The sequence below is a fragment of the Chlorocebus sabaeus genome, chromosome 23 (assembly GCF_047675955.1).
Source record: "Chlorocebus sabaeus isolate Y175 chromosome 23, mChlSab1.0.hap1, whole genome shotgun sequence".
Lineage (NCBI taxonomy): Eukaryota > Metazoa > Chordata > Mammalia > Primates > Cercopithecidae > Chlorocebus > Chlorocebus sabaeus.
The window spans coordinates 49080904-49210997 of record NC_132926.1 but is presented as its reverse complement, the minus strand read 5'-3'; the positions used below and the strand labels follow the sequence as shown (position 1 = coordinate 49210997).

The following is a 130094-nucleotide window of genomic DNA, read 5'->3' as shown; positions in this document are numbered from 1 at the left end:
GTGGCTCACGCCTGTAATCCCAGCGCTTTGGGAGGCCGAGGCGGGCGGATCACGATGAGATCGAGATCATCCTGGCTAACTCGGTGAAACCCCATCTCTACTGAAAATACAAAAAATTAGCCGGGCATGGTGGCGGGCGCCTGCAGTCCGAGCTACTCGGGAGGCTGAGACAGGAGAATGGTGTGAACCCGGGAGGCGGAGCTTGCAGTGAGCGGAGATCGCGCCACTGCACTCCAGCCTGGACTACAGAGCTAGACTCCGTCTCAGAAAAAAATAAAAAATAAATTTAAATCTTGTGACTATACTAAAGATAACTGAATTTTTATATATATATATTTTTTGTTTGTTTGTTTGAGACAGAGTCTCACCCTGTTGCCCAGGCTGGAGTGCAGTGGCACGTTCTCGGCTTACTGCAACCTCTGCCTCCCGAGTTCAAGCGATTTTCCTCCCTCAGTCTCCTGAGTAGCTGGGATTACAGGTGCCTGCTACCACGCCCAGTTAATTTTTTTGTATTTTTAGTAGAGATGGGGTTTCACCATGTTGGTCAGGATGGTCTTGAGCTCCAGACCTCATGATCTGCCCACCCCAGTCTCCCAAAGCGCTGGGATTACAGGGGTGAGCCACTGTGCCAGGCCTACACTTTTTTTTTTTAGATGGAGTTTCACTATTGTTGCCCAGGCTGGAGTGCAGTGGTGCGATCTCAGCTCGCTGAAACCGCCTCTCAGGTTCAAGCAATTCTCCTGCCTCATCCTCCCAAGTAGCTGGGATTATAGGTGCCTACCACATCTGGCTAACTTTTGTATTTTTAGTAGAGATGAGGTTTCACCATATTGGCCAGGCTGGTCTCAAACTCCTGACTTCAGGTGATCTGCCCGCCTCAGCCTCCCAAAGTGCTGGGATTACAGGTATGAACTACCATGCCCGGCCTGAATTTACACTTTAAAACAGTGAACTTTATGGTATGTTTTCCTCTGTGTGTGTGTGTGTGTATATATATGTATTCATGCATATATATACACACACACTTAAGAGTTGTCATTGACACTGACCTATTCTTTATTTTCTTATATATTTTTTTGGTGACAGAGTCTGCCCCCAGGCTGGAGTGCAGTGGCACGATCTCAGCTCACTACAACCTCTGCCTCCTGGGTTCAAGTGATTCTCGTGCCTCAGCCTCCCAAGAAGCCAAGATTACAGGCATGTGCTACCACACCTGGCTAATTTTTATATTTTTAGCAGAGACGGGATTTTGCCATATTGACCAGGCTGGTCTCGAACTCCTGGCCTCCAGCAATCCACCCAACTCCAAGCAGTGGAATTACAGGTGTGAGCCACCACACCTGGCCTGACATTGGCCCATTATTGCTCAAGGTCTTTACATACAAAGCAAGACATGGCTTCTAAGGGTTCTAACCACTCTGATGTTTTAAGCATGTGTCTACAAATGCAGAAAGCAAGCTCAAGTGCTCTTGTACTAAATTACTAATTCAGAGCACCTTCTGCTCATAGACCTAAAGATATCTTGCAAGCCACGTGATCTCAGGTTTATTTGTGGGCCACATGTTCAGATGTTCATGTGCCTGAAGATCACATGACTTTTAAAAAATTACCATTGTATGTAAATTAGTCTACTAATCATTAAAATTAAGAATCTTGGCCGGGCGCTGTGGCTCACATCTGTAATCCCAGCACTTTAGGAGGCCAAGGCGAGAGGGTCACCTGAGGTCAGGAGTCCAAGACCAGCCAGGCCAACATGGTGAAAACCCATTTCTACTAAAAATTCAAAAATTAGGCGAGTGTGGTGGTGGACTCTTGTAATCTCAGCTACTCAGGAGGGGGAGGCAGGAGAATAGCTTGAACTAAGGTGGCGGAGGTTGCAGTGAGCTGAGATTGCACTATTGCACTCCAGCCTGGATGCCCAAGGGTGAAACTCCATCTCAAAAAAAAAAAAAAAAAGAATGTTTGGCAGCAATACAAAAGGAGTCTGTTCAAAACTATATAGCCTAGTGATACCTGTTAACCAATTCTAATCTGATTTGATCATATAGTAATGAAAGTATTTACATTATCCTCAGAACCTATCAGGTCAAGGCATGTCCCAATCCTGACACCACATTTGAATTTATATGGTAGTTCTCAGCTTCATGTCAGCAGTTTCATGAAACAATAAGAACTTTGGCAGAACTAGGTCGAGGTCCTCTTGGTGGGCAGAGTATCATCTCCCTGTATTCTATCAGTTCCTTTGACTTGGATAGGACAGATATTAGGCAGCTCTCGAGGACTGCATTCCAAAGGTAGTTGCAGAAAATCAACACATTTCACAGGTGTCTGACTGTGCCTCTCTCTCAAATTGTGCCCATTTTCACCAGGGAGAGCTGCAGTTTATCTTATACCATTCATGATTCCACCATGCTTAGGCAGTTCAGTAATGGGAAAGAAGTACATTTGGGTATTGTTATTCAGATCAGAAAGCTAGTTGGGTGTGGTGGCATGCGCCTGTCAGGCCCAGCTACTAAGGAGTCCAAGGCAGAAGGATCACTTGAGCCCAGGGTTTTAAGACCAGGCTGGACAACACAGGAAGATTCTGTCTCTCTTTAAAAAGAAAGAGAGAGACACAGAAAGACACTGCATTGGAGGGGGAAATATATTAATAGGCTGGGCACAGTGGCTCATGCCTATAATTGCAGCACTTTGGGAGGCCTAGGTGGGTGAATTACTTGAGCTCTGAAGTTTGAGACCCGCCTGGGCAACATAGCAAGACCTCGTCTCAACTTGAAAAAAAAAAAAAATCAGCTGGGCATGGTGGTGCATGCCTATAGTCCCAGCTACTCAGGAAGCTGAGGCGGGAGGATTGCTTGAGCTCAAGAGATTGAGGCTGCAGTGAGTTGTGATTGTGCCACTTCACTTCAGCTTGGGAGACAGAATGAGACTCTGTCTCAAAAAAAAAAGAAAAGGTAATATATAATGTATATACGTTAGAAGCATCATGAGCCCTAGCTTGGGGCAGTATCAGGTGGAGTTTAGAATAAAATCATATGAGGGAGGGACTGTTGCACTGTTCAATAGAAATATGAGCCATATATGTAGTTTTAAGTCAGCTAATAGACATATTTAAAAAGTAGGCCGGGTACAGTGGCTCACACCTGTAATCCCAGCACTTTGGGAGGCCGAAGCAGGTGGGTCACCTGAGGTTAGGAGTTTGAGACCAACCTGGCCAACATGGCAAAACCCTGTCTTTACTAAGAATACAAAACAAATTAGCTGGGCATGATGGCATATGCTTGTAACCCCAGCTACTCAGGGGGCTGAGGCAGGAGAATTGCTTGAACCCAGGAGGCAGAAGTTGCAGTGAGATCACGCCACTGCACTCCAGCCTGGGCAACAGAGCTAGACCCCATCTTAAAAAAAAATAGTAAAAAGGGCTGGGCATGGTGGCTCATGCCTGTAATCCCAGCACTTTGGGAGGCTGAGGGCGGTGGATCACTGGAAGCCAGGAGTTCAAGACCAGCTTGGCCAGCATGGTGAAACCCTGTCTCTACTAAAAATACAAAAAAATTAGTGGGGCATGGTGGCTCATGCCTATAATACCAACTACTTAGGAGGCTGAGGTGGGAGAATCGCTTGAACCCAGCAGGCAAAGGTTGCAGTGAGCCAAGATTGTGCCACTGCACTCCAGCCTGAGCAACAGAGAGACATCCTGTCTCCAAATAAATAAATAAATACATAAGTGAATAAGTAAATAAAGTAGGCCAGGCACAGTGGCTCACACCTATAATCCTAGCACTTTGGGAGGCCAAGGTGAGCAGATCATCTGAGGTCAGGAGTTCAAGACCAGCCTGGTCAACATGGTGAAACCCCATCTCTACTAAAAATAGAAAAAATTAGTAGGACGTGGTGGTGGATGTTTGTGATCCCAGCTACTCAGGAGGCTGAGGCAAGAGGATCGCTTGAGCCCAGGAGGCAGAGGTTGCAGTGAGCCAAGATTATGCCACTGCACTGCAGCCTGGGCAACAGAGTAAGACTTTGTCTCAAATCTAAATAGTAAAAAGAAACAGGGGAAACTAATTTATATATTAAATATATGAAACTATTTAATATATCCAAATAGGCCCAATATATCAAAATATTATTTCACCATGTAATCAATAGAGATATTTTACTTTTTTTTTTTTTTTTTTGAGATAGAGTCTCGCTATGTCACCTAGGCTAGAGTTCCGTGGTGCAAACGCAGCTCACTACAGGCTCACGCCACCACACCTGGTTAATTTTTTTATTTTTATTTTTTTAGAGACAGGGTCTGACTATATTGCCCAGGCTGGTCTTGAACTCTTGGGCTCCAGTGATCCTCCTGCCTCAGCTTCCCAAAGTGCTGGGATTACAGGTGTAAGCCACCATACCCACCTACGTTATTTTCTTCATATTTCATCAGTCTTTTTCCACAAAGTAATTTTTATTATGCCACTGTGCAGGTAAGAAAACTAGAGAGGTCAAGTTTGGCATCTCAGAACTAACACATGGTAGAGCCTGGACTCAGATCCAGATCTCTCTGACTGTCTGACTGCAAAATCCTCGCTTGCTCGTAAACTCCCATTATACCTTTTTTGTTTTGTTTTGTTTTGTTTTTGGAGACAGGGTCTTGCTCTGTCACCCAGCTTGGAGTACAGTGGGGGCAATTATGGCTCATTGCAGTCCCAGCCTTCTGGGTTCAAGCAATCCTCCCGCCTCAGACACCCAAGTAGCTGGGACTACAGGCACATGCCATCATGCCCAGCTAATTTTTGTATTTTTCATAGAGACAGGGTTTCACCATATTGCCCAGGCTGGTCTCCAACTCCTGGGCTCAAGCAATCCATCTACCTTGGTGACCCAAAATGTATCAAGACAAAAACCCATATGAATCTCTTGTCAAGAATTTAAAACACTCTTCCTCGGCAGGGCACGGTGGCTCACGCCTGTAATCCCAACACTTTGGGAGGCTGAGGTGGGTGGATCACAAGGTCAGGAGTTTGAGACCAGCCTGACCAATATGGTGAAACTGTCTCTACTAAAAGAAAAAAAATATATACAAAAATTAGCCAGGTGTGGTAGCACGCACCTGTAATCCCAGCTACTCAGGAGGCTGAGGCAGGAAAATCGCTTGAACCTGGGAGGCAGAGGTTGCAGTGAGCCGAGATCATGCCACTGCACTCCAGCCTGGATGACAGAGACTCAGTCTCAAAAAAATTAAAATTAAAATTAAAATTAAAATTAAAAAAACAAAACAAAACAAAACAAAAAAACGTTCCTCATTACAAAACCAGCATAGTTTATTGTGGGCTTACTTTGGTATGGGATTTCTCACAACAGTTGGACACACTGCCAGGGCTGATGTCTCTGTTGTGACAATTTCACTCCAACACAGCATTTGTGGGGCATCCTTTGCAAAGAGATGGGGCTGCCAAGGCTTTTACAAAAAAACCCTGTCTTCCATGAAAATTCTCAAATGTGGCAGCGAGCAGATATGTTCGCAGAGCCTCTGAATTCACGCACAGACAGATGCTCTGCATAGAAATTGTGACTTAGTCTACAGCCATACCACCCTGAATGTGCCCAATCTCATCTGATCTCGGAAACTAAGCAGGGTCGGGTCTGGTTAGTACTTAGATGGGAGAAATTGTGAATAAACTTCACAATTGGAGAACATAAAGATCTTTTATTTGCAGAGGTCGGAGATTAAAATTTGAATGTGCGAAACTGCCAATAGTTTGGTAAATACATCAGGCCACCAGCAGCCTTCAAAGGGAATTGAAATCATCTGTAAAATACAGTGAGGTGGGCAATGTGTGGGCATGTGGGTTTTCCATGAAGGGAATAGATTTATGCTAGATGCAAAATGCATACTTCATAAGTCTTTAAAAGTCTTAAGTCTTTGATAAAAGACTTGATACATCATACATCTTTGAAAACTGGTAATATTTTATAGTTACAGCTCATCTCAATTTTGACTACCCACATTTTAAATGTCAGTAGCTACACATGACTAGTGACAACTGTATTGGACAGCACAGCTTCAGAGCGTCTCAGCTGTGGGAATAATACAAGCAGCACTTAGTGAAAATCAATTTTGGTAGGCATTGTTCTGAGCTCTTTACAGGTTTTAACTTGTTAATCCTCACAACTCTATGAAGTAGGTATTATCATCCTCTTTTACAGAGAAGGAAACTGAGTTTCAGAGAGGTGAGCTTATTTGCCCAAAGTCATAGCCAAGGTAGTTTCAGAGCTTCTGCTTTTAACTATTCTACTAAACTCCCTGGGGCCTGCCTACTATTTCTATCTCTAGTATGGTCTTAATAAGTGGTAATAAACCAAGTGCTGCTCTGTTGGGAATATTTTTTATTTTGTTGGAGAAGGATCTGATAAGATGGAGTCATGAACTCTTCAGGTCCAGGAAACGCTAAATGTGGGGCATCAACTCAGTAAATCTCCAAGATTCCTTAATCTCTACAACCCCGCTTTAGCCCTTTACAAGTATTTCACAAACTGGCAAGGGTCAAGGGCACGAACACAATGAAAACTTGTGATGCTAATCACTTTCTTCTCTAATCATGCAATGATTTGCAAAGTTCACAGCACAAATTTTCCTGGAGAATGATGCAATAGAAGCTGAGCATACTAGCCTTTTGACTTCAATAAACTGATAAACCTGTTTGTCCATTTTCTAAAGGTACAATTCAAATCCATTTTCCTACATTTAGACAAAACTTCAGATTACTTATTGGCAAGTGGTTTAGCCCTGCTAATTAATATTATCTAATGAGGTAGTTTTTAATGTCAAATATGATATACAGTCCAAATGTTGGATGTTCTCCTGCCTTAGGAACACTCCTACTTTCCTTACCCAAAACCGGTAGAAGGATGAGATGGAGAAATTTAAGGATGCTATCAAAGAACATGTAGTAAATTATTTGTACGTCACAAAGGGATAGCAAACTGCTATAGACTTTTCTTATTCATTTTCTCTAAGCAGAGGTTTGGACAAGGACTTTACATGGTACTTTAGGAACACCTCTTTTTGACTTGGAGAACTGAGCACACGCATTAATCTCTACTTCTTCCCACTAACATTAGAGTAAGTGAACATCAAATATATCCATAAGCACAAAGAATAAGGGAGGAGAGAACAGCAGATGAATGTGAACAGAGTTTCAGAAGTTAGAAACTGGCTAGAAGAGTGAGCAGTTAGGAAAAAGTGAAACCTAAACCTGCTGGGGATGGGAATGTCAATGAGAAGCAAACGAGTCAGGCCTCAGACCCTGGGGAAGCTCAGGATCCATGTACCGTGTATCACGCCATGTACCATGGAAAGCAGGGGGCCAGCTGTAACTGTCAGCTGAATCTCTACATGGAACAATTGGGCCCCTATGTACACTCTCATCCCAAGCAGCTAGATGACTACCCCTCTCCCAATTAACAAGAGACTGGGAGTTGATTCTGTGGGAGAGTTTCAGTCAAAGAGGTTCCAGGCAAATAAACTTTAGGCATGGTGGACGTTGGGGGAAACAATACACTATTGGGGGAAAAAAGGTGAAATGTTCACTGTGAATGATGAGATCTTAGCTTGCATTGCTGGGCTCTAAAGCCACCAGTAGCTAAATGTGTATCTTTGCCCCATCTTTTTCCCACCAGAAGATTGGATAATTCTTCTGTGGAGAAACCTACAGAAATTGATAGGAGCTTCAAACCACAATGCACTAACACATCTCATCTTCTGACACAGAGTTTCCAATGGCTTTTCTAGGGTCTTATAGACAACAAAAGACTTTTGAAAAAAAGGCTTCCAACATGAAAGGTAAAAGCCAAAATAAATAAAAACTCAAATGAATAAATGCAAGAAGAAAATTTCAAAAAAGTTGTAATTAAGAAACACTTCATTTGGATGGAACTATAAAGTAAAAGAATGGGATAAATTGTATCCTTTCATTTCACTCTATGAACTTATGTTTCTTTTCTTATTAGAATATTGCCACCCTTTCACTTCAGAGATAAGCCAAATAAGAAAAAGTCATGAAAATAAATTCCAAGTTTTTTCACTTCTCTGCATGCACCCCCATCTCCACTGCCGTAGTCCAAAGCAGCAGCATCTTTCACCTGAACCATGACAACAGCCCCTTCAATAGATCTCCCTGCTTCAGACTAGTCCCTGCCAAACAATACTACACAGAACATTTAGAATTTTTTTTTTTTTTTTTTTTTTTTTTTGAGACCCTGTTGCCCAGACTGGAGTGCATTGATGCGATCACAGCTCACTGCAGCCTGACTGCCTGGGCTCAAGCAATTCTCCTACATCAGCCTCCCAGGTCTTTGGGACCACAGATGTGTACCACCCCATCTGGCAATTTTTTTTTTGTAGAGATGAGGTCTCCCTGTGTTGCCCAAGTTGGTCTTCAACTCCTGGGCTCAAGCAATCCACCCACCTCAGCCTCCCAAAGTGTTGGGATGACAGGCATGAGCCACCGCACCAGGCCAGGATGATTTAAAAAAAAGAAAAAAAAAAAAAAAAAAGCTGGGCACGGTGGCTCACACCTGTCATCCCAGCACTTTGGGAAGCTGAGGCAGGCCTTGATCTGGGAGGTCAAGGGTGCAGTGAGTCAAAATCATACCACTGCACTCCAGCCTGGGTGACAAAGTGAGACCCTGCCTCAATAAATAAACACATAAATAAATCTAATGCCCTTGTGCTGGCCAACAAGGTCTGGTATCATCGGGTCTGTATGCTCCTTCAGCCTCTCCCACTCCACTTGCCATTCCACCTATTCCTTCTCCCCCCCGACATGCTAACCCCATCCAGCTCTTTCTGTTCCTAGAACACAAGTTCGTTCTCCCCTCAGGCCTTAGCCTAGAGGTTCCTGAATATGACTGCCTTTTTTTTTTTTTTTTTTTTTGTCTGTGTCCCCACACTCTAACAAAAGCTCCATGAGAGCAAGTATCATGTCTATCTTATTTTCCATCAGACCATCTACAAGGGTACCTGACACGTAGTATGTGCCCAATAAATATTGAATAAATGAAGTCGTAGTACAGAAGCCACAGAGTTTTAAGAGAGAGGTGAAACAATGTAAAATGAAAAAATATTGAACCGTTAAACAAATTCCATCAGGGAATATAAAAACTCTATTGATGTTCGAATCAATATTTTCCTTGGACCAAGTAGGTTTCAATGTCAAAAATTCTATTTTATCAATGTCAATATCCTGGCTGTGATATTATGCTATAGTTTTGCAAGACTGAAGGAACTGGATAAAAGATACACAGGATCTCTCTTATTTCATGTAAATCTATAGTTATCTCTTTTAGCAGTATTGGGTATCTAAATTTACTAAATTATTTATATTACTTAGTATGTTATTTTAGTATCTCTGCTAAAATAAAAAGTTTAAATACTTCTAATCAAAGGTAAGATCATTTAGTATTCACCCAGCCTGCTTTTGCAGTGCCACCCCAAAATGTATTCCTCTATAGAAAGTTCCACAGAAACAAATGCTCACTGATGGAACTTAGGGTCATAGAGGAAGCCTCCATAGCTGGTAGCTGATATCCTTCTCTGGGAGCTGAGAACATCAGACTATTCTTAACCACACACAGCGCCTCACCCATAGTCAGTGTTCAATAAATATTTATTCAATGAGCTAATTATTTGAGAAAGCCAAAATGACATCCTGGCACAGGTTGTGAACTCTTGTAACATTGGCTGTTATTCCAGCATGGGAAGACACCAGCATCAAAGACAGGCCTATAAATGACTGTGTACTATTCACAAAGCCCCTATTACTCTTAAAGGAGTAAGATTCCCAAAATGTACAGTTGACACTTATCCAACATGTCTAGTTACTCAATTCTTTGATACACAAAAATTTTAAAAAATAAAATTCTTCGATACAAATTGCTTTACATATTAAGGTAGGACAAGGAAATACTCTGGTAGGCCATGTATAAAATCCTACTCTTTAAATAGATACTGAAATAGTCCTGGTCTTATTAACAAGTTAAGGCCCTTTCTAAAACTCAACTAGTAGATGTGTGGTTTGAGAAGGACAACTGTGTCAGGAAGTAGCTACCCACATGAAGAGGCCCTATTTGACTTCTCAATTACGGTAAAGGATGAAGTGCCTGCATCTCCTGGTTGTGTTTATATTTTGTTTCTATTTAGAGAACAGTTAATGAGTTAAGCAGCATAGTTGTCTATTGTATCCATTGAGTTAATCTACATACCTAAAATATGTTTGGGTCTTACATCCTCTAAAAGAACATTTAAAAAATTTTAATTTCACTTCATTTATTACTTTATAAGTTACAATCATTACAAAGTTAAACATTAAAATTGACTACATAAAATTTAATTATTCGTTTTTTTAAATTTTTATTTTTCATTAAAATTGACTACATAAAATTTTATATAAACCAAGTTCTTCTGTCTGAGCATTTTTCTTTCTCCTCTACCCCATGAAAGAGCAATTTTTTTTTTCCCACAAGCTATCTAAACTGCACTCTAAACCAAGTCCAGTAGCTGCTGCCCTTGAAGTTGATTAGCAAAACACAAAGTATTCAACATAATACAGGAGCTGATTTAAACTGATAAAAGGCAGGAAATTCAGAGCTGAAGGTAATACCAGCTCCTGACGTACCCCATTGTTCCTTGGCATACTAAGGCACTCATCACATTTAGTGACCTCATATCTCATCTGGACTAAATACCAAAGCTGAATGCATCTATTTAAGGCAGATGTAGCTTCATCCTTAAATTTCCAGATTTAAATCACTGTTGTCCTTTCTCATTTGTTTTCTAGAGTGGCAGCTTTTATAAAAGTAACTAAGAAAATAGGTTTCATATGGAAGAGAGAGTTGAGCGATTAGTATACCCTTGTCAATTGTGTATAAGAGAAACTTTGAAGTTTATATTTAGAAGGTCTATCAGCCCTGACACATTACAGGAATATTAACACTGTCCTGTGAATGAAACTAGATTTACAAATAAAGTCTCAGAAAAAAAAAATTTTTAATGTCAAGCTATCACTACTAACCTGTAGCATCAAAACACTATGCAAAAATAGTTTAGGTAAGAACATTTTAGAACTTACCTGTAAGAATGCCCAACGATTTTTCTGCTCCTGAATTTTGGCATTGACCCTAATACTTAACTTCCATCAAAATTATCCCTTCATTTTCTTTTCCAACTCCCCTTCTTCCTTCTTTTTGAAATCTTCAGATTTCAGACCACATTCATACTCAACCATAGAAATAGGTCATGCAAAAAATAAACGGAGTTTCACTCTTGTTGCCCCAGCTGGAGTACAATGACACAATCTCGTCATTGCACTCTACATGCAACCTCTACTTCCCAGGTTCAAGCGATTCTCCTGCCTCAGACTCCCAAGTAGCTGAGATTATGGGCACAGGCCACCATGTCCGCTCATTTTTTGAATTTTTTTTTTTTTTCTTGAGATGGAGTCTCACTTTGTTGCCCAGGCTGGAGTGCAGTGGCACTATCTCGGCTCACTGCAAGCTCCGCCTCCTGGATTCACACCATTCTCCTGCCTCAGCCTCCCCAGTAGCTGGGACTACAGGCGCCTGCCACCATGCCCGGCTAATTTTTTGTATTTTTAGTAGAGACGGGGTTTCACCGTGTTAGCCAGGATGGTCTTGATCTCCTGACCTCATGATCCGCCCACCTCGGCCTCCCAAAGTGCTGGGATTACAGGCATGAGCCACCGTGCCTGGCCAATTTTTTGAATTTTTGGTAGAGATGGGGTTTCGCCATGTTGGTCAGGTAGTCTCAAACTCTTAACCTCAAATGATCCGCCAGCCTTGGCCTCCCAAAAGTGCTGGGATTACAGGCATGAGCCACTGTGCCCAGCCCATTCCAGATACTTTTTTACTTGTTTTATTTTTAGAGATCGGATCTCGCTCCATCCATCGCCCAGGCTAGAGCACAACAGCACAATCATGGCTCACTGCAGCTTCCATCCCCCAGGCTCGTGTAATTCTCCCACAAGAGCCTCCAGAAGAGCTGGGACTACAGGTTTGAGCCATCACGCCCAGCTGATTTTTTTGTTAAAGACAGGGGTCTCACTATATCGCTCAGACTGGTCTCAAACTCCTGAACTCAAGGGATCCTCTCACCTAGGCCTCCCAAAGTGGTAGGATTAGGCATGAGCCACCGCGCCCGGCCCTTTTTTAACTCTTAAGAATGACATAGGCCGGGCGCGGTGGCTCAAGCCTGTAATCCCAGTACTTTGGGAGGCCGAGACAGGCGGATCACGAAGTCAGGAGATTGAGACCATCCTGGCTAACCCGGTGAAACCCCGTCTCTACTAAAACGTACAAAAAAACTAGCCGGGCGAGGTGGCGGGCACCTGTAGTCCCAGCTACTTGGGAGGCTGAGGCAGGAGAATGGCTAAACCTGGGAGGCGGAGCTTGCAGTGAGCTGAGATCCAGCCACTACACTCCAGCCTGGGTGACAGAGCAATACTCAGTCTCAAAAAAAAAAAAAAAAAAAAAAACAGAATGACATAATTGGCTGTGAATGGTGGCTTATGCCTGTAACTCTACCATTTTTTTTTTCCTTCTTCTAGATGGAGTCTCACTCCTGTTGCCCAGGCTGGAGTGCAGTGGTGCAATATCTCGGCTCACTGCAGCCTGCGTCTCCCAGGTTCAAGCAGTTCTCCTGCCTCAGCCTCCTGAGTAGCTGGGATTACAGGCATGTGCCACCATGCCCAACTAATTTTTATTAGAGTCGGGGTTTTACCATGTTGACCAGGCTGGTCTTGAACTCCTGATCTCAAGTGATCCGCCTACCTCAGCCTCCCAAAGTGCTAGGATTACCGGTATGAGCCACTGCACCTGGCCAGTAACCCTACTACTTTGGGAGGGAGGCGGGAGAATCACTTTAGCCCAGGAGTTTGTGACCAACCTGGGCAACATGGCAAGACCCCATCTCTACTAAAAGTACACAAAATTTGCCAGGAGTGGTGGTACATGCTGACAGTTCCAGCTCCCTGGGAGGCTGAAGTGGGAAGATCACCTGAGCCTGGGAGATGGAGGCTGCAGAAGCCGAGATCACACAACTGTACTCCAGCCTGGGCAACAGAGTGAGACCCTGTCTCAAAAAAAGAAAAAAGATTATCTAAACAAATGGAAAACATCTCATGTTCATGAACTGGAAGACAACATTGTTAAGATGGCAATTCTTCCGAAACTGATCTACAGATTCGGTATAATCCCTATCAAAATCCTAGCTTTTTTGCAGAAATCAATGAACTGATTCTAAAATTCATATGGTTTTGGGCGGGCGCGGTGGCTCATACGTGTAATCCCAGCATTACGGGAGGCCGAGGCGGATGGATCACTTGAGGCCAGGAGTTGAAGACCAGCCTGGCCAACATGGCAAAATCCCGTCTCTACAAAAAATACAAAAATTAGCCAGGCATGATGGCGCCTGCCTGTAATGCCAGCTACTCTGGAGGCTGAGGTTCAAGAATCACTTGAACCTGGGAAGTGGAGCTGAGATCATGCCACTGCACTCCAGCCTGGGTGACAGAGTGACAGAGTGAGAGAGACTTTGTCTCTTAAAAAAAAAAAAGTATGTGTGTATATACATATATATACTTATATATAAGTATATATACACACATATATATACTTATATATAAGTATATATAAAAGTATATATAAATGTGTGTGTGTGTGTGTATGAGTGTGCATATATATCTCTTGACAGGGTCTTGCACTCTGTCACCCTGGAGTACAGGCACATAATTATAGTTCATCGCAGCCTCAACCTCCTGAGCGCAAGCAATTCTCCTGCCTCAGCCTCCTGAATAGCTGTAACTACAGGTGTGCACCACCACACCCAGCTAATTTTTATTTTTTTATTTTTTGTAGAGATGATGTCTCACTTTGTTGCCCAGATTGGTCTCAAACTCCTGGATTCAAGCAATCCTCCTGCCTCAGGCTCCTGAAGTGCTGGGATTACAGCTGTGAGCCACTACTCCCAGCCTGGTCAACTGTTTTTTTGACAAGAGGACCAAAATAATTCAATGGGAGAAAAAGTCATCTCAACAAATGGTACTGAAACAACTAGATAATCACGTGCAAGAGTAACAGTTGGACTTCTACTTCATACCATATACAAAAATTAACTCAAAATGGATTCGAGACTTAAGTAAAAGCTAAAACTGGAAAACTCTTAGAAGAAAACATAGGGGGAAAATCTTCATGATATTGATTTTACAACCCAAAATTGGATCTGGCAATGATTCCTTGGATATGACACCAAAAACAGGCAAAAAATTGAAAAATAGATGTTTTAGATTTAATCAAAATTGACAACTTTTGTGCAAAGGACTATTGAGTGAAAAGGGGCTGGGTGCAGTGACTCACGCTTGTAATCTCAACACTTTGGAAGGCTGAGGAGGGCAGATTGCTTGAGCTGAGGAATTCAAGACCAGCCTGTCAACAGGGTAAAACCCATCTCTACACACACACACACACACACACACACACACACACACACACAGTGAAAAGGTAACCCAAAGAATGGACAGGGCTGGATGTGGTGTCTCACACCTGTAATCGTAGCACTATGGGAGGCTGAGGCAGGCAGATCACTTGAGGTGAGGAGTTTGAGACCAGCCTGGCCAATGTGGCGAAATCCCATCTCTACCAAAAATACAAAAATTAGCCGGGCATGGTGGCATGCACCTGTAATCCCAGCTACTCAGGGGGCTGAGACACGAGAATTGCTTGAACCCGGGAGGTGGGGGTTGCAGTGAGCTGAGATCGTGCCACTGCATTCCAGCCTGGGCGACAGAGACTCCAACTCAAAAAAAAAAAAAAAAAAAAAAAAAGCTCTGAATAACATTTCTCCAAAGAAAATATACAAATGGTCGGTAAACACATGAAGAAATACCCATCATCATCAATTATTAGGGAAATCCAAATCAAAACCACAATGAAGCTACTCCGCCTATAGAGTAACTATTCTTTTACTTTCTAAAACTAACAAAATAAAAAAAACCACCACCACACAATGAGATGCCATTTCACGGCCATTAGGATGGCTAATATATATATTTAAAAAGCAAATAAGATTACAAGTGCTGGCTATGAGGTAGAGTAATTAGGATACTTGTAATTTACTGGTAGAATTGTAAAATGCCACAGCCACAAAGAATTACCATGTGATCCCGCAGTTCCATTTCCAAGAATAGATCTAAATGAACTGAAAGAGATTCTAACCTATATTTGTAAACCAATGTTCACAGCAGCATTATTCACAATAGCTAAAAGGTAGAAACAATTCAAGTGTCCATTGATAGATGAATAACAAAGTGTGGTATGAATACAACAGATTATTCAGACTTAATGAAGAATGAAATTCTGATATATGCTACAGTATGAATGAGCCTTGAAAACATTATGCTAAGTGAAGTCAGACACAAAAGGACAAATACTGAATGATTCACTTATAGGAAGTACCTAGAACAAGCAAATTTGTAGAGATAGAATAGTGGTTACTAGGAGAAAGAAATGAGGATTTTAAAATTTATTTATTTATTTATTTTGAGACGGAGTCTAGCTCTGTCGCCCAAGGCTGGAGTGCAGTGGCGTGATCTTGGCTCATCGCAAGCTCTGCCTCCCGGGTTCATGCCATTCTCCTGCCTCAGCCTCCTGAGTAGCTGGGACTACAGGCTCATGCCACCATACCCAGCTAATCTTTGTATTTTTTGTGGAGACAGAGTTTTGCAATGTTGTCCAGGCTGAGATTTTTTTTTTTTGTTTTGTTTTGTTTTGTTTTTTATGGGTAACATTGCAAAACCCTTTCTGTTGCTCAGGTTGGGAATTTTTTTTTTTTTTTTTTTAAACTCTACACGTGTAGAGTTTCAGACTGGAATGATGAAAAAGTTTGAGATAGTAATGATGGTTGGAAATCAATGTGAATGTACTTAATGCCGCTGATTTGTATACTCAAAACTAGTTAAGGCAGTGGCTCACGCCTGTAATCCCAGCACTTTGGGAGACTGAGGCGGGCAGACCACTAGGTCAGGAGATTGAGACCATTGTGGCTAACACGGTGAAACCCTGTCTCTACTAAAAATACAAAAAATAAGCTGGGTGTAGTGGCGGGCGCCTGTAGTCCCAGCTACTCGGGAGGCTGAGGCAGGAGGATGGCATGAACCCAGGAGGCAGAGCTTGCAGAGAGCCAAGATCGTGCCATGTACTCCAGCCTGGGCAACAGAGAGAGACTCTGTCTCAAAAAAAAAAAAAAAAAAAAAGTTAAGATACTAAAATGTTGTTATATATATTTTACAATAAAATAACAAAAGGGCAACCCACAGAATCAGAAAATATTTGAAAATGTGTAAGAAACTTATATCTAGAATATATAACTCTTACAACTCAATAAACATAGAAATTAGAAAATGGGCAAAGGATCTTAATAGACTTTTTTTCTTTTTATGAGACAGAGTCTCGCTCTATTGCCAGGCTGGAGTGCAATGGCACAATCTGGGCTCACTGCAACCTCTGCCTCCCGGGTTCAAGTGATTCACCTGCCTCAGCCACCCAAGTAGCTGGGCCTACAGGCATGTGCCACCATGCCCAGATCATTTTTTGTATTTTTAGTAGAGATGGTGTTTCACCATGTTGGCCAGAATGGTCTCGAACTCCAGACCTCGTGATCTGCCCACCTCGGCCTCCCAAACTGCTAGGATTACAGGCATGAGCCACCACACCCAGCCTTAATAGACATTCTTTAAAAAAGATATACAAATGGCTAATAAGCAAATGAAGAGATGCTCAACATCATTAGTTATCAAGAGAATGCAAATCAAAACCACAATGAGATACCATTTCACACTCACTTGGATAGCTAGAATAAAAAAGTTCATTACACAGTGTATGCTTATACTAAAATACCACACGTACCCTATAAATATGTACAACTATTACATACCCATAGAAAATAAAATAAAAACATCCCCCAAAAGTCAGATGAGTGTTGAAAGGATGCTGAGAAATCAGAACCCTCATGCACTGCTGGTGGGAATGTAAAATGGTACAGTTGGTTTGCAAAACAGTCTAGCAGTTCCTCAAATGACTAAATGTAGAGTTACCATATGACCTAGCAATTCCACTCTTAGGTATGTACCCCAAAGAAATAAAACTTCTACATGAATTTTACCAGCATTATTTGTGAGAGCTAAAAAATGGAAACAGCCCAAATGTCCACCGACAAATGGATAAACAAAATTTGGTATAGCCATATAATGAAATACAGTCACTAGAAAAAAGTACTGATATATGCCACAACACAGATGAACCTTGAAAACATGCTAAGTGAAAGGAGCCAGTCTATTGTATGATTCCATTCATATGAAAGTCCTAAATCAGAAACCTATGAACAAGTTCGTAGTTGCTGAGGGCTGGGAAAGGGGCAGGATGGGAAACAGGGGAGTAATAGCTGAAGTGTATAGTTTCTTTTTGAGGTGATGAACATGTTCTAAAATTGACGATGGTGATGGTGTCCCATGTTTATAAATATACTATAAACCAATGTACACCTTAAATGGGTAAATCATATGGTATGTGCATATTTAATGAAGCTAAAAATAGCACCCAAAAAAGATCATTGACAAGAATGAAAAGTACTTATTACACCTAGGAGTTACTTTTCGTTTATACATCAAGGTTTTAGAAACTCAAAACACAAAATCACAATATCAACCCTACCTCTGTGCCTCCAGGGCTCTCTCAAAATAGATATATTGAAAACCTACATAAAAACGCTAGCATCCACACAAGTCCCAGTCAGTAACATAACCAGGCAAGCTTAGTAGGAACAGTTCTAAATTGAGCTGGAAAAAAAACCTGTGGGGGTGGAGTAGAGGGAGCTAAGCAAATCAGCAAAAACCAAACCGAAACAAAAAACCTTCCCTGGCTTCCTTTCATAAGGTCAGAGGTTTTAAATATATAAAGAAAAAAATATACTTACAAAGTCTTTTACACAGATTTTCTTGGAAAAACATGCAAGGCAATTTCCATGAGTGGGGCAAATGTTATATTGTTCTGTGTGACTCGATTGATTTATATATGCTAGTTAACAAGGAGAATTAGTATACTGTTCACCAATCACACTAAAGCAACAGAAATGGGTTATACTGCCTACTCTCTAGTCCTAGTGAGTCTCAACTTCATGAGAATTTCGGTGACATTAGCCTCCCTTTCACCCTGAAAAAGAATCAAAAGTCGAGCTCTGGCCAGCTTTTAGACACTTCCTGTCTCCCCCAAATGATCACTTAAAAGCAATCTTTAATGAAACACACACAAAATTTATGCCATTGACAGAAATTTATTCTTCCATTAAGACTACAGCAATCTGAATTGCCAATTTATAGCTGCAAGTCCATCCAGGATGTATGCTAATTAAGGATGTTTCTCTATCAAGAATAAGACTCCTATGAAAAGAAAGAAATGGTTCAAGGAAAAAAATGTACAGTTCTCCACAATAATTATATTTCATTTAAATTTGGAAATAAAAAAAAAGGCTCTGTAGCAACAATTGATGTTATCCCTTTATCCTGATAGATGCCATAGAAGGTACTAATCTACACAGGTTCTGCTTTACACAACACATGCTGCATTTAGACACTTAATATACGAAGCTTTCTCTTGAAGGCACACATAGGCACACACTAGTTACTTTACCAAATAGGCTCAAGGTTTTAAGAGGACCATTTGTTAACGACAGGTGCACTTTGTAGCTATCATATCTTCATACTCTTTATAGGCAATTGAGCCATCGGGCTCAATGGTCAAAACACTCAAGGGGCTGTATTTGGCAGGTACACATGACGGTCTTGGCACTGAGGAGTCCAGCTTCTCGTAGATGATGTTCTGTACCATGGTGTGAACTGGAGAGCCATACCGATGTCCAACTGCCCTTGGACAGTCCCCTTTACAGTATCGAGGGTTGTACCTGCGTGGAGCCACAATCCAATTGTCCCACTTCAGCTGACTAAAGCTAAGTCTAAAGTCATGGAGCTCACACTCATTTTGGGGAAAAAGAAACTGTTTGAAGTATTCACTCAGATTGAAGGAAGCTGGGACCAAGGGCTTCTTCAATTCAGAACTGACAGTTTCCTGACCTCTGCGGTGACGATGATGGGAAGATCTCCCATCCTCAGCAGCATCTTCTCCCACAGGATAGGCAGACAGACTTCTCTCCTGGTCAGGACCCTGGGAAGGCCTCCTTTTATAGTAAAGGGAATACCACCTGTGATGAGCCTGAGCACTTGTGTCATTCAAATATAAGATCAGTGAGGGGGGCACCAGAAGAGTCATGTTAAACAAACCATTCTGTGCTGAAGGATGCTCCAGCTGGTCTTTCATGCATGTAAAATTTATAGACATATGAATACTTCTCTTGTTGGAGGCCACTAAAGGTTGAAGGAGGCTGGTCACATCAATCTCAATCCATTTGTGTTTCTTTCCAAATTCAAACTGTGAGTTAAAGGTAAATGAGTATGGAGCTCTGTGGAGAGTCTTGCTAGAAAACTTTGGCTCCTTTATCATTAGGTTGCACACACATTTCACAGCAGAGGAAAAAGAAACTGAGTTGTTGATAGTGTACAACAAGACTGACTTGAGTAAGTGTTCAACGGTAGTAATGCGATCCAGGTTAAATAACAGGTCCACTGATGGAAGGATTCCTAAGAAGAAAAATAATCTACCAGTAGTCCTTGAATATGAGTCAACATAACAGGTAGTCAAGTCAAAGAAATAGTACTTCGTAATATGCTTTCTCCCTTCTCTTTTCCCCTACTTTCTCAAGCCTCAAAAAAAAAAAAGTGGGGGTTAATACAGAAAAGGCAGGCAATTGGTACCATTACTAATTCCCACCAACCATACTGGACATTTTATCTCCAGAAAGTCAGATTTGATGGTGAATTAAAGTAACAGGGAAGCACTACATTCTGAACTTTTTTTTTTTTTTTTTTTTTTTGAGATAGGGTCTCACTGTTACCCAGGCTGGAATGCAGTGGCACCATCATGGCTCACTGCAGCCTCAATCTCCCAGGACCAACTGATCCTCTCACCTTAGCCTCCCAGGTAGCTGGGACTATAGGCATGAGCCACCACGCCCGGCTAATTTTTTGTTTTTGTAGAGAAAAGGTCTCACTATATTGCCCAAGCTAGTCTCGAACTTCTGGGCTCAGGCAATCCTCTCACCTCAACCTCCTAAAGTGCTGGGATCACAGGCATGAGCCACTGTGCTCAGCCTGAAGCTTCATTCTGAGCAATTTGCTCCAAACATAGAAGCAGCTGATAAGAAAAGTAGTATTTTTCTCTTGGATAGTCCCTAGAGGGAAAACCATAATAAAAACACTTATCAGACTTATTAAGATGACATTCTAAGCCCTAGTGAAGAAAGTCAATTTAAAACAATGTAATTGTCCTAGTTAATTTAGAACATTTGAGAAGAAAAACGGATGCTCTAAAATCACTGCATTAAAATATGATATTAAGGAAGGAGAAAGGGTTTTAAGCAGATACAACTACCCTGTTGAGTTAGAATGGTTTTAAATCAAGAGCTAGTAGATAGAATTATTTAATTTATTTATTTATTTATTTATTTATTTATTTAAGATGAAGCCTCACTCTGTCACCAGGCTGGAGTGCAGTGGTGCAATCTCGGCTAACTGCAACTTCCGCCTCCCTGGTTCAAGCGATTCTCCTGCCTCAGCCTCCCGAGTAGCTGGGACTACAGGCACGAGCCACCACGCCCAGCCAATTTTTGTATTTTTAGTAGAGACGGGGTTTCACTACGTTATAATTTTTTAAAGCACCACACCCAACTGCTGAGTGAAACTGTGGACTGATACTTTGTTCTTGTAAGGACTGACTCTTCCAAATGGGAACTTTAAGCTTTTCTCTCACAGAAACTAACGAGAAAAATACCCTATTTAACATGTCACACCAATAGCTGTAAGAGAAGTTTAAGGCCCATTCCTGGGCCAAAAGCTTGGTGGACTAGAAAGAGATGCTAACATTCTCTAGCAGCACTTCCCCTCAGCCCTGAAAGCCATTAAGTCTCTGGTGTTGCTTTAAAATTCCATCATATTAGCCCACCTTAACCAATGAGAGCGTTAGGAAGAAACAATAAGCTCAAGTCCCAAATTTGTTTCAATTGGATATTGAGTTTTATGCAAAATAAAATGCAATTCAAGGAACTAGGCTCAGCTCTTTTCTGTAATTGAAATGCAGAAGTGTCTATCATCTTCCCTCCACCCAGTTAACCAATCTGCTCTTACATACCTGTTACCTGGTCTCCAGGAACCTGCTTGTGCTGGGTACAGGGGGTGAAGAGCCGAACAGTGTTGTAGAGGTGACTTCTTTTGGATTTAGGAATCCCTTCCTTGGTAGCGTATGTCTTATAGAGATTCTTCATGTAGTGCAAAGCTCTGGAGTCTGGTTGCAGCCTAGGTGCCCCACCTCGCCCAACAGATAGAACTTTGAAAAGCGGGGGAAGGAGGCCAGCTCTGTCTCTCTCATCTATAGGCTGCAGCAAGGACCAAGGTGTAGCCCCAGATTCCAACTCAGCACTAGCAGCAATCTGAGCATCTCCCCCAGAAGCCTGAGAACCAAGGCTAACAGGAAAACACAGCCAGGCAAAGCAGTAAAACCAAAGGAGAAATTTGTTGGGAAGCGCCATGGCCTGGGAGAACTAGTGAGGAACACATTTCTCCATGCCAGTCCTCTTCCTAAAAGCCAGGAAGAGCCTAGCTTGGTCTCTTAAATAAATTTCAGGTGTGTGGGTGGACTAGGGTCGCTTCTGTAATCAGGCCTCAAGTATGCCTAGCTGAAGATGATTTTTATCAGCTGTATATCGAGCAGCTGATAACACCTTATTTAGCCAATTAGTTCATTAGATACAGATTTATTTGGTTATTTAGCTTTCCTCTCTGTTCCCCTGGCATTTCTTAAAACCTGTTATTGTTATACTACCGGACTAGCTATGTAGCTGAAAGTCTAAGATAAATTGAGGAATGATCTTAAATAAAATCTCTCATTTTTTAAGAAATTTGGATTAAGATGTTTGCAAGGTGCCTGCTGAAACTTCTGAGGCATGTGGAAAAGCTAACCAATTATTCATGATGATACTCAGATCTGTTGGTATGCAACTTATGGTACTAGGTTTACTCTTCCTCTCAATTTATCCTCACGGCCTCTTCCACTTCCAGGTGTTTACAATATGTAATTATTCGCTGCATGTTAATTTGAGGGGTGAGAAAGTCACAACTGGCATAGAAGTTCCAGAGAGCAGAAAACCATTAGGTTTCTCAGTCCTCCCAGGTGGCTGGGTACAGAATATGTACTTGGGGTACTGGAATTTTATTTGCAATGTTCTTAAAAGAGGACATTGCTTTTAACCTTGACTTAATTTTAAATATAACAACTTGATGTCCTTACTGTGGTCTGCACACTCATCTATACATACTTTGATTGAAAGGTTTTCGGATGTTTGCAGATGCTGTAAAATAAATGAATGTTTTTTATTATTATTATTCACCCAAATGGTCAGAATTCGCTACAATATTTCTGTCCTTACCTGTAATTCTGTTCTTGCCTTGGAGCTGAGACCAGGCTAGGCATTATGGTTTTCAAAAATGAGGCAAAGGAGCACCATGAAAAGCTGAAATGAGGGGATATCCAGCGCCACCCCGAAGAAGACTATGCTGGAAGAAAGTCAACCCACATAGTACAAGATACAAAGCCAGTTTGTCAGTACCTATATGAGAAAACTAAGGTATGTCTGCAAAATACAAGTTGACTGCCTGCCGAGCCTCCGTGGGCCATAAGCAGTGTTATAAAACACACCCAACTGCTGAATGAGAGCTTAGTCCTCGATTAAATATGGCCAGCAATTCCATTAACAACACTGACAGACGCCTCATGGCAAGCTGTACAGGACAACAGCATCGTCAAGCAGAATGCACTTCAGGGAAAACACAGTAAGGCCTCTCACCCGACGTTCCTTGCTTCTCACGTGGGGAGAGGAAAGAACTGGGGCATCGTGATACCCCCCAGCCCACGCAAACCATCTGGGGAGGACGCTGGCTGCTGTCGAGGCGGCCTCAGCATTCATCAGTTGACGATTATTTGATTATTTTTTGTGGCTGAATTTGAGGAAACGTTTGTATTATCTCTTGGGAACGTTTACAGCCTGCCAGTGGACTCTAAAACAGAGGTTACCAAGAGAAGCCTTAGATGTGTGTCCCTGATTGTGGTGCTGGGGTCGCTGATGGCTTGAAAATAACAGAGCCCCCTTTGAGTTACTGGCCAAGGCTAAATAAAACCTCGTGCTCCTTTGCTGTGGGGCGGTCCGGTCTCCGGGCTCAGAGGCGCTCTGTCCACAACGGGGAGAACTCGCAGGCCCCAAGCTCCTGGCCAGCGCGGGCCCCGAGGTCGGCAGGCCCCTTGCTCGTCACCTCGTTGTTCCCTCACCCGCCTCCCGCATTCGGCCGCTTCCTGACTGGGATTCCACAGAAAGGCCGAGGGCTGAGGAGAAGTGTGAGCGCCTCCGCCTGTCCACTGTCCCCCAAAGTCAGTTCAATCCCCGACGTCCTCCGCTAGGCTCCACCCCACCGGCCCCGGCGGGGCCTCCAAGGCACCGCCCACCTACGGGTCACCCAGTCAGGCCACTTCTTTCTGGGACAAAGGCATCATCCCTTAGAGACAGCAGGAAAATGGTATCTCCCGGAAGTTACCTCACGACCTCCAAGCGCCGCTTCCAATCTTGCCGGAAGTGACGAAAGAGTCAACGGGCTCGGTGACTGCGGAGGGCGAGCTAGCACCTGTGCGTGAGTGGGAGGCTGGTTGTGCAGTGTTGGTGGACCCTGGGAGGCCACGGGCGCCCCGCTGGGCTAGGGTAGGATAAGGAGTCCAGGGGCAGGAGTCTGGGGTTGGGGACGGACCGCCGCGGGGACTGCGGCGCTTTGTGAAAGCGAGCCGAGCGCCTGTCCGCTCTCGGTCCTGCAGGGCCGTTGCCACGATGGGCCGCGAGTTTGGGAATCTGACGCGGATTCGGCATGTGATCAGCTACAGCTTGTCACCTTTGGAGCAGCGCGCCTTGCCGCACGTTTTAAGTAAAGGAGTCCCCAACATGCTGCGCCGCGTTCGGGAGTCTTTCTTTCGCGTGGTGCCGCGTGAGTGCCCTGGGCCTGTGGGAGCGGGAGGCTGAACCCCAGCAGCAGCAGCAGTCCCTGCGTCTCCCCTCTGAGCGCTGGCGGCCGGGCAGGCGCTCTGTAACTTGCCGTACACACCTTTCTCGTTGAATATTCCTAACCGCCCTTGAGCTGGTCATATTATCCTCCCCATCTTACACGGGGAAAACTGAGTTACAGAACTGAAATGACTGGCCCAAGGTCACTCGGGTGATTCCAGCGTGTTGCTCTGAGGTCATCTTTATCGAGTTCTTACCAGTGGTGAAATGCTTTGAATTAAACGTGCAGCAGATAGTGATGATAGTTGCACGGCCTTGGATATGCTAAGAACTACTTAAGTGTATACTTTAAAGAATACAACAGGACTGAGACCTTTTTTTTCTTCTATATGTCTTATATATGTGCTCTGTTTACTCTCTTAATTTTTAAAGAGTTTGTAGTGTTTTATCTTCTCTACACATGGGGGACTGAAGAGTTCGAGAAATCCAAGAGGAAGAATCCAGCTGCCTATGAAAATGACAAATGAGCAACGCATCCGGATGACGGTTCCCTGTCTCTGAAAGACCTTTTTCTGGAAGAGGAGTCTGCATTGTAGTGTCTCAAAGACACAATAAACTTCCTATGGTCTGCACTGTTGTGATTTTACATTTTTGTGAGTAGAATCCTGTGTGACCACTAAATATTCAAGTTAATGAAGCGCCCCTCCTCAGCATGAGTCTTTTAAGTTTTGCCTGGTCTTGGGTTTTGGTGAAAGAGCAGAGCTCGCCCTTTGTTCCATAATCTACAAGAAAGTAGCTGCAGCTACTCCTGCAGCTAACCATTTGTGGGTGACATGGGCTATGGGGAGTGCTGGTTCTTGGCCCTCTGCTCCCATAACAACAATAAAGTCTAGTAACTATATGGTAATTAGTATGTGTCAGGTACACTTTTATTTTTTATTTTTTGAGATGGAGTCTTGCTGTGTCACCCAGGCTGGAGTGCAGTGGTGTGATGTCGGCTCACTGCCATCTGCCCCCTGGGTTCAAACGATTCTCCTGCCCCACCCTCAGAGTAGCTGGGATTACAGGTGCAAGACACCACACCCGGCTAATTTTTTGTATTTTTTGTAGAGACAGGGTTTCACCATATTGGCCAGGCTGGTCTAGAACTCCTGACCCCAGGTGATCTGCCCACCTCCGCCTCCCAAAGTGCTGGGATTACAGGCATGAGCCATGGCACTCCAGGCCTCAAATACTCTTCTTAGCTACACAAATGAACTGTTAAACCTCACAAGCACCTTTAATGTATCCTCATCTGGCAGATGAGGAAACAGGCACAGAGAGATTAAGTAATTTGCCAGAAATTATACAGCAGTGAATGGTGGAGTCTTGCACTCAAGTGATGCTCTTAAAGCTATGCTGTACTGCAGGGGTGTCCAATCTTTTGGCTTCCCTGGGCCACATGCAAAATACACTAACACTACAATAGCTGATAAACTAAAAAAATTTGCAAAAAAACCCTCAACGTTTAAAGAAAGTTTACAAATTTTTGTTGGGTGGGATTCAAAGCCATCCTGGGCTGCTTGCTGCCAGGACTGCGGTTGGACAAGCTTGCTCTACTGCCTTTCCTCCTAAGGCGGGCCTTAGCCTGAAGGGATATCAGCTATAAAACGGATGAGGTGATCTCTTGGCCTCCACAGCAGTTTTCTGTTTCTGTGCCAGGAAGCCAACAATGTTTTCAACCATATGTGGTTCATAAAGCCTCAAATATATACTCTGGCCCTTTATGAAAAAAGGTTTACCCCTGATCTAAAGCCTTTAAATTATCTTTTTGGTATTAAAGGTACCATTTTCCCTTCGCCCACCGGCAGATGGTGGGGGTAGGTGTGGTTGGCAGTTTTATGCTTCTACTTTCTTAGAGAGGCTTCTCTCTAAGCTTCAGGGCATGGATCTCACTTGTGGTAGCGGGTATGTGGAATATGATGAGTTGTCATAGCTCAGTCAGTACCATACATGACATGGGATCTGAGATCTGAGATCTGTTTTTAGAAACTCTTCCTGCTAGCAGCAACTTTGATTCTGACTCAGACTGGTTTTTTTTTTTTTTTTTTTGAGATGGAGTCTTGCTCTGTCGCCAGGCTGGAGTGCAGTGGTGCGATCTCAGCTCACTGCAACCTCCGCCTCCCGGGCTCAAGTGATTGTCCTGCCTTAGCCTCCCAAGTAGCTGGCACTACAGGCGTACACCAACATGCCCAGCTAATTTTTGTATTTTTTTTTTTTTTTTAGTAGAGATGACATTTCACCATGTTGGCCAGGATGGTCTTGATCTCTTGACCTCGTGATCCACCTGCCTCGGCCTCCCAAAGTGTTGGGATTACAGGCGTGAGCCACCGTGCCCGGCCAGACTGTATCTTTATTATCCTAAATACTGCTATTGCCTGTTAAGAATCAAAAGTTAAGATACTTCAAAACATGGCTGGATGCGGTGGCTCATGCCTATAATCCCAGCACTTTGGGAGGCTGAAGTGGGTGGATCACTTGTCAGGAGTTTGAAACCAGCCTGGCCAACATGGTGAAACCCCGTCTCTACTAAAAATATAAAAATTAACTCAGCATGGTGGCACACACCTATAATCCCAGCTACTCAGGAGGCTGAGGCAGAATCACTTGAATCTGGGAGGTGGAGGTTGCGGTGAGCAGATTGTGCCACTGCACTCCAGCCTGGGTGACAGAGCGAGACTTCAAAACAAAACCTAAAAAATGAACTACATTGTGAGGCAGGATATGGGGAGAAGGCTGAGTCTTAAAATCTTGGGCTTGTCCTCTTAGCCCGTCACTTCCTCATTATGTGATACAGGGAAGAAACCTACCTTCATGAGCCTTAAGCTTCGCACCCGTAACATGGAAATATTATAAAGTTCTTGGGCTGTGATGATGGTGAAATGAGTGACAAGTGTCTGTCAAGATGGTATGGGCTTAACAGGGCAACTGAGGAACTCTTCTACCCCACCCCCAAAAGACAGGCCAGTTTTCCCATTTTTCTCTGTCCAGATTTATTCCCAGGTCTTGCAACGTATTTGGGTCATAGACTTCTTTGAGAATGATGAAAGCTGTGGACCTATCCTTACAGTGCATAGCTTCAAAAAGTTCACAGCCCAGGGGAGGACCACTGCTTTGAGAGGCTGTTAATGTCTTTCTGCCTCTGGTGTTTGCCCCAAGCTGCCGGGTAGATGGCCACCCTCTCCCATCTTGCTCGCCTTGTTCTACACTTAGACTATTTCTCCCTGGTTCTTTGACTTCTTTGGAGAGACCAGCTCAAAAGATCGAAACCCATTTTCTCAGCCCAAACCAGGCATTGAGCCTATTCTTTTTATTCCAGGAGTGCTCTACTGAGATGACTGTGCCGTAAGCCCTGTGATGTGCAGAGTTTCTGCTTTGGATGAAATTAGTCTGCTTTAAGCCTGTGTCTCGTCAAAGGGCTTCCCTCTCTAAGCTTGGAGGAATGGATCTCACCTGTGTGGCAGGAGTGCTGAGGTGGTGGGTGTGTGGAATGTGGTGAGTTTTAGTCGCTCAGTGCTCCTATACATGATCTGGGATCATTTTAGGGGACATTCTATTTGCGTAAGTCCTCAGAGGAGGACCTGAGTAAAGCCTTTTAATGATGGACAACTGCTGTGGGCTTCAGTGCTGGTAACCCATCTGGAGCCTCCAATCCTGGGTATGGATCCCTTACCTGCTACTCTGGCACAACCACTTGCTCCATTTAACCTTTCTTTCTCCAAATGCTCCTGCCCCCACAAGCGTTTTTAATCTATGGGCTGCAGAGTCTGGTGAAAGGAATGCCCTCGCTCTTTTAGTTTGCAAACAGTCCTCAAAATGCAGGCCTAGGGTAGGCCCAAAAGTCTATGCCAGTTCCAGCTAGCAAAAAAGCAAATACACTTTGACCTTTTGTTGAAATTTTACCTGGTAAAGTTTTTCCATTTCAGAGTCTTTCATCTTTTATTAGGCACCTTCTGCTTAGGGACAGCAAAAAGTTTCCAATTACTGCCAACTCCCAGTGATCAACCTGGAATGTGTTTCAAACAGCTGCTCATGTAGTTATACCCTCTGTCTCCCATTTCATCCTAAGCATTTGTCTCAGAAGCATAAACTCTCTGAGAGTTGTATCCAGAGTTACCAAGCTCTCGGCTATCAAATCTGCTTCAGTCTCATTTTCTTCTTGTAAATTAATCATTTGAACCCCCAAAGTGACAGAATAGGAGACTAAAGCCCAAAGAGGAGAAGGGCTGGCCTGTGGGCAGTTGCACTCTGTAGACCCCAGGCTACTGCTTACCAGTCAAGCATTCTATCTTCTTATAGCTGAAACTGTTAAAGGCTACTTAGGCCTTTCTATTGGATAAGGAGCATGTAGTTCACTGAGCAAAATACTTGATTGTAGAGTCCGTGAATTTTTTTTTTTTTAATTTCAAGAAGAGGCCTTCCCAGTCTCTCAAGTATGGGATATCTGTGGACAAATGCTGTCAATTCAGCTAAGTGCTGCCTGGATGTTGCTTTGAGTTTGATTTTTGTGCCATACTTAGCTAAAACAACTAGAGTTCACGTAGACATATGTTAAAATACTTTCCCCTTTCCCAACAGTGGTTCCTTCAACAGTGACTAATGCATTTTTTCTTTTGGGGAGAGGGTGGCATAAAACATAGAAGCTTGAACCAAAGTCCTCTGAGTGTTGTCACACTCATGAAGATGAATGGTCCTTTCCCCCTACACACAGAGGGGCAAGGGCTTCAAGCTTTCTTTCCCTGACTGTGTTATCGGCTTTACAAATTAACACAACAGGCTAGTTTGATCCTGCTAGAAGTACAGGAAGGCAGAAATGGAGAAGTGGAGAAGTATTCATCTTTTGGATGAACAGTTTCCAAATCCCATTTGGCACGTCACTCTAGACTGGTAAAGGGGAGGCTGGCACTGAGGCCACAGACCCAACTGGCTGTAGGACATCACGTTGTTCAGTCCTTTGCTTATCTAATCACATTTGTGTTCTTACCCAATGCTCACTAGGTCACCACATAGCCACTTCCCCTCCCAACAAAAGTTCCCAGTTAGGCCCCATCTGGGATCATCCAGTATCCAAGCTCAGGGGTGAAGGGAGGGAGCAGGTAACTAGTCTCAACTGGTTAGTTGGTATATAGGTCTCTTCTCAATGTTCCTAAAGTGCATGCAGTGGCATCCCCCTCAAGGCCTGGCTCCATGATTCTGAGAGGACTAGAACCAGGACAGTCAGATCTGTGGTCACATCCTGCCCAATTCCAGTTCTGAGGTCCATCAAACCATCTGCTTCTCCCTTGGCAAGAAGCCGGTCAGTGGCCATCCTTTTCTACCTTCAGCTGTTGTGCATCTCCTCTTTTTCCTGGGGTAAAGGATCAAGCAGGTTCTTATCCAAATACGTAACGTGTGAAGATGAGACGGCCCTTGGGAAGAGGTATTAGTCACGTTTTCAGTGTGATGCCTGGCAGAAAGAATTTGTTGTATTTGTCTTAAGCTTATCCTCCCAGGTCATAGGAAGATCTAAAGTTCAATGAATCTCCTTACTCTGAATTCACACCTTTCCCCTCAAACTTAAAATTCCCATGTCATTTCACTAATACCCATAACTACTCATGGTTTAGATACATGTCCTCCCTGGGTCTAGAAATCTGCAGCAGTGGGCTGGGTGCGGTGGCTCACGCCTGTAATCCCAGCACTTTGGGAGGCTGAGGCAGGCGGATCATGAGGTCAGGAGATCAGGGCCATCCTGGCTAACACGGTGAAAGCCCGTCTCTACTAAAAATACAAAAAATCAGCCAGGCGTCACGGCGGGCGCCAGTAGTCCCAGCTACTCGGGAGGCTGAGGCAGGAGAATGGGGTGAATCCTGGAGGCAGAGCTTGCAGTGAGCCCAGATCGCATCACTGCACTCTAGCCTGGGCGACAGTGCAAGAGTCCATCTAAAAAAAAAAAAAAAAAAAAAAAAGAAGAAATCTGCAGCAGTTCCTACTTAAACTGATGGATGCTTTGGGCTTTGGAGATATCTCATCCCTATGCCTCCTGCCCTGAATCTGCCGGAAGGAAAGGCCCCACTCAACTACTGGGAAGAAAGGCCATAATTCAAGGCGCTTAATACAGTCACTACACAAGCTCTCCCTCTGATTTAGGAGATCTTGTTACCTCCTCATCTGCATGTGCTTAAAGACAAAAAGAAACCTATAATTATTCATCACCTGTGGTCCAAGTAAGTCTCACATCCAGCCATTCCCCTGAGAGGGCAGGAGGCCAGACTTCTAACTTTCCACAGCTGGGGTCTTCATTTTACTAGTGAGATGAACTGGTGCAGATTAGGGTGATAGTCCATCTAAGCAAGTGGAGGATCTGGGGAACTGTAGACCTTGCTGAAGCATCCTTCCACAGAAAGGGGATAAGGGCCTTATCCAATTGCCTGTACACAATAGATCAGTGCTTCTTTCCTAGACAAGGCCCAACGGGGTCAACATTATTTCTGAAGACTTCATTATTGGAATTCTATGGGAGTGATCTCACTGAGCTATTTTGGAATAGCAATGTGGCTAGTTGCTTGACCTCCCTCAATGGTTTCACGTGGCTTTTGAAGGGAAGGACGGGCAGTGCTGACTTTTGGTAAAATGGGCAAAAGGGTCCATGCCAGCAACACAATCACTCAAAGTCCAGATGAGGGATCAGTAAATACAGCGTGCCTGAAAGGCGGCCCTTGAGCACATTCCTCTGGTAGATATTAACTTATTAAATTGATTCTGATTACAAATACAAACTTTGCCCCCATCTCACCTGGTAACAATGCAAGAGTCGATGTCAGTCTATAAAAGGAAGTAGGCACTGTCCCTGGCTTTCAGGCTCCAACATCCTCCCTCTGTCAAGATGTGGCACCTCAAACTTTGTGCAGTCCTCATGATCTTCCTCTTGCTGTTGGGCCAGGTAAGGAGGGAAGGATACATATGTGTATGTGTGGAGTGTGGAGATGATAGTGGTGGTGGAACTTGAAAGCTAGACTCAGTCCTGAGGAATGGTTCCTCTGTTCTGAGTCTACAGCATCTGGGGAATGATCATTCTTCCAAGGTGTGCAGCAGGGTGTCAACACTTCCATATCTGAATGTCTTTGCCCTACAGATAGATGGCTCCCCAATACCAGAAGTGAGTTCAGCAAAGAGAAGGCCACGGAGAATGACCCCATTTTGGAGAGGGGTTTCCCTCAGGCCCATTGGAGCCTCCTGCCGGGATGATTCTGAGTGTATCACAAGGCTATGCAGGTACTCCACGAACCTGGGAGTAAGGTTGGGCCAGAGAGCCCTGTAAAGCTGGGCAGAGGAGTGACGAGGGGACACATGAACCTAAGAATAAAGCTGGGATGGAGGAGTTCTAGGCTGAGACTGGGAGCTCCATGGAAAATCCCTTAGGCATTAGGAGCCACGAACAGCTCCATGTGGGTACCATGAAAGAGTGGTGCCTTTCCATTCTTCAGTCTTTCCTGAACTAGATAGATCAAGTGAAGAGGAAGGAAATGCAGCATAGGTGGCCCTGGTCATTCCTAGACCCAATCTTAAACTATCCTTTCTTTTCCCCTAGAAAAAGACGCTGTTCCTTAAGTGTGGTCCAGGAATGATGTACATACCAGGGGAAGAAAGGACAGCAGTCACCTCTGACAATGCTCCGTTCTATGGAATATTGATTAGCTGCATTTTGGCTGGAGACACACAAGTGAAGCAATCTTGTATTTTTAATATTTAAAGGCAGATGTATGCTTTAAATTGGTCTCCATTTCTTCTTAGAATGTTGATATATGGATAAGTATAACTAAACTTGTCAATTTAGAGTTTATTTTTCTATGGATACTATTAAATGTCTCAAATTGAAATTTTAGCAGTTTGGAATTCAAGTTTTTGAGGGAAAGAAGGATTCACTTTGTATACTAAAGAAAAAAACAGCATTGCCCAATAATGTGTTAACTTCTCAATCTGGAAAGTGTGGTGAGAGCTACATAATCAACAGCTCCGTAATCAACTTCAGCAAGTTCTTAAGTTGTGGATCCCTTCATTCCATAACTCTTCAGGGAGGTGTCAAAGGTGGTCAAGCTTGGGAGGCTGAGGCAGGAGAATCACTTGAACCTGGGAGGCGGAGGCTGCAGTGAGCCGAGATCATGCCACTGCACTCCAGCCTGGGTGAGAGAGAGAGACTCTGTCTCAAAAAAAAAAAAAAAAAAAAAAAAAGGTCAGGCTTGGCACTTGCCATCTAATGAAGCACCCAGGTTTGTCTATGACTGCCTGAACATAAGGTAGAACAGAAAGAAAGATCTAGTTTAATAAAGCAATAAAAGCCCAAGCCACCAAAAGCACCAAAAGAGATTTATGTTGGGACAAGGTGAATTTTGACATATGCACAAGGACCCATGGCAGCAAGTTCAGAATTTCTGTAATCAGAAAATGAAACCTCAGCTGGCGGGAACAGACTTTTAAAGAGTAGTAATGGACGTTAAGACACAAAACAGGAATTGCATGAAAAGGGCTCAGTTGAAGAAATATAAAGAGCACAGTGTTCATTAACTTTAATACAGAAAATCTATTTGATATTTATTAAACTTAGTTTCTCCAGCTATGGTTTGGCATTGTACAAAGCATCTTAATGACACAGTAAAGTTAAAAAGATCTTTACAAATTGAAATGTGATACCCTTGTCTCCAAATATTTTAATTGCCATAAATTTGTTTAAAAATACACATTAAACGCATGTTTGACACTCTAAACTTTCTATACTCTCAATACCACAAAATACATATAATATACTATACAGATGTGGAAAAATCTAGTTAGTATATAATACTTTGCTCACCATTAACAGCTTTATCATGTGAAATGCACATACTGACTTAGAAATCCTAGCTTTTGAGCCCCTAAGTACCTCTGATATTTTAATGTATTGCAACAAATAAAAATCACAGTATATAATTGAAATTCTGGTTGAAAATGTCAGATGCCTAAATATTTTGGATAAAAGAAACGTAAAACAAAGATTTGGTTCATGTACAAAACAAAGGCATCCTATCAGTCACTAACAGTACCTTTCTGCAAAATCAACAGACTTTTAATTTATCAGTGACATTACCTCCCCTCCAAAACCCTCCCCAAATATCAAACAATTATTTACCAAATAATTTTAATTTCAAATAAAAGGATTTTCAATAAATATATAAGCATTTCCATCCTCCATATACAAAATTTCTTAAAACCATTCAAAACGGAGGCTAGATAGAAATTTTCATAACTGTGCTTACCAACCCCACAACTGGCCCTCAAAGGTGGTGCCTTTTCAGGCAATGTCAGCTGGCCAGTTCTGTTGGTGAGCCCCCCACCCCCCACCCCACCCATCCCAGTACTGTTGAATGCTCATGTTAATGATTTGCCAGGTGTGTGCATAAAGTTGTAAAATGGGGACACTTCTGGAACAGCAACAACAAACTCAACAATATGGAAAATCATGGCATTGATTTGAAAGGCAGCATTTCCAAATTGATATTTTCCAGAGAGGAACATACCAGGTAGAAAATTCCAATGGTTAAAAGCTGAAAAGAAATCCCACATGGAAGCAGTTAAGAGGTCAAAACTGAGTATTACTAGAATTTCTGGGTGGGAGCTTTTTTATTTTTAAGAATGGCAAGTTATGGTTAGCTGAGTAACAGCGGCAAGGAGGAGGTCAATGCTGACATTCCTGAAAGTCAACTTCTTTACATGATGACTACTTAGGCTGCTATTTTAGGATACTTAAAGATCTCTAACACTTGGATTAGACTTAACTTGAATACCTTATTCTGTGACTAAATTACATGAAAAGAAGATACATAGTTATTCTTTCCATTCCCTTTTCTGGAGACAGCAAGTTCTAATTAACCATAGGGTTCATGTGAATAGGAGCTTTATAAGACCAGCATCCACTTTACAAACTATTAACAATTTACTTTTTGTCACTTGCTAACTTGGTTTTGGGGTCTAGAGGTCTAAAGTGAATTTCTCCATTAGTGAGTATCTGAAAGACGTGCTCACAAACATGAAAAATTTGGCCTCTTATCGCTACATATTCCAAGGCATTCAATAATTATCTCTTCTATTAATTTTACTGAATAGCAACCTTAGCTGTGCAGTATTATTACTGGAAAAAAGCCTGCCTCTTCAATACATTAATGTATAAAGCTGAAATGAAATTTATGTTCCATGTATTAGGGGATATACAGGTATGATAGTTGTCTATATGGGTTTGAAATGCTCTGGCTCCCCAAGTTACTTAGGTTTTTTAAAAAACATCATCACAAGCTGCCTAACAGTCACCCCCAGTAGATGTTCCTGGGACCCAGACACAAACTCCTATAAATCAAAATATATAATGAGGCCATACTGTTCAATTAGCAACTGGAAAATTAAAATCTTTCCCACCCTGTAAGAGCCCTACGACACTACAGAAGGGCTCAAATACATTTTAAAAGTTAATTTACTACAAATCATAGTAATTAAGCTTTAACAATCTAAAGGAATACACATTGCACCCTTGAACATTAATATTCAAGGTGTCAACAAGAAAGTGTCTTAGATCAATTTAATAAATAATGTGGAAATAGTTGCACTAAGCTAAAATACTAAACACACACATTTTTGACAAACTAATTTCATGTTTTCATACATACATACATATATATAAAGTGTGTATGTGTACATAATTTTAAGATCCAAAGTTGCATACCTTTACACCTAGAAGAGTGCACAGTGTACCCCTCCTCTATATAACTAGGCATCACTGACTGGAACAATAATGGCTGCTCTGACACTCCACAGAGTACTGGCCTCCAGAGCCAGAACTTTCATTTGTAACAGGTGCCTTTTGTAGGCTCTTGCTTCAGAATGCAAGTTCATTCATGAAAAAATGTACCAACGTTTCTGTCGTTAAATACAAAATGATGCTGTCTGATCTGTCTGATTAAACCTTTAATGAAAAGAAACAAACAACAATTTTTAAAAAACTAGTGAATCTAATAAAGCCACAATTGTGTCATTCAAAGTACAGCCCAAGTGCCTATGAATCCGCCACTGTGAGAGCTCCCAGAAACACAGGTGACTGTGGGCTCACGCACACACTGCTCTCTATTGCTTTTACACTAGGGAATTAAATCAGTGGTGGTCAACCTTCTCCACTCTTCGGCAGCTATAGCTGTTAAGTTTATCTGAATTACTCACTGTGTATAAAGTCACTTCTTGGCTACTTGCCCAGAAAAAGGTAGCACTGAGGCAAGGAATGGGCTGGATGCTCTCTAGCCAGACTGGAGCCTGGGCTGAGCTGTGGAAACTCCCCTGAAGGGGAATGCTCCCCACAGCCCAGCCCAGTCCAGCCCAGGCAAGACTACTGTGACGACTGCATCCACTGCAATTGGTTCATTGGTTGCTTGTAAAGAGTCTAATGGTGTATAGGCTGCTGCCTCCTGGCATGCAAGTATAGTCATAAAGAGCAGTCAACAGAGTAACTGTTAAAATTGTTGTTTCTATAATTAACCATATATTCAGTACAAGTCTCAGACTAAGTTTTTAGCCACTTGTCAAATTCAGTTTTAAATGGTTAGAAAACACTGAGGACACCTATTGAGGAGGGAGGGAGGAAGGTCACCTGTAAAGGAGTCCAAAGTATGTGCTGGAGCAGATGATGACAAAGACAGAACATCTAAGAAGACAGATGTGAAGGAAAGGGAGTAGTATTTCCATACACTATGACATTGAAAATTCAATCATTTACGATAGGATTTTGATCCACTGCCCATTACTACCTTGTGGGAAAAACCCTCCACAATGAAAAGGTTGAAAAATTCATTCTCCAAAAATTGACACAGTTTTAAAGAGAAAATATTAGAGCAGCACCATAAACCATGCAGGAAACTCTGCTTTAACAAAATATCAGTGTGACCCCAGAAATGCTCCTGCTGCCTTTCAGGACATACAAGAGACTAGAACACACTAGAACGTAGAGGTATCCCATTGGCTGTTGTTGCTGAAAGTCTGAAAGCCCAGAGGATATTCTTTCCATTTCTAAGACATCACTGCAAATTAAGGAATCTGAGTCAGAGAAATCAGAGAATGACAAGACATACATGTACTTGATTAACAACCATTATTTCTTACTAAATAACTATCATGATCATTGAGAAGTTGTCCTCTTATGGAAAACTGTTCCTAGAACACACTAAGATTAAGTTAGAAAGATATCAGAGGCAATTTCTCCAAGGGAAACTGGTTAAATTCAACATAATTTGTACATCTCAATCTTCAATGATATCTAAAAACAATCTGAAGTACAAAACAGTTAAGAAGCTCTATAAATATGAGGCCACAAGGACAATGTTCACTAACTTCAGAAATAAGTGTAAAAAAGACTCAAACACAAAGGATTCACTGCACTACTGGACTTGAAACTTTTCTATGCCTTCGTTCCCCTTTCCTATTTCAAGCCTTATCAATCATCTACAAATAGTAGTATAATCTTTTTTTCTGACTGGATGGATTCATTTCTGGAATGGGGAGAGGGACAAACTATTTTTCAAAGCAGCATTACCCAATTGGTTAGACTAAGTCATGTACCAAAGCAATAGCTTTTCTGAAAGAACTAATCTTTATATGACCCTAAAGAAAGATTTAAAATGAAAGAGAATTTAACATTATTATTGTAGAAGACCAATCATGTATGGACGATCTGGTCCTAGTGTAAAACTTCAATTGTAAACAATCCATAGAGTCTTCATTTAAAGGTAAGATTTAAGGCACACCAAACATGATAGGGGCATGAAAAATAAAGTATAGAGGGTACATTTCTTACCTTAGACTTCTATATGCACCTTGCAGCAAAAGGTACTTTGATATACAACTCTTACGAGCCAGCTTCTTAAGCTCTACCCTTGGCTCCCCTCCCTGTCCCAAGAGCTCACACTGAATCAAGTTAGGTACACTTTTCTAGTGTGAAATTTTCTGATTCCATCAGAAACACACATCATTGAAGAGGGCCTTCATAATACAAAAGCAGTAAACACAAGATAGGTTTAAAAAGGAGAAATTCATCATCTCTACATCAGGCATTAGAACTGTTAAGTTGTATAGCAAAAGCACACACCAAAGCTCCAGCCTGTTTCTGTATCAGTCACTGCATGCTCATATCAGAGCATCACAATCCAGTATGAGGGGGAAAAAATCTGAAAAATAACTCTAACCGTCAAAGATAATCAATTAAAGACACATAGGCAGCAATCCTCAGGAGTTGGATCATCCATTTTTCCACAGTAACCTATTCTGTTTCGATTAAGTGTCAAATGATTAGCAACAAAAAATAACATATGGTTTTAATAAAATCCGTAACGTTCAGGATTGTCCTTTTATGAAACCCTTCAACACAAAATGCTTCTTCTAGAAAGTTTGCCCTCCCTCTTTTGTAATGCATTAAATGCAAGTTATAGTCACCGTGTGATTGCTGTAGTGTTATTAACACACATTCACAGTTTTTGAAATAATGCATACCAAATCAGACACATTTCATAGTACATACATGTAGAATGCCATTTTCTCATATTTAAGTGATTTTTTCATGTGTAGAAGAATATCCTTAATACTAACTGTAAATTCCACAATAATAAAATTGGAGTTAAGATTTCAAATATCAGATCAGGTAGTAGGTGTAGAAAGAATATGTCCTTATTTTAGATGAACCAATTCTTACTCTTAGAACAGCTACCACAAAAAGGTATTAGGTAATAAAGCTCCCGAAGTATATAAATAAAAATGTCTACATTAAATTTATGCTAAATATTCAACAGAGTAAATTTATAGGGAGAAATAACTAAGTCTTAAACTAGCCCCAATCTGGGAACTTAAAAAAATTAAAATAAATAAAATTTCAATTCATTAGTTATGAATTGCAACTGGAATTTCAATCTTATCATAGCTCATGGAAACCATCTTATCAATGTGCTGCAGAATTAAAAGCATTTAAATAACTGTTCACATTGGAAATATTAAAGGGGCCAACTGACAGGATGGCTTTGGGTTATCAAAACAACAACACATGAACCAACAAGGAGAAAACTATTCCTCATTCTTAGTGTCGACTAGGTGGTATGTTATGGCAGTTTTCCTTCGTGATGTGACACAGTGTTGTGGAGAAAATCAGAGGCAACGAGAATGTGTTCAGTTCAAGATACCAACTTGGCATCCTGGCGAAGCCAGTGCAGTCCCTGCCGGGTATAACGAACTAGATCTGTCATGATGCTTGCATTAAAGATGAGAGGGCCCATTACTTTATCCAGTTCAGCAAAGAATTCTAGAAAACCAAAAATATTCATTAAATGATATATACTGTTTTGAATCACTGCTTTAAAATTATGAGATTATAAAACAGCATTCATAAACTCAAAAAAATACCTCCTCCTACACTAAAATGCTTACTGTCCATGTTTTAGAGCAAATCATTCCACAGTCTCTCAAGTTATATTTGTTCCCTAAGTCATGCAACATTTTAAACAGAATGTATGGTCAGAAATTAAGTGTTATGTATAAGCAGGATTCCATGAATGGAAATGATAAATTGCTATTATGTAGTAAATATTATTAAAATGAAGACTTAGTGCCATAATGTGCTACTGATTACTCAAAACATTTTGTGCTTTTGTATAAGCAGCAAGTGATACAAAAAGGAGGATGTTTTTTGCGGGTTTCCTGTAACAGCCTCTGTGAGGTTAGATACTTAAGATTATATCAAACTTTCAGCTACAATCATATGCCATGAACCAACTGATAACTAAATCTCATGTTTTTATTTTCATTTATTTTTAGACAGAGTCTCCCTGTCGCCCAGGCTGGAGTGCAGTGGTATGATCTTGGCTCACTGCAACCCCTGTCTCCTGGGTTCAATCAATTCTCCTGCCTCTGCCAAATACAAAATACAAAAAAGGTTTTCTTTTTGTGTGTGTGTTTTTTTTTTAAAGTAGAGACGGGGTTTCACCATGTTGGCCAGGCTGGTCTCGAACTCCTGACCTGTGGTGATCCACTCGCCTTGGCTTCCCAAAGTGCTGGGATTACAAGGTGTGAGCCACCATGCCCAGCCAAAAATTATGTTTTTATAAATACAGTTTTATGTTGAATGTTGGGATTCCTAGCCTGCGCAATGTAATAAGACCTTATCTCTACAAAAAGTAGAAAAATTAGCTGGGTGTGGTGGCACGCATCTGTAGTCCCAGCTACTCAGGAGGCTGAGGCAGGAGGATCACCTGAGCCCAAGAGGTAGAGGCTGCAGTGAGCTGTGACTGTGCCACAGCCTGGGTGACAGTAAAACCCTGTCTCAAAAAAAAAAAAAAAAGTTGGGATTCCACTTTTACCTTTCTCTCACCATAACCTCTCTTTAGGGATAGGAATCTTTCATTTTCATCTGATTACCTGTTCATACTGTATTTAAATATACTCTGTGACAAAATGACACTTGATTGGCTAATGTAGTGTTTCTCTGCAAAGGAAGAGAAGCTGCATGCACATATTTGCTAATAACATCTATTAAATAAAATGGTGGTTATACAGTACTTTCCACTAAGGTCTTCAAATACTTCATAATTCTCAATGTCTTTGGTTTGGGAAATAATAAATTTTAAGGGCCAAAGCCTCAAACAACCTAATTTTAAAGAATGTTAAGAATTCTGGCTAGACGCAGTGGCTCACACCTGTAATCCCACCACTTTGGAAGGCCAAGGTGGGCAGATCACGAGGTCAGCAGTTCGAGACCAGCCTGGTCCACATGGTGAAACCCCATCTCTACTAAAAATACAAAAGTTAGCTGGGTGTGGTGGTGGGCACCTGTAATCCCAGCTACTCAAGAGGCTAAGGCAGGAGAATTGCATGAAACCAGAAGGTGGAGGCTGCACTGAGTTGAGATTGTGCCACTGCTCTCCAGCCTGGGCAACAAGAGTGAAACTCCAACTCATTTAAAAAAAAAAAAAAAATTTCTATTCATTTCCTAGTCTCCTTTATTTCATAGGTTTCTTCCAATACACCTAAAAATCCAGTATGAACATGCTTTCTTATACATTAACCTTCTCAGATGTACAGATGTTTGGATGTAATCCTATGCCTATTGCCAAATTTACTATTAATCATCCTAGGGTAGAACATATGTTTTATTACTTTTATGGTATGAGCTACATTTAATATGCCAGAATAGAGGCACATTCATCTTAGACCAAGAACTATTTTCGGTTTAGTTTTGTCACCAGAATCACGAGAGGTATCTTTTGACCAAATTCAGTTTCATTTAGTGTAACTGCTAAGCAATGAAGACTATTAACAAAGATTATCATTAACTCTAAAGTAAATAATAAAACTAAATATAGACTAAATACTTACTTAACTAAATTATAAAAGTTCCTTCTAACAATTCCATCCCTTGAAGTTTATCCAGAAACCTACCTACCTTTTTGCTCTTTGGAAAGCTGTTCAGCTTGGTCCCAAATTTCGGTGGCATAGAGGAAGTTGGACGTGACCTGAACATAGCTGGCTGCCATCTGGTGGATCTTCTGTGGAATGGTCACTGAAGAGCCACTTGCAGAAGCACTACTGGCCCCAGATGAATAATTTCCTGAATTGCCTGGTGACAGCTTTGGAGAAACGGGGGAAGGCATCCCCACAGCTTTGCTACACAACAGAAATAGGAAGCGTGTTCATATGGACATGGTGAGCATTATAAAATCAAGTACTACTAGCTCTTTCTTCATGAAAGCATTTAAAATGTAAAGATTCTCTTAAACTAGATGGGTTTGCCCACAACTACAATTTCTTCTAAATAAGTACTATAATCTTGTAATTCATAACCTTATTATCTTAGAATCTATACCCTTTGTTTTAATGAATGACAACAAAACAAGAGATGGACAATAACTGAAGAAGTCATGCACCTTGTTAGTGACAGTTCAAAGACTTAAAAGCCAGATCCCCTCACTCCCTGCTCAACACTTTCCATTTATTCAGGCATATAATTACATATTTTTCATACTGTTTTGTAGAAAGTTTGGTGGAATTCACATTTAACCTAAAAAACTGTGGCAGAAGATGGGAACATCTTTTATTGAACTCCATAATTTCTGACACTTTCCTAGTTTAACCAAATTACTCAGAGCTGACAGAGGTACAGCTCTCTCAAGCAACTGTAATCACCCCAAGCTTCCTGCCAATTAAATATGTCTTAGGAAACATGTATGTTGAAATCTGGCAGGTTCATTTCAGGAGTTCTAAAATTTGTGAAATGTTCAAGACTGTGATCACACACTAAAAGAAAGGAAAAATCAAAAGTTGGAAGAAAAATAAATTTGTGTGTTTGTGTGTGTGTGTGTGTGTGTATATTTTTTTTTTTTTTTTTGGGGGGGGAGACACTCTTGCTCTGTCACCCAAGCTGGAGTGCAGTGGCGCGATCTCAACTTACTGCAACCTCCACCTCCCTGGTTCCAATGATTCACCTGCCTCAGCCTCCAGAGTAGCTAGGATTACAGGTGTGCACAACACCACAACCGGCTAATTTTTGTATTTTTTAGTACAGATGGGGTTTCACCATGTTGGCCAGGCTGGTCTTTAACTCCTGACCTTGTGATCTGCCCACCTCAGCCTCTCAAAGTGCTGGGATTACAGGCGTGAGCCACCACACCCGGCTTGTTTGTATTTTTATCTGCACTTTTAACATTATAAACTTATGTAAAAAAATACATGCAGGACAAAGAACATCAATTCTTATAAACATAATAACTGAACAGATAAAATTAAAAAGGTTTCATGGTGTTTTTCATCCTTTGGGAGATCGGTGGGATCGGTGGGATGAGAGTGACATGGAGATGGAGGAGAAATCACAATCGTGTCACTGTTACTAAATTCTGGCAGTGCCAAGATTTGACTAAAGATAAGCCTGCTGTGATAAGTCCAAGTAACTATGGAAATCAAACTGTGAAAAGGGTTGAATGCTAGTAAAAACTCAGATTTCTTAACAGGTGAAATGTCTCATATCTATAATCTTTATGATTATGTTCACTTATATTTTCAATTCATAAAAAATAGAGAAAAAATTATAACTTCTAAAAATATTTTATCAGAGACTGTTTTACTTATTTAAAAAGTAGTCATCTTTCCATTTTTGGAAATTGGACCATACTCATTTCACTTGTATTGTCACAAATAATATTTTACATAATAAAATTTTACCTACCTTCCCAAGCCAGGCGATGGTGCTTGAGAATTATTATAAGAATTCTGTGGAAAAAATAAAATGTACTTAACAACAACAAAAACCACCACTACTTTATAAAGTTCTAAATATATTTAAAAGCACTGGGTCAGAGCTGATCGCAAGCAGCTTTAAATATTTAAGACACCAAAACACGTGTGTGTGTGTGTGTGTGTGTGTGTGTGTGTGTGTAAAAGTACAACAGAAAGAAATTATTAGGTGACAGCTGGGGTGTTCTGGAAGACTTCACAGAAAAGGCAAGGAAAGAATGAGTAACACATGGGTAAAGGGAAGGGGGATAAGTCCCAGCTACTCCCAGCTACCTGAGAGTAGCTGCAGTGAGCCATGATCGTTTTTTTTTTCTTTAAACTCTCTCTTAAAAAAGGGGGTGGGTGGGTGGGTGGAGAGAGGGGAGAGATGAATCATACTATGCACAAAGGCTGCAGAAAAGACAATGTATGTGCCCCATGGAGTTTGCCTAAAGCAGAGGTTTAGACAAGGAACAAGAGAGAGACCCCCTTGGGGCCAGGGTAAGGAGTTTAAACTTGACCTAGCAGGCAACTACTGAAGGGTTCCAAGTCATAATCAGAGGCAGATTTTAGCAGGATTTATGTGCTGCTGGCCTGAAGAAACACAGGAAAACCTTTTAGGCAACTAAGATAGTAGTTGGAAAAGGATGGCATGAAAACAAAAGATTTTTTTTTTTTTTTTGGAGACAGAGTCTCTCTCTGTCACCAGGCCGGAGTGCAGTGGCCTGATCTCGGCTCACTGCCGCCTCCGCCTCCAGGGTTCAAGCAGTTCTCCTGCCTCAGCCTCCCAAGTAGCTGGGACTACAGGTGTGTGGCACCACGCCCGGCTAATTTTTATATATTTAGTAGAGATGGGGTTTCACCATGTTGGCCAGGATGGTCTCGATCTCTTGACCTCGTGATCTACCTGCCTCAGCCTCCCAAAGTGCTGGGATTACAGGTGTGAGCCATCTCACCTGGCCGAAAACAAATTATCATTTAAAAAGTAAATACAGCCACTGCACATGACTACCAGAGTTCTACCATCAGATACACGTACATTAAAAAACTTGAAGAAACCTCCAACTTATTTGAAAGGTCCCAAACAGTAGCTCCTCCCCTGGTGTGTTTTGCATAAACATGAGGGCAGTTCTGGGGTGGGGACGGGAGACTACAAATTTTGTCTCCTAGGAAACGGACCTTGTGCTTCTGTATGCTTACCTTCAGGTGCTCTGTCAGTGTCTTTGAGTACTTCAAAGCATTTTCTTTCTTCAGTTTGAAAAGCCTCAGGTACAGCAAAGACTCGCATCGCAGGCTAGCCAATGGAAAAGGGCAGCTTATTTACCAGGACAGCAAACTGTGGCCAGATCTGCACAGTCTTTGCATTGTGCAGGAGACTGGCTCATGTGACCATGGCATAGACCACAACATTAACCCTTAGGCAAAACCAACAGATGTGTTCTTATTGTGGTACACGTCCTACAGAGGGGAAGATGGCTAAGAAGCCTAGGACTAGCCTCTCATTATTTGCTGACATTCCAAAATCCAAACCTTATCCACAGGACATCAACGTGTCATGAAGTTTTAAAAATTACGAAGGGGTAGAACTTCCAAACCAAAGTGTAAATAATCTAACATTAAAAAACAAAAACTAAGAAACTCAACTACAAATATTACAAACCAAAACATAGCTTACAAAGACCCTGCAGGATCATCCCTGCCTATCTCTCCAGTCACACCCACTTCTCGCTGGTCTTCTTTTAGTTCCTTGAAAGTTTCCCATTCCTTTCCACCATCCAGCCCTTGTACATGTTGTTCCCTCTAAATAGAGTAGGTCTCCCTACCCTCTACTGTTACAGTTACATATACTTTTCTTTCAAAACACTTAATTCATATGGACCTGTATGATGATTTGTTTGATTTCTGTCTTCTCACACTAGACTATACTCCATGATGAACAGGGCTGTGTTAGTTTTCTTCTTAGCTGCATTCCCAGTGTTAAATACAGAGCCAGGTAAAGACCTATAACAATCGAACTGATAATATCTCACTGGGATGAAGCAAACAAGTCACATCCTTTATTCTGAGCAAACTAGATGCTTGCTCCCTAAGGAAAAGCATGGGTGAATGGAGAGAGAGGGTACCAAAAGAAGTGTGTGGAAAGGTGATTATTCAAGACCATGGACGTTTCTACCATCAGTTCCACAAAGCCAAGGCTTTCATCAAGAAGGAAATGGATCAGCAACTGACAACTCAAACTTTTCAGTAGGAATTTTGAGTTACTTCCTGCTTGACCCGTCAAGAACAGATTTAAGACACGATTATGGAAGGCTGATTCAAGGAAAACATTCAGAAGAGCACACACAGCACTATTTATTATAGAACTTCCTGTCATCTAGCAGAGGCTAGAACACAGAAAACTCACCAAAGTACTGTGAGTCGTTTATCTGCAGCTGTAGCATCTGGTGCCAAGTAATTCTTTAGCTTCATAGTGTATCTGTTGAGTTACAATAACAAACAAATGACAAACAGAATACTTCACCTTGATCTTATGATTTCACTTGTCCTTAAAACATTAGAATTTCAAACCTAAATACTCATTGAAGTATCTACTTCTCCTTTATCTAAGGACATTAAAGGATTATAAACCCTCTTCCGTTTACCATATATCAGCCCCTTCCTAGATGGACCAGAGAAATAATGTTACTGCCAATGATCTGCCAAGTTTTTCCACTTACTTGATGAGATCCACTGTCTCTGAATACATAGGGAATGGGGATTTGGATTCCTGAGCATTTTTCTCTAATGCATTCCCACATTCAATGAAAGATACCACAGCATCAAGATAGTATACAGCTTTCTCAAACCTATCAGACTGAAGAAAGGAGAGAATGCAAGTAATGAGTAGTGACCTACTATGGCCACAAACATCAAAAGATTACTTAAGTTAATTTGATTAAATATATAAGTGTAAGGAGAATATTTACATACCAATGCATCTGCATTGTGCTTTAGCTTTTTTGCTTCTTGTAAATAATGGTCTGCTGAATAATTTCTGCAAGGTAAATTTTCATCATAAATAGAATAGTAAATATTTTCATAATACGAGTTCATTTCAGTATCTAGTATCCCTCAGTTTTTATGTCCTCAAAGAAAATGAGCTACTACTAAGTATTTGTTTCAGTATTTTCTGACAAATGTTTGTATCAGGTTAAAAGCATAAGTTGTTTTGACCAACTCATGGCAAATCTAATTAGGAAAATAGAAATCAGGCTCCCTAGTATCAAATACTAAGTTACTCAAGTTGACTGAGAGATTAAGCATAAATAAAATGAGAGTAGGAGAAATAACCTTTTTATTAAAATAGAGGAAAAAACAATATTGCTCTTCCTCATCTAAGAAACCCTCCATTTTAACAGTGATATCAGCAGTAGTAAGATTCTTCTACTGGAAGGCAGATCATTCACATCCCCCATGGGAGTCATGGAGTTAAGCTAAAGGAACAGTACTTGGACTAGTGGGTACTGTTCAAATTGAAACCTTAATATTCTGCAGATCATACATAAGTATACATCCTTCTGATCAATGATAGATTTATTATTTATTTTTTTGAGATGGAGTCTCATTCTGTCGCCCAGACGGGAGTGCAGTGGCGCGATCTCGGCTCACTGCAACCTCTGCCTCCCAGGTTCAAGCAATTCTCCTGCCTCAGCCTCCTGAATAGCTGCGATTACAGGTGCGCACCACCACACCCAGCTAATTTTTGTATTTTTAGTACAGACAGGGTTTCTCCATGTTGGTCAGGCTGGTCTCAAACTCCTGACCTCGTGATCCGGCTGCCTGGGCCTCCCAAAGTGCTGGGATTACAAGCGTGAGCCACCACACCCGGCCAATGATAGAAATTAAAATGAGTTTCTTATATGCTGACTGGAATCATTTCTTAAATACACATACAAAAAATCGTATTATCTCACCTGTCATCAAAGACAAGCTTTGTTCTCCGAGGCTTAGAAGAATCAAGAGTTGGTGCAGATGGAGGACAATTAGAGGAGCTACTTGGAGCCTTTTCCTGACCAAAAAAATATATAACTACAATGAAAACTGTAAGGAGATTAAAAATGAAACTAATAGCATTTCTTCAGCTACTGGTAAAAAGGAAACGAAATTTCATTGCCTTTCGTAATGAATTTCCTTGTTACAAAACTTTTATAAACTTCATAATGTAAATTTAAAACAAAAAAACAATGGGTCCATTTTATATAACTGAAATATTCATTCTAATATTTATATAAGGGTCTACACCATGCAAAGCACTGGCCAAGGCAGTTATTAAAACATAAGGAAGACAAAAGCCTAGTATGAAAATGGCAGCACTACTTACGGCAAATTTATTGGTAGTTACTGGTCAATGAAAACAGCAATAATATTAACAGCATCTAATGTTTATTATGTGCTTACAACTTAGCAGACACTAAGTTAACTAAGTACTTAGCATTATTGTTAATCCTTTAACAAACCTATGAAATAAGTACTGCTATTAAGATAAAATGAAAAAGCAATCTCAAGGAGGATGAGTAACTTGCCTAAGTTCAAACAGATTTTAAGTGGCATTCCTGGAATTTGAGTTTTAAATTCAGAATTGCCAGACTTCAAAAGCCAAGTTACTTTCTTAAATTTTACTCTGCCCCTCATCCACATGTCTTTTTTTTATTTTAAGAGATGAAGTCTTGCTATGTTGCCCAGGTTGATCTTAAACTCCTAGGCTCAAGTGATTCTCCCACCTCAGCCTCCTGAGTAGCTGGGACCGTAGGCATGTACAACTGCACCTGGCTATATGTTTCTGCCTCCTATCAATATAGCCCTTTATGAAAGAGCTATGACTCTCTCTCAACTGCCTCCCATCCAGCCCTGTCTTTAATAAGGAATATACATTTTTCTATAATAAAACACCATAAACAAGTGGAATTTAATAATAAATAAATAAAACGAATATACATTTTTCCATAATAAAACACCATAAACAAGTGGAATTTATTCCAGGAATGCATGGATGTTTCAACATTAGAAAACCCAATAATACATAATTTTACTTTACCTAACAATTTACCCAATATTATACAATGTTTTATATTTATATAAAAAAATAAAAATTTTAAATATATAATTGTACTTTGAAATGGCTTTCTGAATATTATGTTGTACTGTAACATTACTAGGATAGTTTTCCCTCTGTTTTATTTATTTGTTTGAGACAGCATCTCACTCTGTTGCCTAGGCTGGACTGCAGTAGTGCAATCATGGCTCACTGTGGCTTCAACCTCCTGGGCTCAAGCAATCCTCCAGCCAGCCTCCCAAAGTGTTGGAATAATAGGCTGTGAGCCACCATGCCTGGCCGCCTCTATGTTTTATAAATAGACCCATAAGGATCTACATTCAGATATGCTTTTCAGAGGATTTCTGAAAATAAGTTTCCAAATATTTAAACACAGTTTTCTTATATAAAAACTGTGTAATGCTGGTTTTCCAGATCTAATTTTTTCTTTTTTTTTTTTTTTGAGATGGAGTCTCACTTTGTCGCCCAGGCTGGAGTGCAGTGGCACGATCTCGGCTCACTGCAAGCTCCGCCTCCCGGGTTCACACTATTCTCCTGCCTCAGCCTCCCAAGTAGCTGGGACTACAGGCGCCCGCCACCATGCCCAGCTAATTTTTTGTATTTTTAGTAGAGACGGGGTTTCATTGGGTTAGCCAGGATGGTCTCGATCTCTTGACCTCGTGATCTGCCCGTCTCGGCCTCCCAAAGTGCTGAGATTACAGGCTTGAGCCACCGCGCCCGGCCTCTAATTTTTTCTTTAATTGATAGTATAAAAAATAGCGTATTTCCTAACTAAATTACAGATTGTTCTCTAAAAAATTCAAATGTCACTGCATAACTTGGGAATGGTCAAGACTAACAAATATTAACTTCAATAACTGTTAAGTGTCAAGAGCTATTGAAATCGAAGCGGTAAGGCCCTATTCTATATTTTGTAGAAAACAATAGAGTACCAAATGACTACATTTGATCCAACAAATATTTCCTCATTACCCAGTAAGTTAAGCACCGGATAAAACACAAAACAAGACACAAATCTCTGCTTTCAAGAAGCTGACAAACTTCTTGAAGAAACTCCCTTCTTATGTGTGATAGAAGCATACACAATGATTTTTACCTATGAGATAGCAGAATCCAAAAGAGGAGAGCTCACTTATTTAAAAGCACACACACACACACACACACACACACACACACACACAAAGCAATAGCAGGTTTCAAGAAGCAAGCACAGAGGCCTCAAATCCTACAGTTAAAGGATGGGAAATGGAGAAAAAAACATCAGCAGGCAGATGGAGAACTGGAGCAATAAAGCTGACCAATGTAAGAGTCAAGGTCCTAAGCACCTTGTGCTAACACTAAACTACTACAGAAGGAGGCTGTTCAGCTAGAAAAAAAGCTTTCTGTGTATTTAAATTTAAGAAGTTGTTAATTAAAATAATCTCAATTAAAAAATTTTTAATTTTACCACAGTTAATAAACATAAGAGCTTTAAGGAGTCTTATTTTTCAATTCTCAAACCTTTGCTTACTAAATAATAGGTATTTTCTGATTTGAGTAAATTTGCTTCTGATCAGAACAGTTTAGAAAGCAAACGACCTGGTAAACAAATTGAGGGTGAGAGACTATTAAAGTACAGCCTTGAACAAACTCCTTTGATCCAAATCTCCATCTATAAATGTGAAGAATACTCCCCCCTACATTGTGAGTATCCTAGGAATAATAATTAGAAATAATTTCAGTGCTAACTTAGCTAAAGATTTCTTTTTCTATTTCATGAATCAAAGCCAAATGATTGCTTTGTCACTTTACGTAATATAACTAGTTTGTAAAGTATAATTCTGAGAAACTCAAAGCCTATTTCAAACAATATACAAGAACTCAATCTTAGCAACTAAAACCATTTAGTTCTTATTTTAAAAACTTCCATAACTAACTTTTCCAATTACTGGTTTCTATCTTTTTTTTTTTTTTTAATTCTAAAGCTCTTTTATAGACAGGGTCTCAACACGTTGCCCAGGTTGGACTCAAATTCCTCAAGTGATCCTTCCATTTTAGCCTCCCAAATAGCTGGGACTACAGGTATGAGCCACCGTACCCAGGGGTTTTTATTTCAATGGACCAGCTGACTTACTCCCTTCACAGTCTTACATCACTGTATTCATTTATCAGGATTATTACATATAGAGGGTAAAAGGCATAGGCCTATGTATTTATTAATATGTTACAATAATTTCAAAGCACAGTGTCACCCTGGAAAAGTCACATGGCAAGTTGAGTGATTTTCAAAAGCCCCAGGCCCCCAACACTTTACCTTAACCTCCTTGGAGCTACTGGAAGTCTTCCCTTCGGTCTTCTTCTGCTTAGATGTAGAGGAACTGTTTCTGCTGCTGCCACTAGTCTCCTTGTTGCTGTTACTGCTTGACTTTAAGGAAGAAGACTGACTAATAGTCCTCTTCCGAGAGCCATGCTCTGTTTTTGGATCTTTTGAAGGAACAGGCCCAGCAGGAGAAGGCAACAAATCCTTTTCTTTTGCAGCATTCTGCTTAGATGACCTGCCAAACCAAACGAATGCCCTCATTTCTCCACACAGTAATACAGGGGTAGTTGATTTTTCCATTTCTCTTTGTCTGCTTTCAAGACAAATCTGTTTTTCCCCATTTGATTACTAGGACACATGATTTCTATAAAACAAAATAAGACTGTAAATTCCGTGAGGGTAGGCATCTTTTCTGTTTTTATTCCTGTGGTTGTATATCCAGGGCCAAAAACATGACCTACCACTCAGTAGTACTCAATAAATATTGGCTGAATGAATGAACAAAATGATGAATAGTGAATGAAGAGATTACCACTTTTAAGTTGGCAACCAGTCTCTTGGAAATTACAGGTAAGTTTGCCATCTAACCAGAAAGTGGCATACCTTTACTTTAATTCTCCCCCAATACTCACCCCTACCCCAGTAAAAAATGAAGAAAGGAAGAATTAATTAAATTTTAAATGTTTTCCATCCCTATTAGCTAAAAGCGAAAGCTCCCACTATTTGGCATATGTTATGTGTGTGCATTTATATAACACTCGCTTACTAAAACGAACACTCAGAGCATGTTAGAAAGTACCCAGTATCAAATGATACACATATATTAACAACATTAGCATGCAACATGTTTTGGGGACGTACTCTCTGTTGCTGGATGGCTTATGGCCTGCTGAATTCTTGTCCTCTGTTTTGGGTTTCTTGCTCTCGCTGGCTCGGCTATCATCTTCATTCTAGATGAAAAATAGAAACCGTGGTCTGATTTTTATTCAACTAACTTCAGCTTCCAGCACTAGCTACCCACAAAGAGTTTATCCCTGATTAGGCATCAGAAAGATAAAAGAGAAGTACAATAATTCATTTAAATAATATTCAAAAAGATTAGGTTTTAAGGCTGAGGTCTCCTATTTTAGATACACAGAACCCAAAGACTGAAACAGATTTCCTACAGTCTCTAAGATGGCATCTTTTCAATGTAATGATTTGGGGGGTGGTATCTGTGAAATTATAATTAAGATATAATTTACATAACATGAAATTCACTCTTCAGAAGTACACAATTCCATAACATTTGGTATATTCAGAGTTGTACAACCATCACCACAATGAATTTTAATTTTATTTATTTATTTATCTGTCGCCCAGGCTGGAGTGCAGTGGCATGATCTCAGCTCACTGCAACCTCTACCTCCCTGGTTCTCCTGCCTCAGCCTCCTGGCTAATTTTTTGTATTTTCAGTAGAGATGGGATTTCATTGTGTTAGCCAGGATGGTCTCAATCTCCTGACCTCATTATCCACCCATCTTGGCCTCCCAAAGTGCTGGGATTACAGGTTTGAGCCACTGCACCTGGCTTAATGAATTTTAAAATATGTTCGTTATCCTGAAAACACACTCCATACCCATCTCTTCCTCCCCCAGACACTGACAATCACACTTCATCTTTATAGATTTGCCTATTCTAGACATTTCAGGAAAATGGTATGATTCAATGTATGTGGCCTTTGTGGCTCCTTTCATTTAGTGTAACATTTTTAAGGTTCATCCATGTTGCAGCATGGATCAGTACTGCATTCTCATTTATGGCTGAACAGTACTCACTGCATAGAATTTATTCATTTTGTTTAGTCATTCATCAGGTGATGGCCATTTGGGTTTTTTCCACTTTTTGGCTAATATGAATAATGCTACTATGAACATTCAAGTACAAGTTTTTGTGTGGACATATGTTTTCATTTCTCTTGGATATATACCTAGGAGTACAGTTGCAGGTCAAAAGGTAATTCTATGTTTAACTTCTTCAGTAACTACCAAACTATGTTCCAAAGCAGTGGTATCATTTCCATTTTCATCAGGACCGTATCAAAGTTCCAACTTTTTCACAACTTTGCCAACAATTTTTGTCGTCCCTATTTTTGATTACAGCCCAGCCTAGTGACAGAAAAAACTTTTTGATGGAAAACACAAGTGGTGGGCCCATCCACTGCCAATGTTACTTTTCTAAGTGAATCTAAGTTTTCCTTTTGTTTCAAATATCAGGGCACAAGAATGCAAATATTCTACCATAACAAAAGAATCTGTTCTCCTATACAAATGATTAAAGATAGACAAACGAAAACATGAGAAAAAGAAATCTACATCCTTTATTACCCTTAACTGGGTCTTCTCTTAGTACTACCTGCTTTATCTCCAGGTATTGCCCTTGACACTTTATATTTTAAATGTTTGAATATCTTATAAAAGGGCCAGGTGTGGTGGCTGACACCTGTAACGCCAGTGCTTTGGGAGGCTGAGTGGGAGGACTGCTTGATTCCAGGAGTTTGAGACCAGTTTGGGCAACACAGCAAGACACCATCTCTATAAAAAATTAGCCAGGTGTGAAGTTGCATGCCTGTAGTCCTAGCTACTCGGGAGGCTGAGGAGGAAGGATCACTTGAACCCGGGAGTTTGAGGTTACAGTGAGCTATGAATACCATGGCACTCCAGCCTAGGTGACAGAGCAACACCCTGTCTCTAAAAGTAAGAAAAATAAAATAAAATGTTACGAAAAAGGTAATACTTTTTAAGCACAAAAGGACCATTCTTTTTAAATTCCATAAAAAAAATTATAGGTTCCTAAAGAGCAGAGTCCATCATACACAAGCTCTTATTCCACATAATTCTATGAATTAAATCCCACAGCCAAGTCCAGCAATCTGAGGCTGTGGGCTACAGGGGCCAGTGGCCCTAAACAGCTTACTAGTTCAGCAAAACATCCCTGTACAATGATAATGGAAACGCATTAGCTATAGTAAGGAGAGCAGTAAGCATTAGTTTTCTAAAAATTCAAATAATGTGGACAATTTCAATTTTTAAAGATTCAAAAAAGAAGTGAGGTATTATTCTAATTTGTCTGAATATATATCATCTGCACATGGCACTGTGGTTTTATGAAAAGGAGAGAGGAAAATATCTCACGCCATTTTAAGAAAGTGCTCTACTCTCCCTGTAATATACGTGATTCTCATGTCAACTGGAGTGGTGTTTGTGTTCCAAGTTTACTTGGTAAGGCCATTCTGGTACCTATCTGTTCAGCTACTCAAACTTAACTTCTGGTCTTTCACAATCATACACATGTATCAGGGGAAATTATAGCATTCTTTGATATAGACTACTTAAAACTTTACGTTATCCTGAAAATTCCTCACTAGAGCTGAAAAGATCAGGCTGTTTTTCCCACAGAGTCTCTATATTTGTAGTGATTCAGATCTCTTCATTGTATGATTATTATCCTCCAATCATAGACATGTGTGAATTTTCACATTTCCTCAGTCTAAGAAAAGCAGACCTTAAATGTACAAATTTTGCCTCTATATCCAAAATTATCTTGGAAGTATTTAGGGATGAGAGCTGACTATGAGACAGCAGTATTTTTAGTTCTGACCTTTGTTAAGGATGAGAAGCTGGGGCACAGAGGTGCACAGCAGATGAGTTATTAGAAGTGTGCCTTGGTCTGGGTGTATGACATAAGAAAATGGTAGGGATTATAACAATCAGGGGAGTACGTATCCAAAACTAAAAACACCTACAACCAAAATGTTGAGAATGTTGCAAATGCCTGTTTGCAAGTTGCTGCTCTCTAACCTCCACACTGGTCAGCACATGCTGAAAAGCACTGGCTCATTTCTTATGTCATTAGCAACTATCCTGCTTTAACTGAAGGACACAGGCAGAAACACAGAAATCTTCAAGAGACTGTTCCATAAGTAGCCTCAAGTGGGCCTTGGGTTTACCCACTATTTTCCTTCACAGTTTATGACCTGCCTTGTTACTTTGTGGCTTACTGAGATTTCCACCACATTTCAGATTCTGATGTTTCAAAACAAACAACAAAAACCCTTCACAAACCTTATGCTTCCTCTTGCCTTTGTTGGAAACTTTTTCTGAGGCTTGTTTCTGAGCCTCTCTCGTGTGCTTTTCTGGCACATTTTTCTTTTCCCCCTTGGGCGGCTCTGTTTCTTTGTAAGGCTTTCCTGGTATTCTAGTCAAAAGATTCAGGTCAATCTTCACAATAAGTGGATACCTGTCATCAGGCTCACTGAGGGGTGAAAGAAGTTCCTTCTCTTCCATAGGAGAGAACATTCGTTGCCGAAAAAAGCTATCTTCTTCCTCCACTGAGGAGGGCTTAACAGGAGTCCTATTGCTCTCGGGGTACTTAGGAGTTTGTGAGGAAGGAGGAAGGCTCTCGCTTTCATCTGAATCTGAGGATGAGGTATCTGTTTCTATGATTTCCCTTGATTTCTGGGAAGATTTACTTGTTGATTTATATTTCTTTTTCTCTGCTGTAGGTCGAGGGGAAGACTTAGACTCCTTCTTTATATTGGGTTTCCTTGAGCCTTTGGTGGCTGCTTTGTGTCTGCTGGAGGGCATGCTGCTAGCCAAGTCTACAGGAGTTTCACTTTCTATCTTCAGGCCTCCACGAGGCTCTTCAGCAGCTGTCTTCTCAGCCTTTTTGGGTTGTTTTTTGCCTACAGTTCTTCTCTGTGTTGTGCTGTCACTCTGTGCAGGAGATTTCTGCCTCCCACGCCCACTTTCTGATCCCTTTTGGATGGTTTTGGAGTCTCGTCCAGGAGTAGCGGAACTCATTTCTTTAGGTCCACTTGTATCAGTGTAGCTATTCCCAGTGCCCTGCTCTCGGCCTTCCTTTTTGTAGCCTTGAGATGATGGGATGTTACTGTCCACTGAAGAAGCGGGTGACACTTTATGTGGGTTCACTTTATTCAGCCAATTATCAAGTTGCCATTTGTTTGTTGGCGGGGGTTCAGGCTGAAAAACAGAGAAACATGTATGCTTTTTTCAATAGTGAAGCGTTCTCCCCCCTTTACAACCTCAAAGAAGAGGAAAAACCACAATGCCTAATGCAACAAAAGCATTTACTTGCCATGGTTCTCTACGAACCAAAGCAAAGGGCTGAGTATTGACTACTAGCTCTTATCATCTGATCATCTGAATAAGAAGATAAGCGGCCGGGCATGGTGGCTCACACCTGTAATCCCAGCACTTTGGGAGGCTGAGGTGGGTGGATCATGAGGTCAGGGGTTTGAGACCAGTCTGACCAACATGGTGAAATCCCATTTCTACTAAAAATACAAAAATTAGCCAGGTGTGGTGGCGCACGCTTGTAATCGCAGCTACTCAGGAGGCTGAGGCAGGAGAATCACTTGAACCCGGGAGGCAGAGGTTGCAGTGAGCCAAAATTGAGCCAATGCACTCCAGCCTGGGTGACAGAGTAAGATTCCGTCTTCAAAAAGAAAAAAAAAAAGATAAGCTTAATGTTATATGTGACCTTTAAATAGCAAATATTCCTATTCAAGAATCCAATTTCAAAGGTATAATTACAAATGGCCATACAGAATATTTAATTCTAGAAAGTAAACAACTGATGTAGGTACAAAGAGAGATTTTTAACTGCAATTTAACAAGCTATACTAAAATTATATTACATAAGATTCTTTTTATCAACAACGTGATGTTCTTTGTAACTACAGAACATCAATTACCACGTTGAGTTATAAAAATAAAAGACCAAACTAAAGGTACACAATATTTTAGTGACCTGTAATATGCCAAGCGGTTCCTAATCTAGACCGAATTTGTTCAAACAACAAGGAATCATCTAGGTTTCCTCCAAGGTACACAGTACAATTTCTTTTTGTCAGAATATGGAACGTTCTTTCCTTCTCCTTTTATATTTGAATCAGGTTTTAAATCGACATCACCAAGGACCCTGAGAGGGCCTATGGGAGGTACCCCCTTCCCTCTGTCTCACCTCAGGAGATGCACTCTGGGATGGCTCATTTGCCTCACTGTCACTGGAACTACTTTCACTCTCTGAGTCAGATCCAGAGCTGCTTTCAGATCCACTGTGGCTACTAGAATCATCCCTGGAGTTATCTGCTCCTTCACTATTATGATGTGAAGGTTCAGAATTACTAAAAGAGATGAAATATACAAATGTCCAAAGTTTATTTTACATTGACAACAGGAAAACATCCAAATCGGACAACCAACTTTCTTTTTTTCTTTTCTTTCTTTTTTTTTTTTTTTTGATGGAGTCTTGCTCTGTCGCCCAGGCTGGAGTGCAGTGGCGCGATCTCAGCTCACTGTAACCTCCATCTCCCAGGTTCAAGCAATTCTTCTGTCTCAGCCTCCCAAGTAGCTGGGACTACAGGCGCCCGCCACCACGCCCGGCTAATTTTTGTATTTTTAGTAGAGACGGGGTTTCACCATATTGGTCAGGCGGGTCTCAAACTTCTGGCCTCAGGTGATCCGCCCACTTCGGCCTCCCAAAGTGCTGGGATTACAGGCGTGAGCCACCACGTCCAGCCACAACTTTCTTTAAAATGTTTACTATGTGTTACACTGCTGTAATTCTATGAATCCAGAACTTCACTGTAAATGAAATGAACAATTCTTTTTAAAAATTTCTGATGTGCTAATGAGGTATTAATACTCACCTTTTAAAAACAGTTTGAGATATAATACACAAATCACCCACTTTAAGTGTATAATTCAATGATTTTTAGTTAATTTACAGAGTTGTACAACCACTATCAAAACTGATATTTACCTATAAGGCCACTTATTATATCCCTGCAGTGTTATCAGGCTGACCCAACTCTTACCAATAAAACAGAAAAGAAAAGGATGCCCACCTTCCTGGTGTACTCCTCGGCATTGTCTTATCACAATCCTAAAATTAAAACATAAGAAGGAATCTGTGAATGAATAAACAGTATTCTATTTGCTTAGTGTGAATAATATCTGAACTCTTAACAGAAAAAACTGGCTTCTCTAATGTATGCAACAATGTTTAACACTTACACTGTTTTTACCTAAAGAGTAACTGAACTGCCCAAATAAGATCAAAAGCTTTGTTAATAGTTATTATTGTCAATAATCTACTGCTTCATGAGTATGTTTTGATCCATAATAAATGTTGAGGGAAACCCAATTTTTTTAAAAAATAAGAAAAAAATGGAGATTTAAATACAGAGAAGAAAACTACAACATTCCAGTGTCAGAAAGCTTATAAGAAGAAATTTATTTTAAGTAACAAATGCATTATTCAATTATCATTTTTATAAAATACAAATACTATGTGAGACTGGCAAAATAATACAATAGTAGACACACCTGTTCCCCATCACTGTCTTCACTGCTGCTTAGTTTTAAGTCATCTTTTAACATACTAGAGGGAAAAGGCAGAAAGGATTATTATTTTTGGAACAGTTGACATGGTATGCCAGGGTACTAAATATCTACTAAAAATTCTAGAAATAATCACTGTGGTAGCCACAGATTTAACCAAAAAACAAAACACCAGTAAGTCTTATTCTATCTGGTTTGGTTCAAAATCTCAAAATTGAGAATGGAGGAATTTAACCATTCCATAAGCTCTATCCTTCCCATGAATAAAATATTCATCTTTTCTAATTAAACAAAACCTACTTCTATAAACTCTCATATTCAGTTCTGTAGTCTCTAACTTTTCCCCTAGGTGCACACACACATTCATTATTAAAAATTAACAAAGTCATACCCAACAATCCACTAAAGAGACATAACTCCTAAAAAGGAGGAAGATAAAATGAAAGCATCAAGCAATTCTTCCTTTGTCCCCCATGTTCCACAAAGAGAGGTTAGTATAACTGATGACAACTGGGTAACTGTGAAAACCAGAACAGTTTCCTAAGCCAAAGTTCTAGTTCATAAAGGCCTTGCTATGAAACAAAGTGCCCTCTGTAGAAATAAATATTTTGGGTAAAAGTCTTGGCTATATAGCAAAAATGACTATGTAAGTATGTGTATGTATGTGTGTGTGTGTGTGTGTGTGTGTGTGTGTGTGTGTGTGTGTATTTTTTTTTTTTTTTTTTGAGACCGAGTCTCGCTCTGTCATCCAGGCTGGAGTGCAGTGGCACAATCTCAGCTCACTGCAAGCTCTGCCTCCCGGGTTCACGCCATTCTCCTGCCTCAGCCTCCCGAGTAGCTTGGACTACAGGTGCCCGCCACCACACCCGGCTAATTTTTTGTATTTTTATAGAGACAGGGTTTCACCGTGTTAGCCAGGATGGTCTCGATCTCCTGACCTCGTGATCCACCTGCCTCGGCCTCCCAAAGTGCTGGGATTACAGGCGTGAGTCACTGCGCATGGCCGACTACGTATATATTTTTAAAACTCCCAAATTCTGGCCGGGTGTGGTGGCTCACGCCTGTAATCCCACTACTTTGGAAGGCTGTGGGCGAATCACCTGAGGTCATGAGTTTGAGACCAGCCAGGCCAACAGGGTGAAACTTTGTCTCTACTAAAAATACAAAAATTAGCCTGGCGTGGTAGTGGGCACCTGTAATCCTAGCTACCTGGGAGGCTGAGGTAGGAGGAGAATCACTTGAACCCAGGAGCTGGAGGTTGCAGGGAGCTGACATCCCATCACTGCACTCTAGCCTAGGTGACAGAGTGAGACTGTCTCAAAAAAACAAAACAACAAACAAACAAACAAACAAAATTCCCAAGTTCCAAAATCTCCCTTGATCAAAATTCAAATCAATTTAAACACGTACACACATATACTATAAGCTGACAGTTTCTGGAATTTGTTTTTGAAAGCAAAATTAAAGATGTAAATTTTCTTTTAAGGTCATAGAATCAAAACCATTAAACTTAAAATTTTCTACGTAACAGCCCACAAAATATTCCTTGTCTTTTTACATGGGAGGAAAAATTAATACAAAGTTTAGGGCGAACTACAACTAGAAAAATGTCTAATTTCTCATTACCAGTAATTCCATTACCTTTCTTAAAATTTCATGACAATCTCCAATCAGCGAGAAGGAAATCTTCTTTCACTCTAATAACTACTTGTACTCTTCCCCCTCAAAGTTTAACCTACATTTCTATATCTGACCCTAAGTTCAAAATATTACATATTAAACATCACCCTGAAATAAAGTAACCAGATGATTTTTAAGACTGGCCCAATTAAACAGAACAGGGAAAAAAGAGTTTTCTTTCAGACAGGGGCTTAGTGCATCTATCTCTATGACTGATTTTCCTCTAAGGAAATGTACTTACTCTGAATTCTCTTGGCCCTTATGATTTAACAATGGCAGCTCAATGAACTTGTTTACACATGTCAATATGTCAAAGCTTTTACCAGACTGCTCAGAGCCCTGCATGAATTTGTTCCCTCACAACCAAAGTGATAGGTAAAGATATGGTAAGTACACTTCCGTTCTTTACATATAAATAAGTATGATGAATAGGAATATAATTTGAATTTTTCAGCAGTGAGGGGGGTGCTTCTTGTGTTCTTGTATTTTTCATTCTTAGTTCTTTTATTCAGCTGAAGTGCTACCAGTCTAGGGTCATCACAGTACTGTTTGTGACTGTGGCATGGAAAGCTGACACTGTAGTCACTGCTTCTTTAGAATTTTGTTTTAATCACTGAGTTAACCTGTGGTCTCAGGAATTCAGGAGTTCATTCTTTAAGTTGGAATTTATTTTCATCCAATACATTACCCTGTTACATTTTTATATATATTTCTGCTTCTACCAACAAAATAAAAATAAGAAAACTTAAAGACAGTACAAACTATGTATGTTACTTAATCTAGTGGTTAAATGAATGGCTTGGCCTAAAGAAGAATCCTGTATTTATTTTATGACTTCTTTATTCAATATAAATTAGGAATATACACAGAAAAATATACACATACAACTCTCAGATGAGAAAAAACCATGATCTCAGAGCAGAGGTAGGCAAACTGTGGCCCACAAGCCAAATCCAACCTACCACATTGTTTTAAAGAGTGGCTGGAATACAGCCACACTTATGGTCTATAGCTGCTTTCATACTACAAATGGCAGAGCTGAGCAGTCAAAACACAGACTATGTGGCTCTGAAAGCCTAAATATTTCACTATCTGACCCTTTACATAAAAATTTGCATGCTCATGCCTTAAAAGGTCAATATTTCTTTTATTTTTTAATTTTTCTGAGACCGAGTCTCGCTCTGTGGCCCAGGCTGGAGTGAAGTGGCACGATTTTGGCTCCCTACAACCACTGCCTCCCAGGTTCAAATAATTCTCCTGCCTCAGCCTTCCAAGTAGCTGGGATCACAGGTGCTTGCCACCATGCCTGGCTAATTTTTTGTATTTTTAGTAGAGAAGGGGTTTCACCACGTTGGCCAGGCTGGTCTCGAACTCCTGACCTCATGTGATCTGCCTGCCTTGGCCTCCCAAAGTGCTGGGATTACAGGTATGAGCCACCCTGCCCAGCCTCAATATTTCTAAATATTGTTCAAAATACCCAGATATTACAGGTAACTTTTAGCGAAAACGATACACATTAAACTCATTAAGCAATAAACTTACGATTTAGACTGGTGCCCATTTGAAGTTTTAGAAGGATTATATCTTTCTGGAACAAAAAGAATGAAGTGAGCAACTAAAGTATGGCTATTTAGACTGTAAAATGTCTATGTAAAATACCCTCAAATAAATGTAAATCAAACAATGAAATATAATTCTTCAATCACCAAACTGGTAACACCAACAAGCCCAATAATATGAGATACTAGTGACTACAGGGGAAATAAGCATATGTACATGTTGCTGGTAGGACTGTAAATTCATACAACCTTCTTGAAGAGCAATCTGGTAATACCTTCTCAGTACTGTAACTATACTGCTAAGTGACTTAGTAATTCCAATGAAAGGAATTTACATCACAGGTATAATCTTGAGGAATACACAAACACACAAGCACACACTTGGGAATGTTTATTATAGCCTGTTTTGTAATGGCAAAAACTGGAAAAGAAAAATGTCCATCGATAGGGGACTAGTGAAATAAATTATGGTATTTTCATACTATAACTAGAGTTTTATGCTGTTATAGAAATAGCTCTAAAACAAAGTGAAAACCACAAATAATGAGTAGAGGCAGCTTATGATCCCATTTGTGAACAGCTTTCAGAAGAGAGAATGGGAGAAGAGTAGAAGGATGAAGTATTCTTAAAAGAAGATGACTAGGGAAAACAAGCTGAGAAAAAAAGGAAATTAAAAAAAGAGAGAAAATGTAAATTTTCTGGCCTATAGTTAGCTATTTTCCGCATTTTAACATTTTCTGCATATCAACAATGTCAGATCCCTTTTTCCTGTAGTTACAGCCTTTAAGGTGGAACTAAGAAATTGATATACAAAGAAAGCGTAACATCAAAAGAGGTATTCTTCTAGTTTTATCTCTGCATTAAGATCACTGAAGACAAATTAAGGATCAAAAAGTTCCACATTTTCATTTCCAAAATACCTTATGACTAGTATAAATCTACCTTAATTAAGAAGTTACTGCTCTTGGCAAAAAGAATACCTGTTTTGTTACAGAGGTATACGGTGAAGCCCAGACATTTGCAATGGTTCCCTCAATCTACACAACCACAATCTCCTGGGACCATATTTGAATTCCCTATGACCATCTTCGCCAGAAATTCTTCTGACAGACCAAGAGAGTAAGGGTGAAGGTGAGGGCACAGCAGGTAGCAGACTTTCTACCCACATCAGAAAACCAAGGAGGAATAAACAGGGACTGTACAAATGTAACAAGAAAAGAACCATGGTCAGCTAAATAAAATGACCCCTTCTTGTGTGGAGTTTCACCATCATGGAACCAAGTACTTTCATAAAGGAAGTTAAAAGAAAGAAGAATGACACTTGAGTTTACAAGGTGCCCATCAAATTGTATTCATGAACTGTTAGTTCAAATGCTTAATTAAAGTAATGTATTTTGATCTCCAATGACCTGCGGTTCCTGAATTTTTAAAGAATAACAATAGTAGAATAACCACTACTCATTAGATGATAAAAATTAGAATACCAGGTCATGGTGGCTCACACCAGTAATCCCAACACTTTGGGAGACGAGGCAGGTGCATCACTTGAGCTCAGGAGTTTGAGACCAGCCTGGGCAACATAGTGAGACCCTATTCTACTAAAATTTAAAAAATCAGCCAGGCATAGTGGCAGGTGCCCACAGTCCTAGCTACTCAGGAGGCTGAGGCAGGAGGATCACTTGAACCCTGGAGATCGAGGCTGCAGTGAGCTACGACCACACCACTACACTCCAGGAAAATAAAAAAGAAAAATGAAAAAGGATATGACATGTAAAGGTATTACTAAAGTTATATATGGTGTGACCATGAAAATTGAATGTTCAATAAATAGCTTAATTTGAAAACCAAGAGGAAAAGAAATACTCACTTTGTTCTCCAGGGCCAAAATTGGACTGCTGAGATTCCTAAGAAAAAGGAACATAAAATTATACAAAGTGACACTAAAAAAGAAAGGTTAATTCATGAAAAATGCTTAAATTACATAAAAACACTTCAAGTACTTGAAAAAGCACAGAAAGAATGCAATGATCCTGTCTGATCAGCCTTGGCAATTTTGTGATCAATAATGGACTTTCCCAGAGACTAATACAAAAAGCATTAAGCCACCTAAATTCTTTATCATTCAATTCTTTCAGCAGCATCCACTGTAGTCATATCCCTATTTAGAGCCCTTTATAAAATAAATAATTTTTGGCCGGGCGCGGTGGCTAAAGCCCGTAATCCCAGCACTTTGGGAGGCCGAGACGGGCGGATCACGAGGTCAGGAGATCGAGACCATCCTGGCTAACACGGTGAAACCCCGTCTCTACTAAAAAATACAAAAAACTAGCCGGGCGAGGTGGCGGGCGCCTGTAGTCCCAGCTACTTGGGAGGATGAGGCGGGAGAATGGCGTAAACCTGGGAGGCGGAGCTTGCAGTGAGCTGAGATCCGGCCACTGCACTAGAGCCTGGGCGACAGAGCAAGACTCCGTCTCAAATAAATAAATAAATAAATAAATAAATAAATAAATAAATTCAATTTAAAATTCTTGGTCTTAAGAAAACACTTCATTTAAAACTAAAGGTAATACTGAAGACAGTGTACTAAGTAAAAATAGCTGTATACGTTTATCCATTATAAGTATACCACTTTTTTGGGAGGCCAAGGCTAGTGGATCATGAGGTCAGGTGATTAAGGCCATCCTGGCCAACACGGTGAAACCCCGTCTCTACGAAAAATACAAAAATTAGCTGGGCACGGTGGTGTACACCTGTAGTCCCAGCTACTCGGGAGGCTGAGGCAGGAGAACTGCTTGAACCTGGAAGGCGGAGCTTGCAGTGAGCTGAGATCCGGCCACTGCACTCGAGCCTGGGCGACAGAGCAAGACTCCGTCTCAAATAAACAAATAAATAAATAAATAAATTCAATTTAAAATTCTTGGACTTAAGAAAACACTTCATTTAAAACTAAAGGTAATACTGAAGACAGTGTACTAAGTAAAAATAGCTGTATACGTTTATCCATTATAAGTATACCACTTTTTTGGGAGGCCAAGGCTAGTGGATCATGAGGTCAGGTGATTAAGACCATCCTGGCCAACACGGTGAAACCCCGTCTCTACGAAAAATACAAAAATTAGCTGGGCATGGTGGCGTGCACCTGTAGTCCCAGCTACTCGGGAGGCTGAGGCAGGAGAACTGCTTGAACCTGGGAGGCAGAGGTTGCAGTGAGCCGAGATCGCACCACTGCACTCCAGCCTGGCAACAGCGCGAGACTCCATCTCAAAAATAAAAAAAAGCATACCACTTTTATGGACTAAAAAAACCCATATGGATATTTCCATGTCATTTTAATCCCTCCTCCTCCCTGCTCCCAATATTTTATATACATTAGCAACATGAGGAAGAGATGGTCATTTATTTCCATGTAAGCCTTGTAACAGCATAGTGTCTGGCACTCAGGAAGTGCCAATAAAAAGAAGTCAAAATGTCACCCTCAGTGAAATATGGCTTTCCAAACTCAATTTTCATGACCAGAACAGCTGTTCCATGTGTGCAAACTATGCATTTCTCAAAATTAAATCTGGGTACAAGACGTAGCACTAAAATTACACAAATATTCCTAAAAGCCTACTTAAAAATAAGCATACTCTTCCTTTAGTTACAGAACTGTCTGTGAAAGAACAATATAATTTTGCTGTTAAAAAAACATTAAAAACCTCTTTCTATACTCAACGGATTTTCCAAGAGGATGCCAAGACCATTATATGGGAAAGAATAGTCTTTTTAACAATGGTGCTGGGGGAACTGAATAGCCATGGGCAAAATAAAGCTGGGCCTTTATATTACACCATTTAAAAAAAAAAAAAAAAAAAAAAAAAACTCAAAATGGACCACAGACCTATAAATGTAAAAGTTAGAGCTATAAAATCCTTAGGAAAAAAACACAATGCCAAATCTAAATGACCTGGGATTTGGCAAGATAAACTGGACTTAATCAAAATTAAGAACTTCTGTGCTTCAAAGGCTGCTATCAAAAAAGTGAAAAGACAACTCACAGAATGGGAGAAAATATTTGCAAATGATGTATCTGATGGGGGCTGGTATCTACAATATACTATAAAGAGCTCTTACAATTCAATAACAAGACAATCCAATTAAAAAACAGGAAAAGGACCTGAATAAACATTTACCCAAGGAAGACATATAAATGGCCAATAAGCAGATGAAAAGATGTCTCACACCCGTCATCACGGAAATACAAATCAAACCTACAATGAGATACTACTTCTCACCCACTAGGATGACTAGAATCAAAAAGACAAATGTAAGAAGTGTTGACAAGGATGTGGAGAAATCAGAACCCTGGTGAGAATGTGAAATGGTACAGCTGCTTTGGAAACATTCTGGCAGTTCCTCAAATAAGTTAACACAGAATTACCACATGACCCAGCCATTCCACTGTTAGGTATATAACCAAACAAAATGTAAACGTAAGTCCACACAAACACTTCTATATAAGTGTTTATAGCAACATTATTCATAATAGCCAAAAAGTGGAAACAACTCAAATGTCCGTCGGCTGATAAACGTATAAACAAAATGTGATATATATCCATATACTGGAGTATTATTTGGACATAAAAAGGAATGAAGTACTGTTACATGCTACAACTTAGGTGAATCTTGAAAACATAATGTTAAGTGAAAGAATCTTGTCACAAAAGACCATATACTACGTTATTCTATTTATATAAAATGTTTAGAACAGGGAAATTATAGACATAGAGGAGATTAGTGGTTGCTTAAGGCTAGGAAGGAAGATAACAGACGGAAAAAGGGAAAACAGTTAAAGGGTACAGTTTCTTTTTGAGTTGATGATTTACAAACTCAAAACTACTGAACTCTACACTTGAAGTGGGTGAATTACATGGTAAGTGAATCACATCTCAGTACTGCTGTTAAAAAACTGTAAATAGAGCAGTGGGCAAGAGGTCACTTTTGTGACTTTTGTTTAAAATGAAGATTCCAGGATGGGTATGGTGGCTTACGCATGTAATCCCAATACTTTCGGAGGCTAAGCAGTGAGGATCACTTGAGGCCAGGAGTTCAAGACCAGCCTGGGCAACATACCAAGATCCTATCTGTACAAATAATAAAAATAAAATAAAATGAAGATGTATTAACCCCTTGAATTGTTTATTGTCTTATATTCATTTACTTGATAAATGGCCTAAAAGTTAATAGCCCCATTCCAAATAATCTCTGATTTCTTTGTCTTATATCTGACAATAGTCAGCAGGTCCCCAAACACTACTGGATTCTGTCTCTTAAACACCCACCAAAGGCAAGACCGTCTGAAGTGGAAAGACTTCAGGTCCTCATCTTTTTTACCTACAATGGCCTTCTAATGGATCTTCCTAGCTCTAGTCTCTTTTCTTTACTCAACTATAGCCTCCAATTTACCCTTCTACAGCCCAAGTCTTAGTATGCGTCATCACTGCTCTCCTATTTTTCGTAGAACCTCCAATGACTTTTTGTTTTTTTCCTAGGGATGAAACCCAAACTCTCTAGCATCACACTTACTCGTGTATCAAAGTACTGAGAAAACAATAAGAAAAATTGACAAGGGCCCTGCCCCCAAGGAGCTTAACTGACATTTGAATGTCAGTAATGACTACCTTTGCAAGCACTCACACAAATCCAAGTAAAATGGCAACTGTAATAAATACAATGAAGGGCAAATACACAGAATTATATTAAGAGTTTGTAATTGTGCATGCATGTGTACCTGTGTGCGTGTGTGCGTGTGTGTGTCTATGTGTATGATCTAGCCAGGAAGATGAGCAAAGGCTTCCCTGAGGAACTGCCATTCAGACTGAAATTTGAAGGATATATAGGAAATAAACTGGGAAAGGAAGAGATAGGCTAAGTGCTGCAGGGAGAGAGAAAACATGTGTCAAGTCCAGCTTAAAGGGAAGACCATGGCTGGTACAAGGAACTTAAAGGCAGCCCACAGAGAGGAAAAAGTAAAGGTGAAGAGTGGTGAGACATGAGACTGAAGACCTAAAATGCTAGATCACACGGTTTACAGACCTTATAGACCATATTAAAGATCTGTGTGTGTGTAGCTTATTAAGTAGGAGAGTTACACAACTACATCTGCATATTGTGAAGACCATCTCACCTACTAAGTGGATAACAGCTTTAAGAAAGCTAGAATGGAGTTAAGGATACAAAATGAGGTTACTGGAGTAGTATCAGTAGGAGGTAACTACAGCTGAAAGTTTGTCTTCAAGCTTTTTTTTAAATCATATACTCCATTACTAAGAAATTTTTCCATTTGTATCTTCAAAATATGTATAGAATATGCATTACTACTTAACATATGTATAAATACTGTAATTTTAAAGGCATAACAAATATTAAATACAATTTTTAGAGTAATTTTTAAATTATATTTATGAAAGACAACAAAACCTTTCTTACACACAAAAATATAATGCTTCAAAGGTATGACACTAAGATGGACTTACTTTTGATATCTGGTTTCATTAGATGCCACAAAGATATAGTTATACTCACGGAAGAAATACTATGTTTATTAAATCACAGTAACAAAATTTCAGCCCTATATATTAATTATGTAAAGGATTCTATTGAAGTTGAATTAGATTTCCATGTTCCCTGGTGTAAATCATTTAGGAAAATAAATTAGAAAGTTGCATTTTAATCTTTTTAGCAAATAGGTTCAAACTACCGAATAGAAATTTTTTTCAGCTCTTTAAAGTTTGCATATTAGAACTGGGGTTTTTCGTAACAAAAAACTAAAAATACATAAATGACGACAATATTATTTTTTAAGTGTTATTTTCCTAGCTCGTGTGTGTGTATATATATACACACACACACGTATATATATCTATACACTATAGATACACACACACACACATATATATATTTTTTGAGACAGAATCTACTTCTGTCACCCAGGCTGGAGTGCAGTGGCGTGATTTTGGCTCACTGCCACCTCCAGCTCCCAGATTTAAGTGATTCTCCTGCCTCAGCCTCCCAAGTAGCTGGGATTACAGGCACCCACCACCAAGCCCAGTTAATTATTGTGTTTTTAGTAGAGACAGGGTTTCACTGTGTTGGCCAGGCTGGTCTCGAACTCCTGACCTTGTGATCCACCCATCTTGGCCTCCCAAAGTGCTGGGATTATAAGCGTGAGCCACCGTGCCCAGCCACTCAAGTATATTTTTTAGGGAAGCAGTTACTTCATTCATTGTTAAAACATCATTTTTTTTTTTTGAGACGGAGTTTCATAGTCCTATAGGATGTTTCATACTTGTTGCCCAGGCTAGAGTGCAATGGCGTGATCTCTGCTCACTGCAAACTCCGTCTCTTGGGCGCAAGTGATTCTCCAGCCTCAGCCTCCTAAGTAGCTGAGATTATAGGTGCATGTCACCATACACAGCTAATTTTTGTATTTTTAGTAGAGATGGGGTTTCACCATGGTGGCCAGGCTGGTCTTGAACTCCTGATCTCAGGTGATCCAGCCGCCTCGGCCTCCCAAAGTGCTGGGATTACAGGTGTGAGCCACCACGCTCGGCCAACATCATCTTTACTCTGAAGAGAGAGGGGAGTTTAATTATTTTTTTAAAAATACATTATGAAAAGACACATATAGCATATTTGGTGGTGGTATGCATGTGTGTGCATGTATGTGTGTGTGTCTGTGTGTGAGAGAGATAAAAAGAGAGAGGTGTCTAACTCATTTTTAAGTGGGATAACTGATATCACGAAACAACTTCTATGTTAGTGTAAAAAATATTCAGATTCATTCCTTATTTCATTACAGAATATATTGTACAGAGCATGATTCTATAACTGAGTTCAAGATATTCCACAGTTCCAGACATTTCTGGCTTCAACATCATTGTTCCAATACTGCAACTGTGCATAAACTGCACTTGTACCATTACTCTTGCCTTGTCCTGGGTCCCTTTTTGTAATTCCTGTTAAAGCAGCCACCATATCAACAGTGGCATGTGGAAGGGCAAGAAAAAGAGGGAAGGAGACGGGGAGGAGGAGATGATAAGATAAAGATTTGTGAAGCACCTAGATAAAGAGGTTCTAAGTAAAGAACAGAATACAAAGAGAAGACAACGTATGTCTAAGTGTGATGCACACAACTACACATCCAATTAAACACTAATAAATAATTCCTATTGCTTTCTTTTGTATTATTGCTTTCTACAAGCAAATATTTGGTATAGGCAAAACACATTTCTTGTTTCACACTTCCTTACAGCATCCAGCAAAATACTAGGGAAAAATAGCAAATATGAATCAATATTTAGTAAGTTTTGTTCTAAACCAAAGGAATGACTGAGGAATCACATGGAACAGAGGGATTGAATTGTTTTTGTTTTTAAATGGGACCAATTCAAGGAGAGAGATGAGTACACTAAACCAGCTCCCCAAAATGATCCTAAACTTAGCACCATTTGCCACCTGTGAAGTGCTCTTTCAGACTCATCAATGGTGTAAAGTGTTTTCTGATGTGTTCCTTATCTTCCCACATCTTGCTAACACTCCTCTACTTCTCCTTTAAACTCTAATTGGTGTCACCTCCTGTAGGATGCTAAACCCAAATTCCCTAGATATAACAACTTTCTCCCTTCTCTGTCCTCTCATTGAACTTGGTACATATAGCTAGTGCACATGGAGAGTAAGTACCTATTAAAGTATCACACAGAGCTTTTAGCTATATTACACATGAAGTTGCACCAACTTAAATTCGGAGAATGAGATAAGCTATCAGTAAGAAGGAACTCACCTTAGCGACCATCAGTCAGTAGCTGAGGTGTTTCACAAACACCAAAATCTAAACACTGTTACTTGAGTATATATATCCAAATTCAGTTAACATTCATTCATTTAACAGCTACTTTGTGCCAGAACTATTCGAAGTATTGGCACAGCATTTTCCTATATTCTTTAAATACCCATCTTAGAGCAAGAACATTTAAATTATACAGTGTTCTATCTCCAGTGTCAAGAACACTGCTGGAGGTTGTTCCAAACATGGTGAATAAGTGCAAAGGCAATCAAAATCTTTAATATTCTCCAAACTATCACTGGAAAATCTCCCAAGCTATCCCTAACTATACCCATATTCTCTGCTTCCCTCTGGTGCCAATGAAGTAGTGGTGCTCTATTCTAAAGCTACTCTCCTCTATGTGGGCACTGAATCTTAATTGCTCTTGTGAAGATCTCCTAAGGTCACCTCCTCTCTTTCCCATGGATCATTTGTTTTTCCCTTTCTACTAAACTATCAGCATTATAAAAATAACAAAATATCTTCATCTTATAAAAACACTCCCCTGACATACCAAGACCATACAGTTCTTGGTACCACATTCTCTGTTCCTTTTTACAGTAAATGCTTACAAAAGACACTTACTCTGATATCTTTTGAGCCTAGTACAACTAGTCTTTTACCCTCATCTTTCTACTAAAACTGTTTGTCATTAATAAAGAACAAATTGTCAAATCTCATGCCAGGAACATAGAAGTTAATAAGTATCTGTTTAATTAATAAATATATAAGCATTATCAAATTTTTATAAAAACATGTCTAACATAAAAATATATATTAAATGTGTAATAGCAGATTAGACATCGCAGAACAACAGATTAGTGAACCTAAAGACACAGCAATACAAATCATCCAAAACGGAGCAACACAAGATCCCCCCCCTCAAAAAAAAAAGAAAAAAAAAAGAAAGAACAGAACATTAGTGAACTCTGGGACAACTTTAAGGGGCCTAATACACATGTAATTGGAGACATTGAAGAAGATGAGAAAAGGGGAGAAGAGGGTAAAAAAAAAAAAATTGAGTAACAGTTTCTCAAATTTGATGGAAACTGTAAGTCCAAAGTTTCAAGAAGCTGAACAAACCCCAAGCACGAGAAAGATAAAGAGAACTACAGCAGAACATATCATAACTGAACAGATTAAAAGCATGATTAAAAAAACTTAAAAGCAGCCAAAAAAAAAAAAAAGACATTTTACATATAAACAAAGAAAAGAATGACAACAATGTACGTATCAGAAACAATGCAAGCTGGCAGAGAGTGGGACAAGGTCCTCAACCTAGAATTCTATAGCTGGCAAAAACACTTTAAAAAATAAAAAAGGAAAGGCAAAATAAAGATTTTTTCAAGGTACTAAAAGAAATATTCAAGTCCTCCAGATAATAGTAAAATGGGCCAGGTGCAGTGGATCACACCTGTAATCCCAGCACTTTGGGAGGTGGAGGTGGGTGGATCACCTGAGGTCAGGAGTTCCAGATTGTCTCTACTAAAAATACAAAAAAAAAAAAAAATTAGCTGGGCGTGGTGGTAGGCACTTGTAATCCCAGCTACTCCGGAGGCTGAGGCAGGAGAATTGCTTGAATCAGGGAGGTGGAGGTTGCAGTTAGCCAAGACTGCACCACTGTACTCCAGTCTGAGTGACAGAGCACAACTCTGTCTTAAAAAAAAGTAAAGATAACAAACTGTGTGTTTATTTATTTAGAGACAGGGTCTCATTGCCACCCAGACTGGAGTGCAGTAGAGTGATGATGGCTTACTGAAGCCAAGACCTCTGGGGCTCAAGCTATTTTTCCACCTCAGCCTCCTGAGCAACTGGGACCACAGGTACGTATCACCACACTCAGATAATTTTTTTATTTTTTGTAGAGACAGGGTCTCACTACATTGCCAAGGCTGGTCTCAAACTCCTGGACTCAAGTGATCCTCCTTCCTCGGACTCCCAAAGTGCTAGGATTATAGGTATGAACCTTTGCACCCAGCCTAAAAGATAATAGATTGTTTAAATAAAAAATAGTAACAATATTGTGCCATTTATACTTTATGTGGAAGTAAAACATAAACAACAATAATACAGATTCTATGAGGGGAGAAATGCAAGTATAATGACAATAGGGTCTTATACAGTACAAAAGAAGGTATAAAATCACTTGAAGATAGACTGACACATATACACACACACAAAAAAAGGCCTGATGAGACAAACAAAAATCAAAAAGCAAGATAGTAGATTCAAGCCCAACTGTATCAATAATCACATTAAATCTAAGTGGTCTGAACACCCTAAAGAGCAGAGTGTCAGATTATATTTAAAAAGCATAACAAAATCATATACTACCTACAAGAAATGCATTTTAAATATAAGAACATAAACGGGTTAAAAGCAAAAGACTGGAAAAAAGTATACCATGCTAACATTAAATAAAAGAAAGTTGGAGCTGGTCCTATTAATATCAAAGTAAATTTTACACAAAGATTATTATCAGGTTTAAAAGGGGTTGTTTCATAGTAACAAAGGCTCAACTCCTTAAGAGGTAACAATCCTAAGTGTTTATGCACCTAAAAACAGAGTCTGAGAAAGCATGAAGAAACAAAGCAAGAACATATATACAAATCCAAAATTAAAGTTGGAATCTACTCTCAATAATAGATCATTGATAGAATAAAATTAAAATGAGTAAGGATATAGAAGATTAGTATAAAATTATAAGCCAACTTGACCTAACAGGATACTCCAGAGACAGGGTCTTTCTCTGTCACCCAGGCTGGAGTACAGCGGCATGATCATGGCTCAGTGTAGCCTTGACCTCTTGAGCTCAGGCAATCCTCCCGTTTCAGCCTTCTGAGTAGCTGGGACTACAGATGCCCACCACCGTGCGTGGCTGATTTTTAAATTTTCAGTAGAGATGAGGTCTGGCTATTGCCCAGGCTGGTCTCAAACTTCTGGCCTCCAGGGATCCTCCCACCTCAGCTTTCCAAAGTGTTGGGATTACAAGCGTGTGCCACCACACTGGCTGGAATACACATTCTTTTCAAGTGTACACAAAACATTAGCAAAAAAAGACAATAATCTGGGACATAAAATAAGTCTCAATCTCATACAATGTATGCTTCATGACCACAATGGAATTAAATCACAAATCAATAACAGAAAATATGCAGAAAATCTCCAAATATTTGGGAACCAATACAATTAGAAATAATCCAAAAAACAAGAAATCAGGATGGGCATGGAGGCTCATGCCTGTAACCCCAGCACTTTGGGAGACTGAGATGGGCAGATCACTTCAGGTCAGGAGTTCAAGACCAGCCTAGCCAACACGGTGAAACCTCGTCTCTACTAAAAACACAAAAATCAGCCAGGCATGGTGGCACATGGCTATAATCCCAGCCCCTAGGGAGGCTGAGGCAGGAGAATCACTTGAATCCAGAAGGCGGAGGTTGCAGTAAGCTGCGATTGCTCCCACTGCACTCCGGCCTAGAGGACAAGAGCAAAATTCCGTCTGGAAAAAAAAAAAAAAAAGAAAGAAATTAAAAGGTGTGTTTGTTTCTTTTTGGAGATGGAGTCTTGCTCTGTTGCCCAGGTCAGAGCACAATGGCTCAATCTCAGCTCACTGCAACCTCCACCACCAAGGTTCAAGTGATTCTCATGCCTCAGCCTCCCAAGCAGCTGAAATTACGGGTGCGCGCCCTACCACACCCAGCTAACTTTTGTAGTTTTAGTATAGACAGGGATCCGCCATGTTGGTCAGGCTGGTCTCAAATTCCTGACCTCAGGTGATCCACTCACCTGGGCCTCCCAAAGTGCTGGAATTAACTGGCGTGAGCCACTGCACCCGGCCCTCAAAAGGTATTTTGAACTGAATAAAAATGGGTATGGTGGTTCACACCTGTAATCCTAGCACTTAGGGAGGACAAGACTCCATCCTGAAATTAAAAAAAAAAAAAAAAAAAAAAACTACATCAAACTTTGTGACATGCAGATAAAGTATTAGAGGGATGTTTTTACAATAAAATCCTGTATTATAAAATAAGGGCTGGATGCAGTGGCTCATGCCTGTAATCCCAGCACTTTGGGATGCCGAGGTGGGTGGATCGCTTGAGGCCAGGAGTTTGAGACCAGTCTGACCAACATGGTGAAACCCAGTCTCTACTAAAAATACAAGAATTAGTCAGGCATGGTAGTATATGTTTATAATCCCAGCTACTTGGGAGGCTGAGGCAGGAGAATCCTTTGAACCCGGGAGGTGGAGGTTATAATGAGCTGAGATCACGCCACTACACTCCAGCCTGAGCAACAGAGCGAGAATCCATCTAAAAATAAATAAATAAATAAAATAAGAAAATAAGAAAAATCTCAATTATATGACCTTAGCTTCCACCTCAAGAAATCTGTTAAAAAGACGAGCAGGCCGGGCATGGGGGCTCATGCCTGTAATCCCAGCATTTGGGGAGGCTGAGGCAGGCAGATCATGAGGTCAGGAGTTCAAGACCAGCCTGATCAACATGGAGAAACCCCGTCTCTACTAAAAATACAAAAATTAGCCAGGCACGGTGGCATGTGCCTATAATCTCAGCTACTCAGGAGACTGAGGCAGGAGAATCGTTTGAACCCGGGAGGTGGAGGTTGCAGTGAGCCAAGATCACACCACTGCATTCCAGCCTGGGTGACAGAGCAAGACTCCGTCTCAAAAGAAAAAGCAAGAAGAAGAAGAACAAATTAAACCATAAAAAAGCAGAAAAGTAAAAGATCAGGGTGGAAATCAATGCAATAAAAAACAAAAACAACAGAGAAAGAAAAAGCAGCTCTCAAGAAAACTGACCATCTCTAGCCAAGGCACTCAAGAAAAAGACAAGAAAACAAATTACCACAATAGGTAATAAGATAAGTTCTATCATAATAAAATATGTTAAATGTATAAGGGAATATTATAAAAAATTTACAACAATTTGTTAACTTTGGTAATTCATAGATAAAATGGACAAGTTCCTTGAAAGATACAAACAACCAAAGATCATTCAAGGAGAAATAGGTAACATGAGTAGCCCTATAGCTACCAAAGAAGTCTAATTTTTGCTTAAAAACCATCTTACAAAGAAAGCTTATATCCAGAGGTAAATTCTAACAAACACTTAAAGAAAAAAATACCATTTCTGGCCGGGCACAGTGGCTCATGCCTGTAATCCCAGCACTTTGGGAGGCCGAGACAGGCGGATCACGAGGTCAGGAGATGGAGACCATTCTGGCTAACACAGTGAAACCCCGTCTCTACTAAAAATACAAAAAATTAGCCAGGTGTGGTGGCGCATGCCTGTAGTCCCAGCTACTCGCGAGGCTGAGGCAGGAGAATGGCATGAACCCGGGAAGCGGAGCTTGCAGTGAGCCAAGATTGCGCCACTGCACTCCCGCCTGGGTGACAGAGCAAGACTCTGTCTCAAAAAAAATAAAGAAAGAAAGAAAAAAAATACCATTTCTATGCACACTATTCCAGAAAATGGAAGGGGAAGCAATTATTTCCTAATCTATAAGGCCATCATTACTCAGATACCAAAACAAGGCAAGGATATGAAACCATTCTCACAGGGTTAAACAGAATTCTGGACAAAAATACAATTATAATAAAGCATTAATTATACTGCACTTTGACTCACTTGTTTTGTTTTTTTGGTTTTTTTTTTGAGATGGAGTCTCGCTCTGTCACTCAGGCTAGAGTGCAGTGGTACGATCTCGGATCACTGCAACCTCCACTTCCTGGGTTCAAGCGATTCTCCTGCCTCAGCCTCCTGGGTAGCTGGGAACTACAGGCACCTACCACCATGCTCGGCTAATTTTTCTATTTTTTGTAGAGACAGGGTTTCACCATACTGGCCAGGCTGGTCTTGAACTCCTGACCTTGTGATCCCCCCACCTCAGCTTCCCAGAGTGCTGGGATTACAGACGTGAGCCACCACACCTGGCTGACTCATTTCTTTGTAACAGAAAGTCACTAACACTAGATACTGACCATCGGCATCCCCACTGTTCCTACAAATAGAATTTCTGAAATCAGAAACTTAAAGCTTTTGTTTAAGAATTGCTTAAGGCCAGGTGTAGTGGCTCACATCTGTAACCCCAGCACTTTGGGAGGCTGAGGCAGGGAGAATCACTTGAGCTAGGGAAGCAGAGGTTATAATGAGCTGATATCATGCCACTGTACTCTAGCCTGGGTGATAGAGTGAGATGCTGTCTCAAAAAAAAAAAAAAAAAAGAATCGCTTAAGCAGGACAGTCTCAGTAGCTCATGCTTATCAACCCAGTGCTTTGTGAGGCCTAGGCAGGAGGATTGCTTTAGGTCAGGAGTTTGAGACCAGAGGGGGCAACATCATGTGACCGTTTCCACAAAATTTTTTTTTAAAAATCAAGAGTTGCTTAAGCACAGTGGAACAGCTGAAGCCAACCAGTTTAAAGATCCCCACAGAGGAACAGAATTAGCATGAGAATACTGCTTGTACATCTTCCCAACCCCTGATTTCACCCAGCATTCTTTGACAAATCAATGATCTTAATACTTCAGCCCACTCCATAATCTTTAAAAGCCATGGTCTCAACTCCTTGGGAAGACAGATTTGAGGTTTCCTCTCATCTCTTTGTTTGGAGGCCCTATAATTAAATTCCTTCCCTGCAGCAACCCAGTGTCTGTTATTGACTTGCTGTGTGCATCAGACAACAGACCTGTTATGGTTACAGATGTAAGAACAGAACAATACAGACCAAAATAGCCCAGGAATACAGATGCAAAAATTAGAAAAAACTTTTAAAATCAATTTCAGCACTATAAAAAAATACATCATGACCAAGTAGAGTTTATATCAGGAATGTAATATTGATTTAACATTTAAAATTTAACCAATGTTTTTTATTTTTATTTTTTGAGATGGAGTTTCGCTCTTGTTGCCCAGACTGGAGTGCAATGGTGCAATCTTGGCTCACTGCAACCTCTACCTCCTGGGTTCAAGCGACTCTCCTGCCTCGGCCTCCCGAGTAGCTGGGATTACAGCCAAGTGCCACCACGCCCAGCTAATTTTGTATTTTTAGTAGAGATGGGGTTTCTCCATGTTGGTCAGTCTCGTCTCGAACTCCTGACCTCAGGTGATCCGCCCGCCTCAGCCTCCCAAAATGCTGGGATTACAGGCGTGAACCACCACGCCTAGCCAAATTTAACCAATGTTATTCACCATATTAATAAAAATAAAAACAGGAAAATCTTATGATCGTTCCAATAGATTTTAAAAGTATTCAACAAAATTCAAAATTCATTCCTAATGAGAACTCTTAGGCAAAGAGGAATAGAAGAATTTCCTTAATGTAATAAATGACATCCACAAAAAGCCCACAGCTAACATCACACTTAATAATGAAAGACTGGATACTTTCTCCTCTATAGTAAAAAATAAGGCAAGAATGTCTGATCTCACCACTGGCATTCAACATCATACTAGAGATTCTAGCTAGTGCAATAAAGCAAGAATATAAAATAAGGCATTCATTTGAAACAAACATAACATCTTTATTCACAGGTGAAATGACTGTCTAAGTAGGAAACATGGTATCTACAAAAATTATATTAAAATTAAGTAAATTTAGAAAAATTACAAGATAGGCCGGGCGCGGTGGCTCAAGCCTGTAATCCCAGCACTTTGGGAGGCCAAGATGGGCAGATCACGAGGTCAGGAGATCGAGACCATCCTGGCTAACACGGTGAAACCCCGTCTCTACTAAAAAATACAAAAAACTAGCCGAGCGAGGTGGCGGGCGCTTGTAGTCCCAGCTACTTGGGAGGCTGAGGCAGGAGAATGGCGTAAATCCGGGAGGCGGAGCTTGCAGTGAGCTGAGATCCGGCCACTGCACTCCAGCCTGGATGACAGAGCGAGACTCCGTCTCAAAAAAAAAAAAAAAAAAAAAGAAAGAAAAATTACAAGATAAAACATAAAATTACACATGAAAGGTATTTCTTCTCTTTTTTTTTTTTTGAGACAGAGACTCACTTCGTCGCCCAGGCTGGAGTGCAATGGCGCCATCTTGGCTCACTGCAACCCTCCACCTCCCAGGTTCAAGGAATTATCTTGCCTCAGCCTCCCAAGTAGCTGGGATTATAGGTGTGTGCCACCGCACGTGGCTAATTTTTGTATTTTTTAGTACAGATGGGGTTTCATCATGTTGGCCAGGCTGGTCTCGAACTCCTGACCTCAGGTGATCCTCTTCAGCCTCCCAAAGTGCTGGGATTACAGGCATGAACCACTGCATCCGGCCCATGAAATGTATTTCTATAAATTAGCAAGGAAAAATCAAATACTGAAATTTTTATAAAATTCCATTTATAATAGCACTAAAAAAATCAAACAGGGCCAGATACAGTGGCTCATGCCTGTAATCCCAGCACTTTGGGAGGCCAAGGTGGGCAGACCACTTGAGGCCAGGAATTCAAGACTATCCTGGCCAACATGGTGAAACCTGTCTTTCCTAAGAGTATAAAAATTAGCTGGGTGTGGTGGTGCAGGTCTGTAATCCCACCTACTTAGAAGGCTGAGGCTACACTGACCCAAGATTGTGCCACTGCACTCCAGCCTGGGTGACAGAGCAAGACTGTCTCAAAAAAAAAAAAAAAAATCAGCCAGGCACGGTGACTCACACCTGTAATCCCACACTTTGGGAGGCTGAGGCAGGCAGATCAATTGAGGTCAGGAGTTTGAGACCAGCCTTGTCAACATGGCAAAACCTCGTCTCTACTAAAAATATAAAAATAAGCTGGGGACATGGTGGACGCCTGTAATCCCAGCTACTTGGGAGGCTGAGGCAGGAGAATCGCTTGAACCCAGGAGGCAGATGTTTCACCGAGCACCACTGTACTCCAGCCTGGGCGACACAGCGAGACTCTTTCAATAAAACAAAAAGAATAACTCTGACAAAAGATGTCCAAAATCTATATACTGAAAACTACAAAACAATACTGAAAGTAATTAAATTAGACTAAAATAGAGAGAAATAAGGACTCATGGGTCAGAAGACTCAATACTGCTAAGACATCAATTCTCCCCAAATTGATCTACAGATTCAACTCAATCCCTGTTAAAATCCCACAAGGCTTTTATGTTGAAATTGACGAGTTGTCCTCCTCCTTTTTTTTTTTTTTTTGAGACAGAGTCTTGCTCTGTCGCGCAGGCTGGAGTACATGCAGTGGCATCATCTTAGCTGACTGCAACCTCTGCCTCCCAGAGACTCCTGCCTGAGCCTCCTGAGTAGCTGGGATTATAGGTGTGCACCACAACGCCCCATGAACAACTACTTTTTGTATTTTTAGTAGAGACGGGGTTTCACCATGTTGGCCAGGCCAGACTCAAACTCCTCCTTAGGTGATCCACCTACCTTGGCCTCCCAAATTGCTAGGATTACAGGTGTGAGCCACTGTGCCCAGTCTAAAATTCTTATGAAAATGCAAATGGCCTAGAAAAGTCAGATCTACTTTGAAAAATACTAATACAATTTGAGGATTTACATTGTAGTAACTTTACAGTAAGTCCTGAAGTCGAATCATCAAGACAGGCTCATATTGGCACCATGACAGACAAACAGGTTAATGAAACATAAAAAGTCAGAAATGCACCACACATACAGAGTCAACTACAACTGCAAAGGCAATTCAATGGAAAGAGAAGGCTTTTAAATAAAGATGCTAATTGGATATGTACATACAAGAGGATAAAACTTCATTCCATATATTGTAACAACATAGAAAAATTAGCTTAAGATAAATCATAGGTTGAAATGTAAAACCTAAAACTATAAAAAAAAATCTAGGAAAGGCTGGGCACAGTGGTACATGCTTCTAATTTTAGAACTCTGGGAGGCCAAGGCAGGTGGGTCACTTTGAGCTTAGGAGTTTGAGACCAGGCTGGACAACATGGCAAAACACCATCTTTACTAAAAATATAAAAATTTGCAGGGTGTGGTGGCGCGCACTTGTAATTCCAGCTATTCAGGAGGCCAAGGCATGAGAATCCCTTGAGGCCAGGAGTCAGATGTTAACAGTGAGCCAGGATCACACCATTGCACTCCAGCCTGGGTGACAGAGTGACTCTCTCTCAAAAAAAATAAAAATAAAAAGTCTAGTATAACTGAGAGCAGAGTCCCAGCTACACAGGAAGCAGAGGAGGGTGAGGATCACCTGAGCCCACAAGTTCAAGACTAGCCAGGGCAGCACAGTGAGACCTGGTCTCTTATTTAAAAGAAAAAAAAAAAAGAAGAAGTCTAGGAAACAACATAGCAGGATTTGGGTTAGGCAAAGATTTTTCTTTTTCTTTTTTTTCAAATGGAGTCTTGCTCTGTTGCCCAGGCTGGAGTACACTGGCGCAATCTTGGCTCACTGCAACCTCCGCCTCCTGGGTTCATGCGATTCTCCTGCCTCAGTCTCCCGAGTAGTGGGATTACAGGTGCCTGCCACCATGCCTGGCTAATTTCTGTAATTTTCGTAGAGTCGGAGTTTCGCCATGTTGGCCAGACTGGTCTCGAACTCCTGACCTCAAGTGATCTGCCCACCGCAGCCTCCCAAAGTGCTGGGATTACAGGTGTAAGCCATCAGCCCAGCCAGCAAACATTTTTTTTGAGACAAGGTCTCACTGTGTCATCTAGGCTGGAGTGCAGTGGCATAAACATGGCTCACTACAGCCTCAACCTCCCAAGTTCAAGCAATCCCCCACCTCATCCTCCTAAGTAGCTGGGACTATAGGCTGTGCCACCACGCCTGGCTAATTTTTACATTTTGTGTAGAGGTGGCATCTTGCCTTGTTGACCAGGCTAGTCTCAATCTACCCACCTCAGCCTCTCAAAGTGCTAGGATTACAGGGAAGAGTCACCTCGCCCAGCCAGACAAAGATTTCATAGACACCAAAAACATGACCTGTAAAAGAAAACACTGAAGAAGTGGACTTTATACAAATTAACATGTGTTCCTAGAGGGATACTATAAAGAGAATGAAAAGGTAGTCCACAGAGCAAGAAAACAAATTTCCAAATCACATATATGATAATGGCAATAAGAATCTGAGCCCATTTCAGGCCGGGTGCAGTGGCTCACACCTGTAATCCCAGCACTTTGGAGGCCGAGGTGGGCAGATCACGAGGTCAGGAGATCGAGTCAATCCTGGCTAACATGGTGAAACCCCATCTCTACTAAAAATACAAAAAATTAGCGGGCGTGGTGGCGGGTGCCTGTAGTCCCAGCTACTCAAGAGGCCGAGGCAGGAGAATGGCGTGAACCCAGGAGGTGGAGGTTGCAGTGAGCCGATATCCCACCACCGCATTCCAGCCTGGGCCACAGAGCGAGACTCCATATCAAAAAAAAAAAAAAAAAAAAAAAGAATCTTAGCCCATTTAAAAATGGGCAAAATATTCAGACACTGCAACAAAGAAGACAAGCAAGTGGCAAATCAGTACATGAAAAGATGCTCAAGATACTCTGTCTCTAGAGAAATGTAAATTGAAATCACAATGAGGTACACAGAGTAGTACTATATCAAGTGTTAGTAAGGACAATATCAAGTGTTAGTAAGGACATGGAACAAGTGGAACTCTCATATACCACTGGCAGGAATATAAAATGGTTCAACCACTTTGGAAAATAGTATGACAGTTGTTTTCTTTTCTTTTTTTTTTTTTTTTTTTTTTTGGAGACAGAGAGTTTCACTCTTGTTGCCCAGGCTGGAGTGCAATGACGCGATCTCGGCACAGTGCAACCTCCGCCTCCCTGCTTCAAGTGATTCTCTTGCCTTAGCCTCCAAGTACCTGGGATTACAGGCATGCGCCACCACGCCTGGCGAATTTTGTATTTTTAAGAGAGACGGGATTTCTCCATGTTGGTTAGGCTGGTCTCAAACTCCCAACCTCAGGTGATCCACCCAACTTGGCCTCCCAAAGTGCTGGGATTACAGGTGTGAGCCACTGTGCCCAACGTGACAGTTGTTTTCTAAATTGTTTTTTTTCCCCCAGACAGGGTCTCTCTCTGTGACCCAGGCTAGAGAGTAGTGGCATGATCTCTGCTCACTGCAGCCTCAATCTCCTGTGGTCAAGCAATCCTCCCACCTTAACCTCCTGAGTAGCTAAGACTACAGGCCTGTGCCACCATGCCAGGGTAATTTTTAAAAATTTTTTTGTGGAGACAGAGTTTCATTATGTTGCCTACACTGGTCTCACACTCCTGGACACAAGTGATCCTCCCACATCAACCTCTCAAATTACTAGGATTACAGGTGTGAGGCATAGACACCTACTATATACCTAACCACCCCACTAATAGGATTTATAATATAGAAATAAAAGCAGGCCAGGCATAGTGGCTCACGCCCATAATCTCAGCACTTTGAGAGGCCAAGGCAGGAGAACTGCTTGAGACCAGGAGTTCAAGACCAGCCTGGGCAACGTGGCAAAACCTTGTCTCTACAAAAAGATACAAAAAGTAGCCAGATATAGTTGCATGCGCCTGTAGTCCCAGCTATTTGGGAGGCTGAGGTGAGAGACTGCTTGAGCCCGGGAGTTCGTGAGTGCAGTGAGCCATGATCATGCCACTGCACTCTAGTCTGGACAACAGACATCTTGTCTTTTAAAAAAAAAGAAGTAAAAGTAAACGTTTATACAAAGATTTATACACAAATATTCACATCAGCTTTATTTTTAATAACCAAAAACGAGGCTGGGTGCAGTGGTTCACACCTGTAATCCCAGTACTTTGGGAGGCTGAGGCAGGCAGCTCACAAAGTCAAGAGATGAAGACCATCCTGACCAACATGGTGAAACCTCGCCTCTACTAAAAATACAAAAAATTAGCTGGGCGTGGTGGCACGTACCCGTAGTCCCAGTTTCTCGGGAGGCTGAGGCAGGAGAATCACTTGAACTCAGTAGGCAGAGGCTGCAGTGAGCCAAGATCACGCCACTGCACTCCAGCCTGTGCAACAGAGCAAGACTTTGTCTCAAAAAAATAATAATAATTTTTTAAAGTCAGCCAGGCATGGTGGTGCTTGCCTGTAGTCCCCACTACTCAGGAGGCTGACGCAGGAGGATCAGTTGAGCCTGGGTCGAGGCTGCAATGAGCCATGATCATGCCACTGCACTGCAGCCTGGACCACAAAGTGAGACCCTGTTGCAAAGAAAGAAAGGAAAGAAAGGAAAGGAAAGAGGCTAGGTGCAGTGGCTCATGCCTGTAATCCCAGCACTTCAGGAGGCTGAGGCGGGCGGACCACTAGGTCAGATCAAGACCATTCTGGCTAACATGGTGAAATCCCGTCTCCACTAAAAATACAAAAAATTAGCCGGGCATGGTGGTGGGCGCCTGCAGTCCCAGCTACTCGGGAGGCTGAGGCACGAGAATGGCGTGAACCCGGGAGGCAGAGCTTGCAGTGAGCCAAGATCACACCACTGCACTCCAGCCTGAGTGACAGAGTGAGACTCCATCTCAAACAAAAAAAAAAAAAAAAAAGGAAAGGAAAGGAAAGAAAGGAGAGAGAGAAAGAAACAGAGAGAGAGAGAGAGAGAGAGAGAGAGAGAAAGCAAGGAAAGGAGGGAGGGAGGGAGGGGTGGAGGGAGGGAGGGAGGGAGGGGTGGAGGGAGGGAGGGATGGAAATACAGTTTTCAGTTTACTATAAACTTAGTGGTGGGCACTGCAGCTTGTGCTTGTGACACTGAAACAGAAGGATGGCTTGAAGTCAGGAGTTTGAGACCAGCCTGGGTAGTATAGTGAGACCCCCATCTCTATATAAAAGTCTGGCATGGTGGTAAGCATCTGTTGTCCGAGGTACTCAAGAGGCTGAAATGAGAGGATTGCCAGAGCTCGGGAGTTCAAGTGTATAGTGAGCTATATGACAACTGTACTCCAGCCTAGGTAAGACCAGCCTAGGTGAGACCTCAGTCTCTAAAAAAAAAATTAAAATAAAATAAGTAAAATTTAATATGCACTTACCCTATGAACCAGCAATTCTACTTTTTACTATGTGACCCAGTATTTACCCAGGATAAAAGAAAACATGAATGTTTGTACTTTATTCTTAACAGTCTAAATCTGGAAATAACCCAAATGTTCATCAAAAGGAAGCAAATTTTGGTATTTCCATATAATAAAATACTGATTGGGAACAAAAAATAAAAACTGGGCCAGGCGTGGTGGCTCACACCTGTGGTCCCAGCACTTTAGGAGGCCAACACAGGCAGATCGCGAGGTCGGGAGTTTGAGACCAGCCTGACCAACATGGCAAAACTCCGTCTCTACTAAAAATACAAAAATCAGCGAGGCGTGGTGGTGCATGCCTGTAAGCCCAGCTACTTAGGAGACTGAGGCAGGAGAATCGCTTGAACCCTGGAGACGGAGGTTGCAGTAAGCCGAGATCATGCCACTGCACTCTGGGAGTGAGACTCAGAGCGAGACTCCGTCTCAAAAAAAGAAAAAGAAAAAGAAAAAGAAAAACTATGGATACAATCAAGAACATGGAAGAATTACAAAACTGTATACTAAGAAAATGAAGGTAAATATATAAAAGAAGCACATGATGTACTGATTCCATTCACATGACATTCTAGAAAAAACAAAACTATCTAGAGTGACATAAAATAGGCCAGAAATTGCAATAGGGACAGTGGTAGAAGCAAGGGAGACTACAAAGGAATATGAAGAAATTTGGGGGTAATGGAAATGTTCTAATTCTTAATTATGGTGGTGGTAATACAGGTGCACATATGTACCAAAACTCAAACTGCAGGCCGGGCGCAGTGGCTCACGCCTGTAATCCCAGAACTTTGGGAGGCAGAGGCAAGTGGATCACCTGAGGTCAGGAGTTCGAGACCAGCCTGGTCAACATGGTGAAACCCTGTCTCTACTAAAAATACAAAAAATCAGCCAGGCGTGGTGGTTCGCGCCTGTAATCTCAGCTACTCAAGAAGCTGAGGGAGGAAAATCACTTGAACCCAGGAGGCAGAGGTTGCAGTGAGCCGAGATCGTACCACTTCACTCCAGCCTAGGCAAAAAAGCAAGACTCCATCTCAAAACAAACAAACAAACAAAAAACAAAACTCAAACTGCACATTAAATACCAGTGCATTGGCCAGACGCGGTGGCTCACACCTGTAATCCTAGCACTTTGAGAGGCCGAGACGGGTGGATCACCTGAGGTCAGGAGTTCAAGACCAGCCTGGCCAACATGGTGAAACCCTGTCTCTAATAAAAATACAAAAATTAGCTGGCGTGGTAGTGGGCACCTGTAGTAACAGCTACTCGGGAGGCTGAGGCAGGAGAACTGCTTGAACCCAAGAGGCAGAGGTTGCAGTGAGCAGAGATCACACCATTGCACTCCAGCCTAGGTGACAAGGGGAGACTCCATCTCAGAAAAAAAACAAAAATAAATAAATAAATACCAGTGCATTTTGTATATGTAAACAAAGATATAAAAGGTAAGAGTGACATGGCATAAATATAGACAGAAAGTTTTTAAATCTACCTGACATCATTCACAAAGGTAAACATAAAAAATAAAACTAAAAACCACACTGAAAGAAAAATAAGAGGGTATGTTTATGATTCTAGAGAAAGAAAAGTCTTCTTTAAAAGCAAAAACTATAAAGGAAGAGAAAGATAAATTTTATTCATCAAAAATTAAAAACTTTAGACCATAAAAAGAAAAGAATCTAACTGGTAGATAAATTTTCAGCATGTGTAAGAAATTATTGGAATCCAGAATTCAAACAAAACAACACAAAACAAAAAAGGAAGACCACCTAAAACTCAATAGGTAAAAAATGCAACCCAAAGGACAGTGAGAATAAGCAAATTTACCCACAAAGAAATCAAATGGATAACAAATATGTAAAGATGATGAACCTCACTAGCAATCAAGCAAATGGAATGCCATTTTCACTCAAATAATATCAATAATATTTAATATCAAATGGTGGTGTGCATGTGTGAAACAAAAGGTAATACAAGTGGGAATACTGGCTGGTACAAATCCTGTAATAGAACTATAGAAGGAATTTGTAAGAGTATATATTAAATATATACTCTCAACACTCAGCAATTCTACTTTTTGCTTTTTACCCTAAAGAAAATCACATGCACACAGAAGGCATGAACAAAGATACCAACTGAAGAAACATTTATAGAAATGAAAACTTGCTATCAGCTTAAATACCAAAGAGAAATGGCTAAACAAACTAGGATACATTAACACTACCGATGCAATTCAAAGAAACGAAACACCTCTACATGTAGTAACATGGACAGGTCCCCAAGACCTACTGCTGACTGGTGAAAGATACAGAACAATATTATTTGTGTAGAAATAAATGAGAAAATGCTTACATGTAATGATTACACAAATATAGACTTGCAAAGGTACTTATGAAAGGAGCTCTGTTGGGATGAAGGGGACGGAATTGGGGAAAGGCTATTATTCGGGGTCCTGGTCAAACTTTCACTAGGAGAATGTATTTCTGTATTATTTAAGTGTAAATTAATACTGTTAAGTACAAGTTTAAAAAAAAAAATCAATCTGCTGATTTTAAACAACCTTGGAACTGTTATCTGAGGAACTTCCTTCCATGGAACATAAGTATGGTTGCTATGTCTTATAGAAACAGGTTCTTAAAACAACAACAGTTTGAGAAGCCCTTACCACCCCTGGCCTACAATACCATAATAGTTTGCAATAAATATGAATGTCTTTTTTTTTTTTTTTTTTTTTGACAGAATCTTGTTCTGTTGCCCAGGTTGGAGTGCAGTGGTGCAATCACAGCTCACTGCAGCCTTGACCTCCCAGGTTCAAGTGATCCTCCCATCTCAGCCTCCCCAGTAACGAGGACCACAGGCATGGGCCACTATGCCAAGGTTTTGTTTTGTTTTGTTTTTTCAATTTTTGGTAGAGACAGGGTCTTGCTATGTTGACCAGGGGGTCACAAACTCCTGGCCTCAAGAGAGTTTCTTGTCTCAGCCTTCCAAAGTGCTGGGATTACAGGCATGAGCCACTGTGTCCGGCTATATTAACGTCTCTTAAATCTCTCTCCCATATTGCCGTCAAAGCTTTCTTAAATACCTCTTGATCCAAGATGCTCTCAATTCTATTACCCTGCTAATTATCTTCATAACAGTTGTCACTATCTGAATTTATCTATTTATTTACTTATTTACTGTCTGTCTCCCACTAGAATGGGAATGGCAAGACAATTTTTAATCCATATGATTTTAGTCAAGCCATTTAGAGTTTTCTTACATTATGAAAGATACATTTTATTTACTTACCTTAGTTGGAAAAGGAAATTTGGAAGGTTCTGTTTTGCATGGTGTATGAATAGCCGTTAGAGGGGGAGGCCATGAATGCGTCATCTCCTGAAATGTAATTATTACAGTTTGTTTTCAACCAGGTCAAGGATAAAAATTATACAGCTAAAAACCAGATTTGTATTTATAAATACTGGTTTCATGACAGCTCCTCCAAAATTCTACATAGTCAATAAATATTAAGCACAATTGTGTGTAAGGCACTATGGTGTAGGTAGTAATAAGATTAGTAAACATTCCCTGGCTTTGAGGAGTTTACAATTCAAATTATGAAACCTGTGAATAGTTACAGAAATCAGCCTGTAATCAAATACAAGGCACATAATAAAACACTAAAAAGGAAGAGCTTGCTGTGATAGTGGGAGGAAGGGGACAATGATAAAGAAAACAGCTAACATTTACTGTGTACTTTGAATGGGCCAGACACTGTGCTAAGTGTTTTACATGTTTATTACTCATTTAGTACTCACAATGACATGATGAGGTTGATACCACTATCATCCTATCTCTATTTAGGATGAAACTGAAGCACAAAAGTTATTTATTCAAGGCCATACACTTAGTAAATAATGAACATTATATTTCATCCTCAAAAGTCTGACTATAGAGTCTATATAATTGTAGAAAAAATTTGTCAGGGGAAGAAATCAGAAGAGAAATTTCAAAAACACATGAGGAGGAAAACGGAAAAGCAAGACCCTAAGTTTGATTTCATTCAATACCTTCTGCCTAATCTTAATGCCAAATATGTCTGGGTGAGGTCTGGTAAGATTACAATGTGTATGTTAGACAAGCCGAGAAGACAGAGGTATGAGAATAAGGAGAGAGTATATTATTTCTGGCATTTAGTTCAAAGTAAGTCATCAGGTAAATTAAGGAAACGCAACAAATTAATAGTGGTATAACACCTAGGAATTTATCGCATAGCAATATCCACACAGTTTTGTAAAGATACACATACAAGGGGCTCACACTTCAAAAACTGAAACAACCTAGGTAGTCAATGTGAAAGTTGTAAGAATCAAAATGGAGTCACTAATATTTTTATATGTATATATTAAAAAAAAAAACACCCTGAGCTGCAAAAGACCATGAAGAAAGGTTTCTCATGCTTGTATGCCTGATAAACAAAAAAGTCTACAAAAACCACAACCTTGCACAAAGGTCATCAAAACCCTAAACCAAAAAAAGACTTCCATAAAGACATCTGTCCAGCTTGTCCGACCTCAGACTGGTGTCCTCCTTACTACTGATCTTTCAAAAACAATTACGTAATCGTCTTCATTTTTTCCTTTAAAAACCTTTGTCTCTCTTTACCTCCTTGAATGTGCACATAGACTACTACGGCACATGTACTCCCAATGTAATGCTCTATTCCCATCATCTTTTCTTTTAGAGAGTCTCTGTTATTTAGGTTGACACCAACACAGTACAGATTAAATAAATTACCAGACATCTACACCAAGTAGACATTAAAATGAGAAATTTAACTGTTGATACGTAATGATCTCCACAGTATTTTATTAACTGACAAAGACGAATCACAGTCTATGTCCTAGTTAATGTTTAGCTTTGGGCAACAGAATGACAGAAGGAAGAAGAGACAAAGGAACTTGATATTTTACTACTTGAACCTCTTAAAACAGCCACCTGCACATAAATGCTCTTTATCCCCTTAAAATGCTTTGTTTTTAAATAGAATTTCACTTCCTGAAATAATTTTATATAATAGATTGCTTCCTACATCCAGCTCTAGAATATCAGCTCAAAAGCATAACATTATGACCACTATATTCCCAGTGGTTGACACAAAGTAGGTGCTCAATGAGCATGCCTTGAATAAATCATTTTTTCAATAAATATACATTACTTTTAGAGTAATTTTTTTTTTAAGTTCATGATGGGGCTCCTAAAAATGATATGACTACAAATACAAAGAAAATATGAAGGGAACACACACCTGAAGTTCCTTGCATACTACAGACAGGAAAGGGAAAAGGAAACAAAAATTCATAAACTCAGCTTTTTAGCATTGGCATTTTATATCTCAAATAGCAAAACTCTCAACTGAAAATTTGATTTAATACTCCAAGTATCATCAAATCACTGAGCACCTATTAACTAAAGGCCAAGTGCCAAGCCCTTGTACATATAAAATATAGATCTCAATACCATTAAAGAGATCATTAAATGTAAGAAAATCTTTCAGGTACTAATAATTCTATGCACTGTTGAGGATTCAGAGGAAAACATTTATGCTCCCTTACACTTTTTATATACATGACAACTAAGAAATGTATGACATTCAAATGAAAGAGCTGTCACTGTGGTCTCATAATCTGATATGGGGGAAGAAGGATTTCACTGGGATTCCAGGAAAAAACAATCTATATATAACTGAAGAGGTAGGAGAAATACATTCCAACCTTACTTTATTTAAGGAGGTAAAAGAGCAAGGAAGTATGTGGCTTAGGGAAACCAGTTTGGCAAAAGTGGTCAATCAGTAATGAGATAGGTTAGGATTGGCCTGCGGATATTAAATTTGGATACTATTCTTTCTATAGTCTTAGAGAGCCACTGAAAATTTTTAAGGGAAAAATTAATTTATGAAGACTAGGGCCTGAAGTAAAGAATCAGGTAGCAATGCAAAAGACATATGAGCAGGGAGATTCTGGAGGCAGAAAGGCTGAATGAGGACTCAGTGTTATAATTATTGAAGCTCAAGGTGGCAGAAATGGGAAGGAATGGATATTTAAAAAACAAAAATTTTAAAAGTCTACATCCAGTTTTGCAACTACATAGAATATGAGGAAGAAATTAGAGATATTTAGGATTCTACACTTACAAGCATGGGAAAGTGGTGTACTACTAATCCAAGGAAGTCTGATAAGTATGGCTTTAGACATGTTGAGTCTGAAGCAGCAAAGAGAAATAAATCCAAATGGAAACTCAGCTAAGAAGCAATTAAGAGACAAACCAAAACCCAAAGGAGGTCAATGCAGGAGAGAAAGACTAAACAGCTGTCAAACAGATAAAACCAAGAATGGTGGAAAAGACAAGTCAAAGAGCAGAAAGAGCAGAGGCTACAAGAATGCACCTGCACTTAAGAGATAAGAGAAGGCACAAGGGTTCCAGAAAGGGCAAAAAAAGAGAGGCAAGAAAGGTGGAAGGCAAACAAAAACAATGAAGCATAAAAACAGTCAAGGAAAGAAGAATGTTTCCAGAAGGAAAAAATAAATAGCAGAAAGAATAAAAAGAACTCAAATGATGCCTCTGGATGGAGGGAGAAAGATAATGACCATAGAGAAACAGGTTCTGCAAAATGGCAGAGGTAAAAGGGAGATTACAGTGGGCTAAAGGAAAGAATGGGAAAGAAAAGAGTGGAAGCAACCAATGCAGGTAGTCTTTCAAAGGTGTTCACAGTGAATTGTAAGTATAGACACAAATTCAGGAGCTCACAAAAAAAAAAAACAAACAAGAAAATACAAGTAATATGTGACTCAGTTTTCTCCACTAAGCAAAAAGTAGTTATTGTCATTCAATAATTCACTGGACTTTCTCTTTTTCTAATAGAGTAATGTACTTTTTGGTCATGTGTCTATTTTAAACATGTTCCATTAAATATCCAAAATGTTGGCTGCGCGTGGTGGCTCATGCCTATAATCCCAGCACTTTGGGAGGCCAAGGCAGGCAGATAGGAGTTCCAGACCAGCCTGGCCAACATGGTGAAACCTCATCTCTACAAAAAAAAAAAAAAAAAAAGTAGCCAGGCTTGGTGGCGGGTGCCTATAATCCCAGCTACTCAGGAGGCAGAGGCAGGAGAATCACTTGAACCCGCGAGGTGGAGGTTACAGTGAGCCGAGATCATGCCATTGCACTCCAGCCTGGATGACAAGAGTAAAATTTCGGTTCCAAAAAAAAAAAAAAAAAATGTGTAAAACAGCCAGGTGCAGTGGCTCAGGCTATAATCCCAGCACATTGGGAGGTCGGGCGGGGGGGGGGGTGGGGGAGGGGGAGTAACTTGAGGTCAGAAGTTCAAGACCAGCCTGGACAATGTGGTGAAACCCCATCTCTACTAAAAATACAAAGATTAGCTGGACGTGGTGGTGGGCGCCTGTAATCCCAGGTACTCAGGAAGCTGAGGCACAAGAATCACTTGAACCCAGGAGGCAGAGGTTACAGTGAGCCGAGATCATGCCACTGTACTCCAGACTGGGCAACAGAGTGAGACTCCATATCAAAAAAAAGAAAAAAAAAAACAAAATGTGCAAAACTGGAAGGAAATCTATTACTGTAAGATTTGACCAGTATGTACAGATGAACAAAAGCAAAGTATTTTGATCATAATGGTTTGACTGATAACTACTGAGTTTTTTGCACTTCAAATTATTAACAGTTAAGCATGAAAAAGTACGGTTATAATTGGCTTGTTGATATTTTCCAGGCAAAGTAAGTGTTAAGATTAAAATCTGTTTTACTTAAAAGCAAAGAACATGGCTGGGCGCGGTGACTCACACCTATAATCCCAGCGCTTTGGGAGGCCGAGGCAGATGGATCACCTGAGGTCAGGAGTTCCAGGCCAGCCTGGCCAACATGGTGAAACCCCATCTCTGCAAAAATACAAAAATTAGCTGGGCATGATGGCGGGCACCTGTAATCCCACCTACTCACCTACTCAGGAGGCTAAGGTGAAAGAATCGCTTGAATCTGGGAGGTGGAGGTTGCAGTGAGCTGAGATCGCACTATTGCACTCCAGCCTGGGCAACAGAGTGAGACTCCATCTCAAAAACAACAAAAAAAACCACAAAGACCAAAACTAGCTCTTTGAAGGCAAATGGTAAACAAAGAAGATAGTAAATTATTTATGATGGACATAATCAAGTTACAAATATAAGCAAACTGTTGCTTCAGATCCTTTGTGAATTACAGAGGGTAAGAGGGTGGCAGAGCATAAAAAATTAAAGAGATTGAAAAGATTTTTTTTAAAAAACTTACTTTTAGGATTTCATCCACACAGCTCACATCACCAGAAGCTGATGCCTTGAGAGAAAAAGCAGCACACATTAGATTTTTATCAGTAGATTTTTAGTATTTGCTTCACAGACTTAAAAACATTATTAAAAGTATTTATGACCCCATTACTCTAAATCAGTACACTGTTTAGAATCTTTGGATTAATTTCCTTAAATACAAATTTTTCAAGCACCAGAAAATTTTAATCACCAAACTATACAAAGCTGGGGGAACTTTATAGTTTGCAAATGTTTTAAGTTTTTTATCCTATATTTTAGATTATAAATAATTTTTAGAATGTAATTTTTCAGGTGTGCAGCTTGTCCAAAAATTTAAGCTTATCTATATATAAAATCTATCATGACACTAAGATACATCATTTCACATAAACAAAGTTAACCCATTTATGCCAGAGGTTGCAAATTTTTTGTGTGAAGAATCAGACCTCGGCGATGACCTTGAGCAGTAGGATATAAGTAACTCCTACGAGCTTAGCATTCCAATAATGGAACACTAAGCATAAATGGGTTAAATAAGTATTACTGAAAGATTACTAGTCTGGAATATGGACATTTTACATAGTCTTTCTAAATCACAAAAAGCAAATTGCTTATTCTAAGGCACAAACAGGAATTAGACAGCCGAACTCAAGTCAAACTCTAAAGATCATGTTGTTTAAAGAAATAACAAATTACCATTTTACTGTTCTCTTGAGAGGAGTAATTAGATAACAAATGCCACTCAAAGTGAGTTTCCCAAGGCTACTGGAAAGATGTTTTAAATGTTTGCAAAACAGCATTTTACATTACCTGGATTCTTCCTTCCACCCTTTTGAGCTAAGAGTTGTAATTTTTTGGCTACTGACATTGTTTTCCAAATTTTTTTTTATTGCACAAACTACATGAAAAGATAAAATTTGGGGTTGGGTGCGGTGGTTCACGCCTGTAATTCCAGCACTTTGGGAGGCCAAGGCAGGCGGATCATGTGAGGTCAGGAGTTCAAGACCAGCCTGACCAACATGGTGAAATGCCATCTCTGCTAAAAATACAAAATTAGCCGGCCATAGTGGCACATGCCTGTAATCCCAGCTACTCGGGAGGCTGAGGCAGAATTGTTTGAACCCGGGAGGTAGAGGTTGCAGTGAGCCAAGATTGTGCCATTGCACTCCAGCCTGGGCAACAACAGCGAAACTCTGTCTCAAAAAAAAAAAAAAAAGAGAGACAGAGAGACAGAGAGAGAGACAAAATTTGGGCCAGGCATGATGGTCATGTCTATAACCTCAACACTTCGGAAGGCCAAGATGAGAGGATCACTTGAAGCCAGGAGTTCCAGACCAGCCTGGGCAACATGATGAGATACCCATCTTGAAAAAAAAGATATAATTTCAGCTATTTCACAATGAAATGTTCCAAAAGGCTTTGGTAAGCAATTCAATTTAAATTTCAAACCATCACTATGAACCTGGAACAGCTGTCTCCATCCTTTAAGTACAACCAGAGAAAAGGATCACAGCATTCAAAGTATACAATATTACCATTTCCACAGACCCGAAAGTCCCATTTATCATAACCATACACCATGACCTGCATCTCATTCATTAGTATCAATGTAAGCACAGAAAAGTTAATTTTGTTTTTAAACAACAAAGGTATATTGTTCCATAAAATCAAAATGCAGAAATCGAAGATATCAACTGGTCATTCTTTTATTCTATAACTGACTTGTCATCTTAATATTTGAAAACTGTGAATGACATTTTCTCCATTTCCCAAGAGGACAAGTCAAAAGATCTACGGATCCACTTAGGAGTAACTCACAAGTCTGTCTTTACATTTTTTTTCATCTTTCAACTTTTACATTCCTTACTATTAAGGCAAAGAAGCAGTGTTCAAGTTCAATCATAATTTCATGATCAGTCAATTGCTTCACATAGTCACAATGTTAAAAGCTCTAAATATGTGACTTACATCCAGTGGTTGGGAAGGTATTTTCAGCTTGGTGAGATGTGCTTTGCTGCTGGGCTTCAGCTCAGTCATGCTGTTGCTGTGAGATTGGCTGCTGTAGTGCTCAGAGGACAGCTTTGGTTCCATGGACTCCTGTCCGTCCATGGGCCGCACATAGGCAGTGGGTTTCTGTAACATTGAATTGGACTTTGACATCAATGAGGGTGGGAAAGATTGATTTGAGTGCTGCCCACTTGAAAAAGGTACACGGGAAGGAGAATCCCAGTTTGCATCAGGGTCCCGAGGTGATTTGGAGCGTTGATGTTCCTTGCTATGGTGATCATTCCCATGAGACCTGGAATGACTAGAGCTTAATGAAGAAACAGCCTGGGGTTTTCCAGGGCTGGAAGAACGTGATTTGGAGTGTTCTGATCCATGTTGGCCTTTTTTCCGGCTGCTGCTCCCACTACTGTTATATGACTCACGGTCATGCCTCTGACCACTACTGTTAGTGCCACTACTGCTACCTGCACTGGTCCGCTGGCTACTATGTCCACTCTGTAAGCCTGAAGACCGCTTCTGAGACTGAGAAGTGCTGGGTGCGGGTCCTACTGGAGTCCATTTGCTACTCTGATGAGAGCTTCCATGTCTCTGTTCAAAGAAATTTGGGTTAGATTTTTCATCTGCTGATGGTGGTACTGTAGGCTTGGGAATTGCAACAAGCTTTGGTATAGATCTGTCTCCTATGAAATCCTTCATTTCATCGTAGTTTCCAAGCATACTCTGAATACGACTTGATAACTTATCTTCTTTGCTAGTCTACAAAAAATAAAAATAAAATTATACAATGAGCATAATCAGAAATAAAATATGCTTCTGAACTAATTTTCCAAACTTCGAATGGAAAGGGGCTTTTCAAAGGAAGGCTTTACCTCGTATCTTAACATTAATACCTTGAAGCATACTCCAAATATATCATTCTGTAGTGAAAAAAAAAATCATTGAAAAGTGCCTAAAAATAACCATACTAAAATATAATCCGAGCGCAGTGGCACGTGCCTGTACTTTCAGCTACCCCATGCAGCTGAGGCAGGAGGATTGCTCGATTCCAAGATTTCGAGGCTCCAGTGCACTATGATTTCACCTGTGAACAGCAACTGCACTCCAGCATGGGTAACATAGCAAGACTCTTGTCTTTTAAATTCACAAAGTATTTTGAAGGGCCAGGTGCAGTGGCCCATACCTGTAATCCCAGCACTTTTGGAGGCTAAGGCGGACAGATCACCTAATGTCAGGAGTTCCAGACGAGCCTGGCCAACAGGGTGAAAACCCATTTCTAGCAAAAATACGTAAGTTAGCCAGGCGTGGCTGGACATGGTGGCTCACACCTGTAATACCAGCACTTTGGGAGGCCAAGGCGGGCAGATCACCTGAGGTCAGGAGTTCCAGACCAGCCTGGCCAACATGGTGAAACCCTGTTTCTACTAAAAATACAAAAATTAGCTAGGCGTGATGGCAGATGCCTGTAATCCTAGCTACTCAGGAGGCTGAAGCAGGAGAATTGCTTGAACCCAGGAAGTGGAGGTTGCAGTGAGCCAAGATTGTGTCATTGCACTCCAGTAAGACTCTACCTCCAAAAAAAAAAATTAGCCGGGCAAGGTGGTGCATGCCTGCAATCCCAGCTACTCGGGAGGCTGAGGCAGAAGAATCACTTGAACCCAGAAGTCAGCGGTGGCAACGAGCCGAGATCATGACATGGCACTCCAGCCTGGGCGAAAGAGCGAGACTATGTCTCAAAAAAAAAAGTCTTTTGAAGAACAGTAAAGTAATCTGCCTTTATAAAATTAAGTTCCACAGGCCAGCAGATTAGCTAACGCTTATATTTTGGCAGTTTATGAAAATATTATATTCCTTATAATTCAATGTTATAGTTACAAGCAGAAACAAAAATTTAATGAACAAGTGATACCCAAATGATTGCCTATAACAATAGAAAAATCAGACTGATACTGAAGACACATTTATTCAAACATACTAATAATCTCTGAAACTTTGTAAACTAAGTAGCAAATGGCAGTGAGGAGTAACAAAAGCATCTATGAAATATTCATTTTTTATTGATATCATACTTTAAAAACACCTAGGAAAAATCAAACAATGCAAATTGAGTCACAAAATTCTAATTTAATTCAAGGCTCAGAATGGTGAAGTACCCACCCATAGTTAGTAGCACAACTAGGAAAAGAGAGATAAATGTGTGAGCCAACTCAGAACACATTTTTAAGAACACAAGACAACAGGAGGTGGGTTGGAAGATGACTTTTAGGGTGCTAGTAACGTTCTATTTCTTGATCTGAGTTGTATGAAGCTGTTGATGCTGTGAAAATTCTTCAAGCCATAACACCTATTTTGTGTATTTCTCTGTAAGCATAATATACTCCAAAGAAGTTTATCCCCAAAAAAGTATGTTCTATGTAAAGGACAGGAAAAAAAATGTTAAGTGGTATTCATAGTAATTCTTTTCTAATATAAACATTCAAATATGAAACATTTTAAAAGCAAAAATGTCATGCTAATGGGAAAAAAACATTCACAGAAGGGCAACTTACAACTTTGTATGGCTCTGCAAAGAGAGGAGAGCTAGGTGGGAAGGCGTCTTCACCCTGCTGAATTTCCTGATTCCGCCTTTCCCGTTCTTTCATACGCAGCACATTCCGGTCTTCACGGTTCATGTTGCTATGAAAAGAAACACAGTCTTTGTATCACAAAAATAAAAGGAAAAATTAAATATTCTGTACAGATTTTGTCAGTTTAACACTTCAATCACAGATTCCCTTTTGACCTCCAAGTAAAAACAGGCATTAGTGCTGAAGCTGGGTTTTGGTAACGGTTTTATCAACATATACCAATAGTGTCTTCCACAACTATTCCAAGGAAACATTAGCCCTAAATATTAGAACCCACCCCAACAAAACACTTAACTTTATCAATGTTTGAAGTACTCTGTTATCTAAAAGCAAAAACTTGTACATTCAGAGGGAAAGTAGTATTTGAACACAAATCCTCAATATTTCCTTTTGGGCCTGGGCCTTCCTCTTCAGAAATCTGCCTATTCTTTGCCCTTAGAAGCATATAACCCACGCCCAACTACCACCCTTCCCCCCAGGGTCCAGTTCTTTTCTCTACTTTGCATCTACCTTATCTTGATTTCTTTTTGTCCCAAACACAGCTTCCTTAGTGTCCATCCTTATGGTAGTTTGACCTCAGCTGTGCTGTTGCTCTAGATTCCCTAAAAAACGACATTTCTGCTCTAAATATATTAATATTTCAATTAACACCTTAATAAATGGCAAAACCCAGGTTTTCAACAAATGGCAAAACCCAGGTTTGATTCCAAGTTAATCAAAAATTAACTTGGGTTAGTAATAGTAACTAAAATTGCACTGTAAAAGGAAGTCTTTGGAGTAGGGGAAAAAATGGAAGTCCCATCTCTATAATCATGACAGGTTGTCTTATTTTCACTAGAACAAACCAAAACAAATACAGCCGATTTATAGCAGCAAGGATTTTGGTTAAATAGACAATGGTAATAAAGACTGTCAAACTCTGGCACTAGGGATTACCAGGGAATCTGCAACTCTTTCCTGGAGACAGATTGGATAATCAGACCTGGTTTTGTTTGTTTTTTTTTTTTTTAAAAAAAGTCCCACTGGAGCCCAGAAGGAAACAATCAGGTTATATGTGTGGAGCATTTCTGGCCTATAATTCATAAATCTAATCAGAAAATTAAAGTTCATCAGAAACTATAATTATAAAATTAGAATTAGTAACAAAACCAGTATTACACTCTTTTTTTTTGTGGAACACAGTCTTGCTCTATTATCCAGGCTGGAGTACGGTGGTGTGATCTCTCAGCTCACCACAACCTATGTCTCCCGGGTTCAAGCGATTTTCCTACCTCATTCTCCTAATTTTTTTATTTTTAGTAGAGACAGGATTTTACCATGTTGGCCAGGCTGGCCTGAACTCCTGACTGCAAGCGATCCTCCCGCCTTGGCCTCCCAAAGTGCTGGGATTACAGGCACGAGAGCCACCAAGCCTGCCTCAATACTGTACTTTTGAGGCCTTTAATCAGTGGTTAGAATTAGTGAAAGCAAACATTTAAAATTAAAACTTCCTGATTTGCATACTAAGTGTCATGCAATAAAAGCAATTTAATGTTTAGGAAAAAAAAAAAAGACGGAACCCCAGGTGGGAGGATCACTTGACCTGCCTAGCCAACATGACAAAACCACATCTCCACTAAAAATAAAAAAATTAGCCAGGTGTGGTGGCGCACGCCTGTAATCTCAGCTTCTTGGGAGGCTCAGGCAGGAGAATCACTTGAACCTGGGAGGCAGAAGTTACAGTGAGCCATGATTGTGCCACCACTGGACTCCAGCCTGGGAGACAGAACCAAGACTCTGTCTCCAAAAAAAAAAAAATGTTCTAAGTGTTTCAGATATGTTTTCAAATTGTTTTGCATGTGTACAATTTTCTAATAAGCTTAAACAGGATTTCTTTGGTTTCGTTAGTACTTAGCACTCTACAGAACCACAAAAAGTATTTCAATCTTTCTTTAAAAAATACCACAAAACTTAAATATTCATAAAACAAAACCAAAGAACATATTATACTCCATCACATTTGAACCAAGTAATAGTTTTATATCACTTAACAACCATGCTTCAAATAGGCCTCTTGGGTTATGGTTCTGCCAACATACCTGAGAGACTAGGGAGTATGTTAACTACCAATTTCCTTAAATTTTAATCCTGAAAAATCTGAAAACTTCTTTTTTTTTTTTTTTTTTTTGAGACGAAGTCTCGCTCTTGTCCCCCAGGCTGGAGTGCAATGGCACGATCTCAGCTCAGTGCAACCTCCACCTCCCGGGTTCAAGCAATTCTCCTGCCTCAACCTCCTGAGTAGCTGGGATTACAGGTGTCTGCCACCATGCCCGGCTAATTTTTGTATTTTTAGTAGAGATGGGGTTTCACCGAGTTGGCCAAACTCCTGGTCTCAAATTCCTGACCTCAGGTGATCTGCCTGCCTCGGCCCCTCAAAGTGCTGGGATTACAGGCGTGAGCCTGAAAACTTCTTTAAAGTATGGTTTAAGGCTAAGAGCGGTAGCTCACAACTGTAATTCCAGCACTTTGAGAGGCCAAGGCGGGCGGATCACTGGAGGTAAGGAGTTCAAGACCAGCCTGGCCAACACAGTGAAACCCCATCTCTACTACAAAATACAAAAAAGTAGCCTGCCAAGGTAGCAGGTGCCTGTAATCCCAGCTACTCAGGAAGCTGAGACAGGAGAAGTGCTTGAAGCTGGGAGGCAGAGGCTGCAGTGAGTCAGGATTGTGCCACTGGACTCCAGCCTGGTGACAACAGCAAGACTCCATCTCAAAAAAATAAAAACAAAAAATAAAGTATGATTTAATTTTATAGATTGAGCAGCACTAAAATCATCATTCAGGAAATATTTCTATATCTCTTGTAAAAATAGGTGAGTCCCATAATAAAATTATTTCTGTAATTCAACACCAAAGAAACTGTTTTTTTTTTTTTTTAACTGGCTACCAGGAAGCTAAGAACTAAATTAACTCACTGTAATAATTAGGTCGGGTGCCGCGGCTCACTACTGTAATCTCAGCACTTTGGGAGGCTGAGGCAGGCGGATCACCTGAGGTCAAGAATTCAAGATCAGCCTGGCCAACATGGTGAAACCCCATCTCTACCAAAAATACAAAAATTAGCCAGGCGTGGTGGCAGGTGCCTGTAATCCCAGCTACTCGGGAGGCTGATGCAGGAGAAAAGCTTGAACCCAAGAGGTGGCTCAGATGTTGCAGTGAGCTGAGATTGCATCAATGAACTCCAGCCTGGGTGACAAAAATGAAACCACATTTCAAAAAAAGAAAGAAAGAAAGAAAAGAAAAAATTAATATACCAGTTATAGCGCTTATTCTCTTATTTTTTTCTGATCTTTTTGTATCAAATATATGGGTTTTTTTCCCTCCTGTGTCTCTTACCATCACTATCTCCACCTAAGATGAAATAAAGTTTGCTCCAAAAGCAGTAATTCCAGTAATCTGAACTCCTCTAATGTTAACATGAAATTTAAATGAGTCAATGTGAAGTATATCTTTGTCATATGGGCAAAACTATTTTATAGGTCTGAGAATACAGGAATAAACAAGCTCAGTTTCCTTTTTTTTTCTGAGCAGAGTCTGGCTCTGTCTCCCAGGCTGGAAAGCAGTGACACAATCTCAGCTCACCGCAACCTCTGACTCTGGAGTTCAAATGATTTTCACGCCTCAGCCTCCCAAATAACTGGAATTACAGGCACATGCCACCACACCTGGTTAATTTTTTGTATTTTTAGTAGAGACAGGGTTTCACAGTGTTGCCCAGGCTGGTCTCCAACTCCTGACCTCAAGTGATCTGCCCACCTTGGCCTCCAAAAGTGCTGGGATTACAGGTAGTGAGCCACAGCGCTCAGCCAACAAACTCAGTTTCTCACACAATACTCTAACAACATCCTTCTAACACCAGACGTGTGGGGGTTTTATCCCACACACAAGCAATTGCACAGTGGCTCACGCCTGCAATTCCAGCACTTTGGGAGACCAACGAGGGCAGATTACCTGAGGTCAGGCATTTGAGAAAAGCTGGCGAAACCCCTCCTCTACTAAACCCCTCCTCTACTAAAATACAAAAATTGACACAGCATGGTGGCACATGCCTTAATCCCAGCTACTCGGGAGGCTGAGGCAGGAGAATCACTTGAACCCGGGAGGCAGATGTTGCAGTGAGCCAAGATCACACCAGTGCACTCCAGCCTGGGCGACAGAGCAAGACTCCACCTCAAATTTAAAAAAAAAGCAAGCAATCAACTCTTCAGAAAATACCAGCTGGGTGTCCTCTATCTCCTACCTCGAGATAATGTCAGACTCCATAGGTTGAGTGAGGGTTCAGTCCCTAAGGCTGCCCCCCACTGTTGATGTCAATCCCAAGTCCCAGGTTGTTTTACCTGTGCTTCTGACCAACTGGCTAAAAATCGGGATTCTGCAATCCCTTCCTTTGGTTTTAATAATTTGTTAGAGAAGCTCACAGAATGAATGGAAACCTGGTCACTGGACTCTTACAAACGTTATTTTAAAGGATATAAATAAACAGTAAAATAAAGAGTTAGAGAGGTGAGATGTACAATGTTGTAGGAGCTTCAATTCCCTTGGAGAATGGTGTGCCACCCTCTCAGCACATTAACATGTTCTAGCTTACCTTTCTGGAAGCCCCCTAAACTCAGTCCTTTTGACCTTTTTTTTTTTTTTCTTCCCAAGACGGGAGTTTCGCTATTGTTGCCCAGGCTGGAGTGCAATGGCACCATCAGGGCTCACCGCAACCTTCACCTCCTGGGTTCAAGTGATTCTCCTGCCTCAACCTCCTGAGTAGCTCGGATTACAGGCATGTGCCACCATGCTAGACTAATTTTGTATTTTAAGTAGAGACAGGGTTTCTACATGTTGGTCAGGCTAGTCTCAAACTCCCAACCTCAGGTGATCCACCCGCCTCAGCCTCCCAAAGTGCTGGGATTACAGGTGTGAGCCACTGCACCCGGCCCATGTCAGATATTAATCCTGCCGCTTGACAAAACACCATTTATCACCTGGGTACAGTGGCTCATGCCTGTAATCCCAGCACTTTGGGAGGCCAAGGCATGAAGATCCCTTGAGCTCAGGAGTTCAAGACCACCTTGGGCCACATGATGAGACCCAGTCTCTACAAGGCTACTGAGATGGGAAAGGGGTCCTTCAAGTACAGCTGGGTCTTGGATAAACTGAAAGCTAAGTGTGAGGGTAGTGGTACTGATGATAGTTCCCTGTGGGAACTTGAGGCCAGAAAGTATTATGTAACTAGTTAATGCCCCAAGACAAAGACATTTAAAAAAAACATGATCACAGGCACATCTCAGGCTGACTGTGCTACCCTGATTGTTGTAGCTGGTGAATTTGAAGCTGGCATCTCCTTCTGACTTACACACTGGATGTGAAACCTAATTGTTGGAGTTAACAAAATGGATTCCACTTAGCCACCCTACAGACAGAAGAGATACAAGGAAATGGTTAAGGAAGTCAGCACTTACAATAAGAAAGTTGGCTACAACCCCAACACAGTAGCATTTGTGCCAATTTCTGGTTGGAACGATGGCAACATGCTGGGGTCAAGGGCTAACATGCCTTGGTTCAAGGGATGGAAAGTCACCTATAAAGATGGCAATGTTAGTGTAAACACCCTGCTTGAAGCTCTGGATTGCATCCTACTACCAACTTGTCCAACTGACAAGCCCTTGTGTCTGTCTCTCCAAAGACCGCCCTGCAAGCGGTCACCTTGGCTCCAGTCAATGTTACAACTAAAGCCAAATCTGTTGCAATATACCATGAAGCTTTGAGTGAAGTTTTTCCTGGGAACAATGGGGGCTTCAACATCAAGAACATATCTGTCAAAAATGTTCATCATGGCCATGTTGCTGGTGACAGGAAAAATGACCCACCAATGGAAGCAGCTGGCTTCACTGCTCAGGTGATTATCCTGAACCACCCAATCTAAATCAGTGCTGCCTATGCTCCTGTAATGGACTGCCACATGGCTCACACTGCCTGCAAGTTTCCTGAGCTGAAGGGAAAGACTGATGGCCATTGTGGTAAGCTGAAAGATGGCCCTAAATTCTTGAAATCTGGTAATACTCCCGCGTCTTTGATATGGTTCCTGTCAGGCCCATGTGTGTTGAGAGCTTCTGACTATCCTCCTCTGGGTTGTTTTGTTGTTCATAATGCAAGACAGCCAGTTGCTGTGGGTGTCATCAAAACAGAGGATAAGGCCAGGCACAGTGGTTCACGCCTGTAATCCCAGCACTTTGGGAAGCTGTGGCAGGAGAATCACTTGAGCTCAGGAGTTTGAGACCAGCCTGGGCAACATGGTGAAACCCCATCTCTACCAAAAATACAAAAAATTAGCTGGGTGTGGTGGCATGCATCTGTGGTCCCAGCTACTTAGGAAACTGAGGTCTGGGGAATGCTTGAGCCTGAGAGGTGGAAGTTCAAATAAGTGAAGATAGCACCACTGCACTCCAGCCTAGGTGACAGAGTGAGACTCTCAAAAAATTAAAAAATGGCCAGGTGCCATGGCTCACGCCTGTAATCCCAGTACTTTGGGAGGCTGAGGCAGGCAGATAACCTGAGGTCAGGAGTTCGAGACCAGCCTGGTCAACAGAGGGAGACCCCATCTCTACTAAAAATTCAAAAATTAGCCAGGTGTGGTGGCAGGTGCCTGTAATCCCAGCTACTTGAGAGGCTGAGGCAGGAGAATCACTTGAACACGGGAGATGGAGGTTGCAGTGAGCCGTAACCATGCCATTGCATTCCAGCCTGGGCAACAAGAGTAAAACTCCGTCTCGAAAAAAATTTTCTTTTAATTAAAAAAAAAAACAACACAGTGGACAAGAAGGCTCCTGGACCTGGCAATATCATCGAGTCTGACCAGAAAGCTCAGAAGACTAAATGAATATCATCCCTAATACCTGCCACCCCAGTTTCAATCAATGGTAGAAGAACAGTCTCAGAACTGTTTGTTTTGATTGGCCATTTAAGTTTAACAGTAAGAGACTGGTTAATGATAACAGTGCATGATAAAATCTTCAGAAGGAAAATATGACTGTTTTGTGATCCACTTTGAGTTTTTTTCACGTGGCAGTTTTAAATTACTAGTTTTTAAATTAGTACTGTTTAATGGAAGCAACAGGACCAAGAATCCATCTCAGAATTTTGGGACCCATGAAAGAAAGTTTAATGAGAGGCTGGTTCCAAGGTAGTCAGTTATCTCAACTGATTGTTCACAGTCAAGTTATAGACTGAACTCCTTGTTCTAGTCTTTGACCCCTTCTATCACAGTTGACTGCCTAGTTTTAAAAATAAACAAACAAGGCCGGGCGCGGTGGCTCAAGCCTGTAATCCTAGCACTTTGGGAGGCCGAGACGGGCGGATCACGAGGTCAGGAGATCGAGACCATCCTGGCTAACATGGTGAAACCCCGTCTCTACTAAAAAATACAAAAAACTAGCCGGGCGCGGTGGCGGGCGCCTGTAGTCCCAGCTACTCGGGAGGCTGAGGCAGGAGAATGGCGTAAACCAGGGAGGCGGAGCTTGCAGTGAGCTGAGATCGGCCACTGCACTCCAGCCTGGGCGACAGAGCGAGACTCCGTCTCAAAAAAAAAAAAAAAAACAAACAAGGCCAGCACTGTGGCTCATGCCTGTAAACCCAGCACTCGGAAGGCCAAGGCGGGAGGATCACCTTAGATCAGGAGTTTGAGACCAGCTTGGCCAACATGGTGAAACCCCATCTCTACTAAAAATACAAAAATTAGCTGGGCACGGTGGCGTGCACCTGTAATCCCAGCTACTAGGGAGGCTGAGACAGGAGAATTGCTTGAACCTACGAGGTGGAGGGAGGTTGCAGTGAGCCGAGATTGTGCCACTGCACTACACTCCAGCCTGGGCGACAGAGCAAGACTCCATCTCAAAATAAAATAAAATGAAATAAAATAAAAATAAAAATAAAAATAAAAATAAACAGGCCGGGCACAGTGGCTCACGCCTGTAATCCTAGCACTTTGGGAGGCTGAGGCGGGCGGATCACCTGAGGTCAGGAGTTCGCGACTAGCCTGACCAACGTGGAAAAACCCCGTCTCTACTAAAAATACAAAATTAGCCAGGCATGGTGGCACATGCCTGTAATCCCAGCTACTCGGGAGGCTGAGGCAGGAGAATCACTTGAACCCGGGAGGTGGAGGTTGCGGTGAGCCAGGTTGCGCCATTGCACTGCAGCCTGGGCAACAAGAGCAAAACTCCGTCTCAAAAAAAGAATAAACAAGTAAAGTTTAATGAGAAAAAAACCCACAATATCACTCCACACCCATTAGGATGGCTATGATAAAAACAAAATCACAAAATAACACATGTTGGTGAGGATGTAGACAAATTGGAACCTTTGTGCACTGCTGGTGGCAATGTGCAATGGTGCAGCTGCTATGGATTGGCAGTTCCTTAAAAACTTTAACAAATAATTACCGTAGGATCCAGCAATTTTACTCCTAGGAATATATCCAAAAGAACTGAAAGCAGAGACTCAAACAGATCCATGTACACCAATGTTCACAGTGGCATCATTCACAATAGTCAAAAGATGGAAACAACCCAAATGTCCATCAACAGATGGTGATCCATCAACACAGAGAAGCAAAATGTGGTATATATATACAATGGAATACTGTTTAGCCATAAGGAATGAAATTGATACATGCTACAACATAGATGAACCTTGAAAACATTATGCTATGTGAAATAAGTTAGACACAAAAGGACACATATTGTATGATTCTACTTAATATGAGGCACCTGGAATAGACAAATTCATAGAGACAGAAAATAGAATAGAGGTGGGGAGGTTCTGTTTGGGATGATGAAAATGTTCTGGAAACAGTGTTGATGATTGTACAATACTGTGAATGTACTTAATGCCACTGAATTGTATATGTAAAATTATTAAAATAGTACATTTTATATTATATATATTTTGCCACAATAAAAAAATTAGTACACTGTAAAAATAAAAATTTAAATGTGTATTCCTATGAATTACATTCATTCTATAATTTTTTTATAAACACATACATTAGTTATAAAACATTTTAGGTCAGGCGTGGTGGCGTGCTCCTGTAGTCCCAGCTACTTGGGAGGCGGAGGCACAAGAATTGCTTGAACCGGGAGGCAGAGGTTGCAGTGAGCCAAGATCACACCACTGCACTTTGTGACGACAGAATAAGACTCTGTCTCAAATAAATAAGTTAAATAAGTATATAAAACACTTCGTGACTTTTTACAATTTTAATTTTAAAAAACAGCCGAGCGTTGCGGCTCACACCCGTAATCCCAGCACTTTGGGAGGCTGAGGCAGTGGATCACAAATTCGAGACCAGCCTGGCCAACATGGCCAAACCCCATCTCTACGAAAACTACAAAAATTAGCCAGCTGTGGTGTCATGCAACTGTAGTCCCAGCTACTCGGGAGGCTGAGGCAAGAGAATCATTTGAATCTGGGAGGCGAAAGTTGCAGTGAGCCAAGATTGTGCCACTCTACTCTAGCCTGCACAACAGAGTGAGACTCTGTCCCCAAAAAAAAAAAGAAAAGAAAACAGTTCAGTGTAAAATGTGTACTCTAACTTTCCCCATTCAAGAGGAGGTCAGAATTTGTTACAATTTTTTTTTCCACTTAGTGTCTTAGAATAACTATCCTACTGAAAAATGGAGCCATTCAGCTATAAGATTATTGAGTGATTTAAACTCCGAAAGTCAAAATGAGGTTTAAGCTAAGATTTCAATTATTTTCAAATCCAGTATATTACAACTGCTATTAAACTGTAACTTTACCACAATGCACTATGTTAAAGCACAAAGCCTCAACAGTACGTAATCCCTCTTGGCCTCATTTGATAGGATTTCTCTACCCATGAGACAGTCTGAAGAGGTCCCTTCCTACAAGTCAGGGAAACAAAGGTTGTACACTTAGAGATCAAAGCCAATAACAAAACATCAGATCCCAAGACAATATTTAGCACAGAAGGACCTTTGCCCCAAAGTTAGTCATGAGACTTCTATAGCCTTCAGGTTTAAAATAATGTAGTGAAAAACATGAAAGCAAAGATAACAATTACACACATTTTTGCTTCCTTCATCACATCCTTATGTATTATCTGAATTTCTCATTGTATTTCATAAATCACTCTCAATTGGACCCTCAAAGTTCCCCAGAAATTGTGTTTTTTTTTTTTTTTTTTTTTTTTTTGAGATGGAGTCTTGCTGTGTCGCCAGGCTGGAGTGCAGTGGCACGATCTCGGCTCACTGCAACCTCCACCTCCTGCGTTCACGCAATTCCTGTGTCTCAGCCTCCCGAGTAGCTAGGACTACAGGCGCATGCCACCATGCCCAGCTAATCTTTTGTATTTTAATAGAGACAGGGTTTCATCATGTTGGCCAAGATGGTCTCAATCTCCTGACCTCAGGATCTGCCCGCCTTGGCCTCCCAAAGTGAAACTGTACTATTTTTCTCTGATGAATGCTTTTTCCCATTCCTCACAAGTATTTCATAAAGTTCTATGACTCCTCACAATCCTAATTTCCATTCACAAATAACCTTGTCTTAATGGACAAAGATTTAAAAACAGAATACTAAAAATCAGAGAGAGGCAGCTCCAGCAGCAAACATGGTGTATCATGGCCTCACAGAGATGAGCATGTCCTGGGGCTTTGTTGGCTTCTTTGTGCCCTGGTTCATCCCTAAGGGGCCTAACTGGGGAGTTATTATCACCATGATGGTGACCTGTTCAGTTTGCTGCTCTCTTTTGGCTGACTGCAATTCTGGCCCAGTGCAACCCTCTCTATGCAACATACTTGAAAGATGAAATCACCTGGTATCTGAAGCAACATTGGCCTTGAGGAAGAAGACATGTTCTACAGTGTTCAGTGATTGAAATCAAAGTGAATCCCGGCCGGTGCGGTGGCTGAAGCCTGTAATCCCAGCACTTTGGGAGGCCGAGACGGGCGGATCACGAGGTCAGGAGATCGAGATCATCCTGGCTAACACAGTGAAACCCCGTCTCTACTAAAAAATACAAAAAAAATAGCCGGGCGAGGTGGCGGGTGCCTGTAGTCCCAGCTACTCGGGAGGCTGAGGCAGGAGAATGGTGAAAACCCGGGAGGCAGAGCTTGCAGTGAGCTGAGATCTGGCCACTGCACTTCAGCCTGGGCGACAGAGCGAGACTCCGTCTCAAAAAAAAAAAAAAAAAAAAAAAAAGAAAGTGAATCCCTTTTTGGATGCAAAATTACCTCCAAATGCAGGCCACCTTCTTTGACTTTGCCTATTTGGGGTATCAGCTGCCTTAAATATTCATAACACATCTGAATTTTCTTTCTCACAATGCAGTAGTTTTTTCCTTCACCTGATTTACACTTTGATGAATTATGTGTGTACTTAACCTAAACTATGCTGATTCCACACTATGTTTATGGACTCCTGTAAGTCAGAAGATGCTCTCTTCTGAGAAATATCTTAATCTATCCCTTGGAATTTATAGATTTGAAGATGGTTCTTGCCTTATCAAAACATGGGAATCAGGCCAGGCGCGGTGGCTCAAGCCTGTAATCCCAGCACTTTGGGAGGCCGAGACGGGCGGATCACGAGGTCAGGAGATCGAGACCATCCTGGCTAACACGGTGAAACCCCGTCTCTACTAAAAAATACAAAAAACTAGCTGGGCGAGGTGGCGGGCGCCTGTAGTCCCAGCTACTCTGGAGGCTGAGGCAGGAGAATGGCGTGAACCCGGGAGGCGGAGCTTGCAGTGAGCTGAGATCCGGCCACTGCACTCCAGCCTGGGCGACAGAGCGAGACTCCATCTCAAAAAAAAAAAAAAAAAAAAAAAACATGGGAATCAGTGAAGGGTCTAAAAACTGCTATTAGACAAACAAGACTCCAGTGGGGCAGTCGGTAGGAAGGCACGTTGAGAGGGAAGATCTGTCCCAAAACAACTACACCAAATTATATTTTCAGGATGAAAATCTTATTTCTGCCATCTTTTGTCTTTTTTTTTTTTGAGATGGGTCTTGCCATGTTGCCCAGGGTTGTTTCAAACTCCTGGCTCAAGCAATCCTCCTGCCACAGCCTTCAGAGTAGCTCAGACTACAGGCATGAGCCATCATACCTGGCTCTCTGCCATCTTTTGGAATAAATTATTTTTCTGCTTTAAGAAATGATGGGCCAGGACCAGTGGCTCGCACCTGCAATCTCAGCACTTTGGGAGGCCAATGTGGAAGGACCGCTCGAGCCCAGGAGTTCCAGACCAGCCTGGGAAACAAAGTGAGACCTCATCTCTTAAAAAATGTAAAAGTTAGGCCGGGCACGGTGGCTCAAGCCTGTAATCCCAGCACTTTGAGAGGCCGAGGCGGGCAGATCATAAGGTCAGGAGATCGAGACCATCCTGGCTAACACGGTGAAACCCGGTCTCTACTAAAAACATACACACACACAAAAATTAGCCAGGCGTGATGGCAGGTGCCTATAGTACCGGCTACTCTGGAGGCTGAGGCAGGAGAATGGCATGAACCCGGGAGGCGGAGCTTGCAGTGAGCAGAGATGGCGCCACTGCCCTAGAGCGAGACTCTGTCTCAAAAAAAAAAGTAAAAATTAGCCAGGCAAGGTGGTGCATGCCTTTAGTCCTAGCTACTTGGAGACTGAGGCAGAAGGACCACTTGAGCCCAGGAGTTTAAGGCTGCAGTGAGCTGTTTGTGCCACTGCACTCCAGCTCGGCCAACAACAGAGCAAGACCTAGTCTCAAAAATAAATAAATGAAAATAAAAAGCGGCCGGGCAAGGTGGCTCACACCTGTAATCCCAGTACTCTGGGAGGCCGAGGCGGGTAGATCACGAGGTCAGGAGTTCGAGACCAGCCTGGCCAACATAGTGAAATCCCATCTCAACTAAAAATACAAAAAATTAGCTGGGCCTGGCCGGGTGCGATGTTCACACCTGTAATCCCAGCACTTTGGGAGGCCAAGGCAGACGGATCACCTGAGGTTGGGAGTTCCAGACCAGCTTGACCAACATGTCTCTACTAAAAATACAAAATTAGCCGGGAATGGTGGCACATGCCTGTAATCCCAGCTACTCAGGAGGCTGAGGCAGGAGAATCGCTTGAACCCGGGAGGTAGAGGTTGCAGTGAGCTGAGATTGTGCCACTGCACTCCAGCCCGGGCAATAAGAGTGAAACTCCGTCTCAATAAATAAATAAACAAACAAACAAGCCAGGCATGGTGGTGGGTGCCTGTAATCCTAGCTACTCGGGAGGCTGAGGTAGGAGAATCGCTTGAATCCAGGAGGCAGAGGTTGCAGTGAGCCAAGATCGCCCCACTGCTCTCCAGTCCAGGCGACAGTGCGAGACTCCATGTCAAAAATAAAATAAAACTAAAAAACAATGGAAGAAAAATATTTTTATCAATCAACCATCAGCTTTCAAACTATCAGCATCTACATCTATTCTCCTCCCTCCCAGTGACAAAGGAAAAAAACTCGAATCTTCCTAACAAAGAACAATTATCCTCATTTTGCTGTCTTCTAGACCTTTAGCAGTCGCGACTTTTTCTCAAATAACTTCAACTTCTCCATCTCTAATGAATCCTTCGAATCCTTTCCATCAGCATTCAAACATACTCTTTAAAAAAGATTTTAAAAAGGCCAGGATGGTGGCTCATGTCTGCTGTAATCCCAGCACTCTGGGAGGCTGAGACGGGCAGATCACTTGAGGCCAGGAGTTCGAGATCAGCCTGGCCAACATGGCAAAATCCTGTCTCTACTAAAATTATAAAAATTAGCTGGGCATGGTGGTGCACACCTGTAGACCCAGTTACTCAGGAGGTTGAAACAGGAGAACTGCTTGAACCAGGAGGCAGAGGTTGCAGTAAGCAAGATCGCGACACTGCACTCCAGAGCCTGCGCAACAAGGCGAGACTCTGTCTACAAAAAAAAAAAAAAAAGTCTTCACTGGCCCCCAACTCTCTCCAGCCAAGCTTCTCAAAAGGACTTTTGGTGATTCTCCACTTCCTCAGCAACCATTCATTTTATAAAATGTTACCCCAAAAGGTAAGGACCAATACAGTGAACAGTTGTGCTACCCATCAAACCACCACCTTAGGAAATAAAGCCTTACCAACATAGTAGAAGGCTACTGTATACTTCTCCTGGATCACATCTCCAAGTACTCTCTCCCCCTATAAGCAGTAGACACTATTCTGATTTTGTTGTCAATCATTCTCAGGAAGTTTCTTTTCTTTTTTTTTGAGACAGAGTCTCACTTGGTTCCCCAGGCTGGAATGCAGTGGCACGATCTCAACTCACTGCAACTTCCGCAACCCAGGTTCAAGCAATTCTCCTTGCCTCAGCCTCCTGAGTAGCTGGGACTACAGGCATCTGCCATGACACCAGGCTAATTTTTGTATTTTCAGTAGAGATGGGGTCTCAAACTCCTGACCTCAAGTGATCAGCCCACCTCGGCCTCCCAAAGTGCTGGGATTATAGGCATGAGTCATCATGCCAAGTCAGGAATTTCTTTATACTTTTACTACTTATGTACACATCTCTAAATAAGAAACTGAATTGTTTTGCATATTTTTTCAACGTTACTAAAAAGGTATACTCTCAACAACTCAATTTTTATTTTTGAGACGGAGTCTCGCTCTGTCGCCCAGGCTAGAGTGCAGTGGCCAGATCTCAGGTCACTGCAAGCTCCGCCTCCTGGGTTCATGCCATTTTCCTGCCTCAGCCTCCCGGGTAGCTGGGACTACAGGCGCCCGCCACCTCGCCCGGCTAGTTTTTTGTATTTTTTAGTAGAGACGGGGTTTCACCGTGTTAGCCAGGATGGTCTCGATCTCCTGACCTCGTGATCCACCCGTCTCGGCCTCCCAAACTGCTGGGATTACAGGCTTGAGCCACCGCTCCTGGCCAACAACTCAATTTTTTTAATGCTCAGCATTACAAGGTTAATCTATTGTAATGTATGGAAATGTATTCCATTGTAATAACGGAAAAGAAATAATCCATTATTTTCACTGTGTATCCACACAGTTTACTTATCTACTCTCCAGATGACACATATTTAGGTACTTTCCCCTTTTTCTGCCATTAAAAACAATATTAAATGATCATTTTTATGCATATCTTTTCACACCAATGAGTGAGAGTTCTTCTAGAATAGACAGCTAGAAGTGGGCTACTACTTCTAGGCTACTACTGGGCTGCAGAGGATGAGCATTTTCAACTTTAGTAGATATAGCCAAATTATTAATACTTTCCAAAACGCTGTATGCAATCACTATTCAACATTCTGTTTCCAATTTCCCAACATTCTGTTTACAATTTCCCACATCGTATTTCTTTGCCAAGATCATTAGCAACTTCTATATTGCTAAATCCAACAGATATTTTACCATTTTACTTGACTTACCATTCAATACATTCAGTCACTTATTTCTCCTTGATACACTCTTTGGCTTCTGTAACACTTAGCCTTCCCAGCATCTCCAGCTCCTCTGGCTCTTCCCATCCTACCTACCAGACGTCTTCAAAATTGGTGCTCCTCTGGTGCTCAGCCATGGGTCTTATTCTCATTCATTTTATATCCTCTCCTTACATTCCCAAAACTTAAAATATCTCTATGTGGCCAGGCTTGGTGGCTCATACCTGTAATCCCAGCACTTTGGGAGGCCAAGGCGGGCGGATTACTTGAGGTCAGGAGTCCAACACCAGCCTGGCCAACACGGTGAAACTCTGTCTCTGCTAAAAATACAAAAAAAATTAACTGGGCATAGTGGTGCATGCCTGTAATTCCACCTACTTGAGAGGCTGAAGCATAAGAATCACTTGAACCTGGGAGGCAGAGGCTGCAGTGAGCCAAGATCGTGCCACTGCACTCTAGTTTAAGTGACAGAGTGAGACTCCATCTCAAAAAAAAAAAAAAAAAAAACAACTCTATGCCTACAACCAGAATGCCCACATATGCTCCCCATGATACTTTCTCTTCTGAAATACAAAACCGCACATCCAGGAACCTGTTTGACAATGCTCTTTGGCTATCTAAGAAATCTAAATCAGGGCTAGGCACTATGTCTCAGGCCTGTAATCTCAGCACTTTGGGAAGGCAAGGTAAGAGGACTGCTTGAGCTCAGGAGTTCAAGACCAGCCTAGGCAACATAGGGAGAATCTCTCTATTAAAAAAAAACAAAAAACAAAAAAAGTGTACCTTTTTTTAATCCCAAAGGCTTTAAAACTAAGTTATCTCTTTTTTTGTTTTTATTGTAATTTTTTATTTTTCAGAGACAGGGTCTCAGTCTGTCACCTAGGCTGGAGTACAGTGGTGCAATCATAGTTCACTGTAACCTCAAACTCCTTAGGTAAGTGATCCTCCCACCTCAGCCTCCTGAGTAGCTGGGACTAAAGGGTGCATGACACCACACCTGGCTAATTTTTTTTTTCTTTTTAATTTTTTGTAGAGGCAAGATCTCATTATATTGCCCAGGCCGGTCCCAAACTCCTGGCCTCAAGTAATCCTACCACCTCAGTCTCCCAAAGTGCTGGGAGTACAGTAACTTTGTAATGAGTCACCATGCCCAGTCCCAAAAATCTCAATCTTAATCCATCTAAAATTAATTTTCTGATCTGCTTTCCCTTACCGCCAACCACTCCTCCTCCAGTGATCCTCATCCTAATAGTAGTGCATCCAGCCAGCCAACTGCTTTTGCTGAATTCTTCCTTCAATCTCTTTCCAAATCCAATCCATCACCATAACCTCCAAAATATATTTTGAATCTCCCTCCTCACTTATTTTTCCACTACCACGGTTCAAAACACACAACATTTTATCTTTGGCTTGAATAAACGCTATAGCCTTTCTAATTGGACTTCTACTTCCCTCAGTTTCTCTTTATATACCATACAGCAGCCAAAGTAATCTTTCTAAGATGCAAATCAGGTCAGATTGCCTAATTTCTGCTTAAAATTTTTAAATAAGCTTTCCGTTTACCTTAAGATAAACGTTAGGTAAATTTTAAAGTCCTCAACATGGCTTACAATATTCTACTTGATCTGACTCTTGTCTCCTCATCAGATTAATCTCATACTTTCTACCAGTCCCTTCCAGTCCCAAGGGCCTTTTCCTGGGCTTCTTGAACACGTGGTACGCATTCCAGATTCAGGAAAGTCATACAGATGAGCAATCCCCAAACTTTTTGGCACCAGGGACCAGTTTCACAAAAGACAATTTTTCCATGGATGGACAGGAGTTGCGGGGAGATCATTTTGAAAGAAAACCATTCCACCTCACATCATCGGGCATTAGATTTTCCGAAGCAGTATGCAACCTAGATCTCTTGCATGTGCAGTTCACAACAGGGTTTGAGCTCCTATTGACACGGCATAGTTCCCTCGAACCCACCACATGACTTGTGACAGAGGTGGCTCACTTGCTTACCCGCCATGCTCAAACCCCTTGCGGGAGGGGGAGCACACAGGGTGAGTCAGTGCAGGAGCCTTTGGGTGCCAGCAGGAATGAACCCCATATCGGCCCATGGCAGCATCTAGGGGTGGTTGCCCACGACCTCTGGAGCCCCAGACAGTGTGTGTTACAAACAATGCTTTTATCATTTGCTGTCCACGGATGGCTAAGTGTTAAGCTCAGTGGAAGGTCAGGGTGATAGCCTTTCACATCCTGCTTTCTTGGTACCCAGGTTCTTCTCTGGTATTCAGGAAGAATCAGGTCACATGAACTTAAAGGATGGTGAATGCAGAAATTTTATTGAGTGGTGGAAGTGGCTCTCTCAGCAGGATGGGGAGCTGGAAAAGGGATGGAGTGGGAAGAAAATCTTGCCCTGGAGCTCAGCTGTCCCTAGCTGAAATCCTCTCCAACCCATAGTCTCTGGTATCCAGCTGCTTCTTCTCTTCTCTACTTCTTCTCTTCTCTCCTTCTCTGCCGTACCACTCTGTTCCTCTGCTAGTGGAGCTTGGGGTTTTTATGGGTACTGGGTGGGGGGGCGTGGCGGGCCAGGGTAGTTATGGAAAAGGCAACATTCAGGCAGGAAAACAGGGATGTGAAGTTCTTATTTAGGGCTATGGGTCCAGGCTTGAGGGGCCCTCACCAGGTATCCCACCCTCTTCTAGCCAGTATTTCCCTGCCTCCTGTCCGTATCACTATGAGAATCTGATCTGATAGGAAGCAGAGCTCAGGCGGTAATGCTCATTTGCATAGTATACTACATAATAGTGTACCTATAACTATACAGGTCGGGTGCGGCGGCTCACGCCTGTAATACCAACACTTTGGGAGGCCGAGGTGGGCAAATCACAAGGTCAGGAGTTCAAGACCAGCCTGATCAACATGGTGAAACCCCATCTCTATTAAAAATACAAAAATTAGACAGGAGTGGTGGCACACGCCTATAATCCCAGCTACTCAGGAGGCTGAGGCAGGAAAATCGCTTGAACCCGGAAGGCAGAGGTTGCAGTGAGCCAAGATCGTGCCACTGTACTCCAGCCTAGGCAACAGAGCGAGACTCCATCTCAAAAGAAAACAAACAAACAAACAAACAAAATATATATATTAAAAAATATACAACATGTATTACAGATTATATAGTATATAATATACAGTAGAGTATATTATATATACTATATATAACATATGCTATACATACTATATATAATATAAACTATATTTACTATATTTTATAGTATATATAATGCACAAAATGTGTAATATATAATACATGTAATATATGTAATGTATGTATGTATTATACACATACGTATTAGACAAATATACATATTCTACCAACAAAAAACCCTAAGAGCCACCACAGTAAATAGGGACCTTGTAACTAACTGCTCAACGCTAAGAAAATCCTCAAACCCAAGTATCCACTAAGGCCCATTTGATCTGCTAAGGCAGGATTCAACGAATGTTTTTAGGGAAGTAAATATTTCAGGTTTGGCAGGCCATATAGTCACAATTACTAAATTCTGCCATCACAGCAGCAAAAGCAGCCAAAGACAACACATAAACAAATGGGTGTGTTGTCTGTGTTCCAATAAAACTTTATTTATGGACATTGAAATCTGAGTTTCCTGGCCGGGCCCGGTGGCTCATGCCTGTAATCCCAGCACCTTGGAAGGCCAAGGCAGGCAGATTACCAGAGGTCAGAAGTTCAAGACCAGCCTGGCCAACATGGCAAAACCCCATCTCTACCAAAACTACAAAAATTAGCTAGGCGTGGTGGCGCAGGCCTGTAGTCCCAGCTACTCAGGAGGCTGAGGCAGGGAGAATCACTTGAACCTGGGAGGCGGAGGTTGCAGTGAGCCGAGATCATACCACTGCACAGCCTGGACCACAGAGCAAGACTCCATCTCAGGGGAAAATAAAAGAGAGAGAGAGAGAGAAATCTGTGTTTCCTAAAATATTCACTTGCTAAAAAAAAAATGACTTTTTCTACCATTTAAAAATGTAAACATGGGCCAGACAAGGTGGCTCACACCTGTGATCCCAGCACTTTGGAAGGCTGAGGCAGGCACATCCTAAGGTCAGGAGTTCGAGACCAACCTGACCAATGTGGTGAAACCCCATCTCTACTAAAAATACAAAAATTAGCCGGGCGTGGTGGCAGGCGCCTGTAATTCCAGCTACTCAGGAGGCTGAGGTAGGAGAATCAGTTGAACCTGGGAGGTGGAGGTTGCGGTGAGCCAAGATCGCACCATTGCACTCTAGCTTGGGTGACAGTGTGAGACTTCGTCTCAAAAAAAAAATAAAAATGGCCAGGTGCAGTAACTCATGCCTGGAATCTCAGCACACTGAGAGGCTGAGGTGGGAGGACTACTTGAGGTCAGGAATTTGTGACCAGTCTAGGCAACACAGCAAGACCCCATCTTTGCAAAAACCAAAAAATTTAGCCAGGCATGGTGTCTCATGCCTGTAGTCCTAGCTACTTAGAAGGCTGAGGCAGGAGGATGGCACTCAGCAGATCAAGGTTGCAGTGAGCCATGACTGCCCCATGCACTCCAGCCTGGGCAACGGAGTGTAACCCTGTCCAAAAAAATAATTATTATTAATTTAAAATCTTATTTAATTCAATGGTAAATCAGGCCAGACTTCTAGATGTTAACTATTAAAAGCTACAAAAAGGCTGGGTGCAGTGGCTCACGTGTATAATCCCAGCACTTTGGGAGGCCGAGGCGGGCAGATCACCTGAGGTTAGGAGTTCGAGATCAGCCTGGTTAACATGGCGAAACCCCGTCTCCACTAAAAATACAAAAATTGGCTGGGTGTGGTGGCAGGCACCTGTAGTCTCAGCTACTCAGGAGGCTGGGGCAGGAGGACTGCTTGAAACCCAGGAAGTAGAGGTTGCAGTGAGTTGAGATCACGCCACTGCACTCTAGCCTAGGTGACAGTGCGAGACTCCATCTCAAAAAATAGAAATAAAAAAATAAAATAAAATGTACAGAAAATACAAGGGACAAAAGAACATATTACATGAAACTACTGGGATCTCATCAACACAATCTAGATTCTGAGAAGTATCATAGGGCAAAGACCTGGCTTCTCCAACAAACCAACTGTATGGGAATAACCACAATAAAAAGACAGAGGAAAACTTACAGATTAAAAAAAAGAGGGCTGATATGCACCTAAACCCAATGTAATATATACAGACCTTATTTGGATCCTAATTCACACAAATTGTAAAAAACAATACAAAAACTATAATCAGGGAAATGTGAACACTTAACTGGATATAGATGATATTAAGGAATTAGTGTTACTTTTTTAGTGTATAATATTGTGATTATTGTTTTAATCTTTATATTTTAGAAACACATAGTGAAATATTACAACAGTTACAGTCCTCCTTTTACTAGTGTCTTCCCTAATACATTTTTCATGACGTTACTCAGCAGGCTATAGTCCCACAGTAGCTGCATAACAAATAATTAAAAGAGATACACCAGCCTGGACAACAGGGTGAAACCCCGTTTCTATAAAAAATACAAAAAAACTTAGCAGGGCACGGTGGTGCACACCTGTAGTCCCAGCTACCTGGGAGGTTGAGGCATGAAAATTGCTGGAGCCTGGGAAGCAGAGGTTGCAGTGAGCCAAGATCACACCACTGCACTCCAGCCTGAATGACAGAGTGAGACCTTGTCTCGAAAAAAAAAAAAGGAGCTACAAAGTGAAGTAGATCACAACTGGAATGGGGTGAAGAATTAAGCAAACCTTCAAGAAGGCAATGAAATGTGAATTAGGCCTTTAAAAATGGTGAAATTTTAACAGGTAAGAAACAAGATAGAAGAAATAATATTCCAACTGGGAGAAATGGAAGCAACTGCAAAAAGGTGAGAAGGTGTGTCTCTGCAGAGTATTGGCTGGTAATCACCTCTCCATAAAACTGTACCTTCCCCAACGATGACATGAAAAGGAAAAGTCATAACCCACTAGGCAACTCCAAACTGACAAAATCCTGGGAGAGCTATTAGGCCCAAAGCAACCCCAGGAAGCCCTGTCCCCAAACGGATCTCTGGATAATCAAACCATACTGGCTTTCCAGTGCAATCTATTCATGTCAGTCCCTGATTTCTTCTACCCAACAACCTTGGGAAAAGAATACATGAAGTTCTCTTACCTGTCCTAGGAAATGATTATTGAAGTAATTAGTTTAAAACAGTATCCACTAATAAGCTATGTTTCCTTGCCTAAAAGCCACCAACACCCTTCATTAAGCACTCCGAGAGAGAAAAAGTTACATAAAATGCCTTCTGTCAGAACATTCCTCAGGTTACAGGTTTTTTTTTGGTTTTTTTGTTTTTTTGTTTTTTGAGATGGAGTCTTGCTCTGTTGCCAGGCTAGAGTGCAGTGGTGCGATCTCAGCTCACTGCAACCTGCGCCTCCCAGATTCAAGTGATTCTCCTGCCTCAGCCTCCCAAGGAGCTGGGACTACAGGCACACGCCACCATGCCCAGCTAATTTTTATGTTTTTAGTAGAGACGGGGTTTCACCATACTGTCCAGGATTGTCTTGATCTCTTGACCTCGTGATCCTCCCGCCTTGGCCTCCCACAGTGCTGGAATTACAGGCATGAGCCACTGAGTCCGGCCAGGTTACAGATTTTTTAACAAAGAATAGTTGATAAAGCAGGTAGTTAGGTAAGATTTTTTTTCTTCAAAAACAGAATAGGTAGTTCTAGTATTAAAATGTTTCGGAATACTCTGGAATTGAATTTGGTGGTTCTAATATTTTCTGTGCCCCAGTACCGTTAAAATTTCCAAGATATGATACCAGTGAAAATGAACATCAAGACAAATAGGAATACAGATGATGTGCCAAAACTCAGTAACTGGAGCATATATTACTGCTCTCTTCCATGTATTAGAGTAACACTTCAAATAACCAAGAAGGGTATGTATAGGGAGTTAACAACAAGTAGGAGTGCTTTTCTTTTTTTTTGAGACAGAGTCTCACTCTGTCGCCCAGGCTGGAGTGCAGTGGCACCATCTCCGCTCACTGCAAGCTCCGCCTCCCATGTTCACGCCATTTTCCTGCCTCAGTCTCCCTTGTAGCTGGGACTACAGGCAACTGTCACCACGCCCGTATAATTTTTTGTATTTTTTTTTTAGTAGAGACGGGGTTTCACCGTGTTAGCCAGGATGGTCTCCATCTCCTGACCTCGTGATCTGCCTGCATCGGCCTCCCAAAGTGCTGGGATTACAGGCGTGAGCCACCACGCCTGGCCAGTAGGAGTGCTTTTCTTAAACCAAAGGAAAAAGCGGCAAGGTAACACGCCAGGTTAGCTTTATGCAGTCTTTAGTTACCAGCTTTCACAATAACTGAGACTAGCTAACACCCTCCCAGAAATCAAATAGAATTGTTCCAACTTATCAGAGGAAATGAATAAGGGAATGGGTAAAACATAATAAGGATGCAGGAGAGCTGGGAACCTTTATATCACATAGAAAAGTCTTTATAGTGAGATATCTGTAGAATAAACCTAAAGTAAAAAAAAAAATCTAAGTCATCAATTTTTTATAGTACATGCTGTACTTCTGGGTCATTGTCCAGGTGTGCTCTCAATACTTCAGAATACCTCTTTGATTGTATTAAAATACCACAAAGAAAAGTCAAGTCCTCATAGATTTTGAACTCCATTCTAAACCAGTGGATGGCCACAAAGGAAGAAATACCTGTTTTATTTGTTCCTCTTAGGTACACATAAAACCATGGCATTTACCTTACCTTCTCAAAAAAGGCAAAATGCATAACTTCTAGAAAGCTTCATATTCTGTCTCATCTTCTGAAACTAATTGGTTTTTCCCTTTCAAATACTGATCCTTTGCTCATACAGCTTTACCTTTTTGTGAAATCTTAGATAACTTGACAGAACAATTTCAAGTTCAAAATATCATCACATTCAAATTCAATCTAGTAATTGTGCAAAAATACTGAGGAAAATAAAAAGAGGAATAAATATAGTACTTCCTCAAAAACCCTGTAACAGATCTATAAGAAAATTACTATGCATCCCTCAATATCTGCAAGAGACAGGGAAAAAAAGAAAATTACAATGCAAAATATATAGTGGGCTTCTGTTTGTTTGTTTTGAGACATCGCCCAGGTTGGCCGGGCACAGTGGCTCACGCCTGTAATCCCAGCACTTTGGGAGGCCGAGGCGGGCAGATCACAAGGTCAGGAGTTCGAGACCAGTCTGACCAACATGCTGAAACCCCGTCTCTTCTAAAAATACAAAAAAAATTAGCCGGGAATGGTGGCATGCACCTGTAGTCCCAACTACTCAGGAGGCTGAGGCAGGAGAATCGCTTGAACCCGGGAGGCAGAGGTTGCAGTGAGCAGAGATCAAGCCACTGCACTCCAGCGGCGTGATCTTGGCTTACTGCAACCTCTGCCTCCCGGGTTCAAGCGATTCTTCTAGCTCAGCCTCTGAAGTAGCTGGGACCACAGGCGTGTACCACCATGTCTGGCTAATTTGATTCTCATGCCTCAGCCTCTCAAGTAGCTGGAACTACAGGTGTGCACCACCACACTTGGCTAACTTTTGTATTTTTAGTAGAGATGGGGTTTCACTATGTTGGCCAGGCTGGTCTCGAACTCCTGACCTCAGCTGATCCGCCACCTTGGCCTCTCAAAGTGCTAAAGTGCCAGGATTATAGGCGTGAACCACCAGGCCCGGTTGCAGAATATATTGTTACGAAAAGGATACAATAACTCAAGAGTACACAGAAGAGAATGTATCAACCTGAATGTGAGAATCTGACAAGTAGAAAGTGATTCAGAACAAAAATATTCTACCTTTAAGAATTCTTAATTACACAGCTTCACCTTACACTCCCAAACCGTAGATCATGTTCCAATTAACAGAGCTAGGCTCTTTTTTCAGACACCCTATCTTGTCCCCACTTGAAGCAAAATTTTATTTAAAGTAAAATTTGCCTACTGTTTCTACAGAGCTAACAAAAATCAAAGTACCAGCCTGCAAACCACCACAAATTGAAAGAAACTGCTGGTAATAAAAAAAGAAAAATTTGACTGCTACCAGGTTTTTAGTAAGTTAACTCTGAAAAATAACTTAAAATAACTTATTGGGAATTGTTTTTATGTTTAGGAGCTGAAAGATGCAGTGATAACAAGGAAAACGAACCTGAGAAATTTAAATAAGCCAGCTTTGTTGAAAACCAAGTGGCCACTTGCCAACACTTCTTTATGCACATATGACCAAAGATGATTCTAGGCAGACTCACAGACCACAAAGGCTCTTTATCAAATCCCGAATTAAGAAAGTTCTCATAAATATTTCAATTTTGATAAGTTAAAGGCCAGTTAAGTTTTAAAAAGCACTTTATGAAGTGCAGAATCAATATAGAAACGAAGCTTTGCGCTTTTCACATGTGAGCCCTAAAACTAGCACACATTTTATGTTACATTTACAGTCTATTCACAGACAATAGCTTAGATTCCATCAAGAAAAACATTGGTCAATGGAAAAGTGACTGGCCTTAGTTTAAAATTTCCATATGGCCAGCAGGGAAGAAACCGCATAATTCTGAATTACAACTGACAAAACTACGAGAACCCTAAATCGAACTCTTCGCCTTGAACTCCATATACAAACATTTCAGATGTGTACTTCCACTTCCTGAAAATAATACTGTTTGTAAACGAAAAGGGAATAAGGTTACTCCCAAAACTCCTGTACTCCATGATCCATCCTCAAAGAGTGGAAGGAACAGCAAAGTAGAAGGAACAAAGCACTGACGTCAATTACGAGATTAACCCCAAGCACAGGCAGCTGGAGGAAAGGCCTAAACATCAATATCCACGCACAAGCTACTGGGATAACTAGGTAACAGACCGATTCGGAAGTTGTGGGGGGGAGTATTCGAGAATTATACCCCCCACGTTCCCATTTTTAGTCAACCCCCTTCACAAGTCGAAGGCGGAAATTTTTCCTTTTTTTTTTTTTTTTTTTTTTTTTTTGCGGGGGTGGGGGTGTGGGAGAGGTGCGCAGGATCGCGAGAAGGAAAGCGAGAACTAGTTGGGTAATGTTAGCCAGAATCTGGGCCTATTTTCTCTTTAAGTAGAAATAATTTGAAATTGAGGAGGATATGAAAAAGTAAATCAGCCGATGGAATGCCTGAGGGAAGAAAGAGGAAAGGAGAAACACTAAACAGATGGATTTATGGGAATTTTTGTTAGGACTGGGTTAGCTTTTTTTATTTTCTTATTTTTGCAGGAAGGTGGTGGGGTGGGACGCGAAGATGAGGGGAGGGGTGAAACCTGATCGAGCAGCCCCAGCCCGGAGGGTCTCCCCGAGGCTCCCCGCGGAACTTGCGGGGCCCCCCACCCACCCCACCCGGCCCCGGCCACAAGCCCCGCAGCCCGGCCCGGCCCGGCCCTCGGTCAGTCTGTCGGCCCTTCTTACCTCCAGTCCCGGCTCCGCTAGGCCCGAACCATCTCCTGGTTGCGGCAGTGGCGGCGCCGGGCCTGCACCTTCACCGGACGCGCATTCGAGCCCGCCCAGGGGGCGGTGACAGGCTGCCAAGGGCGAGGGGCTGCGGGAGGCGGCGGGGGTTCCGGAGGCCTCGACAAGCGAAGGCGGCTGCGGCGGCAGCGACGCGCCTCACACGGAACAGGCGTAGGCCCCGCACCGCTCCATGACGGTCGGGCCCGGGCTGGGACGGCTGACTGAGGCGGCGGGGGCGGGTTGACGAGGACCTGGCACCAGGATCCCCGCCCCGTCCGCTGGCGGCGGCGACGGCAGCTGGACTCCCGCAGCCAGGGCTCTGACTGACGCAGCGGCCGTGCCACCATGTGACCAGGGCCGGGCGGGTGCGGGGCGTCACGTGATGCCTCTGCGCCCCTCCCCGCTGGGGGAGTAGGGGGCGGGGGTCTGTTGGCCGGCTGGGCCGGGCGGCGACGCCCGGGGTGGTGACGTGCCCGGCTGTGGGGTCCGATGACCCGGGCCAGGCAAAGGACCCGCCCGAGCGGTTTAGGCCTGAGCCTCTGGGCACTGCGGCCGCTTCGGGCAGGGCTGTCAGGGAAGGACAGCGCCTGCACATCCGGGAGCGCACGCCCTCCTGCGCGTAGCCCGCTAGTGAGGTTCCGAAGGGCGGGGCCGGGCCGAACCGGATATGCCGGTTCTGGGGCTCAGGTGAGGAACCCAAGCCTTCCGCCCCTCGCCCCTGGTGGGGATCCGACCCAACCTGGAGCCCCCTAGACGTGCTTCCAGGTGTCGAAGCCTCGAGTCCTCAATAGGTGCAGCAAAAAGGCAAAGGACGCAGGAGGCTGTTCGGTATTTCCAGTAAACTTATCCTAAGAAGCCAAACTGTCCCTCCTTCGTCATCTAAACATCTTTTGCCACTAATGTTTTTCTTTTTATTTATTTATTAAGACAGATCTCGCTGTTGTCGCCCAGACAGGAGTGCAATGGCGCTATCTTGGCTCACTGCAACCTCCACCTCCCGAGTGCAAACGATTCTCGTGCCTCAGCCTCCGGAGTAGCTGGGATTAAAGGCGGGCGCCACCACCTCCCGCTAATTTTTGTATTTTTATAGAGACACGGTTTCACCATGTTGGCCAGGCTGGTCTCGAACTCCTGACCTCAACCAATCCGCCCGCCTCGGCCTCCCAAAGTGTTGGGATTACAGGCGTGAGCCACCGCACCCGGACCACTGATGTTTTTCTTCGCATATCATTCTGAACACTTCTTTCACCTCTAAACATCGTTTCAGTCAGGGCAAGCCATAATTTAACTCAGAGAGTAAAATGATACAGACTTGACAGGGTTTTCAAAAGGTCTCATAGAATCTAATAGGGTAACTGTCCAGGGATGAACCTTTTGTTCATCATTTCAAAAAGAAGATATTGGCCGGGCGTGGTGGCTCACGCCTCTAAACCCAGCACTTTGGGAGGCCGAGGCAGGTGGATCACGAGGTCAAGAGATGGAGACCATCCTAGCCAACTTGGTGAAACCGTCTCTACTAAAAATACAAAAATTAGCTGGGCATTGTGGCATGTGCCTGTAGTCCCAGCTACTTGGGAGGCTGAGGCAGGAGAATCACTTGAACCTGGGAAGCGGAGGTTGCAGTGAGCCAAGATCGTGCCACTGCACTCCAGCCTGGCAACAGAGCCAGTCTCCGTCTCAAAAATAAAGAAAAGAAAAGAAAAAAAAAAAAAGGCTGGGCGCGGTGGCTCAAGCCTGTAATCCCAGCACTTTGGGAGGCCGAGATGGGCGGATCACGAGGTCAGGAGATCAAGACCATCCTGGCTAACACGGTGAAACCCCGTCTCTACTAAAAAAATACAAAAAACTAGCCGGGCGAGGTGGCGGGCGCCTGTAGTCCCAGCTACTCAGGAGGCTGAGGCAGGAGAATGGTGTGAACCTGGGAGGCGGAGCTTGCAGTGAGCTGAGATCCGGCCACTGCACTCCAGCCTGGGCGACAGAGCGAGACTCCGTCTCAAAAAGAAAAAAAAGAAAAAAAAATGAAAAAGCAAGGTATTAATATAATATCACGTCTCTTACCTGTTTACTTTCACTGAAGAAGCCTTATGAAGTTTTTTGTTGTTTTCTTTTTGCTGTTTACTTTCTGATTTTGAAGCGATCAATTCAGATATTGTTTTTAATAAGATTCAAAAGTTTTCAGGAACTTTGTAATCAAGTAGTATAAGAAATATGAAAAATGCTTTTATGAGCCTCAAAGGTAGCAACAGAAGTATACTTTTTTTGTTTTTGTTTTTTTGGGGTGGGTTTTTTATTGTTGTTTGTTTTGTTTTGTTTTGTTTTTGGTAGAGACAGGGTCTCACTATGTTGCCCACTCTGGGCTGAAACTCCTGGGCTGAAGCTATCGCCTGCCTCAGCCTCCCAAAGTGCTGGGATCATAGGTGTGAGCCACCAAACAGCACCCAGCCCTTTGTCATTTTCTAAAATTCCTGACTACCGACCGGCTGTGGTGGCTTATGCCTGTAATCCCAGCACTTTTGGAGGCCGAGGCGGGTGGATCACAAGGTCAGGAGTTCAAGACCGGCCCAAACAACATGGTGAAACCCCGTCTCTACTAAAAATACAAAAAATTGCCGGATGTGGTGGTCGTGCCTGTAATCCCACCTACTCAGGAGGCTGAGGCAGGAGAATTGCTTGAACCCAGGAGGCGGAGTTTGCAGTGAGCGGAGATCTAGAGATTGCACCACTGCACTCCAGCCTGGGTGACAGAGCAGGACTCTGTCTCAAAAAAAAAAAAAAAGAATTCCTGACTACCTACTATTTATTTTAAGCTTCACTATTTATATACATTTTCTCTATAGAGCTATATAAATTAGAAAATGTCTTCATACAAAATTCGAAACATGACAGTAAAAAATAATTGATTCTCCCATCTCTGTTAGCTGTTCCAGTCCTGGAAGGCAATCACTTTGCACTGTATAATGTACCCTTCCCTACATATTTGTAAGTAATACATTAAAATATAGGGATACTTCTTTTTACACAAAAGGTAACACACTATATACGCTGTTCAGTCTTTTTTTTCTCACTTCAAATATCTTGGATAGGCTGGGCACAGTGGCTCAGGCCTATAATCCCAACACTTTGGGAGGCCGAGGGGGACTGATCACTTGAGACCAGGAATTTGAGAGCAACCCTGGCAACATGGCGAAACCCCATCCCTACGAAAAATAAAAAAATTAGCTGGATGTGGTGGTGCGTGCCTATAATCCCAGCTACTCTGGAGGCTGAGGTGGGAGGATCACCTCAGCCCAGGAGGTCGATGCTGCAGTGAGCCGAGAGCGTGCCATCCAGCCTGGGTGACAGAGTGAGACCCTGTCTCAAAAAAGAAAAGAAAAATGTCTTGGATATTCTGCTGTATCAGTATATAATGAACTACCTTTTTCTTCCTGGAGGCAGAATAATATTCCACTTAAGCAAATATCCTAATTTATTTAACCAATCTCCTACAGGTGGATATTCAGCTTGTTGCCAAGCCATTACTATTACATGCTAAGCTGCAATGAATAACCTCATGTAAGACAAGGCAACATAGTGAGACCCCATCTCTACCAAAAATAAAAAATTAGCCATTTGTGGTGGCACGGGCTTGTGGTCCTAACTACTAGAGAGGCTGAGGTGGGAGAATCGTTTGTACCCAGGAGGTGAAGGCTGCAATAAGCCCTAATCCCACCACCACTGCACTCTAGTCTCAGTGACAGAGCAAGACCCTGTCTCAAAAAGTTAAAATAATTAAAAATGAAAAACAGCCTCATATAATGAGCAAATTATACCTATATGAGAAATCCTTACCCTGGAATCTTTAGATCAAAAGGATTTTTAATTTTGATAGATATTACCAAATTATCCTACACAGAAATTGTGCCTATTTCATTTACTTTCAAATTCTGCTTAAGAAGACTTACAAGGCTGTATAGGTTGGGGGGTTGAGGGGATGGAGAGTGAAAAGAAAAGAGTATTTGTCACTTTACACCATAATAACTTTTTTTTTTTGAGACGGAGTCTCGCTCTATTGCCCAGGCTGGAGTGCAGTGGCTCACTGCAAGCTCCGCCTCCCAGGTTCACACCATTCTCCTGCCTCAGCCTCCTGAGTAGCTGTGACTACAGGCGCCTGCCACCACACCCAACTAATTTTTTGTATTTTTAGTAGAGATGGTGTTTCACTCTGTTAGCCAGGATGACCTGAATCTCCTGACCTTGTGATCTGCCCGCCTCAGCCTCCCAAAGTGCTGGGATTACAGGCGTGAGCCACCACGCCTGGCCACACGATAGTAATTTTGATTAAAGATGAGTATTAAGGTGCAAATTGAAAATATATAACAAACTTTATAAGTAAGTTTCCTTGCTTATTTTGAAGTAAATGTTATTTGGCTAACACAAATAATGATATGCTTTTGTTCTGTAAAGGATAGTGTTACTTTTTCAATACAAAATGAAACCTTATTTAAAAACCAAAAAGGGGAGGAATGGCCAGTGTAGCCTTTTATTTGGCATTATTCTGCAAATAAGAAGCTTCTGGCCAGGTGTGATGGCTCATGCTTATAATCCAAGCACTTTGGGAGGCCAAGGCAGGCAGATCACCTGAGGTCGGGAGTTCGAGACCAACCTGACCAACATGGAGAAACCCAATCTCTACTAAAAAATACAAAAATTAGCCGGGTATGGTGGCCAATGCCTATAACCCCAGCTACTCAGGAGGCTGAGGCAGGAGAATCGCTTGAACCCAGGAGGCGGAGGTTGTGGTGAGCCGAAACCATGCCATTGCACTCCAACCTTGGCAGCAAGAGCGAAACTCCATCTCAAAAAAAAAAAAAGTTTTCTCTGTTTCAGCAAATAAAAGAAAAAGTTCCTAAAATTATTTCTAAATTTTTAGTATTTTAATACTGTACCATTTCGTTTAAGAAGTTGCATCTGTTTTAACAAAGTGAATGTTCTGTCTCTAACTTCATTGTTCCAGAATAGTGTAAGACTACTGTGCAGAATGGAGAAATTGCAGAAAATAACCTACCATAAAACTGAAAGAGAAATGAAAATCTCAAAGCAAAATATGATTGTTTTACTAGCATGCAAGATTTTAACAAAGTATTTAGGCTGTGGACAGTGGCTCATGCCTGCAATCCCAGCACTTTGGGAGGCCAAGGCAGGGTGGATCACCTGAGGTCAGGAGTTCGAGACCAGCCTAGGCAACATTGCGAAATCCTGTGTCTACTAAAATACAAAAATTAGCTGGGCATGGTGGCGCATGCCTATAATCCCAGCTACTGGAGAGGCTGAGACAGCAGAACTGCTTGAACCCAGGAGGTGGACGTTGCAGTGAGCCAAGATTGTGCCATTTACAGTCCAGCCTGGGCAACAAAGCAAGACTCTGTTTCCAAAAAAAAAAAAAAAAAAGCATTTAATGTATATTGTTAGAGTAGTAATACTTAGTAGAGTACTGTTTTTAAGTTAGGTTTTTGGAGGTATAATTTACATATCATAAAATTCATCCTTGGCTGGGCATGGTGGCTCTTCCCTGTAATCCCAGCACTTTGGGAGGCAGAGGTGGGCAGATCACTTGAGGTCAGGAGTTTGAGACCAGCCTGGCCAACATGGTGAAACCCATTCTCTACTGAAAATACAAAACTTAGACAGGCATGGTGGTACATACCTGTAATCCCAGCTACTCTGGAGGCTGAGGCAGGAGAATCACTTTAACCTGGTGAGTGGAGGTTGCAGTGAGCTAAGATCTTGCCACTGCACTCCAGCCTGGGCAACAGAGTGAGCATCTGTCTCAAAAAAAAAAAAAAAGTATGTAATGTACAGTTTTATGAGTTCTGACAAATGATATAGAACATTTCAATCACCACAAAATATTCCCTCTTGCCCCTTGGTAATGAACCCTTCATTTCAACCCCAGTTCCTCAAAAACGTAGATCTACTTTTTGTTCTTATACCATTACCTTTTCCACAATATCAAACAAATGGAATCATACAGTATATAGCCTTTCAAGTCTGGCTTCTTTCACTTGGTATAATGCTTGTGAAATTTATCCATTGTTATTTTCATATATCCGTACTTTATTTCTTTTTTTTTTTTATCACTGAATAGTATTCCGTTATGTGGATATAACATAGCTTGTTTAGCCATTAATCAGTTGAAGAACATTTGGGTGGTTTCCATTAACAAAAAAACAATTAGAAGTCATTGTAGAAGTCCAAAAAAAATAAAATAAAATAAAATAAAAATTATGAATAAAGCTACTATAAATATCCATGTACAAGGTTTCATTTCAGCCTTAAATGATCTCCACCAATATTTTCTGAAAATCACATCTAGATATAGGAGCTACCAAGTCACAACTACAGCTACATAAACATTATTCCATATTATTTTAGAAACTCAGATAATTCATTATTTATCAAATATTTATTAAACATCTACTACATAGCAGGTACTGTTCTAAGCACATAGGTAAGACAATTGTCAGATACTAGCTCCCCCAAAATACCACCAAGACAACCCATGGGCGAAACCCTGTCTGTCTCTACTAAAAATACAAAAAACTTAGCCGGGTGTGGTGGTGGATGCCTGTAATCCCAGCTACTTGGGAGGCTGAGGCAGGAGAATTGCTTGAACCCGAGAGGTGGAAGTTTCAGTGAGCCAAGACTGCACCATTGCACTCAGCCTGGGCTACAGAATGAGCCTGTCTCAAGAAAAAAAAAAAAAAGCAAAACTGAGTTATTGTTCACTTCAGTAAAAAAGATCACTACCTTAATACAGTCTCAGTAACACCTTTAAGGAGGAAAGCAAATTTGGAATATGTATAAGGTTTGGGGGTCTGATTTAAGAGAGTTTTTCAATTCAAAGGACTTGATTACAACTTGGTAGGAATCATGATACATTGGGATTTGTGGACATAGTTTGAGACAGAGTTCTGCTCTTGTCACCCAGGCTGGAGTGCAGTGGTGAGATCTCTCAGCTCACTGCAACCTCCACCTCCCAGGTTCAACTGATGCTCCAGCCTCAGCATCCCGAGTAGCTGGAATTACAGGCGCCCACCACCACGCCCAGCTTATTTTTGTATTTTTAGTAGAGACGGGGTTTCACCAGACTGGTCTTGAACTCCTGACCTCAGGTAATCCACCTGACTCGGCCTCCCAAAGTGCTGGAATTGTAGGCATGAACCAGAGCACAGGCCAGGAAAGGGTTTTAGAGTCTGGGATAGTGTATTAGTTTTCTACTGCTGTGGTAATGAATTACCACAAATTTAGGGGCTTCAAACACCATAAATGTGTTATCTTACAATTGTGTCAATAGAAGTCTGACACGAGTCTCACTGGATTAAGACGATGTATTGGCAAGACTGTTGCTTTCTAGAGGCAGTAAGGGAGAGAGTCCTTCCCTTTTCCAGCTTCTAGAGGCTGCCCTCATTCATTGGCTTGTGACCCTTTCCTCCATCTCCAAACCAGCAATGGCTGGTTGTGTTCTTTTAAAGTCACATCACTTTGACTTTCTATTCCATCTCCATTATTTATTTTATATATATAAAAATGTATATTTGGCCGGGCGCGGTGGCTCACACCTGTA

General features: G+C 41.4%; 4 protein-coding genes and 2 pseudogenes across 7 annotated transcripts; 4 read left to right on the top strand and 2 right to left on the bottom strand.

Annotated features, from left to right (window-relative positions):
* Window positions 1-18365: 18365 nt before the first annotated feature.
* GDF9 (growth differentiation factor 9) lies at window positions 18366-23711 on the bottom strand. 2 transcript variants are annotated; one of them, XM_008014401.3, is made up of 4 exons: window positions 23063-23711; window positions 22646-22772; window positions 21352-22567; window positions 18366-19745 (listed from the first exon to the last, which is right to left on the bottom strand). In XM_008014401.3, exons 3-4 carry the CDS (start codon window positions 21746-21748, stop codon window positions 18775-18777), a joined length of 1368 nt encoding a protein of 455 aa, XP_008012592.1. In that variant the 5' UTR covers window positions 21749-22567; window positions 22646-22772; window positions 23063-23711; the 3' UTR covers window positions 18366-18774. The 2 variants fall into 2 exon arrangements, with proteins under 2 accessions (XP_008012592.1, XP_072866799.1); XM_073010698.1 differs by having other exon boundaries at window positions 22646-23711.
* A 28-nt stretch (window positions 23712-23739) lies between these two features.
* UQCRQ (ubiquinol-cytochrome c reductase complex III subunit VII) lies at window positions 23740-24891 on the top strand. 2 transcript variants are annotated; one of them, XM_008014402.3, is made up of 3 exons: window positions 23740-23893; window positions 24076-24242; window positions 24692-24891. In XM_008014402.3, exons 2-3 carry the CDS (start codon window positions 24089-24091, stop codon window positions 24784-24786), a joined length of 249 nt encoding a protein of 82 aa, XP_008012593.1. In that variant the 5' UTR covers window positions 23740-23893; window positions 24076-24088; the 3' UTR covers window positions 24787-24891. The 2 variants fall into 2 exon arrangements, with proteins under 2 accessions (XP_008012593.1, XP_008012594.1); XM_008014403.3 differs by having other exon boundaries at window positions 23835-23965.
* A 116-nt stretch (window positions 24892-25007) lies between these two features.
* LEAP2 (liver enriched antimicrobial peptide 2) lies at window positions 25008-32157 on the top strand. Its single transcript, XM_008014404.3, has 3 exons — window positions 25008-31220; window positions 31413-31552; window positions 31869-32157. Exons 1-3 carry the CDS (start codon window positions 31164-31166, stop codon window positions 31903-31905), a joined length of 234 nt encoding a protein of 77 aa, XP_008012595.1. The 5' UTR covers window positions 25008-31163; the 3' UTR covers window positions 31906-32157.
* Window positions 32158-32838: 681 nt separating this feature from the next.
* On the bottom strand, window positions 32839-122820 carry AFF4 (ALF transcription elongation factor 4). 2 transcript variants are annotated; one of them, XM_008014405.3, is made up of 21 exons: window positions 122450-122820; window positions 96400-96526; window positions 93815-94609; window positions 91830-91874; window positions 86796-86882; window positions 62496-62532; window positions 60612-60657; window positions 57375-57429; window positions 56894-56931; window positions 56008-56170; window positions 54087-55004; window positions 50845-50933; window positions 49978-50218; window positions 46546-46640; window positions 45563-45626; window positions 45310-45446; window positions 44997-45068; window positions 43793-43886; window positions 42546-42589; window positions 40770-40990; window positions 32839-38633 (listed from the first exon to the last, which is right to left on the bottom strand). In XM_008014405.3, the coding sequence occupies exons 2-21, from the start codon at window positions 96520-96522 to the stop codon at window positions 38506-38508; spliced, it is 3492 nt and encodes a 1163-aa protein (XP_008012596.1). In that variant the 5' UTR covers window positions 96523-96526; window positions 122450-122820; the 3' UTR covers window positions 32839-38505. The 2 variants fall into 2 exon arrangements, with proteins under 2 accessions (XP_008012596.1, XP_008012597.1); XM_008014406.3 differs by lacking the exon at window positions 86796-86882 and having other exon boundaries at window positions 34057-38633; window positions 122450-122786.
* On the top strand, window positions 101760-103450 carry LOC103245168 (putative elongation factor 1-alpha-like 3; annotated as a pseudogene).
* Window positions 104678-107369, top strand: LOC140709973 (V-type proton ATPase subunit e 1 pseudogene; annotated as a pseudogene).
* Window positions 122821-130094: the final 7274 nt, after the last annotated feature.

Coding starts and splice junctions, on each gene's coding strand:
- GDF9 (XM_073010698.1), bottom strand. CDS start 21,748: ATGGCGCTTCCCAACAAATTTCTCCTTTGGTTTTACTGCTTTGCCTGG. Junction 19,746..21,351: donor TCCTGGAGACCAGGTAACAG/GTATGTAAGAGC, acceptor TTTTCTTCTTAG/GAATCCTTCCATCAGTGGAC.
- UQCRQ (XM_008014402.3), top strand. CDS start 24,089: ATGGGCCGCGAGTTTGGGAATCTGACGCGGATTCGGCATGTGATCAGC. Junction 24,243..24,691: donor TTTCTTTCGCGTGGTGCCGC/GTGAGTGCCCTG, acceptor TAATTTTTAAAG/AGTTTGTAGTGTTTTATCTT.
- LEAP2 (XM_008014404.3), top strand. CDS start 31,164: ATGTGGCACCTCAAACTTTGTGCAGTCCTCATGATCTTCCTCTTGCTG. Junction 31,221..31,412: donor TCCTCTTGCTGTTGGGCCAG/GTAAGGAGGGAA, acceptor TTTGCCCTACAG/ATAGATGGCTCCCCAATACC. Junction 31,553..31,868: donor TGTATCACAAGGCTATGCAG/GTACTCCACGAA, acceptor CTTTTCCCCTAG/AAAAAGACGCTGTTCCTTAA.
- AFF4 (XM_008014405.3), bottom strand. CDS start 96,522: ATGAACCGTGAAGACCGGAATGTGCTGCGTATGAAAGAACGGGAAAGG. Junction 50,934..54,086: donor AAGGCAAGAGGAAGCATAAG/GTTTGTGAAGGG, acceptor TTTTTCATCTAG/AATGAAGATGATAGCCGAGC. Junction 38,634..40,769: donor GCTTTCCAAAGAGCAAAAAG/GTAGGTAGGTTT, acceptor TTGGTTTTCTAG/AATTCTTTGCTGAACTGGAT.